Genomic DNA, 144,179 nt, shown 5'->3' with positions numbered 1-144,179 from the left:
CTGTTACATGGTATTTCACCTGCATGCCATTGTCACTGCCACTATGTTTCCAAATATGCATGTGGTAGGCCTGCTATGTGATTGCTACACATCTGCCATTCTGTAGTATTGGGCTGTTGGACATGTTCTGGGATTTTGTGGACTATTACAGCTCACATATGTTCCATGACAGTTACACACCAGTATGTGTAGGAGTTATTTGCCAGCAGGAACACCACTCCAACCTAATGTGCACATTACCAGTCCACATCACATCAGTGGCCCACCATGGAACCTCATTTCCTACTTTTCCATCACTACCTTCATGTGGAACCACCTCAGGGGATGGTGTCCCTCCTCATGGAGCAAACACAGACATGTGTCTGTCACTCAGGTAGATTGCGGGTATTGGGCATGGGGAGATCCACAGTGACATGGGGTATGTGCTACATCACCTGGAAGCATTCAGTACACATACACAAGGTTCAACATGCGTGTCCCTCCTGCCCAGCACACAGCCCAGGCACCTTTATGTCCATGTAGATGCTGTCATGACTGTCCATGGGTGGGCACCATGTTCCCTTTGTTCCCTTGTGGGAGCTCAATGACCTCCATATTCAAAATGTAATTACCCGTCCACAGTGTTTAACCACCACATGTGTCATATACCAGCCCTGTATGCTGTCTTGTTTGTCACCCAACCAGACCTACATACCAATGTGTGCCTAATACCCTTCACCAACATATATATCCCACCATCCCATACAATTGCAATGTGTTCCCAACATGGGTTACACACCTCACTCCACACTCCATCTTGCAGCCATGTACTGGTGTGTAGGTATGTTGTGTATTGATGTGTAATGTTCTCTCACACATGTCATGGCAGGGAAATGTATTGACATGTATACACACACATATATATATATATATATATATATATATATATATATATATATATATATATATATATATATATACATATATATATATATATATATATATATATATATATATATATATATATATATATATATATATATATATATATATATATATATATATATATATATATATATATATATATATATATATACACATATATATATATATATATATATATATATATATATATATATATATATATATATATATATATATATATATATATATATATATATATATATATATATGTATGTATATATCCATATGTGCATATATGTGTAGATATCATTTTGTGTTATTTACCTATATAAATGTATAACTGTCCGAAGTTCTGTACACATGCACAACAGCTGTGACTATGTATCAGACATATATGTATCTGTATGTGGGGTGCATACGGATATCTGGACCACACTCATGTACCCTCTTTACTTCTCAGTTGAACTGTTCTGCCTTGCTGCAACACAGACAGGTGTCACATGTGAACACAGACTAACATTATGGGGGTATATATGGTGACAGACTTTAGATAAGCATATTATACTGTTATGGCAGTTGGGCATGCTATGCTACACTTTAACGTGACTGTTCTGCAGGTGGTGTGGTCTCGCACCCATGTTTCTATCATGGTGGTATTAATGCCCCCTCCAGCCATTGGCCACAGTATGTTACAGGACACAGATATCATGGGTCATGTCTTTGCCATTCACTGCTGGTCTGCACATTTGACAGGCATGTCCCACTGCCCACAGGGACTGATACTACTGTCCAGTGCAGTTGTTGAGCACAGCATAATTACAGGAACAAGTACTGATGGCACATATACATCCTTTCACAGTATACATCCTATTATTCTCTGCCATATACTACATGCCAGTAAATGCATATTTGTTCCACATACCTGTTATGTTGTTTCTGCTTTTACACTACCCAGAGCTTTGTGAACTTTCTTGACATTTTCTCTCTGTCTCTCTCTCAGTCTCTCCATTAGAGTGATTGAGCTGGTTTGAATAGATTGCAGCATGGTTTTGTAGGTATTGCACATGATCAGGTGGTGGCCTCTGCACTAGTCAGTGTCCACCAGTTGCTAATTGCATGCAGCCTGCTGTGTAGTACTTCAGATAACCACTGTCATGTCAACCCTGTACTATCAATTGCTGCCTTCTGTGGATGTTGTCCCTTCACCTTTACAGTATGGATGGCATCCTTCCTGAGTGTGGACATCAGTGTTACAGACAGCAGGTAGCAATGCATCTTACAGCAGAACCTGCAGACACAGGCCAAATCCACATTTGGGTAAGGGTCCAGACCTACAGACAGCGTGAGTAGTGTTGTGTGCAATGTATCCTGCTGTTCTTACAGGGTTTCTGTGTACATGGTACCTTTTCATGGAATGTTGTCTGCCTGCATATCTCTCAACTGTGGTCCAATCCATATGATACCAGGGGGATTGACTGTTAGGTTTTGTCTGTGCACCACACAGGTATTGTCCCAAATATATCTGTGGCATTCTGTCTGTTGAGTGCTATCAGTACAAGGCTACATCCATTTATATTTCAATGTTGTATCACTTCATAAGGCTATGCTGCAACAAATCCTTTAACACCAGCAATTTTCAGGGTGTATAACAGCAATAATGCAAATATGGCCCTATGTTCTTGCCTCTGTCCTCCATATATATGCCAGTCTTTGTCCTGCTGTGATACAGGAAGGGTTGTTAGGTAATGGGCTATCATTATTTATCGCTAGCATTACTGATATCATCCCAGTCATGTCATGGACTCCCACACCAACTGTTGGGCCATGTCCATATATATGGGGGCAACAGCTAGAGAACACATATGTGCCCTTGTACATTCCTGAGGTACATGTGTGGTACACAGTGTTCCTTGCCCTTGTACAGCCTTTTATGGGAGGGGGTGATTCTGTGCCATTAACCTAGGCTATAACACCTTTTCAGTGATATAACTGTTAAGAATAGGGTCATTCAGTGTGATAGTGAGGTGTTAGGTTAAGCAATGTTATTGTACAAGATACTCTGACATTAACACAAGTGCTACTTTCCCCCCTAGGGCTTGCCTACAGGGTGTAATTGGAGGCTGCTGAACTACATCTGTAATTGTTGATTGTTACATATCCTGAAGGCAAATCCTGTTCCTACTGTTGTACTAATTGAAGGCCTTGGCCTGGACAGCATAGTATGGTATATATACACATTGCTTGCATCTACTATTTTTTGTGGACCTTGCATTCATGACTGATTACATATTTCAAACCTTATGTGGTGTCAGTACTGGCATACATTATTGTATAGTACAGGAATAAAGGTTATCTATGTATGCATACCTGTGTGTTGTGTCATGTCCTTTGAATTGTGGGTGGGTATATGTTTAATGTCAGTATTCTCATTTGTGGGAATGGTTGCCACACTACACATTTCACAGGTGCCAGTTGAAGGGCTTGTGGCTGAGAGATATACTTTGCACATAGTACTTCCACACTACTTCTAGATATGTATGGCTACTGATACCTTTTGTGTGTGTACATGTGTATGTACCTATATATATCTCATATGGCTATATATATATATATATATATATATATATATATATATATATATATATGTGTGTGTGTGTGTGTGTGTGTGTGTGTGTAGATATATACATATGTATCTACAGATATATACATGTGTATCTATAGATATATACATCTGTATGTGTATATATATATATATATATATATATATATATATATATATATACATACTTATGAACATATGTATGTATCTATATACAATTGCTGTTATATGATTAATATGTATATCTACATATAGTTGCCTATCTGTCTACATTTACAGATATATATCTGTCCATATGTCCATGTATGTTCGCCTCATATTTTGGCCTGTTCCTCATTCACTTGGCAATTGTCATGGATGATTGCAGCATTGAAGTCAGTAACTAGTGGCAACACTTTTGTGTCTCAGACTTCATCTCCTTCTACATATGTGTTCTGATACATTTAACTGTGTAACTAGCAACATTTTAAGTGTAACAGAGCATTAGTTGACATATATCCCTATTTGTACCCACAGTGTGGCATACTTTGTCCAGACTTCTTGCATTAACAGGTTATGTGGTGTGATAATAATACATTTCCAGTACTGTTGACTGCTTGTGCTGCAGGATATGTTTCTGAAAACTTCAAGTTATGTATATCTGCCATGGTTTAGTGGTATATCACTTTGTGTATGGAGTGCAGGGTCCTGGGTTTGAGCCTTGAAGAGGCAGTTATTTTGTTGCTGAGCAGAGCAAGGGACATTGGCTACAGAGTGATTAAGGCATTTTTAAGCAGTTGTAAGTGAGTTTGCATGAATTTGCACGAAGGTAAGAACTGCCAACCTCCGCTTATGTTTTCTTGCAGTCATTTAGCTGCAGATTTCTCAACCTGTGTAGGCATAGCTTACTCTCGTGCAAACCCACGCAAACCCGCTTATCGCTGCTTAAAGGTGCTTACTGTAGCTTACCCCTGTGCTAATTCCCTTAAAAGAAAAGAAAAAGGGGTTGATAGGAAAGTGGTGAAAAATGGGGCACATAGAGGAAAAGACAGTAAGGAAAATAGCTAGGTATGTGCAGGAAGGGTATAGGAAAGGTCCATAGCTGCCCATTTCTTCTACAGCAACAGCTGTGCATATACACTATATTTGCAGGTACATTTGGATCCTCAAACCCCTGGGGGATGGGTGAGGACAACATATATTCATTGTGATGCCAAATAGACCAGATTACATGTGTCCAGTGGACACATGTGCAAAATGGACAGCTATGTATGGGGCAACTTTTTTTGTGGGAAGAGATTGCCCTTTATTTTCTTTTTTTCAGGTGAGAGTGGGATGTTGGGGAGGGGTAGTAGGTATATTTGGGGAGGTATGTTAGGCAGGTTAACAGACACGACACACAAGACGCATACAGGGCCGGTATATGACACATGTGGGGGGTAAACACTTTGGACAGGGAGGGGTGTTTGGAAGTCGCAAGCCTATGAGCCCCCAACTGGAAACATTGGGACTGAGGTCCCCACCCATGGGCAGTCACCACTGCACCTTCATGGCCCCGAAGGTGGCTCTGCTGAGGGCTGTGTAGGAGGGGCAGGCTCACCCTCTAATAGTGCCACTCGGCCCTCAAGCTAGTGTACCTGCTCTCGATACTCCAGATCGAGCTCCTTATGCACCACGGCCCGGACCTGTTGATGGGTGACAGGTTCCCCTCTGCACCCTCTCTGAGGGGGGGGTGAGCCCCATCCCCTGCAGCGGTTCAACCTGAAGGTGGCGCAGGACCCACAGAGGAGGAGGTCCCAGGCTGGGCCCCAGATGTGCTGGTGCCCGGTGCCATGGCCAGCTGAGGTGGGACAAGTGGGTCTGCTGGGACCGGCCTTCTAATATGAGCTGTGTTGTCACAGGTTTATGACAGGTATGGGTTAGTAACAGTCAACAACATTCAGGATTAGTTATAACAGCATGCATAGGTATTCCCATTAACCCGACATACCAGAATTAACACAGTTGCAGAGCAGGCAGATCACATGCATATATGGAACAACAGTGGCCATTACAGGAGCATGCAGGTTTCACTGATGAAAACATGCCACCAATATGGGTGTATTTTCACATGGCACATGCATAGAAACAAATGTGAATATTTATAAACCATTAGGACATATGTCCCAACAATAGGTTAGAGTGTACACATACCAGTTGAGGAGTGCCATTGGGTTAATATGCACATATGGTAGGGGTGAGAGAGAGAGTTCAATTAACAACTAATATGTCCTTGAAGTTTTCACAACATTCTTAGTTACTGCAGTGGTCTTTCCCTTACATGTACTATTACACTACACAATGGCCTTATATTGTACACTGGTATGTTTATATATTATTATATACTTGACCTGTGTCTTACATACAGGCGTGACAGGCTGCAGGTGTTAATGCAACATATGTTGAGAATTGCTCTCATACTCTTTGGGTAAAGTGCTAAAATGACAGGATTGTTTCCATATACAATCTCTGACTATGTACATGTTTGAATATCAGTTATATGTGATTGACAGCTGCCTAAATTTCTTGGAACATCACACTGGATTTTCAGGGGAACAGGGTATCAAGCTGGTGATAAGAGCCATTTATCTGGACATGCTGGACAGATTGGAACAGTTGTGGGGTATGAATATGCATACAACTTTCAATTTGAACATTCTAGCAAATTCCGTACAGTTGTTGGGTGTAATTATGCATACAGCTTTCTATCTGAACATTGTATCAAAATCTGTACAGTTTTGGGGTATGATTATGCATACAACCTAGTAGCACTCCAAGAAGTCAAACCTCTGCTGTGTGTGACAAAATATTATAGCTAACATCACAGTACACTGTACTATCAGGGAATTGATGTATAGCTTTCGACTGTTTTCTAAGTCTCCCTAACTTGTACAATATAACTGACTTTTTGGCACTTCCTACATTGTTATGCAGAACTTCATGCCCATTTTATCTGCATACCACGGTGTGAGTGACACAGCTTAAGATACAACAGTACTATTTATAGTATGGAACAGATCGCCAACATATGTGAGAAGAGTAAACAGAAGCACTCCAGGGGTTATACCTTTATTCACAGACTATTGCACATTTATTTCTACTGGTACAACACTTTCTAAGGCTCTTATATTTATTTGTTATGACAGTACATGCAGACTGATTACTAACCTGCCTCGCGACGCAGTCTTGGTAGCCTAGCATCATGGGCTTGCTGGTTCGCAGCCCGTTCATCTGCAGCTGTCAGAGAAATGCAGTGATATTTAGCCATACCTATCCATAGTATACACAAGCTAGGCAATTATTTACTGCTTAGTACAATGAGTACTTACTCAGTCCTGGGGCATTGGGCATCTGCCGAGACTCCTGGATCCACTGTTCCAGTACATTCCCCCTCCACCGCTTCAGGTCAGCATGGTGGTGCCTGACCTGCTCACCAGTCCGGGGGATATCTGTGGCACTGGTGAGGTCACAGGCGAGACTGTCCCAGGCCTCCATTTTATACTGTGAGCCCTGGTACTGGCCCTGCAGTAGTCTATGATCATGGTGTTTTACCAGGATCCATACCATGATTTTTGACTCCTGAATGCCCCAGCGCTGCACTCTAAATCAAGTGCCTTCACCCACACCAGCCATTCTGCCTGCAGTAGGAAGCTACAACCAGTTATGAGAAGTATTCCCACCTGTGGGGTTTAAATACGGCCATTTTCACGCACGTTCCCATGATTGGCCAGTTTTGAAAAGGCTAAACTATGGGCACACCTGCTTACATAAGGCTGGCACTGCTTAAAGAGGTTTACCACTAAGCAGATTGAATTGGTTCAGCTACACATTGCTTACACTTCTTAACTTGAGCTGTGCTGCGGTTAGCATTGCTTAATAGTTAATTAGCACCATATTTGCCATTTAGCAATGATTTATTCTTATTACATGTTATATATGTGTCTGGTATCCATGATTCATGTGTCCATACACCATATGAGGATCTGGGGAATTCTACACTTTATTACAACCACACCTCAGATCTATGCTTATTGCAGTACTCCAGTTCACATATTTATGTTCTGTGACAGGTTATCCAACATCACACTGTACATAGATTCAGTTCACATGTTTGGTTTGACTTTCCTGCGGTGAGGATTAGTTGATACCTCACTCATATTTATTGCTAGGATGGCCTGCGGGTTAACTACTGTGACTATAGTGTACAGACTCCTGAGTTTGAGCCTTGCAGAGGCAGTTTATTTTTTTGCTGGGTAGAACATGGGCCATTGGATCCAGAGTGATTAAGGCACTTTAAAGCAGTTGTGAGTGGGTTTGCATGGATTTGCACGATGGTAAGCACTGCTAACCTCTGGTTACAGTTTCTTACATTCAGTTAGCTTCTACGTTGCTTAATCTATGTAGGCAATGCTTACCCCCACGCAAATGCACTTAAACACCCTTACTACTGCTTATTTTTGCTTAACCCTAGTGCCTTATTCATTATGACACTAACACTTCACATGTGCATTTAATGCAGTACTCCATTTCACATTTAAATGTTATTATGTAGGTTATACGGCAAAAAATATGTCTATATGTTAATATACAGATTTCACATGGAAAATAGAAGTAGTACTGATATGTGCTGCAGTGGTACTCGAACTGGGAATGCCTGTTCGTTAGGCAGATGCTCTAACCACTACACTATTGCTGTGCTGCTTCATTTGCATATATATTCCTTGTTATCCTCTTCAGCCTTTTCAGCTGCTTTAACCATAGCTAAGCGATGGGCATATCCGTGCACCTATGGTTAGCTGTACTGGGGGTTTTAAAAAAAATTAAATAATAGGGTTTCTTCATTTTATTTGACTGTACTGTTGCTGTTGAACACATGGGGACTGTTGGTGGGGATATGCGGACACTTATGAGCAGTCTCGCTCATTTATTTACACATACTTCTGTTCTACTCTGCAGGGATATGTTTATTCTGAGAGCTCTGCTCTCAGACATGGCCCCTGCACTCATTCATGCTCCGTGTAGCATTAGGAGTTCAGGCAGCGCGCCGTCATTAATATGCATGGCGCTGCTGTCCTCCTCTTAAACTGCCGCTTCCGTGCAGGACTAGATTAGTCCTGCACAGAAGTTTAGTAAATCCGGGGGATAATGTATAATGTGCATTAGTGGAAAATGTTAATATGGTTTGTCTTCTTTTCTGTTAATGCATGTGTTCCTTTGTCTTAAGTGATATTTTAATAAAGGTGTTTTTAAAAAAATAAATCTAGCATATAGTACAGAATGGGGAGTTCATGCCATTAGGTAAGTGCATAAGCATTACATTTATTTATTGTAAGCAGCAAATCTTCACAGATTAAGTATCACTCTTTGGAGGCACTATATAATGAATAATGCTAGTGAGTGAGTATAATAATCACTGAACAGTAACTTTATATATTGCAAATTTCCAAATTAAGGATCACTCAAACCCAGAGCCGAGGAAACTGCTGGTATCACATAATACCAGAGGTTTCCTTTCTTTGTGATTGTGTGATCTCAGAAGTTGCTACATATAAATAGCAGAATGAAGAGCACATAACCCCACTTAAGGGTTTAGGGAGAACTCTAACACTTGTTTTATTTTGTTTTTGTGGCACTGTTTGGGGTAATGTGCTTTGCTGCTTAATGGGAGGGTAATTTTGATGTGCATGTTTTTTTTTATGGCTGGTCACTTAAGAAAGGCTTTTGATGAGTATTCAGAGGGATGGAGAACTGGTCTAATGGTTAAGGTCTTTATCTCACAAGTGTGTGGTACATGGCTTGATTCTGACCTTTGGTTATTAGCTAGGCTTCTAATAGCTTTGTATGCACCTATAAATAATAATAGATAGCTTAAAATATAACTTTAAGACAGCACATTTCCACTATAGGGATGCATGTCATTCTCCAAAGAAGGTAAAATTTACAACTGAGGAGCAGCAAACATGAGCAGATCCCAAAAGCTTTTCAAATGCATTATTCTAAAAACAAACTTGCACCTATAAAAAAGCTACTTAATAGTATCATCATCATCAGCAGCCCCATTTCTCCCTACATGAGGTCTGAGTATTGCGTCAACTGTCATGGACACCAACACAGACTCTTGGAGATTCCTACTGGGCAAAAATTGCATCGACCAAACCACTTTAAGTATTATCTGGGGTGGGGAAAAGTTGTATAGACCAAACCACTTTAAATGGGGTGCACAGTATCCTTTAAATCAGAAAACATGCATCACAGACTGTGTGCAATGTCAAGGCTAGCCACTAATGCTGCAAATGTTGGCTACACATGATTCAGTCAAACTGACTAATGTACCTTATCATCATCATATTAAACAGAAAATGTTGCACTCTTTTTTTTTGCAGATGGTACTCCCTTGTTTAAGCAATGCTCACCGGAGAAATGGTTATAAGCAACAAGGACCAGGCACATTATTTGACACTCATTCAATTATCTGAATTCTCTTGTTATTTTGATCATTTATAGATAAACTCTCATAAGTTCATAGGTTTATACTAGGCTAATGACCACCAGGGTCTTTGCAAGCCTAGCTGTGCAACCCAACCCAGTATTGCACCAGAGTTCCTTGGATGCCTATATGGTGGGGTATGTTAGTAAAGAGTTAGCTAAGGCTTATGTAAGGGGGGTGTTAGTTGGGGATTAATTTACTTACTGTCGACCTCTGTCCATCAGAGACATAGAGGCCAGACCAGGGGGGTGAATTTGCAATGTCCATCCAATGATGAAGGTTTCTTTAGAATGGGGTCAGAGATGAACTCTGCTTAGTGTACATGGGGAATTTATTCCAAACTGCAAGCATCCTTTGAGACACATATTGGTCCCTCCAGCAGAGTCTATTTATGTCACAGACAAAGTTCAGGGCCTTGGATCTAGTATTTCTGTTGCTGTTTGTCTTACAGATGTGCAAGACATCCATCACAGCTGAATGATAGGATGCCATATATGCTAGACATAGATCACCTCTCAGTAACCTGTAGAAGACTGAGTACAGTGACAGGACCTTAAGGTGATCTGTGTAGGACAGGGTATTCATACCCTGGGTTGTCCTAGAGAGGAATCTTCCCAAGCAATTTGTTCATAGGGAAGGTGCATAAGTCTGTAGAAATCTACCCTAAACCAGTTCACTCACTGCAAAATATTCACAATACTGTCATTCATGGGGTATCACAGTGGCACAACAGATAGTGCCATCATCTCACAGCAAGAGGTACCTGGCTGGGGGTGCTTCTGTGCTGTGTCTGCATGTCCTCACCTGTGTTCATGTGGGTTTCTGAAGACATGCAGTAGGTGGATTGAACACTCTGGTCATAGGTGTGAGTGTGCGTGGGAATGTGTAGTATGGAAGAACAACCCTTGCAGGGCTAACCACCCAGCAGTGTGAGCCTTGGCTGTAGATGATTGTCACTGTTGAAGTGACACCCCAACCCCATGTGCAAAAATGGGAAAAGGGGTTGTGGATGGATGGACTTTCATCCATAGGAATTACACATTTCTCTCCCGGAAAGTTGTTGCGTATTAACAGATCTAGTTCACCCATGGTAAGAGGAGGAAAACCTGTACAGACACCGCAGTAAAATAGGTCAATTGTCTTACATTCTGCTTTACTGCTTGTCTGCTCTCTGCAGTAATAAGTAGAATATAATGTTTTATGTGTAACACTGTTTTTGCACAATTTGGATGCCTGAAGCATTCATTTTAATCTGGGTCCCAATACACTTCATCCCTACTTTTAGCAAAGCATTCGGTAATGGCTTTTGCTAAGTGCTTTATTCACAACAAGTCTATATTTAGCAGCCAAATATGTTGCTCTGACCAACTTTGAATAATACAGAACACAGCTAATGATATTACAGTAATTATACGCCACAGCAGTAAACTGCAGCTTTTTAACCCTTTGTACAAACAAAAATGTTCATGACTCCCTGTTAAAGTACAGTCTAATCAGTGTGATCATTATTTACCTTTTATTAAGTTTGAAGTCTGACTTTTGTCATTTATTAGCTGTATGTCTAGTAATCACCATTTCTTCTTGAATGAAGAAGATGGGCTTGGGAAACAATGTGTCTTTGAAAAGTTCTTTATCTGAAAAAGTTGTGGAAAGTACTGTTGTGTAAGAAAACTTGCCAACATAGATGTTTGAATAGATCACTGTTGCAGTCGCCTTAGCTGTAAGGGTTATATCCTGCCAAGGATATAGCAAGTGGCCAGCATCCAAAGCTTTAGAGTACTTTTCATATACCCTAACTATTGAAGAGCTTGAGAAGAGACATATAAAGTTAGCAGTTAGGGTGCCACCTTCACAACTTTCTTTCCTTTGAAGTGCACTCTCCAAGTGGGCTTTGACTGATTAACAGTAGTCTAGCACTTCACAAATGCTGGGCAGATAAATAATTCATTTGTTCAAATAACTTAACAGAGGTGTGATAGTGAACAGTAAAGGTTCCTTTTTTAAATCAGAAAGTCCCCCCTTTCAGTGTTAGAACTGGTAGGATGACTGTAAAACCAATACTCTGAATTTTATAAACTATCTCAAAAGCATGCATTATTTTATATTTAAATGATCTGCCAGTTTAAATCCCTCACAGCACTGGAAAAGCCAGAGGGTGAATCTAAGGTCTGTTCTGAGGCCATTCTTGTTTACTAAACATCGATTCTTGGTGTGATACTCTTTTTGTGACTATTTGCATACTTAGGATTTTATCCATGGATTGGCATTTGGAGATCTTTGCAATTGAGTTACGGACTTCCTCAAATAATGCATGGGGGCAAGCATAGAGAAAATTCAAACATTTTTTATTTAACATTTGTTGACTGGGAATGTCTGACTAGGTTCCACAGAGCCTGTTTTCAGCAGAGGCCTGGGGAGAAATGCTCCAGATGCATGCCTTTGGAAGGAAACCAGAGTACCTGAGAGAAAAAACACACGCAACACAGAGGGGAGAACACATGCCACCCACACAGAAGGCACCCCCCGAACAGAATCAAACTGAGGCCTTGCTGTGATGTTAAACTGTTAAATGACTTACCCACAAACAACAGAAGTAATAAAGTAAAAACCTAGAGCATGTGATTTTTTTGGCTCTTCAACAGGTAGGAAAATCTGAGTGTGGGCCAGTTTCTTTAAAATTACTGTCCAGGCTTCCATGTTTCATTGGCTCTGTGCCAACTCACTCTCTTACCTTCATCTTTATGAACATTTTATCATACTGCATTATATTTTCTCATGCTTCCAACTAATACTTGTCCCACATTGACAGTAGGTCACTTTATAACACTTACCATGTGCACAATGCAGATACCTTCCTCCCACTGGTCACAAGCTTTGGGCATGTCAGTACCCTACTGCCATTCTCTACCTTAACTCACATCTATGTGTTTATGGCTTAGTGATTCATATATTGGTGCCAGAATTGCTCCTAATACAGGTCTTGAGGGTACTCAGTCTGATTTCTCTAGTCCAGAATACAAGGTTTGATTCCTTTCACCTCTCCTTGCTTTCTGTGTGACTCTAAGCAAGGTATTTAACCAAAGAGTGCTCTTGTGTCATCCTTGAAAAGGACACTTCTGTCCAGTGAGATAACGTGATCAACAAATGCTTAAAATAAAATCAGAAATCTTCTAAACAGACAGTCCTCATGGAATCTAGACAGTGAAGGTCTTTGTGTCGTCTTTAGGAATGAAGACTGAATGGACCAAATGTATCCTCCAATATGGATTCCCCCTCCTACCACAACAGATAAACTAACATATTTGATACTCAGCATCATGCCTCTCAACCCATTAGCACAAGAAATCTGGGCAAAGCCTAAAATAATGGCAGACAAAGGCCCAAACATAGGGACAGATTTTAAATATTGCTCTTATAGACTTAGAAAGTTGCTAGAATAACATAATTTGTTTTAGCATGCATTTTCTGAAGGAAATGAAGTCTGAAATTCAAATGTATGGCATTATTTAGTTATTTCAATCCACAGCTATTTGACAGAAAATCACAAGTGTTATGAGGAACAAGCCAAAAATATGGACATTCTGTGAAAATCTGGACAGTTGAAAGGCATGCTCAGCATTGTCAGCCACTGGATGTGAATTTCAACTCCCTGTCAGGCACAAGAATTTACCTGAAGTCTTACACTGCCAGGTGGCTAGTCCTGCTGAGGTAGTTCATCTGTACCACACATGCTCACATCTAGGGCTAGGTTAGAGTGTCCAGTCCACCTGCTATATGTCTTTGGACTGTGAGAGAAAACCAGGGCACCAGAAGAAACCCACACAAACACAGGGAGTACTTGCAGGCGCCATACAGAAGGCACCCCAGCCGCGAATCGAACTGAAGAACCTATTGCTGGGAGGTGACAGTGCTAACCACTGCACCACTGCACTGTCTGTAACTACAGAGAGTCATACTGTCATCTACTGGTCATGCTGTAAAATTACATCTAATGCATTCCATTTCATTTTGTCATTGGCTTATCATTCCTTCTCTGTCTTCAGTATACTTTTAACTTACCAGCAGCTGTTTAGCAATACTTCATAAGCAGCTATGATATTTTATACGGTGCTTATTTATTATCTTCTCTGCCTTTCAGAATATTCTTTAAGTAAAAGTTTCATATTAGGCAATCATCTGTTGTACTGAATTCAAACATGTATTTTTCCACTTTTAGGACTAAAGTAAGCCTATAGTTTTTATTGCCTCTTTTTCAGTACTTTGAAATTGTAAATCTCCTTTAAGAACATGAATTTGTATTTTCCTTCTCCTTGTGTTAATATTGTTCTTTCATTTATCCTGGTAAAGTTACATCTTTTTGCAAGCCTTTGGGGATACAAGCTGCAGTGTGCATACCACCTTCCATTAGCATGCCAGTCCTGACTTTTTGTCAGCTCGTCTTATTATTAACTTCAACTGCATGCAGCCTTACCTTCCTCCAGACATCTCTGTTTAGCATGTCTATTGTGGCTCTGCTTTTAAATCCTTCGTGTTTCACATTCCATAGAAAAACTGAATGTATCAAGCCTAGTTTTAGTCTCAGTTTCCTTCTCATCATTTATGAATAATTGTTTCTCTTCCTTGCTTGCCAGCCATCAAGCCATAGCCACAGCCATGAAGTCATAGTCACAGCCACAGCCATTAAGCCACAGTCACCAAGCCACAGCCACTGATACTATCACCCATTTATTGTCTTTTGTGGAACATGAGCATGGCCAACATCTAGACAGCCATCAAATTAGATGTTTCCATTAAGCCCTATCAGTTCTTTATAAATGTCTGCAAGGTCCGCTGGGGTGGGCATATAATATAGCTGTGTGAGAGACTATCACCCACTTCTGTGAATGATGCTATATCCTTGCAACACCAACCTACCTTGATGGGAGATGTTTCTGTCCATCAATAGTGTCCAGTGGGAATTCTTGTCCTGGAACACATGCTGTCAAGCCCCCCCCCCCCCCCCCCAAGAGAGGTGCTCAGACACTGCCTTATCATTCCTCTCCCTCCCCTGCTAGTTCTTTCAATGCTGAGGTTACTAATCAAGCCCAGGTCATCTAGGACATTTTCAAGGCTTCACCCATTTATATCACCGAAAGAGTATTTTCCTTCCCCTCAGTACTGCTACAGACTTTTTGTGTAGTAGATTTTGGAGCAATCTTGTAACTAGAAAATGAGTTATTCAGTCTACAGGATCCTTTCTGTGCTCTTTCCTAACAACTCATTAAAGGTTTATACAGATATATGTATGTATGTATATACTGGTCTGTTTGAAGATGCTTGTTAAGGTGCAATAGTAACACATGTAACGTCATTCATTCTTATGAACTTTTAAGACTCATCTAACAAGTACATTATTGCAAATGATCATTCAGTTATTCATCTATCTGTCTCTATGTCTGTCTGTCTGTCTATCTGTAGTGTCAGTGGCTCAATATATAACATGCTTTCCCCTTGATACTGGAAATTCAAAAGACTGTGGGTTCCATACCCACAAAAGGTAACTGGATTCTGTGTTTCAGTACTGACATCTCAGTGTAACATAAGGAGGTGCTACACCTTCAAATGTGACCCCTTTAGATGAAATATTAAGATGAGGTGTCATATGTCTGAGTTTGAGATACTTCATGAGGTTGTAAAAGATCCCATGACAGTCATCAAAAAGACTAATGATTTTGATGGTGCCTTGACAAAATTTCCCCTTGTCTGTATGAATACCATCAGAACTTGATAGCTGTTATAATAAGATAGCCAAATTCGCTACAACCTCTCCCATCAGAACACATCACTGTGAATGCCTAAAAAAAACTAATTTGGCTAGAACTACCACTACTACAACTCAATCAACTATCACTAGCCCACAAAATAATACATAACTCTGAAAACACCCCAGCCCTACAAAATCTTTTGCAACCATATACAACCGCCAGGTCCTTGAAGTCTAGCACATAAAACCTCCTCAAAGTAACCAAATATAACAATGAAGCTGGTAAGTCTGCCTACAGCCACTGCATAGCAAAAACCTGGAACTTCCCTCCTGCCCACATAACTGAAAACAAATCCCCATCACAGTTCAAGAAACTTGTTAAAACTCACTTTTTGAATAATTGACTGTGCTCCTGTATCCCCTCTGGCTAATGTCTCATTAGAACACTTCACCTAACTTAAGTAACTCTGCTAAGCCAACCAATCATAGTACTGTACCCACTTAGGACTGTTAATCTACTGCTCATCCCATCTCTCCAAGAGTTAGGGAAAACTACCCAAGCAATGTTGAGCTCTCCATAAGCAACTAAAACCAGGAGAAGACATTCTGTAAATCAATTTGTTATCCTTCTCAACTAAAACCAGGTGAAGACATATAGTGAATCAATTTGTTATCCTTCTCAAGTATAGCTAGCATCATCTGCTCTCTCGGAGCCTTATTCTACTTCTCTCTGCTTTTACTCTGATAGTAAATCTATCACAGGAATCCTAAACTTAGGAATATCTTCTAAAATGTAATATTATATTGTAGAGAATGAATGTATCCTATCTGTTAGTTAATATGTATGTCAAAGTCTCTTCTATGGAAATTGTATGTCAAAAGTCTGTCCTTAAAACTATGTTTTGTAAAAAATTGTTCTCTTGGAGCTTTTCTCCCCCAAGCCTCTGCTGAAAATGGACTTGTAATCCAGTTGGACTCTCCCAGTCAACAAATGTAAAATAAATAAATAAAGTCTGTCTTGAAAAGAAGCTACTGGACTAGTAGGAATAAATTGGCCAACAAAGCACCAATAAATATCTGCCACTAACTGGATATGTAGGCTGGTCTGTGGACTTACCAATGTGAGCAAGTACTTAGGTTCATAGGTTCATAGGTTCATAGGTAGGTACTAGGCTATTGGCCCTAGGGCCTATATAAGCCTAGCCAAAGGTACCCTGGCTTTCGCCACCCAAGAAAATTATTTTCCTGTGCCACTGTCGAGCAGAGCCACAGAAATGATCCCCCTATCTCCCATCCAATCATCAAGATTTTTCTTGAAGAGTGCATTCCTGTCAATTGTAGCATTCATATGTTTCATTCAGCCCTACATTTAGCCCCCTTCCAATTTCATTCCTCTTAGCATGATTAACTAAAGCATTTTAATAAAGTGAGTTGAAGAGCTGTGGTAAATGAAATTATGTTTAAGACCCCTTTTTAAATAAAAATACTGCCTTAAGCACTTTGTACTACATGGTATTGCAAATCACAGTAAAATGAGGGTGATCATTTAGATAAACTGTGATTTTTTTCAGTGAAACATAAAATTGGAAGGCATATTGTCATTAAATCAGCTTTCTCTGTTTGCACAAAGTTTCTGTGACATCAGTAATAAGGTGCCAACATCAATGGCAATGGAATCCTTTTTAAATGTGATTAAAACTTAAAAGTAAAAGAAAATCTAAACAAAAAGAAAATTCGGGACAGGTAAACAGATAAAAAAACACTAGTTATGCTGAAAGTGAAAAAAGGTATAAATGCAGAAAATTTATTTGCTGGATTTACCACAAAAGAATTAAAAGTCAAAGGACCAAATGAAAGTTCAGTGTTGTGGTCATGTAAGCAAAACCTCCAAGTTTTATTGTAATGCAACATCTAAAATGGCAAATGCATGCCACAGAGAATTATAAATATATTAGCATAATGTAAAATCCTGCATTATACCTGATTTCCATTTACACTTGGGGGTTACGATACTTACCATAATTTTGTCATTGAAACTGCTCAGAAATACATGCATACTAAATTTTCCTTCCATCTGAACTATAATTCCCATGTATTTCTCCAGAGGAAAAATGTTTTTTAGGACCCAGGATTTAGACTTCAGTTTTCCTCCCCTGCCTCTCCCTGACCGCCACCACTGACAGATTTATTCCAGACCCGGATCCAGCAATAGGTGACTTAGGCAGTCACCTAGGACTCACTGGCTGGGAGGGGCCCCTGCTGGCTCAAAGGGAAACTTCTGACCAGGCGACTGCCATAACATTTACTTTTTTAATTAAAAAAAAAATTACATGAGTCCTATAAGGATGACCTTTTTTAAGAACACCCTCTGTGTCTGTGCATCCATTGCATGCACCTGTTGCTTAATTCTTCTTTTCCATGTTTGTGTACAGATTTTAAATACTAGAAAAGACGTTTCTTACTGCCTGGACATTAAGCATGGATGACTGACATTCCATTCATCAGTGCGTGCTGCCTGGATGTGGAAATACACTTGCTGCCAAGCACAGATGAACAATATTCATAACATTGGCAAGGTGTGTGTGAAACGCCTTAGATAGGGATGGCAGGTGAGTTAATTTGTTCAGACTGAAACACTGTACCTTGGTTACAGGAGACAAGACCCTGAATTCTCTACACCAATTACCAAACTAATAAAACAAAAAAATATGAGCTTTAGTGCATTATCAGGGACTTGTGAGCTTCAGGGCATTTTCAACGAACTGTGAGCTTTAGTACATTTTCAAGGAATTGTGAGTTTCAGTGCATTATCAAGGAATTGTGAATTTCAAGGGAAGAGAAGCTTACTGCTGCTCATGCTAAGTCTGTCTTCGATGTGCAAGTGTTTTGTTTAGCAAATGGTCATCACTATTATGCTACTGAGGCTGAAAGCAGTGTTAGTAGCACAACAGGTAACCTACATGTTTTTGATGCAGAAGGCTGTGAGTTTTTCTACCACAGCATTTAGATGGATTACTGATAATATGTTGTACTTTAAGAACAGGTGGGGGAGCTGCAGTCCTGAATGTGTCCTCCCTTGGATGATATGCCTAGTTGATGGTTTGCCATTCATTCCCTATTGCAATATTACCAACTTACGTTTTTTATGTAACATAGAATTCTTTTTCTTCAAGGGCAGCAGGCACTGAATTAGTAGATGAAACACTGAAGTATAAAGTTGGTTACTAGCAGCAACCTCTTTGTTGTTTACAGATCTCTTTAATATGGAATTATTCAGATGACTTTTACTTCTGCAGAGATTGCACATATTGACTGATATTGTTGAATTGTAATGACAGATGTTTGAGTGCTCTTTTATGATTGAAATGTTCTGAAATGGGCAGTTTCATCATTATTGGTTCATATGTTTTGTTTCATTGCTTACTAGAAAATGTTTAAAACATATTTAAAACACAGTCTAACAAGAGGTGCTGTATTATACAAGAAATATAATTTAATACAATCAGCAAGGTGAATCAAAGAACACATACATGTATGCATGGCCCTAGTCATGTGTGCAAGGAGCCTATGGTTTGAAAACAGCCCAGAGGTAAACTTTATCCACCACTGGCCAGATGCATTTTCTTTAAATGTGAATTTTCATTCCATTTTGATGAATGTGAGTTTCAAGGACAGAGAAGTTTACCTCTAATGCGAAGGCTGTCTTTATTGTGAAACTGTACTGTTTTGTTTAGTAGATGTCTATCAGTGTTTGCGCTATCAAAATCAAAATAAAAGTTTTAAATTAAATCCAAATAATTGCAATCATTGTAGAAGTAGAGAAGAAAATAGCATGGACACTGAGAGGTTTGAACAGTGCTTATGGTAACTGAACTGAGGAGAAATAGCCAAGTAATGGGACACTGGCATGGCTGCTGGAGGGGGGGGCTGCTGCTGTGGGGGGCCCTATTTGACCATGATCCAGCTCGGATTTAGACTCGTGCATTGACAAACATTACTTGAAGTTACAATTTATCTGTGCCTTTGTATCTGAAATAATCAACTAAGTGCTTGTCATAGGTAACCATCATGGCATACCTTCCTAGAAAATTTTCAGCAGCTTCAGACATATGAGTTTTTATTCCTTGGTAGCAGCAGCAGGTTTGTGTGTCCTTTTAGATACCCTACTTGTTTGCAATTAATTTTCAATTCCCAAGCATATACATTTGAAATAGGACAGATAGTACACTTACAGAAGTAGAATTCTTCTGCACCATCCTCTTTCACAATAAGGATAAAGAATTAAAGTGCATGTTAATCCCAAAGCAGTGTTTGGATAGCATAAACAGCAAACACCAGTTCCAGCACTAAAATCATAAAAATATAACCCCTCATGGCCATATCCCTGTATTCTGTCTCCTACAGGCTTTTGATAGACCTCCTGCATAGTCACAAAACAAACAGTACCAGAATTATCCATTCTAAAGACTTAAACCTTGCTTGTGATATAAATAGGACCTGCTGGAGAGATAGATATATATCCCAGAGACTATCCCAACTGTGGAACAGGCTCCTTATCCATGTGAAGCAGAGTTCCACCATAACCCAATTCAAGTGCAACTTGGACAACTGGATGGGAAACTGGAAATTCATCCCCGGTTTGGCACCTGTGTCTCTAATACAAACAGGTAACCTGTAAATGGTTAATTTCCCAGGCCCATACTTACACTTATCAAGGGTATCAGAACTTGTCAGAGATTTGGGATGCATGATTAGGCTTAAAAATGTTTTTGTGGTTGTTAGCCTAGTAAACACCTACGAACCACCTACAAATCTTTAAATGACCAAATGACACTAAAGCAAAGCAGCTTTAATAGTAGACAGACCAGGTTTGTATAAGCAGTGTCCTCAGTGAAACCTAAATTAAAGACCAGCTGCTTAATTACACTGGATTCTTGGGTCACATGATTCCTAACAGTGTCAACAGTTCAAAAATGTGAACAAATAAGGTATATACTTGCAATAAGGAGAGTGAAAACTGTGTAAACATGAATTTGCATAAAGAATGGAACAATTTTTATATAATAATTAACTAATAATAAGGGGACATTTTTGAAAACATATACAATATCGAGTTCTATCTCTTTTTCAGGACAGAGTTGGGAGGAACACTAGATGATACAAGGACAATTTTAGAAATGTGACCTGGAGTCACTTAAAGTTAATAAAGTAACAAGTGAAGCGTCACAGTGCAGATTTTGCACAATAAGCAGTACAAAACTCTAATATCAGGCATTATTGACTGACTGTAATCATCCGTGACCTACAAGGGCAGGGCATTTGGGGGTGTAGTGCAAACTCAGGGGCTGGTATGAGGCAAGTGGTGTGCGCGTATGTGTGCTTGAGTGCACGTATCTGTGTGGGAGAGAAAATGGCGGGAGTGATACATGGGCTTGCTGCGTCAACTACCACTGGAAGTGCTGATCTGCGCTCACGGTAGTCAGGGATGATTCACAGTCAAGGATGATTCATTATAAATGGCATTATAAAACAGAAAGATCCCCTTTCAAAAGTGTTTTCATGGGTCCTACAAGAGGCAAGTCCTATCTTCCCCCATGCTAGAACTCAGTGAACCAGAATCATTGAATCAGGTCTTGATAAACAGTCTACAGTGAATCCAAACCCAGTGAAAAACAACTTGACTTAAATAAATGTTAACAATGCATGTAAGTAAATGTGTATGTATGTGTGTGTGTGTGTGTGTGTGTGTGTGTGTGTGTGTGTGTGTGTGTGTGTGTGTGTGTGTGTGTGTGTGTGTGTGTGTGTGTGTGTGTGTGTGTGTGTGTGTGTGTGTGGTTGCCCCCAGTACTAGTACTTGCCTCCCTTACTATGCTATATATATATATATGTATATATATATATATATATATATATATATATATATATATATATATATATATATATATATATATATATATATATATATATATATTATATATAGCTATATATATAATAATATATATATATATATATATATATATATATATATATATATATATATATATATATATATATATATATATATATATATATATATGTGATATATATATATATATATATATATATATATGTATAACAATGCATGTAAGTAAATGTGTATATGTGTGTGTGTGTGTGTGTGTGTGTGTGTGTGTGTGTGTGTGTGTGTGTATCAAATGAGAGATTTTGTATACTGGGATAGAGCAGTGATCAAACATAAATGACCGATTTCAGGCTTAGCCCAGGTTGGAGTAAAACCAAGTAACAATGAATAGCAGGCATAATAAGACAAATAATAAAACAGTAATATGTAAGAAATAGTTACTATAACAAGTTTAAATGAATTGTTCTAAAACTCTAAAAATAAATAGTAAAAAGACATTTCGTACAAATGTAGATATAAGTTCAGAGCCAGCTGTTACACTTAGTTGACTTGGTTAGATTACATACCTGTGCTTACGCAGGAGTGAAGATTAAAGTTGGTCTTTTATCGCCATCTTGTGGTCCTGTTGTAGATGACACTTTAAACATGAAAGCTGTAATTCCCTAAGATAATTCATGTGTGAACATTTTTCAGGGAGTGGGTAGAAGGGGTACATTACCCTTATTCTAGATACAGTAGTGTAAAACATTATTTTGAACTGATTATTCAGATATATGACATGAATAAAAACAATAGTATTTTTCTTTATTGTTCTAGTGTTTGGGAATACTGTCAAATTGGCCACAACAAACGTGTTTTCCATGCATGACAAGTTTAGTCTTATATAAATAACAAAAGAACAAGTTGACATACATGTGTGTGATACAAAGAAATGATAATAAGTCTTATAATTTTTCAGTAAGTTTATCCCTACACAGTACAAGGACTTAGGAATGACCTACGTAGCTTTGTCTAATAATAGTGTGTTGTCCAGGAATGTAAGTGAGGCTAGGAAGAACTGATACTTTTGGTAATTTTGACTTGCTCCTTATGTACATTGATAACTGACTCATTAATTATGGAGAAATGAGGAATCATGGCATTTATTATATGATACAGATTTTTATCAGAGCTAATCATTTTAATGCAACTATTTGTATATTTGCATATTCTTTTTTGTTATTTTTTCCTTCAGGTCTGTTATATAATCAAAGGAAATTAATGTGTTACCCTGCTAGGCTAGGTACATAAGCTTGTCATAATCTGGAAAAGGCCTATCTGGATCAGTATTCTATCATGGTTAACAAAGAAAATAACCAAAATCAACAGCAAACAAAAACAAAAAAATGTATTCACTAGATCACACTTAGTAAGCACTTTCGTTCTAATAAGAGCTTCATGGCGCTAAAGTGAAAACATTAATACCAACATAAAAAAGAAGTTCAGAATAATGCATACCTGGAATATAGTAGCACTTTATTCTAAGTCTCTTAAGAAGAATATAGTAAAAGGCAATTTAAACAAATTCGTAGGTAGACTGATGATGAGCAATTCTTTGATAAGGAATGTTCTTTGTTAGCTAATAGATTTATTAGTAGAGGCTTCCCAGGAATTTGGTAAGTGAGGTCTCAAGTGAGATTAAAAGTAAAAGATTTGCGGTGCCTGTGGTAAGAGAAGAAGAACAAAATGAATATTCCAATAAATATAACCTAATAATGCTTCTTAAATCCTCACTATACAAAGGAAATATTAAAAGAATTATTTATGAAAATTGGAAACATTTTCAGTGGATTCCCAGAAACTACAGAAAAGATAGGGTAAGCACCTCTTTTACTTAGAGAGGAACTAACTTAAAAAGATATTTTTCAAAAGACAGTTTTCTAAAACTAATATTGCCACCAAGGGTATATTTAAATGTTTTGGTTGTAACTACTATAAATATTGCTAGTACACAAATAAGCCTACTAAATTTGAAGATAAATGTTCCCGGTAGATTTGATTGGAAATCTTGATTTGTGGCATATGTTGCCTACTGCATTTGATGTATGACTTCATACATACGAAGAACAACAAGGGAATTATGTCACAGGATTTGTGATCATTTGCATGCTGTAGAGATAGATGATATAAAAAATACACTGGCTAGGCATGCTGAAATTTGTGGGGAAAAAAAAGTTTTTTTTTTAATTTTCTGTGGCCAACTATGTTAGGAATTTCAACAACAGATTTAAGGCTGAAGATGAGCAGGACTGGGAAGAATATTTGCGGCAGTTGAAATTAAATGCATCTTGCCTTCCAGGAATTAATGATAAAGAAAATGTTAAAATGTATTTAATGAAAAAGAACTTAAAACATTGGTTAAATTATTAGTCATTTGACCATTCATGTGACATATAAATTGCTGGTATTAGCATTTTCACTTTAGTCTGATAAAGTTCTTATTAGAATGAAATCATTTACTACGTGGAATCTAGTGAATATATTTTTATTTTTATTTGCTCTTGATTTTGGTTTATTTTTTAGTTTCAATAGTTTGACATGCTAAGGAGGTTTTTATTTGTATTAGAAGAACACTTACATTGGTATGTTTTTTCAAAGTGGCTTCTCAGTATCTGTATGAAGAAAGACTAACTTGGCTTTTTTTTAAATTGCTGAGGATGGTGGTTCCAGTTTGTTTGTACTGTTTGGTACATTATGTGCAGGTCTGAAGAAGTCACTTTAGTTTAAGGATATAAACATGATAGCTACCATACAACACAAAAAGACATAAGAAAAAGACTATACATAGTAATGAAAGGAGATATGCTGGGAATATGACAGAAAAGATTAAGAAGCCCAGGCAATCACCATTTCCAAATAAATAAATGCATGAAATCAAGATAAGACAGTATGAATATATCAGACAGGTAGCCTAGGGGGTATATGAAAAGGTATTATTTTACAGAAAGGGTGCTAGATGAAAGGCCCATCATTTCTAAAGAAGTTGTATGGTTAAAAGCAAGGCCACAATTCAGAAAATGTATAGGACAGATATAAATAAGTTCTTATAATGAACTGAATAAAACAGACTCTTAATTTTTCTATATATGTCATTTACATTTCTATTTTAATACAGCAACTATTGTGAGAGAAGTACCACTTTTCAAGGTGTTGTACTTCAGAACAGACAGTAAACAGGTCCAAACCACCTGGATTGGAGGTGCACAGCTGTATGTTATATAATCAAATAAAATGCTAGAGGAAGTGAAGGAATGTTTTAACTAAAATGAATATATTTACATAAAACATTATTCAAATGAAATACACCAGAGTAAGAAAATAAAACATCACAGTAAGATTTACCTTTATGTAATGATTACAAGACAATAGCCCCTGCCATTTCTTCTAGTAAACATACATTAAGTTATTTTCCTTATTTTCAAGCATCAGGAATTCTGGAGTGGAATCCTTCCTACAACAAGAATGATCCCTAAGTACAAAGTAAACATAGTTGCCTTCAACAATTGGCTGAATAGTTGATGTCATTCTAGAGGGATCCTGCTAGTGTTGGCATGAGATCAAATGAGTGATAGTCCAACTTGCTTTGCAAGGGATATTTTGCATTTCTCATTCAAAGGCTTCTGCAAACTGGCTAAAGTGTTTGTTTTCCCTTAGTGTTTTTGTAGGAAGAATCTAGATACTGGACATTCCAACACAGCAAATTCATTAAACCGCAATATGGACCACATTAGAGTGGACCTTCTTAACATCAGAAGTCTCATCAGCCAAATGACTGATCTCAGGACTCTCCTGCATTTAGAATATATCTATGTTCTAGAACATATCCACCCCCTTAAGTCTACTTTCATGCTGTGGAAAAATAATGAAGAAGGTAATACTGGATAAGTTATTGTCAGAACTGGATAGGTTGGGACTTGAAACCATATATCAGCATGCATATGTTGAAAATAGATCTATTACCACCTGTAACATGATGTTCCATAACAATATAATAACAGCTATGAATGAAAAATTGTGCTGTAATATTGATATATATATTTAACTTCAGCATTTGACAGGGTCATACACAAAACACTGATCAATAAATTAGTACAACTAGGTATTGATGTACTGTTGATAAGATAGATAGCTGCATGGCTTACAAATAGGACATGGCAAGTATCACACACCAACTGGACAGGTGAAATCCTTGGTTACAGTCAAGGTGTCCCACGGGGCTCTGTCCTAGGCCCTTACTTGTTTAGATTGTATCTTTCAGACCTTACTTTTTTCATCTGAGGTATTGTACACTCTATATGCTGACAACCTGAAATTGGGTAAACTGATTACAAGTGTTACAGATAAGGCATGTCTACAAAATAATTTGACTAAATTGACCATTTGGGCTCAGGAGAATAATATGTTGATAAATACATCAAAAACTAAGCATATGAGATTTGGGAAACATAAACAGAAAGGTGAATATATAATACAGCACATAGTGATTGAAACTGTAGACTCATTTAAGGACCTGGGTATATGGGTAGATTCAGCTATGAGTTTTTCTAATCATATCATCCGATTAGCTAATGATAGTTATAGAACTATAGGTTGTATAAAAAGATTTATAAAGTCTAAGAAATCAAACATAATGAAGTCATTGTTTGTTAGTTACATTAGACCCAAACATGAGTATGGAATAACAATATGGAAACCCTATAGGAAAACAAGCATGAATAAACTGGAAAGAGTACAGCAGAAGTATACAAGGGCATCCATGGATGTGAAAATCTAAGCTATTATGAAAGACTAAAATATCTGAACTTGTACAGTGTCTCTTACAGATATTTAAGAGGAGATCTTATTCCAGTATACAGAGCATTTAGGGACAACTACCTCTGGGAATGTTTGGGGTTATCAAAAAGTACTACAGAATCATCAGATAACCTATGTAGAAGATTCTATATGAATTAGAAGTGTACTAATTGGTTCTCTGACAGAGAAGCTGATGCTTGGAACAGACTAAAAAATTACATTAAAGCAAGTACTAGTTTATATATTTTTAAAAACAGCCTGGACATTTATTATGGGAACAAGTGTTTTGGTATATTGGCAAGCTAGAAGGGCATTAATGCCCATGCTTGAAACATTTGTATTTATGTATGCATGTATGTTTGTATAGTTACTGAGACTAGGTTTAAATATGAAGAAACCACTCCATCCATACCAAGGTTTTGTTCCTACCATGCCTTCAGTGGCATCTTCATATTTGTCAAGGATCATATGACCTCTAAACAGATTTCCAGTAACCCAAAATAGACTTTGCAAAACTCCAGAGCACCATAAATAGCATTTTGTTAACATTAGACAAACAAATGACCTTGCTGTTTTTAAAACCAACCTCAAGCTACATTTTAATCACACTAGAATCTACACTTCTATAAGTCTCCAAGATAAAAATAACCAAATTCTCAAGATTTCTTCGTCTCACTTACTAATCAATTTCTGCCCAACTGGATATTGTATGTCTTACTGAAGCTAGTTTATTGCACTCCTCCCATTAGAAATTATTTACTAGTGTTTTCCTATCAGCTTACATATCAGTACTAACATGGATGCATATACATTACTTTAGTTATCAGTTCTAATATGGATGCATCCATATTACATTACTTTAGCTATCAGTACTAATATGGATGCATCCATATTACATTACTTTAGCTATCAGTACTAATATGGATGCATATTACATTACTTTAGCTATCAGTACTAATATGGATGCATCCATATCACATTACTTTAGCTATCAGTACTAATTTGGATGAATATTACATTACTTTAGCTATCAGTACTAATATGGATGCATCCATATTACATTACTTTAGCTATCAGTACTAATATGGATGCATCCATATCACATTACTTTAGCTATCAGTACTAATTTGGATGCATATTACATTACTTTAGCTATCAGTACTAATATGGATGCATCCATATCACATTACTTTAGCTATCAGCACCAATATGGATGCATATTACATTACTTTAGCTATCAGTACCAATATGGATGCATATTACATTACTTTAGCTATCAGTACTAATATGGACGAATATTACATTACTTTAGCTATCAGTACTAATTTGGATGCATATTATATTACTTTAGCTATCAGTACTAATATGGATGCATCCATATCACATTACTTTAGCTATCAGTACCAATATGGATGCATATTACATTACTTTAGCTATCAGTGCTAATATGGATGAATATTACATTACTTTAGCTATCAGTACTAATATAGATGCACATCATATTACTTTAGCTATCAGCACTAATATGGATGCATATTACATTACTTTAGCTATCAGTACTAATATGGATGCATATTACATTACTTTAGCTATCAGTGTTAATATGGATGCATATTACATTACTTTAGCTATCAGTACTAATATGGATGCATATTACATTACTTTAGCTATCAGTACTAATATGGATGCATATCACATTACTTTAGCTATCAGTACTAACATGGCTGCATATCACATTACTTTAGCTATCAGTGCTAATATGGATGCATATTACATTACTTTAGTTATCAGTACTATTATGGATGCATATTACATTACTTTAGCTATCAGTACTAATATGGATGCATATTACATTACTTTAGCTATCAGTACTAATATGGATGCATATCACATTACTTTAGCTATCAGTACTAATATGGATGCATATCACATTACTTTAGCTATCAGTACTAATATGGATGCATATTACATTACTTTAGCTATCAGTACTAATATGGATGCATATCACATTACTTTAGCTATCAGTACTAACATGGCTGCATATCACATTAATTTAGCTATCAGTGTTAATATGGATGCATATCACATTACTTTAGCTATCAGTACTGTTATGGATGCATATTACATTACTTTAGCTATCAGTACTAATATGGATGCATATCACATTACTTTAGCTATCAGTACTGTTATGGATGCATATTACATTACTTTAGGTATCAGTACTATTATGGATGCATATCACATTACTTTAGCTATCAGTACTGTTATAGATGCATATTACACTACTTTAGCTATCAGTACTATTATGGATGCATATTACATTACTTTAGCTATCAGTACTAATATGGATGCATATTACATTACTTTAGCCCCAATAGTTATGATATCCTTATACTGCTTTATAATGCTACAACATTTATACTGATAATTTCCTGCTCCAGTGATGTTTGCAATGTGCTCCAATGTCATGTCTTAGAAATTGCTACACTTTCGTTTATACTATTGTGTGATAATTCCTGCTTACTCCATGTTAAAAATTCCATTATCTCATATATTTGCTTTTCTTTAGAGTTTGTTTATTTTTTTATATTGTACATCTACTATTTCCATGAACTTTCCTCTATGGGCCGCCACTGGAAATGGACAATGTAATACAGTGTAATGCAGTCAGACTTTCCTGGTGAACAAAGCAAATAAATACATACATAAACAAATAACATGGATTACCAACTTACAACTTACAGTGCACCCTCCATCCCCCAGTTGATCATGTTATACTCCTGAAAGTATCAGAAGAACTCCCTGCTAACAAGAACTCTGTTATTTTGGGACAGTTTAATTACACTGCACTTAAATGGTGCACATATACCACTAATTAAAGGTTTAATTTGCAAAACTTCCCTGGAACACACAGTTAATAAGCCCACCTATGGACATATTATCTTAGATCTGGTCCTTATGAATATAACCTGTACATGCACTATTCTCCCTCTCTCTTTCACCAATTATGTTTATTCATAAACATGTCATATTTACCTTCAAGAATCTTCAAAGCCCCTAAAATCAACATCTCTGAATTTAAGGTATTTAAGTGGGCAAACCTCATAGACTTATGCAACAAAATCTGAAAACTCACCTTCAACAGCACCAGCTCAGACACTGAAACAGTAGTAAGCTTCACAAAAGAATTCTATGCTCACTTAAAGAAATTCATAGAATTAGCAGTCCCAATCAAAGCAAAATACAATGGGAACTTCAAAAACTATCACTCGGGTGGCTTACCAACATGAATAACCTTTATAAGAAGAAAAAAAGTTTAACTTATACAGATGATCCAAAACTCCTCATAATGAGAGCAGCATAAAAAATATTACCAGGGAACTGAAAAATACTTTTAGGACTTGTAAAGCAACCCATAAACTTAAACTGGTTTCTGAAGTGAAGGATAACTGTATGTTCTTCTTTAGCTATGTTAAGAAACTAAGGAAAATGTCCCCAGCCATGCTTAAAACTTAAACAGGACCACACACGTCATCCCAAAGGACATTGCCAATACACTAGCAAACAGATTTAGTGCAAACCTCACTCCCAAAAAATCTACCCAAACTGCACATATCCTGCAATCTCCTATACCCCCTACCATCAGCAAGGAACATGTTCTGAAGGTCCTATGAAAGACCAAAATTAATACCTCCATGAGACCCAACAACATACTTAGATATTTAATAAACAGTGCAAAATATGACACTGGCAGATTTTTTCTCAAATTGTTTAACATTAGTGAAAATTTAATTTAATGTGCTAAAGCACTGTGCTGTTACTCTGATGCTTACTGTGGTGCATTTGAAGTCTTTTTAAGATACTCAGTCTTGCTGGCTGGATTCTGCTGAAATCAAAGTCTGGTTATAGTTGCATTCACAGTCTGTTACATACAGAAACTTGCAGAATATACACTGATGAGAGAATATACTTTGCAGCACCTGTCTTTAAGAGCAGTAACCAATAACTTTTATAATAAACCATACATACTTCTGTTACAGCTTCAGAAAATGTTCTACTTTACTTCTCATATAGTACAGATGATGTGAGAGATATAACATTTACCTCAGGACAAATGTGTCCATACCATTACCCCTAACATATCTGGATTTAATACAGACTTTATATATATTTTTAGTTAAACACACCCCCTCTTGGTTTTGGAAAGATACTGTCTTAATGACGCAAATGCTGACACATCTGTTCTTGTGCAAATGCTGATAAGTAACTGTCTTCAAGGAAATGCCTTGTGGATTAGAAAAGCATATTTTTAAAGTTTCTTAGAAAAACACGTCCTGTTGTCAGTTCTTTAAAGAAAGCAAATTACATTATTTTCATGTCTGTAAGAAGTCAGCTTTCTTGATGTGCATGTAATACACTCATAAGCAAGTTCCTTATTTTTTTAAGCCACCGTCATTTAGTATGGATACTAATCACATATTACTAAACTCTGTTTCTACATTTAAGCAAGCTTTATCTTATCTCTTATTTATGTTGCATATTTGTAGCAAAGTTACTTTCAACCTTAAAACCTTGTTGAGCATAATCTTTCAATTCCCTCTTTTTATTTTTAATGTACTCAAAACACTTTATACTGATATGTATTTTTGATCACATTATATACAAAACACATTAAGAAACAAAATCTTTAGTCCTCTTTTGATACACAAGTCAAAATGCAATTTTACATAGTTAATACAATGATATAAGTATTACTACTAAAACTGAATATATTTAACAACTTTTTCTTTTGCAGACCATTCTGTGAAAATATTTTATCAGTTGTGAGCTGTGTCTGCTTTAGTTTTATTTTTTAACTTGATTAATTTATTCTTTTGCAATCACATCATTTAATTTATGACTTAGTACTCTTTTATTAACTTTTTGCACCTGTTGAATTAAATATTTACTTTTATTGATTATTTTATATCAAATATTAGAGACAGACCAATATCTATAAGAGACAAGAACTATGTGCTACTCCAAGCATTTATACACTGCTGAAAATATACAGTTTCAATGTCATTTTAACCATAACATTGTGGTCATGTCTCTGAACTGTCCATTACCATCTTGGTTGACAGTGAAGTGAACATAAAGTACTGAACTGGGATTAGATAATAAATATTTGAATGCAATTATTGCAGTATATTTAATACTTGAGGATTAAAAAAAAACATGATTTATACACTAAAGAATGCTATGTACATATTAGTCAATTAGAGGTATGAATACAATATTTAATTTTCCTCTAACTGGGGTAACCAATAAGATTCCAACTTAAAATAAGTGATAATATTACAACTTGACAAATTACTTTTGAACTTATTACAATGTATCCTATACAGTATGTATTTACACAAACTGTTTGCTATTCATGCATTTTCAATCTAGCAGATATACTGGACCCAATTTTTTTAAACATGTTTTTTCACACATATTTGTTACTAGACATTAATTTAATTTGTACTGACTTAGTTTGTATTTGTACATAGTCCAAACTACAAATTTAGTAACATTAACATCAAGCAAAATCTTGGAAAATTCTTATGCTTCTTTAGAAGTATCTAGTGAAATTGCCACCAGAGGCAACTATGCTTTTTGCATACCAACATTGTCTTGCCAAAAACATATTTAAAAATAGTGACCATTCTTGCTCAGTTTTTACATATCTTTACTCTCTCTTGTATAGCTTTAATAAAGCAATTTTAAGTCATCTCTTGTATAGCTTTACAGTTTGACAGGTTGTAAATACAATTTAATATTAAACAATACAATAATAACTAGAATGATAGCTATTAGCAACTTGTAAAATATTTTATCCTGTCAGGTTTAATCTGTTTACCAGTATTTCTAATGCACTAATACCTGTTTTCCCCTCCGCCCTGAAAGAGTATTGTCAAGAAGGAATGAGATATTATTTCTTCCTGTAGCTTTATTTTAGACCCTTTTGCAATACTGCTCACACAGTCAGTGTAAAACTGAGAGAGTGCTGCAGTATTGTTTATTTGTTTTATGCTGTGAGAATAAAATGTATACCTGCCCAACACTTTGGTTATACATTTGCTTTATAAGGTTCTTAAACTATAGACCTTTGTCTGATTTGATCATCTTTTCTGTTGCCTTTGCTGTCTACTTCTAATAGTAATTATTTGTACCTTCCTGTATAATTGATTTGAACTGTATGTATACTATAACCCATCTGCTGGCTATACTTGATGTAACTGAGTTTTTTACTTTTATCAGTGACATATATGCACAATTATGATGTTTTATTATACTTACCAAATAGTGTTGCATGTGAACATTTTAACAATTATGTTTTAATAACAATAAGTTTTTAGAAAAAACTCAAGCTACTTGTTTGACAATCAGTCTTGTTTCTTATCTTATCTTATCTGCTCAACATTTCCTGTAACTATTCATCCAGTCTAGGTAGGTCTGAGCTCACATTTCAGTTTACCCTTTTAGCATTTTTCTTTAATCATCTGTTAGTAAAATGCAGTTAGAAAACACTTTGTATTATATTTGTGATTTGTATAACTATGCAAACTAAACATTGTTTTACAATTAGCTTACATATTTTTTAACTTTTGATTTCAGTATTTTTTTATTTTATTTAACTGCTCTGCCATTCATTTTACAAAAACTGTTTGACTAATTCCATCCGTGATTTTATTTCTTTTTAAAATTTTGAATTTTAACTGTTTGGTGTGGTTTTACTATACAATTATAAAACAAATGTAAAAAACAGATATTAGCTTAACGGATACATGTTTATATTTACATTATTTATATTTGCTGTTGTCTACCTGTTATTCTTGTGCATTGTATAAAAAGAAAATACATGCATGTCAGTCTTGTCACTTTAAATCTTTATATAAGCATGTTAGTGCTGTGACTTTAAATCTTTACTCTTATTAACTATTTTTATTTAATTTTTGTACACTAGAATTGTTTTGTTTACCTTTTGACTATGATATGAAAATGGCAGTCATGCACTCTACTCTACTGTAGTACTGATAAATATCTTGCTTTAATTGAATGGAAGTTTTAAACATTTGAGAATGATTTGTATTTTACCATCCTACCATGTATGCTTAACTATTTTCAAATCACAAACATATTATAAAATATATCTCTTTTGTACAGATCAGATGTAGTTTCCTGCTATTTCCCAATGTTCTCTTAAGCTCAGCTAATTTATTTTCTTTATCTTGTAACTTCTGTCTCAGGAACCTGTTCTGCTGAATTTAAAACTCCTATGCACTTTTGGAAAAATGTTTGTGTAACTTGTCTAAACTTCCTGAACTCATTGTGTCTGTCTCTTAGAAGTTTATTACATTCTTTTGTAACAAAATGTACTAGAGGTCCTGTCAGTAACTGATTTGACTCACATGTGGTGACAGGACATAACTGTTCAACATCTGAATATAATGGAAACTCTTTAGCCTTAGTTAATTCTGTATCATGAACAGACCTGTCTTCACAGTCTAATTTTTTAGCAATATCATGCAATACTTTTTTATGGCATAATACACAAAATGCAGTTTTTGTTGATTGACATAATAAACATTTGTCATACCCCACATGGTTTTCTTTGAGATACCAGTCAAATATTGTAATACATTTGCATAATGCCTTACTATCAACCTGCCCTAATAAGGTTTTACATTTACTAATGTGCTGTGTATACCAACACTGCAATTTACTAAAGCTTGGTTTATTCCTACACAAATTATCTTTAATAATATCCATACTCTCTAATACCATCCAAACTGTCTTATAGCATCCATACTAAAAAAAAGTGACACAGAAAGAAGTCTTACCAGTTAGCAAGAAAACAGGTGATCAGGCTGTTGTTGCTGATGGCTGGAAATTTTTCAAAGTCACTTGAGAAGCTGGTGAAGCACAACAGGCAGCGGACTGCTGTGAAAGTAGATGTCCACCTTTACTTGGAGAATATATGACACTGCAACTGTCTCGGACTTCAGGCTCAATCAGACGTCTGAAAAAACTGTACTACTGCAAGCTGCATAAACTGGAGTATTTCTGTTTAAGATTCAGACATACGTACAAATGTTAGCTACTGCAATTTGACTGAAGTAACCCTCTGCAGGGCTTACCCTTCCTTCTGTGTTCGAATGCAGGTAGGCTCGCCATTGAAAAATTAATTTTAAGGTGCTACAGCACTGTGCTGTTACTCTGATGCTTACTGTGGTGCATTTGAAGTCTTAAGACACTCAGTCTAGCTGGCTGGATTCTGCTGAAATCAAAGTCTGGTTATAGTTGCATTCACAGTCTGTTGCATACAGAAACTTGCAGAATATACACTGATGAGAGAATATACTTTGCACCCCCTCTTGGTTTTGGAAAGATACTGCCTTGATGATGCAAATGCTGACACATCTGCTCTTGTGCCAATGCTGACAAGTAAACTGTCTTCAAGGAAACACCTTGTGGATTAGAAAAGCATATTTTTAAACTTTCTTAGAAAAACATGTCCTGTTGTCAGTTCTTTAAAGAAAGCAAATTACATTATTGTCATGTCTGTAAGAAGTCAGCTTGCTTGATGTGTGTGTAATACACTCACAAGCAAGTTCCTTATTTCTTTAAGCCACAGTCATTTAGTATGGATGCTAATCACATATTACTAAACTCTGTTTCTACATTTAAGAAAGCTTTATCTTATTCCTTATTTATGTTACATATTTGTAGCAAAGTTACTTTAAAACCTTAAAACCTTGTTGAGCATAATCTTACAATTAGTTTAGCCACAGGACTTTTTACAGAACATTGTCATACCATAGGGGTGAGGCCTCAACACAAGGGTGGCCTACCACAGATCCCATAAATTACAGACCCATTACCTTATGAGCCTCATCTGCAAACATATGGAATATATTGTAGCCTAGCTCATCATTTATGACATTGAAAATTTAATAAGGCTAGACCCAATAACCCATCATAGGGAGATCTTGTTAACTAAATCTAGTTAATTTCTCAAGAGGGTCACACAGGCTGTTGACACTGGTCATGCTGTTCACACAGTGTATCTGACCTAACCAAAGCTTTTGATACCATACCCCATGCTGGCATTGTAAGTAAGCAAAATGCTGTATGTATGTATATATATATATATATATATATATATATATATATATATATATATATATATATATATATATATATATATAATATATGGGTCTATTGTATATATTTGAAAACTCACTTCTTCGAATATAAACAGTAGACCCACAGTTACACGAAAGTGCACTTTAGTAAAAGTGCACTTCTGCGAACCTCAGTTCAACAAACCAATAAAGAACACAGTAACATTAGTTTTGCAGGGGGGCAAGCCCCCCTGCACACCCCACTCCCTCTACTTAAATATACCAACTCCAAGATCACATTACAGTGAGGAAACACATAAATTCCCTTTCCCCACTATAGTGTGATGGTTCGTTGAACCATTCTTCATGGAAATGCACTTTCACATAAGTGCACTTTCGCATAACCAAGAATCCACTATTCGTTTTCGAACAAATGGATTTTTGGTCTTTTTCATATATATAAATATATATATATATATATATATATATATATATATATATATATGTATATATATATGTATATATATATATATATATATATATATATATATATATATATATATATATATATATATATATATATATATATATATATATATATATATAAAAACATTTAGATCTTAACATAGCAAGAGTGATAGCAAAATGACTAAAACATAGAATCCATATACTTCATACATGAGATGCCTCATCTGGAAGTATGAGGGTAAACAGTAGAATTCCTTACAGCTCTGTGAGTGAACCCTCCTTTTTGGCATTGATGTCTCTGATCTCCAAATTGAGAACCAGGAACTCTGGTTAACTAAGTTTGCAAATGATTGCAAACTGGGTGTTATTGTCAAGATCACCTCTGACACCTGTACCGCTCAAATAGAACTTAATCTAGTTAGTCCCGGTGTACTAAAATGGTATGTAGTTAAATGTAAAAAGGTATATTATGGCACAATTTTGTCTGGTAAGCTCTCACCATATAATATAGTCAATACTACCTTACTAAATGAAAAAAGAGCACAGTAAAATTTGGTGACTATACCATCTGAAGTAGAGTGTTTCTGCTGATTTCCAGCTTCATCTAAGCCAGCTAAGTACTTTTCTTTGCTGGGTTGCACTTGTTCTTAATATTCTGTGGTGTTATTGATATTTTAAAGCATTTGTTGTGATTCTGCATTTTTAGCTTCTTTAAGTGTTCAAAAAGTTTGGAAAATTTCGTGTTGTGATTCTGCACTTTTATTTTCTTTTAAGTGTTCAAAAAGTTTGGAAAAGTTCAATCTTCACTCTAGTACAAAGGTTCCCAAACTGCAAATATTCCTGGTATACCGCCAAAAATGTTTAAAAAAAATACCATCAAAAATGCTGAGAACTCAGAATAAACTGTTGCAAACATACTGGAGGTAATGCCAAACTTCCGAGCTAGTCCCCATGCCCCAAGCCCCAACTCCTTCACACTCAACCATTCCAGGTGCTGCTGTGTCTCCCACCAGGCATTCCTCCTGTGTGCATGCCAATCACTTCCTCCGTGGTGGGGAGAGGCACTTATGGAAGCATGACACTGAGTGCCTGGCCCTTTAACTGTGCTTTTTTCTCCTGTTAGCTCTGCTGTTTCCAGCCTGAGAGCAGGTAACAAGGAGCGATAGCACCGGTGCAAATAGTAGCTGCAGGCGGCAGCGGCGGGATGGTAACCAGTGCGGGACAAGCAGTGAGCTCCTTATCCAGAACCAGACCATTTGTCCAGTGAGCAGGATAGCCAGCACTGAAAACCAAGAGGAAATTATCAGAGGGAAAGCAAAAATAACATTTTCAGCAGTGATACCTTACAGCTGGAGCCTGGCTCGAGGTGATAAGGTAATTTTTGTTTACCTTCTCCGTCAGATTCTTTTAGGATCATAGACTGTTTTCCGAACTGTCCCGGAAAGTGTAAGTTCAACTTTTTTTGGTTTTGCTACGTTTTAATATGAGAACTTTGAAGGAGGGAGTCAAGTGGCAGATCCTGTTGGGGGGTGGGACAGTTGGTGGGGTGATTTGGAGCACAAAGGTTTCATTTTTAGGTGTAGTCAGTCATAGGATATTAGTAACCTACTTTTTGTGACTTTTAAGCTGTTTATGGTTATCGGACTTGCGTTTATTGAAAATAATAATAATTATTGCAGTGCGCTAGTGTTTAGTTTGCATAATGACTTTGTCTGCTATAACTGGTAAGAATGAGCAGTAGTTTAGAAGTGTTTCAGATTTGCATGGATACCGAATAATAGTGTATGCACATATGGCCACAGGTGTGAGTCAAAGACATGCAATACTTGTGCAGTACTTTCACATGTGTACATGCTTGTTTGTATGTGTTGAGTATGAATGCTCATGGCTTGAAAGTCCACATGCCATGTGGCAAACAGACAGACGTCAGAATCACTGTCGGTTGTTATTGTTGCTGGGGAGCTCTGAGTAATTTTGAGTGTTTTGTAGTGTACTGTTTAATCTTTCTTGCCCTCTTTATATGTTTTACCCAAGAAGACCACCTTATCAAATGCAAACACATATGTCAACCTCTTGGCACAAGAATTCTGGATAAAAGCCCCCAAAATAGGGACATATTTTAAATATCGCTTTTATAAACTTAGAAGGTTGCTGGAGTTGCAGGTTTTGTTTTAGCGTGCGTTTTCTGAAACTCAAATGTCTGTCATTATTTTTTACTGACTTCAGTCTCCATAGTTAAAAGCTAAACTTGAATATCACATGAAAGTATACTTATATATAGATTATTACACCATCAAAATAACAAAAAGTACGGAAATGTCAAGTCACACTAAAATGCATGCTCCGATTCAAATGGAAAATGATAAACCAGAATGATGCAAACAGCCAATCAGCTTGTTCAAATCTAAGATTGGACCAATTATAAACCAAATAATTTTTTGCACCTAACTAACAATCGGGCAACACAGTGCGTGATTACGTCAACTTTGTTGTAAGAGAGGTGAAGAGAGAAGTTGAATTGCGCATTAAATAAGTATTGTTTTGTTGGTAACAATGGCCTCTACCTCAAAGAATCAAGTGGATTACACTTCGGAAGATGAAAGTAGTAACTGTGAGAGTACCAGTGGAAGTTGTATGATTGCTGAACAGCCAAAAGCCAAGGCTTCTGCTGTTAAGAAAACAAGGCTTTATTCAGATAATTATGTCAATTATGGTTTTACATTTATGGAGAAACAGGGCATGCAACACCCATGTTGCATTATATGCCACAAACTTTTATCAAATGAAGCCATGGTTCCCAGTAAGCTGCAGCGCCATTTAAAAACAAAACATCCTGCTGCTGCTAAGAGAGACCAACTTTATTTTAAATGCATGCTACAATCTCAACATAAACAGGTTCAGTTTTTTACAAAAGCAGTTACAGTTTCTGACAAAGCACAACTTGCCAGCTTTCAAGTGGCAGAATTAGTTGCAAAAAGCATGAAGCCACATACTGTTGTGGAGACTTTGATAATGCCAGCATGTCGGCTGATGGTGAAAACAATGTTAGGTGATGAGGCAGAGAAAGTTATTGCAAAAATACCATCATCTAACAATACTGTTGCACGAAGAATTGAAATGATGTCTGATGATATTAATTACAGTGTTTGCAACCAGCTCAAAATCTGCAAGAGATTCTCTCTCCAACTCGATAAATCTACAGACATCAGCGGTAAAGCGCAATTAATGGCATTTGTAAGGTATCCAAATCAACAGTCACTTATTGAACAGTTTCTGTTTTGCAGAGAGCTAATTCAGACACGTGGAGAAGACATATTTAAGTGTGTATGCACATTTTTTGAGCAACATGGATTGTTATGGCAATGGTGCACTTCAATTTGCACAGATGGAGCGCCTTCTATGACAGGATGTGTCCGTGGATTCCTGAGTTTGGCAAAAGCAACTAATCCAAACATAACCACAATGCACTGTTTCATTCACAGGGAAGACCTTGTAAGTAAAACACTGCCATCTGATCTACATACTGTCTTACGTGAAGTGGTGCGAATTGTTAATTACATCAAGTCGCATCCAGCCAAAAGCCGACTGTTTTCAGAACTGTGAAAAGATATGAGTTCTGATTATATCACTGTTTTGCTACATAATGATATCAGATGGCTGTCCAGGGGAAAAGTTCTCGCACGTGTTTGCGAACTTCACCTTGAATTGAAAACATTTTTTCTTCAAAATCCACCACACAATGAATTTGCAACATTACTGTTTGATTCCTCCTGGACCAGTAAAGTTTCATACCTTGCTGACATATTTGAAGTCCTGAATTCAGTGAATTTAGGTATGCAAGGTGTTGATGCTAACATTCTTTCCGTCACCAACAAACTGGAAGCATTTAAACGCAAAATTGATTTGTGGCAACAGGAAGTAGAAACAGCAACTTCAATTCACGTTTCCAAATGCAGCACGAGCTGATCCTGGAGGAGTTGTATTACACGACCTGATTCTTGAACACTTAGCTTTACTAAAACAGCAGCTTCAGCACTACTTCCCATCTCTTGATACATCTGACAAAGATTGGGTTAGGAACCCTTTTCATCAGCACAACAATTTGACTGGTCTTTCACTAACAGAGAAGGAACAGTTAATCGATGTTGAAACAGACAGATCATTGCAGCTCAAATTTAACTCAGTTAATTTGGCACAGTTTTGGCTTGAAGTTGAAGCGGAACATCCTGACATTGGAGCAAAAGCCATTGAGGTACTGTTGCCTTTCTGCAACACTTACCTGTGTGAAAAAACATTCTCTGCGATGACTTCCATAAAAAGTAAGCAGAGAGAGAGAGAGACTTTGAGATGTAGAAAACGATTTGAGAATATGCTTGTTAAAAATTCCAGTCAGACTTGAGCATTTATCATGTAGTATGCAGAGTCATCAATCTCATTAATTTGTGATTTTAAATAAATCTATTGACTCAATGCATAATGTTAATCTGAAGTTGTGTTGCATTTTTTGTGTTTACACTGTTTCTATATAGTCCCATTATTAAAAAATATTTATTCCAAAGAGTTTCCAAATGTTCTGATAGTGTTGTCTGACAAAAAAAAAATATTGGGTGCTATGGCTGGTCTAAAAAAAATTTTAGGGTGCCCTGGGACACAAAAGTTTGGGAATCACTGCTCTAGTAGGAGTAGATGATAGCCTTGGAGCATTCATTATATTGGCCAAAACAGGGAACCAGAAACAGGGTGCAACACTGGTCCACACAATCATCTCTAACATTAGCAAAAGGTAGAGATGAGGAATTGTCCATATGCAATGAGATAGGTGCATGAGGGCTGTGCATTTGAACAAGTACATTATTATCAGTTTCCAGTGACTGCCATTTAAGTCATGGTCTACAAAGTCATCAAAATGTACCTGTTCTGATGAAAACCTAAGAATTTTCCACTAGTCCACTAAGCTGGTTAGGAATTTAGCACTGGCATTGTATGTATGTATGTATTTATTTATGTATTCTTTTGTCTGTCTGTCTTTTTTTGTTTTCTTAGGTAGTCGGGTGATTACATAGAGACGCACTTCAGTTGTGGCCTAGGTGATGTATTAAAAAAGTGTGTGTGTGTGTGTGTGTGTGTGTGTGTGTGTGTGTGTGTGTGTGTGTGTATATATATATATGGGTCTACTTTAAATAACCGAACCGACACTTCACCGACACACAAAACACCGACCCCAAATAACCGAAAACACACAACACCGACAACTCACAAAACCGAACACCATTACACCGACACAACTACACATTACACACAATGACATATCCACTAACCTTAACCCAAACCCTAACCCTAAGGTTCGACACTAACCCTAACTCACTTAACCCACCCCTAAACCTAAAGACTGTCACTATCACACACTTAACCTACCTGCACTCTAACCCTAACTCACTTAACCCACCTAAAACATAAAGCCACTCACCCTACCCGCACTCTCAACCTAACTCACTTAACCCGTCCCTAAACTACAGTCCGTCACTATCACATACTTACCTTACCCTAACTCCGACAGTACCGCACACTCACCTTTCCCACACCCTAACCCAAAATCCCTCAATATCACACTTACTGAGTCGGTCTTTCGGCTGTCGGCAAATCACCTTTTCGATCAACTTACTTTTGGGTTGTTTCATCTCGGTCTTCGTGAACTGGCGGTTCGGTTATTCAAGGTAGACCCATACATATATATATATATACATATATATACATATATATATATATATATATATAGATATATATATATATATATATATATATATATATATATATATATATATATATATATATACACACATATACATACATGCAGTATACACCACACAGCTGGTTTGCAACATGCAATATGTTGATATAATATTCAGATGGATTGATGTATGCAGTTTATGAGATAATATATATTAGTACACATATGAGCAGGATTAGTAAATGGTTGCACTACTATGAGTTCTTAATAGAACACTACAGGTGGAAATTAAACATAACAATACACACCAGCAGTACCAGCACTAAGCATTTTGCTAGACTATTCAAATGTTCTCCCTACTTAATTATCCTATACCAAATAAAACCCATAGCTCAGCAAAAGTTAACTAAGAGTATAATCCTTCTATTTTAATCATATTTATAAGTACTTATAATGTTTGCATATTCTGTGATGTACCAGACTATGGAGGTGGTGGAATATCATGTGCAAATAAGCACACGTGAAAGCATAGATCATTAGGATAGGTAGAGGAGATTAAAGCTAGTTAATGCAATGCTATCTGAGAGTACAGAGAACACATTAGAACAGTATTATTCTGCAGAATAAATGATGTATATCAAATGATCAGTAAACATAGCTGATACTAAGACTGAGGGCATTATTCATAAACACTGTGAACTGTGGAGCAGGTATAGTAAATCATAGATCAGCAAACCAAAAATCTGTTGTGATCTATAAAGTAATAGTAAAATGGGAAAGATGTTATATGCTGTGTTACTGCATTGCACAGGTATTGCATGCCTTGCAAAGAGTACATATGCAAATACCCCACCTCCAAGTGTTGCTTTCATTGAAAGATGAGTGTCAGAGTATTGGCTGCTCTCCAAGTGGTAACCTATTGGAATCCAGCCACATACTATCCAATGGCACTCCCTGGCAATGCAAACTCCCCCTCCGTTAATATGTTGTTCAGCTGACACTGATTTGCAACATATTAGCATTGATAAAATAAAAAAAGAGGAGGAACAGCTCCATTGCATGAGGAGAAAATATCTGCTAGCAAAAACCTGCCTTGCAATGCAGGCAAACCTGCTGTTGCAGCTAAGCTTGTCCTTTCCTGTTCTAGTGATTCCAGCAATTTACCACCAATGGGAGCTCCCACAAGTGCCACATCTGGTTACTAACATATTATGGTATTGATCCCTGATCTGTCATCCTTTCTGGAAGTAAAAAATGTTTATGAATCACTCTCAGGCAAGAGAGTGGACCACAGTGCAGCTAGTAATAGATAACACATTACGGTACCTTCTGACCTACCTGTACCTCCTGTTCTGAGCAGTGAATTATCTGTGGTACAGGTAATTCATAAATCCTGATTGGAGGAACTCCTAGCACACTACAGTGTAAGAGGCACAATTGTGCACCATTCAGGAACATGGGATGGCAGTTTACATTGCCACCCATTTCTGTGATACATGGTTTGCTATATAAGATACTTGTATGCATCTACATCTGCATACTATATTTATGAATCTCCAGCTCAGTAGCATATGCAAATGCAGTCTATACATGTAAATAGCGTTTACTGTAAATACTCTTAATGTGCTTCCTTCTGATTAAAGTGTGTAAGTTGTTGAAGGATTCCATGTTTGGATGTAAATTTAGATGAGGCATTGACGTTGGGATGCTGTCTCACTTTTGGAGGTGATGGAGGAGCTTTGATCTGAATTCTGAGATGGAAGTGCAGGTCCTGACCCCAGTGGACAGGTTATCCCAGAAGTTAGGAGTAGTAATGGAAAAGGCATGATCTGACATACACAGTGAGTTTGCTGGTCATTGGCTGACTGACAATGCAGAGCACTGTTGTGGCTGAGGTGGAAGCTGGAAGGGAGTTGTGGGGTGCCATTGCTGTTGAGTAGTTTGCATTTGAGAGTAAGTCAGACAATGTCAGACCATTCACAGATGGGGAGTTAGTTTACATGCGCAAGGGAGCAGCAGTGATATTTGTAGCAAGGAGAAAGTAGAATGAATCAGCATATTCAAATGGGACAGTCTGCATGTCAGAGACAATTGGCTGTATTCAAGCTGTTGGTGCAAAATGTCTTTTCAAATTGCATTTCTTCCCTTAGAGCTAGAAATCTTGAGATGCTTTGGCTGGTATTTATAATTGCAAAAGTTTTAAATTTTATAAGACTGGTACGTCCATGTTAAGGATCTAAGGTAATGCCCAAGGATTTGAATGAAGTTACAAATTCTTTGTTGAAGCTATAAGGCTAAGTGGTTGTGTTGGTTTAGGTAATATGTGTAGTCACATAATAGTACTGCCAAAATACCTAAATCTGATCTTTTGACAAATTAAGAATGAGTCTTTCCATTTCATTTTTTGGAATGAGTCTTTAATGTCAGTTTGAAGTTGCATGTGCATTGTGTCATAGGATGCGGCTGATCTGTGGATAGCTACATTATGAACATAGAGGAGCATGCTACCAGTTTGATGTTGCCTGGGAAGATTGTTGATGAATAGCCTGAAAAGAAAGGTACCTAGCACTGCTCCTTGGGGCACTCCGTAGTGTAGTGGATGTATGGTGCAAAAACATCTTGTCTGATCTTTCCAGTGAATTGTCTGTTGTACAGGTAATTCACAAACCAGGAGGTTGTGGATTAGCCTGATTAAAGTATGGCACTGTATTTAGGACAAGATTGTGGTTACTTGTGTGGAATACCTTGGGTACAGCAGTCAGAAGGACAGCAGTCAAGAAGGCTTGGGCAGTTGCTATAAGTACTGAATCTTTAAGGCTCATAAGGTGAGGTAGGAGTGAGACTGGGCAGTAATCTACTAGATTGGTAGCAGGCTTAGATTTGGGGTAAGTATAAGAAAGTCTATTTTCTGTGTTAAGGAGAAGACTGAATACATGTTTGTCTTGGTGGTCTTCAAGATCTTTGCAGACATTGATGGGCCATGGATATACATCATCAACTTCAGCGCTGCCATGATTGTGTAGGCAGTATATGAATTAGTATGCTGTTCTGAGAGAGATTTTTTTGGGGGTAGAATACAAGATGTGACTGTGCTGGTGGAGTCTGAATGGTGGCATTTTGCCAAGAATTCATTGGAAACATCTGGACTGCTGGAATTAGTTTTACAGTATCAATGGTTTTGTTATTTTCTTTCCAGAGCTCTTTTGGGTTTGAAAGGTTCTGCATATAGCTTTTTGGGCTAAATGTTTCAGCTATCTGTAGTAAATGTAATCTGTTTGGAGGATAGATTTTTTTTGTCATCAAATAAAGTTCTGAAACTAAATGAAGTACTAAATTTAAAAAAAAGTACTTGTCCTGTTTGAATATGAGCTCTTTCTGTTCCTCTCTGCCACTTTCCATAACAATATTGCCCAGTAAACATCATATTTAACAAAACCTGTCATCTCACTACACTAACACCACAAACAGAATTCCATTGTGTGGTGGTGGTGCTTGTAAAGCTGTTTAACTACTACCTCTTAAAGAGAAAGAACAGACATGGCAATAGGGATCCTCATGTTCAAAACTCTACACTCCCCTAATGTAGGCAAAGTGTCATGGGCAATATCAATACCCTTTGTTCTTTAAGCTCTGTTTCTCTCACCCTTTACCCAAACAATCTCTGCTATTGACTGCAAAGCCTTCTTTTAATAAAGTCTTGTTGCTTGGCATCCCCTATGAAGGAAGGAGCAGACACTTAGGATACTGATCACCATAGCCTTTTGGGTTCAAGTTTGAAATGAATCTAAGACTTGCAGCAAAATGTAAATGTATAAGTTGAACCAACCACAATAAACATTGTTAAACACCTGAATCACAACCCACATAATTAGACAACATGTAGGACTGCAATTGAAAGTCTAATTAGATAACCCTTCATCTTGTATCACTCATCTTGTAGGCCTTACTCTCCTTTTGGCAGCAGTCACATAAGCTGTGCATCTGAACTCTTGCTGGTATCTGATTTGACTAGTTTTTACTTAATTTGACTACTTTCTTCAGTCCTTCAAACACCAAGGAAGTGTGTTTTAATTCTCAATATATGAGCCGACATTTTCTTGCAGATTTAACTGCATATTGCTTAATGGGCATAATTTAGTTTGGCAGTATTTATGTGACATCTTGGACATTACAAATGATTCTTTTGTGAGACAGGGTAAATTGCTGCTGTTTTGAAGTTCAGATTACTGCTGGTCTAATAGAGTATTGCAGCCTGAATGGTTGTTTTACTTTTCTAGTTTTTATTAACACTACACTGGTTTGCACACTGTGATACACCACGCTATGCTGCTGTAGGTGGTATTGTAGAGTAGCTGTTTAGTAATTTTTGCTACTCAACCTAAGAGTAAATGGACAAATCCTTTGGATGTTTGACTTTTGGTTAATGTTCTTGTTGAGTGATTCAACATAGCTGCATTGCTGAAAGCTGCTAATGGCTGTGTGGTATTGCTATCAGCTCCTAGTTGTGTATTTAATTGCTATGGTATTGCCTTTAGGTTTGAAGCTATTTAGCTCCTTTGCCACTATATATAAGCTTTGAAAAGAGGCCTACCAACTCCTTATTGGGGCTAGTAAGGTCAGTTTGTGCTGTTGTGGATTTTTAACTAAACATAGCCTGCTGTAAACGAGATCAGCAAAAGGTCGCCAACAAGGGCTTGCAGTAAGATATTAAGGTCATAAGTAACGCTGTGTCTTACATATAGATCATAGTGAGGTTCGTTTGTGCTGGGTATTTATTTAACTATACATAGCCTGCTGTAAAGGCATTCAGCAAAAGTAAGCCAACAAGGGCATTTGCAGTACGATATTAAGGATATAAGCTATGCCGTTACTTACATATAACTCAAAGTGAGGTTCGTTTGTGTTGGGTATTTTCTTTTAACTTTACATAACCTACCGGAAAGGCGATCAGCAAAAGAACGCCAACAAGGGCATTTGCAGTATGGTATTAAAGATATAAGTAATGCTGTTTCTTGCATATACCTCAAAGAGAGGTTCGTTTATGTTGGGTATTTTCTTTTAACTATACATAACCTACTGTAAAGGCGATCAGCAAAAAAACACCAACAAGGGCATTTGCAATATGGTATTAAAGATATAAGTAATGCCATTTCTCACATATAGCTCAAAGTGAGACTCATTTGTGTTGAGTACTTTTTTAAACTATACATAGCCTGCTGTAAAGGCGACCAGCAAAAGGACACCAACAAGGGCGTTTGTAGCATGATATTAAGGTAAAGGAGAATGCCGTTTCTTTTTATATAGCTCAAACTACTGCTAAAGCGACTAGAAAAAGGGCGCCAACAAGGGAGTGTGTAGACAACCATTTTCCTATTCAATGGATTATATGCACCTATGCTGATTGCTTGAATATCAAAGGGCTTTCTTATTGCTTTTGATACTACATTTGTGGCTAAATATTAGGTTGAAATATCATATAGATAGATTAGAATTCACACTACAATATAACTGCTTTATTTAAAACTTGTATAGCCATAAGTAATGGGCAGAATAGAGTTCACACTTTAATCTAGCAACTGGTGTGCCTTGTATAACTGCTATTTTTAAATCAGGTCAGTGTCCATACTAATAATGTAAGTGTATGTTTGCACTGTTGTGGTTAATTTTCTGTAATACTGTATTTGGATGTACCTATGCATTTAATGCTCTGTTTATGATTACTGGTGATTATTTTCTGCCTAATGCAATCAAGCAAAGGGTACTGTATTTTGCTTGAACTGTGGTGTAATTATATAGTTTATTGATTGTATACTGCCTACCTTGCATTGTTCCACTGGGCTTTACCTGCTGCTTTTCTACAAGTTACCTCTCTAAACCTACCTACCCTCCAGATCTACCCTTATCTGCACCTATCCCTCCTACTTTCTGCCTTATCCCTCCACCTCATTCCTGTATCATTTCCATTCGCCTAACTCACTGTCTCTCTCTCTCTTTTTGCAGTACACCATCCGGATGCTCCCTTCCTACCATTAGGGTATTAAGGAAGCCTCCTGCCAATCCCAGAAGACACCCTGAACTTTGCCTGCCAGCCAGGCTTCATAAGAGAGTTACTACTGTGAGGACTTCCCCAAACAAGACATTGAATGTATGTAGCCTACAAATAAGTGATTGTGGATTAATTATTTAATACCCATATGTGCTAGCTGCCCTTCCATGTGTGTGTTCTATAGCAGCCCAACACAGACCATTTGCCTATCTCCCCCCTCCGGTACTTCTCAACCCTTGATTATAGTACTTTAAAAGTGAGATTGCTTATCTCTGCTTTACACTTTCTCTTTCTGCCACTAGGTGACAGCATTTTACCATGTAAAAGCTAAGAACTACATTTATCTCCTGGCGTTTTTCTCACTTCTTACCAAAGGTTGGTTGATTTCAGCTCCAACTTACCCACTCCCTCTGTGGGAAACTAACCACAGTTTAATAATTATTGAATAATGCTGTCCCTTACATTTAGGCTAAGTTACCTTCTTGCTCAGTCAAACTCTTGCTGTTACTGATACTTTTTTGCAGTATTCTGTTCTCTTGCTCTGAACCCACTGAAAACTCTACCGTTAGACCAGGCAGTTGAGTTTTTCAATACTAATTCTATGAATGTTCTAAATATACTAGCTCCCATCAGGAAACTTAGAACTAAAGTTAACTATGCCCCCTGGCTAAATAGGACAACAAAAGCCTTACTAAAAGCCAGAGACAATGCCTGGAAGAACTGGAAAAAGAATAACACTATCCAAGACAGACAAAAATATCAAGAACTTTGAAATAAGGCCAAAAAACAGACAAAAATGGATAAACAAACCTACTTCCTAGACATCCAAACCCCCCCAAAAGTTCTGGCAGGCTATCAATGTTGTTGTTTGTCTTTTCCCGGTTAGGGGTCGCCACAGCAGAACTCCGATCCGCTAATGATTGGCAGTAGATTTTTATGGTGCTGAGTTGCCAGTCCAACACCCAACCTTCAGCGAAGGAACATCCATTCACACATGTCTTTCAGAGGCCACTTGAACATGGGGAGGACATGCAGACTCCACACAGAAGGCACTCCAGCCAAGAATCGAACAGGAGAACCTCTTGCTGTGAGGCAACAATGCTACCGCTGTACCACCGTAGCTTCTGGCAGGCTGTCAATGCCCTTCTAAAACCTGGCAAAACTGCCACCCCATCTCCCAACAACAATTCTGATAATGATAGCATAGATTTTCAATTTAACCATCACTTCATTGAATCTATCCTCTCATTATATACCCAACTATCCAACAATAACACTAAATTCACCCCAACTGTAGATCAAACTAACACATAGGTGCCGGAACCATAGGGTGAGGGGGAGGGAGTGCCCCCCCACACACATTTACAGCTGCAAGACCTGTAACAACATGAAGTTTTTCTTTAAGGACCCAGGTTTTATTCATTAAGTGCATAAGTGGTGAAAGCTCCATTTGTATTTTTCTGCTGTAAGGAGGCTCCTCTTCTGTAAGGAAGCTCCTCTGTATTTTTATGCTAGAAGCATTTGTATTTTTCTGCTGTAAGGAAGCTCCATATGTATTTTTCTGCTGTAAGAAAGCTTTGTGTGTGTGTGTGTGTGTGTGTGTGTGTGTGTGTGTGTGTGTGTGTGTGTGTGTATGTGTGTATTTCTGTGTTATTGCAGCTATGCTTCACAATAATGTGTGTAGAGAAACAGGGAAACACTGCCTAGTGAATTTAGCAGCATTTGCAGTTCTGTTATTACTAGCCCAAATATAGGCATGTCTGATGTACCACATATAGAGAATCTTGAAAGCAAGTTTGGTAAATAAGCTAGCGTTACAAAAACTAAAATTTGTTGTGTTTTCTTTGTCAGCACTTTGCACAGCATTGTACATTTAGTTATCCCAGTCAATTTATTGTAAGGCTGTACTTTTACAGTTAAAATGCCATGCCTTAATATTCATCACTGCAATGTACTAATAAGCAGCAAATAGTTTAAATACTTTTAAGTTTACTTTATGATAAATCAAATGCAGAGTCACTGCAAAAACATAAGCTGTACCATTAAAGTTGCTCAGCTTGGCTTTCATCTGTTTTTTCCTGCATATGATATCACTTTGCAGAACTATGCCTGGTAGCACTAGCAGTGTTTAGTGTAAAAGCACAGAAAAAAAAAAACATTCTAAAATGTCATTACCTTGAAATTAGTGGCTTTAGGCTCTAATCAAATATAAAACAATTTCCTTGAAGAATGTCTACTCTTCTGTTTGGAAATTACTGACTGTGGCTGATGGCTGCATTTGAGAATACTGTTCACACTCTCCAAAAGCAGAGTTCCCTTAGTTATCCAGATGATGGAAGAATTTAGAACCACTGACATTTAAGATATTCAATTACACACGAATATGATCCACTAATCCTGTATGAATTGTAAGACATACTCACCACTTATAATGATGCAGTAACCTTTAAGGTGAAATGTAAACCATTCGCTTGAAATAATGAATTTCTCTTCTGAACAACAGATACTAGTGGATTTCTCCGATATGTTATTAGCCTTTGGAAACGCATGGTAACACAAAACAGTATTTTAGCAACTTTCTAAGATTATTCAAGCAATATTTAAAATGTGTCCCTGGTTTTGGGCTTTTGCCCCTACCCCAAAAATGCATTTTGGCTTTTTCCACATTTCTTCTGCTGTGAAATTGAGAGGTTTAGTTGTGTTAAGTGTATGGTGCAGCGGTAGTGTTACCTGACAGCAAGAGGTTCTCTGGTTTGATTCTTGGCTCAAATGCCTTCTGTATGTCCTCCCTGTGTTTGTGTGGGTTTCCTCCCATGTTACAAATATATGCATTTCTTCTTGGCCTCTGCTGAAAGTTGTCTTTGTTCCAAGTTGGACTTTCCCAGTAAACAAATGTTAAATAAAAAAACTTTACATGGAGCTGAGAGCTTCATGGGAAGAGAAATTTAGTGCTGCTTATTCCAAGTCTTTTCGTATTGTTAGTAGCACAACAGGTAGTAGCCTTACTTTTAATGCAGAAGGCTATGGGTTCTACTCCCACAGCATGCAAATGGATCACTGATACTGTACTGCACTGTAATTTAAAGAGAATGGATGCTGCAATCCTGTGAATGTCCTCCTTTGGAGGAGTTACTCAGTAACTATAAACCTGTTATCAGTTTGCCATCCATCCCCTATTGCAATATTACTAGCTTATCATTTTTAATGTAACATAAACAATTTATTCTTCAAGGGCAGCAGCCACTTTATTTGTAGATGAAACAATGGAATATAAAGTTGTTTCCTAGCAGCACCCTCTTCATTAGTTAGAGATCCTTTAAATGTGGAATTATTTACATGACTTACTTCTGCAGAGATTTTGCATATTTACTGATACTGGTAGATTGTAATAACAGAAGTTTGAGTGGCCTTTTATGGTTGAAATTTTCTGAAATGGGTAGTTTTGTCATTACTGGTTCATGCATTTTGTTTCATTGCTTACTAGAAGACTGTTCAAAACTACAAATTTAAAACGCATTCTGACAAGTGGTGCTGTATGATACAAGGAATATAATTTAATACAATCAGGAAGGTGAATCAAAGAATGCATACATATATATGCATGGCCCTAAAAATGTGTTTGAAAACAGCCCAGAGGAAAGTGTGAAAGGCTCAAAAATCATGGGCAAATTTTAAGGTTTACTCTTGTTACTAAAGAAATGGATGAAGGTAAAACAGTTCACTACTGAACATCAGCAAGTCAAATGTCATCAGAAATACTCAGTCCAGGTATCTAAATTGAATGTTGTGGAGAGATGGATATACATCACACAGACTACCACTGTTCCAGAACAGACCATCCATAAAAATAAAACAAAGCTCATCTGTCTATATTCAAATGCAACTTGGATCTAAAGATGGGTAATAGAAAATATACTCCAGGATTGCCCCTCATGCCACTAATAGATAAAGGCAGTTCCTAAATGCTGCATCCCTTACATGAGTCCCCTCAAATTATCTATGGTATGATCACAGTTATTCTCACTAGAGCTAATATACAATTATCAGCCATGGGGATAGGTAAGACCAATCAGAAAATGTTAATTCAAGCACCAAAAGGGAATTGACTAAGCTTAATGTCCCCCAGGTAAACCTATGTTGTGGTAGTAAATAGTCATAAAATTGCCCTTTTCAGATCACTGAGCGACACTCTCACCTTCTGTCCCCCGGTCTTCAACAGCTTCCGGTGCCTATGAACTAACATACCCACTTTACACTCTCACCTGTACCAACCTTCACAGTTAGAAAACTACTCTCTAAACTAAAACCCACCACTGTCACAGCAGATGGTCTACCCACTAATTTCCTAAAATTAGCTGCAGAGTCACTAACCTACCCTGTCTCAATTCTTATAAACTGCTCAATACAAGAAACCTATATACTCCAACTATGGAATGTGTCATATATTATTCATAGGTTCATAGGTAGGTACTAGGCTATTGGCCCTAGGGCCTATATAAGCCTAGCCAAAAAGGTACCCTGGCTTTCGCCACCCAAGAAAATTATTTTCCTGTGCCCCTGTCAAGCAGAGCCACAGAAGTGATCCCTGGAGTGAATTTCCTGTTTCCCATACAATCATCAAGATTTTTCTTGAAGAGTGCTAATGAGGAGCTCTGTTTGATATAGATAGGTAGTCTGTTCCAGAGTATGGGAAGTCTCTGGGATAAAGGTTAAATTCCCCTTCACAAAGGCAGTAACTCCTATGAACTATCAAACTACTGGCCAATTGCTATCCTATCCCCCCTTTCCAAGCTTCTGGAGAAATGTATTCACACCCAGGTAATGCACTTCTTAACCTCACATAATCTCCTCTCCCCCACACAGCATGGCTTCCGCCCAAACCACAGTACAACTACTGCTCTTATCTCCTTTACCAATCAGGTTAACCAACTAAGAAACAACCACAACTTTGTATCAGTCATATTCTTAGATCTATCAAAAGCATTTGATATGGTCTCCCATAACCTACACTTAGACACTTTGTCCACCTTGTCCTTCACCCCCTCCACTACTTCCTGGTTCAAAAACTATCTCTCTGATAGAAAACAATCAGTCTAATGGCAAGGTACACTATCACCTCTACTTCCAACTACTATAGGTGTTCCTCAAGGATCAATACTAGGTCCTCTACTTTTCACCATTTTCATTAACAAACTGCATGCCTCTACCCTGCATGCATCACTTATACAGTATGCAGATGACTCCACACTAATCTGTTCAGCCCCATCCATAACCACTCTTCAAAAGCTTACTTATTTGGTAAAATTCTAGCTTGGTTTAAAAATAAGACTAAAGAATGGGAATCAGAACTTCATAATATTCAAAATAAGCTTATAATTATCAATAAAGATAATTCACAACATCCAAAAACAAAAAAAGAAACAATTACAGACTTAAATAACAAATACATTGAAATATTAACTCATAAAACAAATTTGGCATTAGAAAAACTAAAAATCAACTCACACTCAATGTCACCCAAACATCTATATAATCTTTCAATGAGAGTTAAAAGACAAGCCTCAGATAACAATATTACAAAAATCATTCATGAAGGTAGAAATAATAAAATGGTATCAGACATTAGTGATATTCTTGAAGCCTTTAAATATCATTACTCTGACCACCAACTCAATAATTCAGCATGATTTCAACATATAGATGTAGATAAAAGTTTACTTAAAATAAATAACATTCCAGATAAACTAAAATCTGAGATCTTAAAACAAATTTCTCTTAAAGAAGTAGTTGATAAAATTAAAGAAAGCAAAAATAATAAAGCCCCTGGATAGATGGAATTATAATGGAACTATATATAAGTTATTTCCTCCCTCAACCATCTCAATTTTCCATAAAGCCTTAAATGTAATTCAAACTGATAATTTAATTCCTCCCTCTTGGAAATATTCTTTAATCACTCCTATATTAAAAGAAAATAAAGATCCAAAACAATGTAGTTCCTATTGACCAATTTCCTTGCTATATAATCACTACAAGATATTTGTATCCTTTCTTGTAAATAGAATTAAAAAATCCTTAACACATGTTATAAATTCTGATCAGTCTGGTTTTATTTACAATAGGCACACTTATGATAATATTTTAAGAATACTGTCCCTTATCAACATTTTAAATAGGGACAGTCGAAAAGCTCTTCTATTAGCTCTCAATATTGAAAAAGCTTTTGATACGCTGAAATGGGATTATCTCTTCAAAGCTTTAGAAATCTTTGATTTTCCATCTCATTTCATTACTTTGATAAAAAAAATATATAGAAATAATCTTGTGTATGTAAAACTAGGCCCTTTTACTTCAGAACCCATTAAAATACTCAAAGGTACAAAGCAAGGCTGTCCTTTGTCACCCATTTTATTCGCTCTTACAATAGAATTATTTGCTATTACATTACACCAAAACACAAAAATTAAAGGTATAGACATTTATGATCAATTTAATTCCAAAATCATGCTCTTTGCGGACGATATACTTTTAACTCTGAGTGTCTCACAAGAATCTCTTAAAGAGTTAGAGCTTCAGACTAAAAGGTTCTCTGATAGCTCAGGTTTACGTATAAGTGAATCAAAATCTAATTATATGCATTTAAATAAAAAACAAAATTATTTCATAACTCCAGTCCATTTAATAGGAAAACAGGTCTCTTCTATAAATTACCTAGGAATTATTATAGATGACAATATTAATAACACTCTATCTACAAATTATAAAAAAATCTTAAATACCATGCAACTACTCACTGACAAATAGAATAAATTATTCTTAAAGTTTGAGGAAAGACTTCAATTAATAAAGATGGTATTATTACCAAAAATAAACTATATAGCTCAAACCATTCCAATGCTACCTAATAAAAAACTATTACAATACATAAATAAAATTCTTTTAAATTTTCTCTGGTTCCCTAAACGAAACAGGATAGCCTATGCTCACCATATTAGACCCTGGGAAATGGGAGGAATTACTTTTCCAGACTTAGAGACATATATTAAGACTTCTATATTCAAAATAGTTTCCAACTGGATAGACCCAAAAATTTCATCAGCTTGGAAATCCCTTCATATTTCTATTTTTTAAATGAGAATAAACTCACAAAAAATACTCTTTCAAATGATCAAATAAATAAATTTTGGAAAATAGTATGTCTTAATTTACAATTTAATGTTTCGAAACCCACCAACTCAGTCTTCATAAACTACATCTACAACTCATTTAGATCTTTCATAAACTCAAACTTAGACATTAAATTATGGTGGGAACTCTTAATTCCTTTCAAAATAACTAGAAACGTTCACAAAAAATTACATGAAAACATTATAAATAATTGGGAACTAAAAATTTTTACCTGTTGGCAAGATTGTATTAGGAACTCATCAGTCTTAAACATACAACAAATAATAAACACCTTTGATATTCCAAATTCAGATTGGCTTACACTTCAAAACATTTTATTTCATGCTCAAGAGTTATGCAGAATAATCAATAATTCCTCCTTTAGTTCTGAACCAAAATTAATTTCCATTATCCAAGAAATGGTTTATAATAATCATAATTGGTCTAATTTAACCTCATTGCTCTATAAAAACTTAATAATCTACAAAATTAATACAAAACAAAATTTCTGGAACTTTATTACTAAAGGTAATCAGATTAACCTTTCCTCTGAAAACAAAATTAATTTATTGTAGTTTATTAAATTAACTTCCAATCTACAAGCTTGGAAGATTTTTTCATGGAAATTCTTACACAAGGCGTTTTACACCCCCAATAGGATAGCTAAAATGGACTCTTCTAAACAATTGTTTTGTTGGAGATGTTTGCAGAATTGTAATGCTGATTGGATTCATAATTTTTTTTAGCTTTGTTTTGTTGTGTCTTTCAGCTTATCCCAGTTAGGGGTCGCCACAGCGGAAATCCGGTCCGCTAATGTTTGGTAGTGGATTTTTACGTGCCGAGTTACCAGCCCTGACGCACAACCTTCAGTGAAGGCATGTCCATTCATGCATGCCTCCACACAGAAGACGCTCTAGCTGAGAATTGAACGCGACGTCTTGCTGTGAGGCAACAACGCTACCGCAGCAGCACTACCGCGGGTATATTTATCAAAATTAAAAAATTCTGGGAGGAGATTGGAAATTTCCTTCAAGCTATTTTTTCAGATTCCTTCATACTAACTAAATCCATGATTTTTCTGAATCTAACTGAAACAAATGTTATGAGCAAAAATAATTTGTATCTACTATTGACTATACTAGCAAATGCTAGAGAATGTATTACAAGAAAATGGAAAACTTCATCTGAACCCAACTTTCAAGAATTTATGACTCTACTAGAAGAAACAATACATATGGAAACAAAGGTAAAAGAAACAAGAATCTTCCCTAATAAATGGATCAACAATCCTTGGAAGAAAGTTTTTTCTCTCATTGAGACTTTAAAGATCTCCACATCTTCTTAGTACCTGGAGAAATTACACTGATTTTTGTTATGTGTAACTACCTCTCTCTAACTCTAAGTTATTCTAATTTTTTTTCATATAGGCCATATGTACATATTGTATATAGTTTGTCTTTTGTTTCATTTGTATTCTAGTAGAAATTATGTTTTGTCTTTTTGAAAATCAATAAAATATTTGAATTAGTGTATATATAAAAAAAAAAAAAAAAAAGCTTACCCAACAATCCTTCTGCTCCATGAAACAATGGATTACTGTTATCCAACTTTTTTTAAACCCCAACAAGACCAAATTACTCCTTTTTACCACCAATAAATCCAAAACCACACCTCCTTCCTTCACTATCACCTCCAAAAATGGGCCAACAACCCCCCCCTCCCGTACTAAGCTCCTCGGGATTGAAATAAAGAAGGATCTTAACTTTGATGTCCATATCTCACAAACCATTACAAAGGTACATAAAAAATTAGGAACTTTATACAAACACAAACAGTTCCTATCAGACCAAGCACAAATCTCTCCTAGCCCAATCCCACCTCTTGTCTACCCTAATGTATGCATCACCAATCCTAATTCATATCAGGAAAACAGACCTAGACAAACTAGAATCATGTTACAATGAAATTGCAAAATTCACCAATAACTCCACTCTTAGAAGTCACCACTGTCTTGCCCTAAAGCAACTACAGTGGTTAGAACTCCCTCAGCTAATTAGTTGTCACCAACTAGTATTCAACTACAACATAATAAGGAACCCTCACAAAACCCCAGCCCTAAACCAACTACTAAACCAATATTCAGCAAATCGTCCTCTACGCTCATCCAACAAAACCCTGCTCTGCATATCCAAAGCCAACAATACTGCAGGGAAAGGTCTTTTCTCTCACACCATCGCTAGGGAATGGAATAACCTCCCCCAAAATATCTCCTCAGCACCATCCATCTCACTTTTCAAGAGTCACTTAAGTCACACTTCTTGCAATCATGGTTCTGTCCTTGCATCACATGAATGCTTTCCTTCTTGCCACCCTCGTCTCTTCACTGCTTACCTTAGCTAATTTGCAGTACTCAAATACACCCTTTCAGGGTCTACTATCTTGCAAATTATTTCTTATCCTGTGAGATGTCTCCCTAATGGCATCAGTTTTTTGATTGCATCTTTCAATATATGCTTTGTTCTACCAATATTGACATCCAGGGTCTACTATGTATAAACTAAGCTTGCTTATAACAAATTAATGTACAATATATCTCTTTGATGGTATATATGCCACTGTACAGAATTTATTTTTGTTGTTTGTTGGATTTGTGTTGTTATGGAGCTTTTCTCCCTGGGCCACCGCTGTAAATGGACCTCGTTCCAGTCTGACTTTCCTGTTAAACAAATGTAAAATAAAATAAATAAATAAATAAAAATAAAGGTTGAGTGTGGTTGCACTGGACTGTTAATAGCTGTGCTACGTGCCTCTCAGTGTTATTGCATTGCTGGTACTTTCCTTACTGAAGTAGTAGTTACTGAACCAGCTGTGTTGTTCTCGAAGAGAGTGTATTTGTGAAGTTGTGCTTAACTGTTTGTAACTCCTTAGAATTAGTTGTGTCTTCCCTTAACTTGGTTATCCTTCTTCAATGTACAACCAGTCAGACTACAAGCAGTATATTTTCAGTATAATTCTCAGATCTGCTCGGAGTTACTGCAGAATGGCACAAAATACACTGAACCGACCGATATAGCCAACATCTTGGCAGACAGGTTCAGTGCAAACTTCATCCCTCTCACCCCCAAAAGGGCCCATAACTATACCAGAAGAATGTAGTGCCCCTGAAATCACAGACACTCAGGTTAAAACAGCCCTCTCCAAAGCCAAAAACACAGCATCAATGGGACCGGATGGTGTCCCAGACTGCGTCCTACATGAGCTCAAAGATGAACTAACCCCTCACCTAAACACACTGTTTAAACTCAGCCTCTCCACAGGCTATGTGCCCACAGAGTGGCACACAGCAATGGTTATTCCACTCCACAAAGGTGGAGCCACAACGGACCCTGGGAACTATTGCCCTATAAGCCTGACAAGCTTGGTCTGCAAAGCTATGGAGTGCATCATCATGGATCCCATTAACAGAGACATTAGAAACCTCCAAACACTGGACCCTACCCAGTTTGGCTTTGTTAAAGGCAGATTATACCTCCTAAACCTGGTGGACTTCCTTGAGAGAGTTACCAAGGCTATAGACGAGGGAAAGGTGGTCCACACATCCTACTTAGATCTTGCAAAGGCCTTCAACACCATTCCTCACTCAGGTATTATAGACAAGCTCACCAGCCTGAACATCAACCCCATATGTCACAAGATGGGTTGCCAACTGGATCACGGACAGAACCCACATGGTAAGAGTTGAGGGAGCTAGGTCTGACTCTAAACTGGTTACAAGTGGTGTTCCTCAGGGCTCAGTCCTAGGACCCCTTCTGTTTGGCATATACTTCTCAGAGGTACAGGCAAGCACAGGAGGACAATGGCTGACCAAGTGCGCAGATGACTGCAAACTAGGGGCTATAATTGACTCTCCGGCTGACACAGACATCCTCCAAAAGGGTCTCACTGAGACAGATACCTGGTGTCAAAACCATAGCCTCAAGCTAAATGCCAAAAAGTGCATAGTCATCCCCTTTGGAAAAAACAAAGTACCCACAAACTACCACATAGATGGTAGCCCCCTAAATACGGAAGATGTAATAAGGGATCTGGGGACCCAAGTAGATAGTAACCTCTCCTTTGATAATCGCATTGCCAAAGTGGTTTGAAAATCCTTCTACATAGCCCACCTAATCACAAAAGGGTTTGCATCCAGATTGAATGAGGTCATTGGGCCCCTCTATGCATCACTCATCAGACCCATCATAGAGTACAATGCCCCATTTGGGATGCACCTTACAAGACACGTGCAACAACTGGAAAGAACAAAGAAGTACCTCACCAAGAGGATCATTGGCCTCAAGCAGATGCCATATGCAGCTTGACTGAAGAAACTCCAGCTGTACTCGGTTGCATACCACCTACTCAGAGGTGATCTCTGCCTGACATACAAGGCCATGTCCAACCCAGAATTGATGGACATGCTCCACCTAAAGAAAACCATATCCCCTCGAGCCACATGCTCCAGGGATCTAAACCTCACCACAACAATAAACAGGACGTGCTGGAGGGATAGATTCCTGTCCCATAGACTTCCCATGCTCTGGAACAAGATTCCAATCTACATTAGGCAGAGCTCCTCACTAACCCTCTTCAAGAGAAACCTTGACGAGTGGATGAGAAACAGAAAGTTTACCCCAGGGATCACTTCAATGGCTCTGCTGGACAGAGGCACAGGGAACTAATCTAAGGGGGCAGCAAAAGCCAACACATTCCAGCTAGGCTTATAAATGTCTTCAGGCAGATAGCCTAGTACCTACCTATGAACCTATATCTTGAGCAGTTAGATCACACTAAATTCAAAATCAACCTGGGCAAAATAGAAAGGAAACATCCTTGTATCCCTTCTTTTGCCAGCCTTATAGCACTTGTTACCCTCAGATACTGTAGGAGCTGCAATATATTCTCAGACAATCAACTTCTACTTGACATGAATAATTCATTCTGTAATACATGCAAATATATGTCCAGTCTGGAGGCATCGCCCTTACCAAATTTGCAGGACTGCAATTTAGGACAAGTTTCAGAATTGCTAGACATTCTTTTTTTCTACTTGAGACATGCAGTTTTTAGGTTTACCTTCTGGAACAGATAATTATGTACAAGATCATGGGACTATACTTACTACAACTGTACAATGAAAATTAGATTTTTGGAAAACATTTTTAATTATCTTTCTTTAAGAAAATGCATTTACTTAATACTTGTTTACTGTCCATTTTCACTTATAATGCCCATGCATCTCACCTCAGAATTCAGAAGACATTCTGATTTCTCCAATTTTCCATTTTTTAAAGGGTGGATCCAGTCTGAATCCCATATAGAGAATTATTATTTATAATTCAGTTGAATAGGGGGTGGCTTATTATATTCATTTTTTTTTCTTTTTGTGAATCTATATTTCTGTTTTGTGTTTGGTTGGACTTAAAATACAAAGGCGCCTCTTCTTGGTGCCTTAATATTTTCTTATGCACCCACTTAACGGGATTAGATCCAAGTGAGGATTGTCTAGAGAAATGAAACATGCAAAATAACATTTTTCAATGGAACTTGTCTGTGTCTACTCTTCTTGCTACTGGGAAGATTTTTTTGAAAACTATTATGTCTACTTTTATTTGTAAAGATGGATTGCAATGCAGAACATTAAATCAAAAACAAAGTTTAACTTGTAGGTGACATTATTTTGGTTCATACTCAGAGTGATCAGATTTTCTTTGGTGCATTTCATATACCTGATTGCTGATTAATACCTACAATGTTATTCCTCAGCATTCTTCTCAACTGTCCAGATTTTTGCAGAATGCCCAGATTTGTGCCTCATATATTTGGTCTATTCCTCATAATTTTTTGTTTTTCTGGAAAATTATTTGAAAATCATTGAGGATAAACGTCAGAAAATAATGACACGTGTTTGAGTTTCAGATTTCATACCCTTCAGAAAATTCATGCTAATAAAAAACCTGTTCTTCTATTAACTTCTAAGGGCAATATTAAAAAAAGTCTCTATTTTTGGGCCTTTGTCCCCTCATTATTTATGGCTTTGTCCAGATTTCTTGTTCTAAGAGGTTGAAAGGTATGTTCCTCATATTTATTAAGGTTGTGTCCTTGTCCTGGTTGTTGAAATGGAAGTCCATTTATTTTTATGTCCCAAAGTTATGCATCTTTAACAAACTATTAACACTGGTTTTCATTTATCTAAGTTATTTCCTTTAACTGCTGAAAATGGTTTTACGGTGACTGTTATGTTAGGTGTTATGTAAAATACAGTATTCTCTTTGTATAAGTCTAGAAATACAGCCATATTAGACTTCACAGTTTACATAAAGTTTCAATAAATCAGTGAAAATAACCTTCAGTCAAGAATACTAATAAGAACAGAATGTGCTGCACATTTGGGTACAAAAATCTTGTCTGTATGCTATAAGGCTTGGGAAGCCAAGTGTAAAGAGGTGGGTAGAACAAGGTTTTGGTATTATGATTAAGAAATACTTCAGATACAGTTAGTGAAGTCAATAAGTTAGTTCGGACTGACATCCACAAAAGATGAAATATCCAACATTCTAGAAAGGAAGACAGGTTTTGGACTGCCAAAAAGACACTCGAGACGGACCACAGAAGTCGGGTTAAAGATTCATACTATTAAGGAGGAAAAGACTGTTTCAGCTGATATTATCAAAATATCCCTGCAGAAACTTTGAATATATTTATCAGCACTGTTACTGTTATCCAGCACTCCAGAATTTCTACAAACTATTAAGCACTGTTATTAAGGACAATATTTGAATATTGTTAACATCTAATAATGCATTATTAACTGAACTGCCATGTTTGCAGCATATGTTTTGTGAAAGTACAAAAGACTTGGCCCATAAAGGAGAGAATGGCATCTGTTCAGCGGAAGGTTGGGTAATTAATACATACAGACTTTTATCCCAGCCTCATTCCAGCTGTTTGTAGTTAATACTACAGTCTTATCAAATCTTTCAATGGTGAGCCACTATAAATGGGGAGGAAAGCAGTTAAAGTAAGTCCCAAAACCCCATAGTAACTTTGCATCAGCAGTCAGACTACATGTGTTCTACAGAGCAATCTACAGAAAAACATTCCTTATCAGCAATCATACTACAGGTACCAGTGTTCAATTGGAACACTTCCTCAGAACTTCAGCAGACAGCTGTATCTACAGTGACAATTTTTCCACTCTATCAGTAACTACAGCAAAAGTTTCATAACAGACTTTTCAGCAGCACACCAGTGTTTTTCCAGATGTGAAACTGTAAACTCCATACAGAGTAAGGCCACAGCTGACAGCCCTACACTTGCTCCTTACAGAGCAGACCTTTCGGTAAGACACTACTAATACATACCTCTACATACAGTAATTACAACTGTTAGACAAATTGCAGAGCACCAGCATTTACTTCAGAAAAAGCTTCAAAGAACTTCAACAGACCAGCACTACTTCAGAAAATTTACATTCTTCATCAGTTTTTTTCCTTCAGAACATAAAAAGGCATTATCCAGTTAACAGCTATGTACTTCATCATCTCCACAAATTTTCTGAAGTTGCCAGTGTGACATCACACAGCCAAAAAGCAAGAAAAGGTATAAAAAGCTGCAGACTACATTCTTCCAGAACCATAAAGTTATGTAAGACTTTATATGCACTTTTTAGCTAACAGCTCAGAAAAGTTTAAATTCATCAGTAAAAGTCATTTGCATAAACATGTCAAGTAATACTTCTGCAGTTAAGACACCAGTAAATGTTTGGTTTAAAGTTAAAAATTGGGTAAAACAGTCTAAAAAACTGTGTTCAAGAAATGTTCATTTAAGTGTCAAAGTTATTATTTCAGGAATGTTAAATATTTCTAGATGCAAAAGGGTTAAATCACAGAAGCAGGCTGCAACAGACACACTGTTTCATAATTCACAGAATGAGTCAGCTTCTGTCAGTAATTGCTTACAATTTTCAGATATCAGTGCAAATGTTACAGTACATGTAATTCAAGATATACCCCCAGATTCAGCAAGCCCTACACAGTATGCAGGACTAGTGCAGGAGCTCCAGCAGGCAATATGTCTGCCGCACGATCCAGAACAACCTGTAGAGACATGCAGAAGCGCTCCTGCACTTGTCCAGCACAGACTCAGCCCCTGTATGCAAATGACCCCATTTGCAGGCGAAATCCATGCAAATGAGGTGAATTTGTAATCCAGGAAGCTGGAAACCAGCTGTGCCGGACTAGTGTAATCAGCAGAAATGTACTCCGCCAGTAACGGAGTACATTTCTACAAACTACAAAATGGAGCCATAACAGCTCCAAATAAAGGGTGGATATTATGTAGAAAGCATGCCAATGGCCAATTATAAGGCCATTGGCATGGAAAACAGTTGCAAAAAAAAAATAATCAACTTTTATTTTTTTTAGCCGATCTTGGCTCTTTAAGCGTAGGACAGCGGTGCGCAAATGGGATTGGGTGGAAAATAAGAGAAAAAAACTAAAATAAGCATTCTAACCCAAATCACTATTTTGCTATTATACTCAATGTCAGGCAGAAGACAAAATGGCCAGTAAATAGTGGTTGCTAAGTGGGGAGGCTCAGTGTGGGACATATAACTATGCATCAGCAGGCAATCCTATGCAAATGAGGGGAATTATACTGAATCCCAGATTTACCCTGCCTGGTAATCAGCACCCAACAGTGTAAGAGCAGGAATAGCTTGGTGCAAGCCTAGGAGTTAGCTGACATAATAGGGGGTGTCAGACATACTGTAAGTGGATTGGAGCCCTGTGACTCGGGTTTGCCCTTAGTTTAGCAGAGTTAAGCAATGGGGGGGTGTCTGAGGCTGCCTAGCACTCTTCACATTACTTAAGCAGGTGTGAATGCTGCGCACCAGGTTTTAAAGGGGAAAAAAAAGTAAACCAGGAAATAGCAGCTCTGTGCACATTTGAGCACTGTGTTTGCGTGGTGCGCCCCCGGGCTTAAACAGGAAGGCAATGGGAAGGGAAAACAGCAGTAAGAAGGTAATCTAGGAGAACTAGCATAGTTGGCAGGTGAACTGTATCAGAATCAGCCAATTACACAGGCAACAGACCGGCCCAGCCCAGAACACTACTATAAACTATGCAAACACCCTTCTCTCTGGTTTTTAACACATACTCTACACCACCGGTATATACGAGCAGGGAACTTTTAACAAACAAAACAACAAAATGATAGGGGCTGCAATAGCTATCATACAACAACATGTGAAAGAGGCTGAGGGTGGTGAGGATGTGAATGCTGTCATCCAACGACAGTGAGGAGATGGAGAAGAGTGTACAGACCCAGAGTAATCTACCAGGCGCTACATGAGCTGGAGATAGTGGAGCACTATAGGGTGGACAGGGACCTCCTACAGCAAATTGTTGAGCTGTGCCAGCCAAGCCTGACACACAGAACTAACAGAGGGGAACCCATCCCAGTGGATACCAAGGTATGTGTAGGCCTAAGAATACTAGCTACAGGTACCTTCCAAAGGACAACTGGGGATATCATGGGGATCTCACGGGCATCAGTATCCAGGGTACTCCACCACTTCTTGGATGCCATGTCAGCACATGCTGGGGAGCCTGTATATTTCCCCAACTCCCGTGAGGCATTGGCCAGCAATATGCATCTGTTCCACCAAATAACAGAATACCCTAAGGTAGTGGGTGCTATAGACTGCACGCACATATGCATCAAAGCACCACCTGGTGAGCGGGGTAGGGTCTACATCAACCGCAAGGGTATCCCCTCCATCAACTGCCAGGTCGTGTGTGATGCCCAGGGCATAATAATGAATGTGTGTGCTGGCTACCCTAGGAGCTATCATGATTTTCACATCTGGCATCTGATGCAGCTGTTCCAGAGATTTGCCAATAGGGACATCCCTTACAGTCACCTAGTGGGGGATGCTGGTTACACACTGGAACCATGGCTGATGACACCCATCAGAAATGCACACACATCCGAACAAGAACTCAATAATGAGGCACACACACAGACCAAAATTATAATAGAGCGTGTGTTTGGGATGCTCAAGTCATGGTTCCGATGCCTGGACACATCCGGTGGAGCCTTTCAGTACTCACCAGCTACATGTACCCAAATCATCATTGTATGTGCCATGCTACACAATATGATCCTGCGGAAACAGTTGCAGCAGGAACAGCACGGGGCAAGGCCACACAGCTCCCCACCATTGCCAAGGCCTGCACAAGCACAGAGTGACTCAGAGGAGGAACAACCTGACCCTGCCCCTGTAGGCAGAAGGAGGCATGCCAAGTATGCCCTGGCCTTGGCAAAGAGGCAAGGCATAGCACATACACTGACACAAGAGGGACCCAGGGAATGACAACTCTCTCTGACTCGCAAATACAATAAAAGGGATGCCAGACATGACACTACCTGTACTCAACCATGTGTAGGGAGTTTCCTATGTGCATCTGACATAGGCAGCCCTTCAGCACCACCCTCAATACTGGCACACCCACAAGGTAAGTTACGCAACTTACCAATTGCCGAATGTTGTAGTATGTGTTGTTACCTGTATCTATGGTATGGATGTGAACATGCACGGGAATCGGGTGGCTGAATGGGATGCCATCAGATAGTAGACACCTATAGTGGCAGCATGAGATCTGTAACAAATACAGGTGTCACCATAGTAGTCAGTACTACACATGGTGACAAAACACACTGCAGGAAATGTGCTGAGCCACGTGTGTCCATATGACACACACCTGCCAGTCATGGTGGTTCACATACCCAACAACAGTCACAACCCGCAGGACAGGTGTAGACAAACACAAACAAAGGCTGTGCTAAGGTGACTGAATGATGCCTATGGGTAACCCCCCCCCCCAGGGCTACACAGACAGATTACATCAGGTCAGGCAGTGGGATGTTAGTTCTGAAGGGTAGGAAGTCAGAAACTAATATGTAGGTCAATCAATCATAAGACCTGTAGTACACTGACATGCCTCTAGTCAGCATAATAGGTTAGGAAACAGAATGAAATGGAGTACCTGACATACCAGTACAGTCATAGCAAATGTGTACAAGTGTCAGGTGTGCCTCCCCCAATCCTGTGTAGCAATGTAGAAACAGTCAGGTCTGTCCCCTCATAGCCTATATAGACATGTAGTAACAGTCAGGTGTGCCCCCCCAATCCTATGTAGACATGTAGTAACAGTCAGGTGTGCCCCACCCCCACTCCTGTGCAGCAATGTAGAAACAGTCAGGTGTGCCCCCCCATATCCTATGTAGACAGTAGTAACAGTCAGGTGTGCCCCCCAATCCTATGTAGACTGGTGTTGTCTGCCCGAACACTGGCAGATCACAAAGGTGGTAGGACTGATGTAATGGAAAACCACCGATGTACCTGCACATGCCAGCATAACTGGAATACCCCATGCATATCTGTGCGTCAGATGCAAGTAGTGTCCATAGTACACATGCACTCAGCTCACCCAAACACCACTCACAGGTACCTCTCTGGTCGTATCCCTGCTGTCGGGAATGGAAACAATATGATCTCACCTGTATATGGCAATAGCGAAGGAATGCAGCATGCAGTGCAGGTGTCCCATGCAGGTGTGTCCCTAACCATAGGTAGCACCCTACCAGCATCCACACCACCTGATCAGGACTGATAGAAAGTATTGGCATGAACACCTAGCACACCTACACTGTCACCTCAGGGGAATATACTGTATGGCCGTCTGAGACTGTAGGACTGACAGAATGCAAAGGCATGTCACAGCTGGCCTGCATCACCACCAAATGGCCTACAGGCCTCTGCCAAAGGCCTGTGTCTCACACATACTGCCAATGCATGATATGTCATGGACACTCAAATAACAACATAACACACTCCACATAAGCCATATGCAAGGCCATGTGGACAAACCACAGTAACATGTCCATCATGTCCCACTGCATGCACTGTGGACCAACACCAACACACAGCTGTGATGAGGTGATAACCTTAGGTAAAGTATCAGAGAATGTATGCATAATGTATGGCAGAGGCTAGAATAATCGGGGGGGAGGGTGGGCGCATGGGCAGCATGGAATGTGCAAAGTCCGACACACAGCTGTGTGCACACACTACCCCTGGATGCAAACACATAAATGGGTGGCTACAAACCTGCCCATACACCACAATAGGGGTAATGTCCTGACTCATGGCCCCTACCTCTGGGTAACCTGTGTGAATCTGTACAGCTGTGAGGTATTGCCACAGCAAGATAAAGACATACTGTCATGAAGATGGATGTATAAGTATGGGATCCCCTGTCAGCACTGTACCAAGGTGCTGAACCAGATACACAGACCCAGCAGCAAGTGTCTGCAGCACCCCCCTGAAGAATGGCATAACTTACCATGAATATGTAGGCATCTGCCATAATACTGGACACAGCTGCATTCACCCTTGTTCCCCAGGACATTACTGTGAGCAAGAATGTCCACCTGATAGTACTTGAGGACATAAAATATCACAGTGTATAACAGTACATGTCTGAATATCTCTGCTAACACCAGTACCATGTAACAGAAGCAGCACAGACACAATCACCTACAGTACACACTATCCCTTGCACAGTTTATCCCCATATTGCTAAATGATCTACGGATACCCTGCAGAAACAGTTAGCTACCGGTAGGTGTACAACACAAAGGCCTGCACTGGAGTACAAAGTACCTGGAATGGATCCACACATTCAATACAGAAGAGCATACTGGACATGCTCACACACTTAGAGAAATGAAGGCAATGTCAGATGACAACAACATACCAAAAGGTAATACTGGGCATGCTCACACACTTAAATGAAGCCCATGTCTGCAAACAGCAGTGGACCACACATATCTGACAGTTGCAGATGTTAGTGTATACACTCCTCAGTATGCACCAGTCATGCTTTGCACACACATTGGATATGAATACAGACATATATCCAAGGACAACACACTATAATAAGCCAAAAGTAGACATACATAGATTTGTGGAAGATAGTGACTGTGGCAAAGAGCCATCCATTATGAGGCCTGTCCCACCCAGCACACAGCCAAATGGCTACAACCACATGATGTGTAAATGTCACTCACTGTAGAAACTAGCCACTGGTATCTGTCAGCATTACAGACTATGTGGTGCAAGTGCTAGCTGTGCAACATGACTGTACAAGGCAGTAGGCATCTAGCAGATGCATACACTTACCTATGGAATATAACCCTGCATGTGCCTGCATGTGGTGTGTCAACCTCTAGATGAATGGGTTATGGCCCATGCACACACACTGCACTCCACATAGCCCTACTATGACAAGCCTGCTGATGTCATCCACTTTGAAATACATCTATGGGAAGGGAGTGGCCCAGTAATCTCTGTGACACATCCTATAACTGCATAATGCAGTAGTGTGATAAACTAATTAAGTAGGAGTTCTATTCCCAGACATGGCAACTGTGTGCGTCTCTGTCTGTGTAGGGAGCAATGCTTTTTAGGCTAGTCACGATCACTACAATTCAAATGTCCTACTTTGGCAAGGCTGCTGATGTCATTCATCTGTGAAATACACCTTTGGGAAAGGTGTAGCCCAAGCCCAGTAATCTCTGTGGCATGTCCTATAACTGAGTAATGCTGTTGTGGTCTATATTACCTCTGGTATGGGTTCTGTTCCCACACTTGGCAAGTGTGGATGTTTGTGTGTGTATTTCTATGTCTGTGTAAGGAGCCATGCATTTTAGGCTAGTCACACTCACTACAGATCAAATTCCTACTTTAGCAAGGCTGCTGATGTCATTCACTGTGATATACACCTTTGAGAAAGATGGAGCCCTGTAATCTCTGTGGTGCATCCTATAAATACATAATGCTGTAGTGTGATAGACTGCTTAGGCAGGAGTTCTAATCCCTAACATGGCAACTGTGTGTGGAGGGAGTAATTTTCTTTAGGCTATTCATGCTCACTACAATTTAAATGTCCTACTTTGGCAAGGCTGCTGATGTCATTCACTGTGAAATACACCTTTGGAGAAGAAGAGCACCAGTAATCTCTGTGGCGGGTCCTATAACTATGTAATGCGTAGTGTAATAAACTGATTAGTAGGAGTTCTAATCCCAGAAATGGCAGGTGTGTGTCTGTGTTTGTCATTCGTATACTGTGTGGAGATGGCCATGAGTGTGTAATAACTGGACTCCTTGTATAGCAGATTTTGCAAATTTCTTATATGGTGGCCCTGTTATATGTCACACTGTCCACCTTACATGGTTACAGATGTGAAATAGCTGAGAGGCTGGGCTGACAATCCATACCCCTACATGTGACATCAAGGCCTGGTGGCCAAAGTTAGCAACCCTTGTATTACTCAGAGAACACTCTCAACCCATGTCTCATACACAAACGCACTTGCCTAGGCAACAACTGCTATGGTGGTAGTGCCCTGCATATTGCCCACAGATAGTAACCATGGTGTGATTGCAATGGACTACAGAGGGCATGACACCCTGTCCATCAATACAATAGGCACGTACATGCAGACAGTGTGCCTTCACTATGTTCCCCACTGGACACCTGCAACAACTGTGGTGCCATTGAATGTGACCCACAAAGGACATCCCAACATGATGCTATGCAGGTAGGTAGATGCGCGGCCAAACCAATCAAGTAAACAACAAAAGGCCAGCAATATGCGATCCAGAAGTAACAAAAAGAAAATAATTAGATCAAATACATATAGATGGCTGAATAATAACCCTTTATTAGACAGACCGGTTTCGGCAACCAGTGCCTTCTTCAGTGTATGAACAGTTCACCAAAAATGCAATCCATTTATAGACACACCCCACCTGAGAGACAGATGGAAAATGCAACCAGTATATATTTAAAGAGAAAGAACCCAAAATATAAACTGCAATAATGCATGATAGTAAGTGCAATCTTGACTTGACAATATGTAACAAATATAACATATAAATAGGTACATCATTGAAAAAATAAAAATAGAAAGTATGTTATGAGCTAACCCCCACACATTGAATTATATAACATAAATGTAAATGTAAAAAGTATAAAATAACTTATAGTGTAGTTATGCTGAGAACATATATCATACATGCTGTCATAACAATAAAAAGCATCGCATCCAAAGCATGAAAAAAGTGCGATGAATGTTCCAACAAAAAACATGTGGTTAGCAATGGATGATGTAGCCGAAATCAAAAATCCATGCTTAGTCCAATGTTCCAATATAGTTCCTTCAGCTGTGATTGAAGCAGGTATGTCGATATGCCTTAAGCTGTCCTTCATCGGATCCTATATGACACATTAGAAAAACTATGAAAAAATATGAGAGATAGAGGCAAACAGATTACTATAAACCAATATTCATAAATATTCATGATGTAATTAAGATATGTAAATCATTATGTATGAACATAAAACATAAACTGTACCAACCTATAACCTCATATTTACAAATGGTCATTAAGTCCAGGAGGGAATAGAGCACCCAATGTAATGATCCAATGTTGTTCCTTGTGAGTAAGTATTTTGTGCCATCCCTGGGGATTACTACGGTCCCCCAGAATTCTATCTATAATGACAAAAGAAAACTGTGCTTCAGGATGTTTCAAAATGTGCCTATATAAGGCATTAGTTTCCTTCCTGGTTTTAATGTCTGATCTATGTTCGTTGATGCGTGTTCTGAGAGGTCTAGAAGTTTGGCCTACATAAAAAGCTTGACACCGACATGTTGCCAGATAGACCACCCAACTGCTGCTACAGTTGCCAAATATTCTGCATTGGTACACCTTACTGGTATTGCGACTTGTAAATTCCTTGCTTTTGTTAATTTGTTTACATGAACCACAATGGCCACAAGGGAATGTACCCACTAATATATCCCCTGACATAGTCATTTGTTGGTGTATCACTCCCCCACTTTCTATGTGTTTAAAATGTGAAAAGAGAGAGCCAAGAGTTCTGCCTCTCCTATAGGAGAAATGGCATTGTTGATCCAATATTGTTCTCAAATATTCATTGGCCATAAGAATATTCCAATGTCTATTAATGATACCCTTGATAGCATTGGAATTTCTGCCAAAGGTGGTGACAAACCGAATGATATTTGTAGAGTAATCCCTAATTTTAGATTGATATTGTAACAAAGTTTCTCTCTCCATATTATTAGTCCAATTCCAGGCATTAAAAATGTCTTGATGTCTATAACCCCTGTTGGCAAACCTGTGATAAAGATCCAAGCCATCCCTGTCAAAATCACCCTGTGTCAAACTCAGGCATTTGATACGCATAAATTGGGACTTAGGGATGTTGCGGATGGTGTGGCCTGGGTGCTAGAAGCATGCAACAAAGTGTTGTATTGAGGGTATTTACGATAAGATCTAGTATTCAACGTATGGTCTGTGTTTCTGGTAACGGTAACATCCAAAAAATTAATGCTTTGAAGATCGTGTGTTACTGTAAACTCAATTCCCCATACATTTTGATTGAGATATTCAATGAATTCCTGTAAATACCTGACATCCGCCCGCCACACCATCCAGCAATCATCCAAGTACCTGCGCCAAATATCTATTTCTACCAGATAGATATTGTGTAGTGGATCTTAGATCATGCATTCCTCAAAGAATGCCATGAATAAATCGGCATAAATGGGAGCAAAGGATGCTCCCATCGCTGTACCCTGCAGTTGCCAATAGCATTGTCCTTGAAAATAAAAGACATTCTTATTAAGGACATATTCCATCATACAGATAAGCAGTGTATTGAAACCTGGGGAGTATAGAGCAGCCCTGTCCAACCAATATTGTAGGGCCTGTAGGCCAGCCCAGTGTGGAATGCTAGTATTTAGGGCCTTAACATCCAGTGAGCACATGAGCCACCCCGGCTCAAGTTGACAATCCTGTATAATCTGTAGAAATTGGGTCATGTCCTGCAATCTAGCCCTGACAAAACACAACAGTGGTTTGAGATATTGAGTAAGAAAGGCAGATAAAGGCTCCATCAAATACCCAATTCCAGATACAATCGGTCTGCCCAGAGGATTTGTAATGGACTTGTGTATTTTTGGAAGTAAATATAAGATTTGTTTCTGAGGATCCTTGACCGTTAACTGAAAAACACAATTTCTGGTTATGATGCTGTTGGCAACTGCAGGGTACGGCGATGGGAGCATCCTTTGCTCCCATTTATGCCGATTTATTCATGGCATTCTTTGAGGAATGCATGATCTATGATCCACTACACAATATCTATCTGGTAGAAATAGATATTTGGTGCAGGTACTTGGATGATTGCTGGATGGTGTGGCGGGCGGATGTCAGGTATTTACAGGAATTCATTGAATATCTCACTCAAAATGTATGGGGAATTGAGTTTACGGTAACACATGATCTTCAAAGCATTCATTTTTTGGATGTTACCGTTACCAGAAACACAGACCATACGTTGAATACTAGATCTTATCGTAAATACCCTCAATACAACACTTTGTTGCATGCTTCTAGCATGCACCCAGGCCACACCATCCACAACATTCCTAAGTCCCAATTTATGCGTATCAAATGCCTGAGTTCAACACAGGGTGATTTTGACAGGGATGGCTTGGATCTTTATCACAGGTTTGCCAACAGGGGTTATAGACATCAAGACATTCTTAATGCCTGGAATTGGACTAATAATATGGAGAGAGAAACTTTGTTACAATATCAATCTAAAATTAGGCATTGCTCTACGAATATCATTCGGTTTGTCACCACTTTTGGCAGAAATTCCAATGCTATCAAGGGTATCATTAATAGACATTGGAATATTCTTACGGCCAATGAATATTTGAGAACAATATTGGATCAACAATGCCATTTCTCCTATAGGAGAGGCAGAACTCTTGGCTCTCTCTTTTCACATTTTAAACACATAGAAAGTGGGGGAGCGATACACCAACAAATGACTATGTCAGGGGATATATTAGTGGGTACATTCCCTTGTGGCCATTGTGGTTCATGTAAACAAATTAACAAAAGCAAGGAATTTACAAGTCGCAATACCAGTAAAGTGTACCAATGCAGAATATTTGGCAACTGTAGCAGCAGTTGGGTGGTCTATCTGGCAACATGTCGGTGTCAAGCTTTTTATGTAGGCCAAACTTCTAGACCACTCAGAACACGCATCAACGAACATAGATCAGACATTAAAACCAGGAAGGAAACTAATGCCTTATATAGGCACATTTTGAAACATCCTGAAGCACAGTTTTCTTTTGTCATTATAGATAGAATTCTGGGGGACCGTAGTAATCCCCAGGGATGGCACAAAATACTTACTCACAAGGAACAACATTGGATCATTACATTGGGTGCTCTATTCCCTCCTGGACTTAATGACCATTTGTAAATATGAGGTTATAGGTTGGTACAGTTTATGTTTTATGTTCATACATAATGATTTACATATCTTAATTACATCATGAATATTTATGAATATTGGTTTATAGTAATCTGTTTGCCTCTATCTCTCATATTTTTTCATAGTTTTTCTAATGTGTCATATAGGATCCGATGAAGGACAGCTTAAGGCATATCGACATACCTGCTTCAATCACAGCTGAAGGAACTATATTGGAACATTGGACTAAGCATGGATTTTTGATTTCGGCTACATCATCCATTGCTAACCACATGTTTTTTGTTGGAACATTCATCACACTTTTTTCATGCTTTGGATGTGAGGCTTTTTATTATGACAGCATGCATGATATATGTTCTCAGCATAACTACACTATAAGTTATTTTATACTTTTTACATTTACATTTATGTTATATAATTCAATGTGTGGGGGTTAGCTCATAACATACTTTCTATTTTTATTTTTTTCAATGATGTACCTATTTATATGTTATATTTGTTACATATTGTCAAGTCAAGATTGCACTTACTATCATGCATTATTGCAGTTTATATTTTGGGTTCTTTCTCTTTAAATATATACTGGTTGCATTTTCCATCTGTCTCTCAGGTGGGGTGTGTCTATAAATGGATTGCATTTTTGGTGAACTGTTCATACACTGAAGAAGGCATTGGTTGCCGAAACTGGTCTGTCTAATAAAGGGTTATTATTCAGCCATCTATATGTATTTGATCTAATTATTTTCTTTCTGTTACTTCTGGATCGCGTATCGCTGGCCTTTTGTTGTTTACTTGATTGGTTTGGCCGCGCATCTACCTACCTGCATAGCATCATGTTGGGTTGTGCTTTCTTAGCTATGCTGTAGGACGGATCTGGAAGCTATCGTTATCGAGTACAGGGGAATCCTCCCCTGACACATATAGCTTTTTGGAATTATTTGGCTATTTCACCTGTGAGTATAGGAAAATAATATGTATGCAACCAACGATTGAATGATATTTTCGAATTCCTTGGCATTGGATTCATGACTTCTTTGGACATTGGTTTATTGCTTATCTTGTTGGCGTTTGTGGATTCCTATGGGGCCTATGCAACACATGTTTAAATGAGCAGTTGCTGTTTCCAGGACCACACATCCAAGGTTTGATTTGGCTTGAATATATGTAACGAAGGGTTGGTGTAGTGCTTTTTTGAAGCAGGAGGTTATATTGGACTATCTGGGAGTTTGAAATGTTTGTTTGAACCATTGAGAGCTTCAGTCGCATTTTTCCCACTTTACAAAACAACTGGTGGGTAAAATTGCAGGTTTCTATTTTGTTGGATGACCTTAACGTAATTGGAGGCATTTCAGGCTGTCAGTACAAAGTGTGATAAACTGATTGACCTTCGACAAAGTGGGGTTGGTGCTGTGTTTTATGGAACAAAGTGGTTACATTGGACTGCTTGGCTATTTCAATTGTTTGTTCAACTAACTGGGTGCTTCAGTCGAATTCTCACCATTTACATATCATAATTGGTCGGGGAACTATGAATGTCCATGCTTAATGTAACTGGAGGAACATCGGACGGTGGTGGTTTTCGGACAAGCACAAAGAGCAAGATTTGTATGTTTGGGACACTAGTGACTTTTGGCTTATATTGATCGTTTTGTTTACAACAACAGAAAGCTGGTGATCAGTTGGTACATCCGATTGTGTAGAGCTTTTTTTGGCGAACAAGACACGAAGCTGTTGGTGGGATGATACAGCTTGTTTGGGACTATTAATATTTTTCAACATATGTTTTTCCAACTTTATTCATATGTATATGTCTTCTTACATTTGTAAGGACGTATTTTTAACAACGTTTTGCATCTCTTATGTCAAGGACTGTCCACCACTATCGGGAACACCTTTCTTGTGCCAGATTATTTTTTCCCCATACTATGGTATCTCTCTATTGTGTTAGTCACAAATAATATTTCTTTGTGTGCATATACATATATCAGAATTGTAGCATGTTTTTTAGGGGCCAAGTATACTATTTTAAACCATTACAGTTTTGAATACATATTTTTCATACAGTTCTCACAAATACAAGTACCATCCATTTTACCATTTAAGTATTATAGTATTGGCATACGTCTGGTCTATTTGTTATTACAGGCATTATTACCATTGTATGTTTTTTACATCAACATATCAGTCGTGGATATACCTTATCAGTTCTTACCCTGGGCACTGATGGTTTTAGCAAGTATTATTGTGGTGTAGTTGTAGGCCTAATAATTCATTTGTGTCACTTAGTGTTGTGGTGTCGATTGTTCTCTAACATCATATTGACTTTGGCCATTTATTGGGCCTATCTATACACTTGCATTGTTTCTGATGTTTGTATGATAGACCTACGTCTTAAGAGGTCATTAACACTGAATTTAAAGTTGAATATACTGCATATACAGATTTCTGTTTTCTGTTTTTACATATGACATCTTCCCTTGCGGTACTGGCTCTGTATTTTTTCCTCTTTGTACAATAATTTTTTGATAGTCAGTAGGGAATCTTGATGTGATACAGGGGCTGATACCCATTATCACTATATATTATTATTGAATACTGATTCTCTATTATAGTCTTTTATCTTGGTTTGTGGTCTCTGTCTTTTGGCTTATATCATATATCCAGCATGGACCTAGACAGTATCTTAACTGGATTGTGTGCCGATCGGGAGGATATTGGGGTTTTTGGTATCCATGCCTCGCCAGGCAGCAATTCCAATGAAGCAGGGGAACAATCAGCCATGAATTGTGAATTGGCATTTAATTCCCTTTCCAAGGGTCTTAAAAACATAAGATCAAACATATGGCACTTACGTTTGTTCCGGGCATATCTACATAAAAACATAGCCTCTAGGGGTCTCAGAATTTGGCTACAACCATTGGTTGGCAGACAAGAAGACAGATTATCTAATGAGTGGCGTGAAGCTTACAGAAAGGGTCCATGCTTTTTGTTAACATTCTTGCCCAATATTATGAACGTATGATTGATATTAATCTCCAGGAAGTCAAAACTATGTGTTTAGATTGCAAAAGATTTGAGTCTCAATCCACATTTCAAGACTCTATTAACAAATTATCACAGGAACTTACAAACCATGATAAAATAACTAAAGATAGAAAAATAAAAAAGTTTAAAAGAGATTACATGGACTATCAAAGGGGGCGTCCTTTTGACTCCCAGAGAACAGTGAGATTTATGGGTACCAGTTCTGGTTCTACATCTAATGTTCCCAGTAACAATTTTAATTAAAAAAGACCACGGTCTATTTTGAAAAACAGGGATCAAACAAGTGCCAGCACATCAGGGGAGGATTCCTCATGTACCGATTATGATAGTTCCAGCAATAAGGATTCACCACATAGGAAAAAATCGAATAGAGTAATCCCTTTAGACAAGGTTCCAGGCGTAGGGGTGGACGCAAACACAAAAGTGGCAAACATGCCCATTTCCCTCGAGGGATTGATCCAGAATTTTCTAACCTAAATCAGGGGATCAATCAAAATGTTTTGAATTTGTCTAAAGAAATATTGTCTGTACAGCATTTACAACTTCTGAATAAAGGTTTAGGTTTTATTCCTGGGTTTTTTTTGCAATGAATATAGCACTGTCACTGATGTCATGAGCTTCTGTCGTAACCTGAATTTGAAATTGTTTTTTGCAGATAGAGACTCTCAAAGAACTGATGAGTTTAGGTTCATCAAGTCTGATTTTCAACCACCTATGCACAAACATGTCTCTGTTTTTATGCAAACGGTCCTTTGGGACCTACATTTTGAACATAGGGAATTTGACATAATGAGATCTAATCTATCAACACAGGAATCTACTGCACTTAATGAGCTAAGGGAGAACCAAAATATTGCCATCCTTCCAGCAGATAAGGGGGGAGCCGTGGTTGTGATGGATATGAGTTCATATTTGAATGAGGGGTCAATTTCAACTGTCTGATAAAAGATGCTATATGTACATGGCCTATGATCCTACCACTCATTTCAAACAGGAAATAGACACTTTTCTGAATCTTGCCCTTGAGGAGGGCATCATAACCAAAAATTGTGTTTTTCAGTTAACAGTCAAGGATCCTCAGAAACAAATCTTATATTTACTTCCAAAAATACACAAGTCCATTACAAATCCTCCGGGCAGACCGATTGTATCTGGAATTGGGTCTTTGACTGAGCCTTTATCTGCCTTTCTTACTCAATATCTCAAACCACTGTTGTGTTTTGTCAGGGCTAGATTGCAGGACACGACCCAATTTCTACAGATTATACAGGATTGTCAACTTGAGCCAGGGTGGCTCATGTGCTCACTGGATGTTAAGGCCCTATATACTAGCATTACACACTGGGCTGGCCTACAGGCCCTACAATATTGGTTGGACAGGGCTGCTCTATACTCCCCAGGGTTCAATACACTGCTTATCTGTATGACGGAACATGTCCTTAATAAGAATGTCTTTTATTTTCAAGGACAATGCTATTGGCAACTGCAGGGTACGGCGATGGGAGCATCCTTTGCTCCCATTTATGCTGATTTATTCATGGCATTCTTTGAGGAATGCATGATCTATGATCCACTACACAATATCTATCTGGTAGAAATAGATATTTGGCGCAGGTACTTGGATGATTGCTGGATGGTGTGGCGGGCAGATGTCAGGTATTTACAGGAATTCATTGAATATCTCAATCAAAATGTATGGGGAATTGAGTTTACGGTAACACACGATCTTCAAAGCATTAATTTTTTGGATGTAACCATTACCAGAAACACAGAGCATATGTTGAATACTAGATCTTATCATAAATACCCTCAATACAACACTTTGTTGCATGCTTCTAGCATGCACCCAGGCCACACCATCCGCAACATCCCTAAGTCCCAATTTATGCATATCAAACGCCTGCGTTCGACACAGGGTGATTTTGACAGGGATGGCTTGGATCTTTATCACAGGTTTGCCAACAGGGGTTATAGACATCAAGACATTCTTAATGCCTGGAATTGGACTAATAATATGGAGAGAGAAACTTTGTTACAATATCAATCTAAAATTAGGGATTGCTCTACGAATATCTTTTGGTTTGTCACCACCTTTGACAGAAATTCCAATGCTATCAAGGGTATCATTAATAGACATTGGAATATTCTTATGGCCAATGAATATTTGAGAACAATATTGGATCAACAATGCCATTTCTCCTATAGGAGAGGCAGAACTCTTGGCTCTCTCTTTTCACATTTTAAACACATAGAAAGTGGGGGAGCGATACACCAACAAATGACTATGTCAGGGGATATATTAGTGGGTACATTCCCTTGTGGCCATTGTGGTTCATGTAAACAAATTAACAAAAGCAAGGAATTTACAAGTCGCAATACCAGTAAAGTGTACCAATGCAGAATATTTGGCAACTGTAGCAGCAGTTGGGTGGTCTATCTGGCAACATGTCGGTGTCAAGCTTTTATGTAGGCCAAACTTCTAGACCACTCAGAACATGCATCAACGAACATAGATCAGACATTAAAACCAGGAAGGAAACTAATGCCTTATATAGGCACATTTTGAAACATCCTGAAGCACTGTTTTCTTTTGTCATTATAGATAGAATTCTGGGGGACCGTAGTAATCCCCAGAGATGGCACAAAATACTTACTCACAAGGAACAACATTGGATCATTACATTGGGTGCTCTATTCCCTCCTGGACTTAATGACCATTTGTAAATATGAGGTTATAGGTTGGTACAGTTTATGTTTTATGTTCATACATAATGATTTACATATCTTATTTACATCATGAACATTTATGAATATTGGTTTATAGTAATCTGTTTGCCTCTATCTCTCATATTTTTTTATAGTTTTTCTAATGTGTCATATAGGATCCGATGAAGGACAGCTTAAGGCATATCGACATACCTGCTTCAATCACAGCTGAAGGAACTATATTGGAACATTGGACTAAGCATGGATTTTTGATTTCGGCTACATCATCCATTGCTAACCACATGTTTTTTGTTGGAACATTCATCGCACTTTTTTCATGTTGTGGATGCGATGCTTTTTATTGTTATGACAGCATGTATGATATATGTTCTCAGCATAACTACACTATAAGTTATTTTATACTTTTTACATTTACATTTATGTTATATAATTCAATGTGTGGGGGTTAGCTCATAACATACTTTCTATTTTTATTTTTTTCAATGATGTACCTATTTATATGTTATATTTGTTACATATTGTCAAGTCAAGATTGCACTTACTATCATGCATTATTGCAGTTTATATTTTGGGTTCTTTCTCTTTAAATATATACTGGTGCATTTTCCATCTGTCTCTCAGGTGGGGTGTGTCTATAAATGGATTGCATTTTTGGTGAACTGTTCATCCACAAAGGACATACCATGCCTTAAACACATGCCCTGTATGGACAGATGCCACTGACACCAGGGAATACCTGTATCATGCTATCAATGTAGGTGCAGGGTCAACCTGCTGTCCATTACCTGTACCCGCCATATGAGGCTAGGACTGGCACATCTGATGATAACAATCTGTGTACACAACATGGGCCAGACACCCCAGGTACAGTTCCACATGTCACTGTACATGCATGTGGGGCATGTGCACATGCCAGACACCATCCATGTCATGGACTAAAGAACACATACATGGCAAGCAATGCACAGCAATGGCCGCACACAGTAGTTACCCAGGTGACTGGATGGTGAATACAATACCCACCTGTGTGGGCCAATCCAGACACTACACCCCTGAGCCACACTGCAGACCATTGTCATGTGGCCTGATGTCAAGTTATACCCATCACCTAGCCTTGTATAGCCTTCTGGCGCAGTCAACCACTAAACACCCATAAAGCAATGCACCCATGCATGTCAGTACTGTCATCCTGTGTCTGTGTGTGTGGTGTATGATGCTTTTGACCACATTCACACTCACTACAACCCCCACTGGCATACTGAAGCATGCTGTCTGATGTCAGACACTTACAGTACTGTACTGTGGCAAACTAACTAGTGAGGAGGTGTATTCCTGACCCTGCCAGTGTGTCAATGGTTGTGGGTCCCTGAGAGAGTGTGGCTGTGTTGACGCTGAGACCTGTTCATGCAGACAGGCATGTGTACAACACCTACCAAATCACTACCATATCACTGTTGCAGATGTCAATCACCATCACATATACATTTGGAGAGCTCTTCAACATGTAAGCTATGTGGCGCATCTAATAACTGCATAGACATGTGATAGCAATACATAGTCAGGGGTTTGATACCCTGTACTGGTAGTTGTGGAACACAAACATGCTTAGGTTTTACTCTCCCACCCCCTCCCTGATCTCTGTTTGCCTCTCTCCCTCCCTCTATGGTGGATGTGGAGACTTACACCTGCTTTGCTTAGGCAGCAGCATGGGTTTTGTAAGTGATGCTCATGATCAGCTGATGGCCTCTGCATGAATTGCAGCCCTCCTCTAGCTGATTGCATGTGGAACAGCTGTGGTAGCAGTCCCATAGCCAATTGCATGGAAACACATTCCAATATCTAGGAAAATCATGTTGGTGTTGGGCCTTTTCATTCACTGTGAGCAGGACCTAGATCTGTTGTTCGGCAAATAGCATCACAGATGGATTGGGGATTTACCTCTAACAACATACACTGTGGAAACAGGCCAACACACAGGAGGGGGGTGTGCCTGACATGACTACAGAATGTAAGTGTCGCTATTCTGCATTTGGAGTAATGGTTTAACAGTGTGTGTGGATATGACTGGTCTACGTGTTTTAATACCTGCCATGTCAGTGCTATGTTTCTGAGGGAACCCCCATCTGTAGGGTCATTTGCAGACTGGACACTATGTGGTGCCTTTTGTGTCTTGCATTACTGAGCACCTATCTGTGAACTGCAGAAGCATAGTGTGGGGATTGCAATCAGTACATGGTGACAGACATGAGAGTTACTGACTTCATATCCCCTCATAGGACATATGTCACAACAAACTCTGTTACAACAGTAAATAAATGAGGTTATCACAGCAACATGTCAATATTAGCCCTGAGATTATGCCTCCAGCCACAACTCTGTCAATCTATGTACATATGTCATGCAGTGCATATGCCAATACACCATAATGTATAGGCATCATATCTGATAGCAAGCCAGTGAGATATCATACTGCGACACATGTTATATATAGTAGGGGTTATCTTTGAGGACATAGCCTGGGCATTGTGTGGTTGTGTATATAGTACTGACATCTGTGTACATATGGTGATTGTCGACAGTGTGTCTATTGTGAATATGTGCCTTGGACTGTGTACAGATTGTGGTAGATGTCATTGTTCCTGGTCCTGTTCTATCTGATGTTACATGCTGCTCCAATGTCTGTTACCCTATTGGCTTACATGTTTGTAGGGCCAAACACACACATGTCCCGTATCACAGACAGGCATTGGAACAGACTGTGTAGTGGCCCAGTATATGTAGGGTTAGTGTGTGAGTGGCACATATGAAAATGGTGTTGATCAGATAGTCCATATACTGCAATATTATGCAACTACCATATGTGGCTGTGGCTGTGTTCACATTGTTTATTTTATTTATTTATTTTTATTTTACATTTGTTTACCGGGCTGGTCCAACTGGATCTATTTCCATTTTCAGCAGAGGCCCGGGGAGAAAAGCTCCACATAGAGACAAACACAGTTACATTATATGTAAATAAGTAGCAGGCAAAACATGATTCTAGACTACATTACACAGTTGATACTTACATACTAGATAGGACATCACCATTAAGTTCTATTACAGAAATACAAGATAGAAAGGTTCTGTAACAGTAAAACATTTGCGGAAAGTATAAAGTACATTCAGGAAATTACTTTCACATCCAAAGTTCCTTAATAGTTTGTAACAGTTACTACTTGTAAAAGGTGTTTAAGAGAGAAGCTTCTCAATGGGTAAGCAGAAGAGAGTAATGAAAGAAGGTGTTATAAAGAGGAAAAATTACTGGAATCACAAGATTAGTCAGGATTGATGCAGGGCATAGCCAGTGTGTTTTAAGGTGTTTGAACATACCAGTATAAAACATACCAGTATAAAAGAATAATTAGTGGAATAACAAGATTAGTCAGGATTGATGCATGGGCATAACCAGTGTGTTTTAAGGTGTTTTTTAAGCTTTGTTTAAAGAGGAAAGGGGAGGGAATGGAAGTTAGAGCAGTAGGTAGGAGATTCCAATATTTACCAATGGTATTGGAGAATAGGGAGTCACCAGCAATGTTGTTAGACTTAGTTAACCTCACTAGAAGTTTGCTTGAAGAGTGTAAGGAATTTAGGTTAGTATAAGGGGTAATAAGGTTAGAAAGCATGGGTGTATTATTAGGTTGGTAAAATATCCTATGGGCAAAGGTGAGTTGGGAAAGTATCAACATGTTTTTTAGTTCAAGCCAGTGTAGTTGCTGTAGGTTCTGACAGTGGTGAGTTCTAAACTGGTTCCCAGGAGCAAACCTAGCAATACTATTGTATGTGTTAGCTAGTTTAGAGAGATTATTTTTCTTTAGGTTAGTGAATATGGGTGAAGCATTGGGTATGATTATGCACTTTCACACAGGTTGCTGGTACTCTGTGCTGTGACATGCCTGTAGAGCCTGCTATATATGCAGGTACATGTGAATTCCCCCATAAGAAATGTAGGCCAGTGTTGTGGCAGTCTGCCTGTAGCCTGCACAGTGCTTTGTTACATGCCTAGCAGCTTAGTGTACTTACCCAGTGTGATGTTATGTCCAGATACTTGTCAGATGTACTGCTGCCAGGTTACCATAACAGTCATGTATGTCGGATAAAGCAGTGGGATGCTGTACAGATGTATGTGACACACTAGTGGGTAGTATGTGGCCATGGCACCTCTGTACAGGCAGTTAGTATGTGTCAGGACAGACAGGGGTGTGTGAATGCAGAACCTATGAGAGCAAATGTATACCAGTGTTTACATGATATACCCATCTACATGGCTGTTAACATCCACATTGTCAGGCTTGGTCCACATGTCTTGCACTAAGGGGTTCTGTGTATACCTCTGGACTGACCAGAGTGTGTCAGACTGTCCACATATATTGGCCATATCTCTGCTGTAGTTCACAATATCATTACTGTGCTAGCAGTGGTACTGTACTATGATGTCCTTAGGATGTCTGTCTGTGGCCAATGGTGCACATGCTACAAGCAGATGTGACCTCCCACACATAACATGTCTGTGAAGACAACCCTTATCACAGTAGCAATAGTCTACATATATACCTGCAATACATACCTGACATCCCCTTGCACTAAGAGGTTGGGACTATTAGGGCTGAAGTAGGGCTCTACTCCATGTTGGGGACATGTGGGGAACATATATGTATATATACATATCCATATACCTATATAGATATATACACTTATACATATTGACGTACATAGATGGATATGTATATGTGCATATATATATATATATATATATATATATATATATATATATATATATATATATATATATATATATATATATATATATATATATATATATATATATATATATATATATACATATAAACACTCAGACATATGCATATACACAGCAATATATGTCTACACATACGGATAGAGATACATATGCACACATACTTATGGATATCTACATATATATTGACAGTAACAGGTATATCAGAATAGATAGGTATGCACATATAGTTATAGATATCTACATATATATCTACATAAATAGCCATACCTGTACACATAGGATGTGCATAGCTATATATATATATATATATATATATATATATATATATATATATATATATATGTACATACGAAGAGATGTACCCATAGCCATATATATGCTGCACTATACAGATGTGTATACACAAATATGTATGACTATACATGTGTATGTACATGTAGACATATGTCAACCAATTATATGTATATACCCATATTGCTGCCATGTGTAAACCTCATGGTTGTGTATACACTCCCAGATGTATCTCACTGTATGTATCTGCTATGTGTACATTATGATAAAACAACATATGTGATGCAACAGTCATACTAATAACAAGTACTACACATCTGTGGAAGTAAAGGCAATTGTTCAATACTAATCAATATGTGTATTGACAGATATATTGGAAAAGCAACAGCTGTTTTCACAATGGTTATGGCGTAGTGGTTTTATATAAATGATAACAAAGAGCTGAGGGAAGTGTTTATGAAGAATTGGTCCATACTTACAGTAGACTCTGATATAAATAGTCTGCTAGGCACAAAACCCAGTTTCTTGTATAAAAATAAGAAGACTTTAAAAAGACTGCTTTGTCATGGAAAAAATGCAGAAACACATAAAGATAAAGAATACAGTACTCAGCCCTTTGGTAAATGTAAATTTTGTTCATATATTAATACCAGTAATAAATTTGTACATCCAGATACAGGTCAAGAATTCATATTTACTTCAGCAGCTACTTGCTTGACATCTCATGTGGTCTACTTAGCAGATTGCCAATGTTGCCACTCATTCTATGTTGGTAAAACCAACAGAGTTTTTAAAGATCGTATAAGGGAACATCTTTATAATATTCGTACTAAAAGTGAGCATAATGTTCTGTCCAACCATGTTATGGAAAAAGGGGAGACAAACAAATTTAAATTCAGAGTTATAGAGGTTATTGTACCAAGTATTAGAGAAGGTGACATCAGATATTTTACTGAAAATAGAGAGGCACGATGGATAATAGCCTTTAGAGCAGACAGAGGAAGAGGACTCAATGAAAGAGCTTCTATTAAACCTTACCTAAAGAATAGGAAGATGAAAAAGTGAAGTCAGAAACTCAAATTATTTGATTTCTGACTTCTATGGTTGTATTATGGCTATATTATAAATCAGTGCAGGTTATATGTGTTATAACTGTGCTGCATAACCCTTACATATTTTGAACTATATTCTTGAATTGTGTTCTTGAATTGTATTCTTTAATTGTGTTTTGAGCAAGCTGTTGCTGTGCATTTATTATTTTATTTCTGTATAAATTAGTGCATGTTATATGCGTTATATTTGTGCTGTATAACTTTTATACATTTTATATTGAACAAGTTGTTGCTGTGCTTTTATCATTTTACTTCTGCATTTTTATCTTTGCTTTTATTTTTGCATTTTTGTATAAATATTTAAATTAGACACATGACCATGTAAGAAGTGTTCTGATTGGTAATGACACATTTTGAAATACTTGAAGGTAGTATATAAGGAAAGGTGTCTTTGTTCTTGAAGGTCTGAGGAAGCTATCTAGCGAAAGCATTTACTGTTTTTATGTCACTCAAATAAATGAACTGTGAGTTGTGAATTTTACACAGACTGGACTTGTTGTTACTTGGATAAATCCTTCTGTTTGAAGAATATATGCTGTTTGAATTTTTCAGCCAAAGGCCTGGTTGCCTCGTTGTAATCCTGAGTCTTGGTTTGATTTTCTTGCTGAATTTTATCAACGAGGCATTTACCCCATGGAGTATAGTCCATTTTGTTGTTTGCTACTACTTTTTAATTTATACTACCCTTCGTGTGGACATGGCAGCATCACAGAATGATGGTATTGACCTTGCTTACAATCCTAAAAATTACTCTGAGATAAATAAAAATGTTTCTGAAAGACTTGCACAATATATCCAGAAGGAAAGGAATCTCCTACTCCAATTTGACGTCACTCCTGGAGACGTGGAATTTATAGGCGTGGGAGAAGAGGCTGAACAGCTACAACAGGCAGTCGAAGGGCTGGAACAAGACTTTTTTAAATTATAATGTTTACAAGCACAATGCAATCATTTTAAAACTTGTCTAGCGAGGAAAATTGTTCCTCGTGTACTACTAGTGTTTAATATGCCAGCGCAGGGGTCACAATATCCTGAATTACTTGCATGCTGGCAAAAAATCAACTTAGAGGTAAGAGCAAGTTATATGAGACTGTTAATTGATTTCTTTCAACTGAAGAGGAGAGGCTGAACGAGCGTTTACAAGGCAAACAGAAAGACATTTTTAGTAAATATTCTGAGACTGTTGCTAATCCTTTAATTGAAAGCATGTTGGGCAGTGTAGCTGTATATGAACGTAAAATATTACTGCAGAAAAAGGTTAAAATCACTAGAGACTTGACCGATTTTAAAAATGGACATGTCTTTATGTGGCCCAAGAATAGGCCATGCTCAGAGTATCAGGATAGTACGCATGATGTTACTGATACAGCAGTTGTACACATGAATAAGGGGCCTAGTGAAGCTGCTATGCCCAACATAAATGCATGCTCTGTTGCTGACAATGAATGTATTGGTATTGAAAGTAATGCTGATAGAAATGATAAAGTGAATGATAATATCCATAACAGGAATTTATATCCTGTAGTAAAAGTAAATAATGCTTTATTAAATGAGCAAGAAAGGGTAGTTAGATCTAAGACCACCACAGTGAATGTAAATGAGAATACTGTAGGATCACTCAATAATGCCCCCTTTTCTCCTGCCTATCAATACAGACAGAGGCATGAGGAAGCCTAGGTCAATGAGCCGAGGCCGCCAGAAAAGGAAATTTTCTGGAGACAGGAATGCCAACAAAACAATCAAGAAAATGTGGGGCAGAATGGAGAATCACTGATTTGGAACATCTCCAGCTATAAATTAACTGCTGATGAGATTAATGTCCTTGAAAAAGGTTTAAATTTCATTCCAAGTCATGATACTACCTTAGCTGACACCATTTTAGATTCAAAACTATTTTGCAGAAATGTTATGCTGTGTTTAGATTTTGGAAGTGACCCTAATGAGCATAGGATGATGTTCAAGAAACTGAGTACATATGTCCCTAACAACCACCCTTTGTTGGATGCAAATTTTAAGTTAACAGAAGAAGAACTATACAAGTTCTATGGTAATAAAAAGAAATCAAAAGCAATTAAAAATAAGAACAATCTGAATTATAGAGAGAGAGAAGCACTCAAAAGGCTACAAAGTAACTCAGAAATCACTATCAGACCGGCTGATAAAGGCGGTCCAATTGTCATTTTAGACACGAAACAATATATTGCACTCATGAGAGAAATGCTAAGTGATGAAAAGTTTTACAAGTTAGTACCTATAGATTATGTTCATCAAGTGATGGACTCTACTTCTGCTGCTTTACTGGATGATTTAAGAAGTGGTGTTATTAATGGAGAACTTTATAAATATTTAAGAGTGAAGACTCCTTTGATCCCAATAATACAGGGCTAACCTAAAGTACACAAACATAGCAAAAAACCTCCAAAGAGACCTATAGTGGCAGGTGCAGGATGGGCTACAGAGCCACTCTCTTTGTTTGTAGAAAAACATCTATGCCCAGTCATTGATAAAAATAAAATAGTTTTAAGAGACACTAAACAATTTCTCATTGATTTCTATGAGAATACAAATTTAGAGAGAACTCCAGGAGAAACCATCTTTGTTACATTAGACGTCCAATCACTATTTACTATCATACCAAATGAGTTGGGCATAAAATATATACATGAATATCTGGTTTTGAATAGTGACTATAGTTTGATACAAATAGATCTTGTATATGTAATTTCCTCGAGATTAGGCTTGAGAATAACATCTTCACCTATGACGGGGACATGTATGTCCAGTGTGATGGTGTAGCTATGGGCACGTCATGTGCCAATAGCTCCGCCAACATGTTTTTAGCACACTGGGAACACACTGTCCTTTTTAAGAATGATATGTATATGCAATATGTTATGTTTTACTGTCGTTTCATGGACGACCTCTCCATAATCTGGACAGGAACTGAGGCACAGTTACTAATTTTTAAGAATCAGATTAACACTTTAACTGAATGTCTAAGATTTACTATGGCCTCATCTAGTAAAAGAGTGGAATACCTCGATCTATATATAGAGAAACTACATAATGGTTCTATAAATACAGGGGTATTTAGAAAACCCTGTCATATGAATTCTTTATTATCTAGACAAAGTATGCACGCAAACTATGTCTTTAAAACTTAATAAGACAAGGGATGAGAGCCTCAAGGCTGAACCCCACAGAAGAAGGCTTCAAGAATGAAATTGTTGGCTTAGAAAAGAGGTTGACAAAGAGAGGCTATCACACCAATGAAATCAAGAGAAATTTAAGTGATGTCACTAGTCTTAGGGATAGTAGGGCCCGACCATACTATGGACCGCAACAGAAAAACATTGTAGAGTCTGTCAATACCTCAGTAAATAAACAATTGAAAATTCCTTTGTTTTATAGATGTGATAACAAAGAGCTGAGGGAAGTGTTTATGAAGAATTGGTCCATACTTACAGTGGACTCTGATATAAATAGTCTGCTAGGCACAAAACCTCAGTTTCTTGTATAAAAATAAGAAGACTTTAAAAAGACTGCTTTGTCAAGGAAAAAATGCAGAAATACATAAAGATAAAGAATACAGTACTCAGCCCTGTGGTAAATGTAAATTTTGTTCATATATTAATACCAGTAATAAATTTGTACATCCAGCTACAGGTCAAGAATTCATATTTACTTCAGCAGCTACTTGCTTGACATCTCATGTGGTCTACCTAGCAGATTGCCAATGTTGCCACTCATTCTATGTTGCTAAAACCAACAGAGATCATATAAGGGAACATGTTTCTAATATTCATACTAAAAGTGAGCATAATGCTCTGTCCAAACATGTTATGCAAGAAGGGGAGACACACAAATTTAAATTCAGAGTTGTAGGGGTTATTGTACCAAGTATTAGAGAAGGTGACATCAGAAATGTTATTGAAAATAGAGAGGTACGATGGATAATAGCCTTTAGAGCAGACAAAGGAAGAGGACTCAATGAAAGAGCCTCTATTAAACCTTACCTAAAGAATAGGAAGATGAAAAAGTGAAGTTAGAAACTCAAATTATTTGATTTCTGACTTCTATGGTTGTATTATGGCTATATTATAAATCAGTGCAGGTTATATGTGTTATAACTGTGCTGCATAACCCTTACATATTTTGAACTATATTCTTGAATTGTGTTCTTGAATTGTGTTTTGAGCAAGCTGTTGCTGTGCATTTATTATTTTATTTTTGTATAAATTAGTGCATGTTATATGCGTTATAGTTGTGCTGTATAACTTTTATACATTTTATATTGAGCAAGTTGTTGCTATGCTTTTATCATTTTACTTCTGCATTTTTATCTTTGCTTTTATTTTTGCATTTTTGTATAAATATTTAAATTAGACACATGACCATGTAAGAAGTGTTCTGATTGGTAATGACACATTTTGAAATACTTGAAGGTAGTATATAAGGAAAGGAAAGGTGTGTTTGTTCTTGAAGGTCTGAGGAAGCTATCTAGCGAAAGCGCTTACCGTTTTTATGTGACTCAAATAAATGAACTGTGAGTTGTGAATTTTACACAGACTGGACTTGTTGTTACTTGGATAAATCCTTCTGTTTGAAGAATATATGCTGTTTGAATTTTTCAGCCAAAGGCCTGGTTGCCTCATTGTAATCCCGAGTTTTGGTTTGATATTTCAGTAATGTTGATACCTGCTAAGCATGGATTAACCCTGGTAACCAGTTCACACCACCCAGTCTGATAAGATAGCAGGGTAATGACATCTGTAAGAAGTGTATGTAATGCCATGTACAACACATGCACCTATGTGCTGTCATTACAGTAGCAAGGGGTTGTGAGTGTCATGTGTAGGACACAGATGTATATGAGGCCTGTTCACCACTGTTATCCATATGAATGTGTTACATACAGGGGTAGTAGCCCAGGGTACATGCTGTCACACTGGCATGTAGTGTATCATGGCGGTACTACTGTTGACAGTGCTTACCCAGGCAAGAGTAGAGTGCTAAATGCAGTACTGACAGCAGGCACACCTGCAAACATAGCAGGACTCTGAGGCCTCCCTGTTGTATCCCTGGTGTGTGAGCTGTGTCACAGTATAAAACCCGTACTGGGTAATGATCTGACATGTGGAATGTAATTGTAGACTACTGTCTGTACAGCACATGATAGCGAGGGCTCCTGACATGTAGGTATGGCATACATATTGTTGTCAAATGTCTATCTGTCAACACATTCATCCTACTGCATAGCTACTTACCAAGCTGATGACTGTCAGTCCCTGTACAGATATGCAGATGGCATGTATCCAGCTGGGATATGTACAGCCATCATAAGCTTGATTGACACTGACATGTCTGCCCAGCTGTGTAAGAACTGGCACATATTGGAGAGAACACCCTGTATGTACTACATGCCATGGGTACCTCCACTACACTACCACAGTCAGCAGAACATGCTTGGGTACAGGTCTCCATCACAGACACTAACCATGTGTTGTAATGCATGTTGCATGCATGTCAACCTGATCACCTCAGTGGTCATTTGCAGAAGGCACCTGGAGGAATGGCTGATGCATGTCGCTCTTACCCTGAGGGACACCACAGTAGTGTCTGTCGATAGATTGCCTGCTGCCACATGGCAGGTGGCAGGGTACCACTGTACACACAACCCCCTACACAACCTATCTCTCCTTGGACAATAGCTAGGTACACAACTATGACCACCTGCAGCGATGCACCCCAGTACTGACATGTGTATGTGTGCATGACTGAGTATACCAGTGACTGTGTGTTAGCACACCTGTAAGTGGGAATTCCTTGAGGGCCTACACAACCATCGCAACACCCATTGCCATAGTGGCAGTGTCAATATCAGTTGTGGCTGCTGCTGTATGGGACATTACATGTACCCTGTTAAGCTCCTCTCCATACCGGCTGCACAAGCCTTGCAGTACCATCACAACAGTGTTGTACAAATAGGTTGATAGGCATGGGATACCCATTGTTTTCTGGCAAGTGTGTGCATGTGTACATGTCTGTTTATCTGTAGGGTACAGCATTCTGAGGTCACATACTCCTATTGCAATACCCCTTGCCACACAGTAGTACAGATAGTGTTATTGCTGCCCATAGGTGAGGCATAACAATGCAACACCCTACTATGTGTGTGGCATGTGCATTAAGTGCATATCCCTGTAGTACCACCATTGGGATCTACAATGGGTTGAATCTCAGTCGTGCCCAAGGTGTGATGGTGGGTATGTCAGAGTGTCGTTGTGGGTTTCAGGAAGTACAATATCCACTGGGGCATGTGGGTGCTGTGTACACTGTCATTACACCAAGGTACACCCGATATGTCCCATGTACCACGTTATGGTTACCACTGTCACCATCAACCATACAGGTAACCGATACCACAATCCAGGCCAGTTATGCATGTGCTGTGTGCGACCTACCTGCAACACATTGGACACATGGTCAAATTAGTTAGCAGCAATAGGCCCAGGTCTCTCAGATGTGTGTCTGTTATGTGTCTGTTAATGTGTATATGAAGGTATGTCACACTATGTATTGTCCATATACACCCATTACATCCCCCATTAGCATACTGTACATGTCTGGGGATGTTCTGTATGTAACATGTAACTTGGTTCACACCTCACCTGAAATGTTGTGTGGTGTGTGCAATGAAAGCCACACACTTCAGTATCACTGCATATCTAGGTAGGGGTCTAGTCTCAGTGTTGCCAAGTAAAAGTGTGCATGTATGTGGATGGGTGTACATCAGGTTGCAAATTATACATGCCCCAGCAGGCCACCTGTCCATGTGGCACAGGCAATAACTGTTATACAAACCTGTAACATGTGTTCAACTGTACTCCGGATATGTCACAGCCATGGTGTCACCACAGTGCCATACCCCATTGTGGGATATGACTGCAAACCATCCTCATGCTGACACATGTACACCTACAACACAAATGGATAACATCATAGAGACCACAATCAACCAGTGTTAGTAACAGCTATAATGTATCATTGCTGGATGGCTATACTACCCGACATATATGCATTACACTTTACTCCTTACAACATGTTACACTGCAGTACTGTGGTACACTGTAGTACAGTCACCATGTGCATAAGAACCATATTAGCCTGTCCCTACATCGATGGTATGGATGACAGGGATGTGGCCCAGATATCATCATATGCACAGGGTGTGTTGTTGTTTTGCCAGAGGCCAAGTGTGGGCCATACATTTGATGCCATCTGTGTGGGTGAGAGGTGTACTGAGGTGAACTGGATGTTGTGATGTGGTGTGTGTAGGTATGGGGTTGACCTAGGTGTGTCTGTATAGTGTGTGGATATGCTTGCACACAGTTCTGCCATGTGGCTGCCCTACACAGGTGTTTATGGACAGCTGCAGAACATACCTGGCAGGGTGTGCAGTTCACTGCCTCCAGCCACCGATAAGTAAACTGTGCCTGCCAGGGGTTCCATGAGCATGTCCAGGTACAGGCCTTGATGTGCTACTCTCACCTGATGATGACATATGTGCGCTGGAAACAGGTCACTCCTGGGACTGGCCATGACCACATGCTCTTGGCCTGCTGTGGTGTGGACAGCACCCCCCCCTGCAGTGCCGGGGCTGGTACTGCCACTACGGGAGCCCCTTGGTGTCCTAGCACATCCACTTTGACTGCCAGCTGTTGGCGTTGCTAGCTTATGTCCACACGGCCATCGCCACACTTCCACCACACCTTTAAGCACAGACAGAGCATGGTCGATGAGGATCATCATCTTACCAGATCATCCATGAACTCAATTAATGCACGGATGGCACCAGCCAGTTCATGGGTGTTGTCACTTGCAGATGTGAGAGCAGCCCTCTGCAGCCTCAGGCCCTGTCTGGTGTAACATTCTATATGTGCCTGCACTGCCATGACAGCCTGTAAAATGCACCTGCTGGTACCAGCTGTGCCGTATTTGCCAGGAGCATGATGACCAGCGGCCCTACCATGTGCACCCTTGGACATCTGCCTATGTGGTGCCCTGCCAGACATCTGGCTATGCCTGCTGTGACCAGACACAGAAGGCATGGTTACCACACTTTCCTGTGCACTGCCACCAAATGCCAGGTGTCCCTCCACTATGGCCACTGGTGATGGGGTATGTATAGGCACGGAAACTGTGTGTGGGGTTGGGGTGGCTAAAAGGGGGATGTCAAATGTTGGCACTGTTTTGGCCCCTGACAACCCCACCTGTGCCTCAACAGTACTATTATCATCTTTGGTGTCTGTATGGACACCAATATCAGATTGCATGCAGGAGGGATGCTGAACCACCTCACCACCTGTGGAGGAAAACAATAAACTCACTTTATAACCTGTACAGCATTGCCTAACAGTACACACACACACACACACACACACACACACACACACACACACACACACACACACACACACACCACTGTAATATCTACCTGTCCGTGACTTTACAGACAGTCCCATGTATATTTCATTGTGTTCCCCATCCTGTATCATACTTGGTAACAGGGTCTATATTAGATAAACAAAAGTTTATCTCACCGAACGCTGACATGAGCGAAAATCCCGGAACCCAAAACAGCAATTGTGAGATCGCGGTACAGTGAAGATAGGAATATTTGCCCTTTCCTCACTGTAGTGCAGTCTCGGAGTTGGAATATATATTTAGCACGGGGTGTGAGGGGCACAGTCCCCCACAATTGCAGTTTAGAGTTCCGTGATTTTTGATCATGTCAGCGTTCGGTAAAATAAACTTTCATTTATCTAATATAGACCCTGGTAACATACACACATTGATACCACTCATTAACATATCAGTCTTCTAAATGCCTAGACAAGTGATCACAACACAAGACCTGTTACTACATTACCTGCCTGACCTGTGTGTAGTGGTTTTAGACGGCTTCACTGCTGTCAGTCAGTGTTCACCCTGTGTATGTCTGGACATCATGAGCATGGCCCCTATATGTGTGGGTTACTATTTTCACTCCATAATATCACGCACTGGTGTGTCATGTGTATGTGTTGCTCAGTAGATGCCAGATATGCTGCTCAAGCAGCCTATCATGTGACAACTGTAGTATATAGATACACTTCCTGGTGTTGACTACTACTTTCCCAATGCATCTGTAGTGCTGCATATGTGGGGTGTTGGCCACCTCTCTTCTGACTGCGATATTAAGGGTATACCTGATGTCTACCTTCCCTCTCAATGCCTGTTCCATGCTACAGACTTTATTATACTATCAGCTATCCTGTGATTACATACATGACAAGTATTCCAGGTGTGTAATGTGGCAGTCCATGTCCATGTACTGCACGATCCTAACGGGAGGTACTTCTGTATGAACAACCCCACAATCACACATGTGTATACATGGCCACCCTCACAAATATACACACATGCACACACACATCCTGCATGCATCAATCTCCCTCCACTTCACCAGAGTAACCCTACAGACAAACTAACTACCCACCAGGATGCACACACACACACATACAGTCGAGGCTGCACAATGAGAGTACACACAGATTTCCTATTACCCATCTGTCAACAGGCATAGCATATGGTACACAACAGCATGCAGCTATAGTTGATCCATGCTAGCAACAGTATACATGTGTGTGATGCATGTGCTGTGTCACTAGGTGATGCCCCTTCCCCTGGATACCACTGCACCCATCTACACAGTATTGATGTGCACCTGTTCTGCACCCTGCCATGTACTGTGCACCACATCTCACAGGTGTACAACCCATTGCTGAATGTGTAGTACTGTGTCAGGTATGTCAGCTTTAATTCTCACAGCCAGTATGTTTTACAGCAACACATATCTGGGATGATATGTGCACAGATGTAATTTGTGAATGCCTGATGTCTGATTTACAGCTCTCAACATCAGTGGATCATGTATGACCAATCCAGTACTATTACATTGGCAACTATTAGAGCATACCATGGCTATGGGGGGTGTACACACCCTTATTGATATGATGGACCCATCCTTGATCTGCCATAGGACCACATCACTGCATATATTAACAGAACATGAGCCCGATACGTGACATATGTCCTGTACTTTCACATGCAGTATCTACGGAATGTGTTAGATGTGTGGATGCTGACCGCGATGCATACACTCTGTGTGGGCATATGTGTGCATACCCTTATCATGACGGTTTGTTGCACCTATTGTTATGTGTACTACAGCAGTCACCACTCCTGGCAGGGGTATACTAGTGTGGGCCATCTGCAATTGTCAGTGTATGTTCAGTCTGCCCTACACATGTCCCCCTAATCTGCATGATTGCAAGCCTACTCATGTGCACATCCATTGGTGTTCACACACTCTCGTCATTATTGCTGTGGGAGTAGGGTTACAGCTGCCACAGTTCCTGACCCTGGCTATGTGCAGCCATTCTTAGCATCCTTAGGATACCTCCTGCAGTGCACTGGTGTGTCATGCTGATACCCCCTCCTTCAGCCTTTTTGCAGATGCTTGACAAGTAAGGCCTACACATGTGTGTCACTGTGCTGTGTCCCATACTTTGAACATCACATGTTACAGCCTAGTCCAAGCTGATAATGTGGACCACAGTAATCCCTTATGCCATAGTGTAACTCTGCAATGTTTGCCAGTGTCCTACAGGTATATACACTGGTGTTGCACTGTATATGGGTGTTGTTCTAAACATGTCCCTACTGTAGGCCATGTCTCCCATCATTATGTTACTCCCTGTGGACAAATTCTGCAATGACAGGATGTTAGTTATCATGCAGGTGTCCGACATACCCTTCCAATACCCCATCATGGTCACCACTGTGATGCCGTGCATTTAACAGCAACAATACGTGCACATGTACAGCATGCATTCTGGGTAGGTGTGCTAGATGTGTGCATGGAATATACCATCACAATTACGAGCCCGGTGTAGTGACAAGCATCTACATAAACCATACTCACCAGCTACAGGCTGCTGCCTTGGTGGTATACCAGATGGACGTACAAGCGAGGGTGAGAGATGCAAAGTCTGTGGTCGCACCTGTGGCATTACTACAGGGTGGGTGCAGCATTACAATACATCAACAGTACATGTCGACAATAGGTTCATAGTTTCATAGGTAAGTACTAGGCTATCTGCCCAGGGGCATTTATAAGCCTAGCCACAGAGTGATGGCTTTCACCTCCCCATTAGATTAGTAACCTGGGCCTCTGTCTAACTGGGCTCCTGAAGTGATTCCAGGGTAGAACTTATGATTACCCATCCATTTATCAAGATTTCCCTTGAAGAGGGTCAGAGAGGAGCTCTTTCGAATATGGATTGGGATTCTATTCCAGAGTGAGGGGAGTTGCTGGGACAGGAATCTATCCCTCCAGTATGTCCTGTTTATTGTTATGCATAGGTTCAAGTCGCTAGAACAAATGGTTCTGAGGGATCTCATTTTTTTGAGGTGAAGCATGTCCATTAGTTCAGGGTTTGACATGGCCTTATAGGTCAGGTATAGGTCACCTCTGAGCAGACGGTAAGCGACTGAGAATACTACCACATATGCAAATTTGTTTATCACTACTATGCAGCACCAAAATATATCTATGACATGTCAGAAATGCATGATCTACCTGTACCGATGCAGATGTATACACAAAAGTGGTCTACTGATGTGCCCTGTAGCCTTACCTGCACAATCCGCGGCCGGTGTGTGGGTGGCACCCACTTCCATGGAGGTGTCCAGCTGGTGGTGGCAATGTGGATGGGCAGGTGCCACGAGGCTGGCTAGGAACTCCTCCACACATGTCACGGGCGGATGGATGGCATAGCCCCCCTGTGGTGAGGTGATCCCCTCGGACTGTAGCAGCATGCCGACGGGCAATGTGAAGCAGGTCAGAACAATGATGCCGCACCTGCTCATAACTGTGGCTGTGCAGTCCAACATCATTGACCCTGTGGACTAGGTTGTTCCACAGGGCGATCCACTCCTGTTGATCATGGGCGGTCTGGCCAAACAAGGCTGCGTAGTGCTGTATGAGGTCGTTCACCAGAATGTAATTTTCAGCTGCTGAGTACACTGGCAGCCTTCCATGGGACATTGTGCCTGGAAGACATAAAGATGGACACAGGTGTGAGCAAGCCATGCAGCAAGGTTACCACAGTTCTTAATACACATCACTGTCACCCCCCACCATATCAGCGGCAACAAACTGTACACACAACTCAATAGGTATGGCTACAGCATACCTACCAGTGGGGGAGATATTGTACTGTACTACGCTTTGTACAATGTGTTTTTAGCCATGTTCCCTGTGTATGGCTACAGCATACCTACCAGTGGGGCAGATATTGTACTGTACCACGCTTTGTGCAATGTGTTTGTAGCCATGTTCCCTGTGTGGACACTACCATTGCTGGCCTGTTACAGGCTATTCACCTGCATGCCATTGTCAGGGCTACAATGGCTCCATATATGCCTGTGGTATGCTTGCTATGTGTTTCCTGCACATCTGACATTCTCTGTTATTGGGGTTATCTATGCATGCTGTTGGACATGTTCCAGGATTGTGTAGACTATTACTACCAACATGTGATCTATAACAGTGACACGATAGCATGTATATGTACTATTGGCCAGCAGAACCACCAATCCAAACTCATCTGCCCATGTTACCAGGTCACATCACATGTGTGACCCACCCCGGAGCCTCCTCATGTACTGGTCCAGCAATACCATCAGGTGGAACCAACTCAGGTGATGTTGTTCCCCCCCCGGGGGCACAAACAGACATGTTCCTATCCCCTGAGGTCAGTTCCAGGGTCTGTTCTATAACGGGCTCTACAGACACATGTGGGATGTGCTACATCACTTTGAGGCATCCAGTACACATTCACAGGGCCCACATGCTCCTCCTGCTCAGCCTCCAGGCCAGGCACCTCTGGGACGTGGACTGCTGCTGTGAGTAGCAGTGGGTGGGAGGCTTGTTCCCATTATGTCCATATAGGGGCCCATGGGGCATCCACATTACAGACCACACACATCATCCAGGGTGTTTACCCACCACATGTGTCACATACCACCCCTGTAGGCTGTCCTCTATATCTACCAACCCTGACAACCTCCACAACTATACCTGCCATACTTCCCCATATTCCTATTCCATACTTCACAGACAAGGGCAATGCGGTCCCAACAAGGTGTTAACATGTGACATACCCATCCATGTTGCACACATTGACAGCTGTAGATATCTGTGTGTATTGCTATGTGTGCTGTTTCCTCACACATAACATGCAGCACTGTGGTTGTAATATAGGGAGAAATGTATTTACATACATATATGTTTTTGTGTTTGTTTGTATCTATGTAGACGTGCATATAGGTATATATCTATATATGTGTAGATATATGTGACGTTGTATATATGTGCTCTATCTGCTCATATAGTTGTCTACACATGGGTATCTGTATATTTGTGGACATGCATATATACATATATACATGTATGTGTACACATATGCATACCTATATGTGGGGTACATTCAGACATCAGGTCCACAATCTCACAACACCTTCCTGCACAGCTGCACTGTTCTGCCTTGGTACAACACAGATAGGTGCCACATATGGACACAGCCTAACATTAGGGGGGTATATGTAGGGCCAGATTGCAGGTCACCCTATTACACACCTATGGCATTCCTGCATGCTACAATACAGGTTAACCTGAGTATCCTGCAAGAGATGGGCTGTGGAACCTACGTGTCCATCATTATGGCATTACTTCCACCACCAGTTATTGGCCACAGTAATATACATACTTCCCATTACACAACACACACTATGATGGCTTACATCTTATCCGTCAGTGCTGCTCTGCACGGTTGACGGGTATGGCCCACTACCCACAGGGACGGACTATATTGTTCTTAGCAGTTGTTCAGCTGAACATCATTAAAACAACAACACCTGAAGGCACATATAAATCATTCCACATCATCTATCCCATTATTATGGACCAAGTACTATGGTCAGTTACATGCATATATACTTCACATACCTGTTCTGGGAATGAATTCTCTTCTGGATAGTTTGCTTGATGTTTATTTTTTTGTTTGTTTGTGCCTTACACACACTCTCTCTCTCAGTCTCTCTCCAGTAAATGAAATGAGCTGCTTTGTATATATTGTAGCATGGAATTTGTAGGTGATGCACATAATCAGGTGATGGCCTCTGCACCAATCAGTGTCTTCCACTTGCTACCTGCAAGCAGCATGCTGTGTAGTTCTTCCAATTACCACTGTCATGGCAACCAGCTATTATAAATCCCTACATCATGTGGGCATGGTCCCTTTACCTTTCCTGATTGATGGACATCCTTCCTGTGTGTGGACAGCAGTGTTACAGACACCAGGTAGCAATACCTCTTAAAGGAGAACCTGCACACTCAGGCCAGCTACATATTTGTAGGAGGTTCCAGAACTACAGACAGTGTGTGAGTAGTGTTGTTGTATACATTGTATAGCACTGGTGTTACAGGGTTTGCATGTACATACAAGTTTAACTTGGAATGCAGTCTGTCTGCATAGCTCTCAACTGTGGGCCTATCCACTTGATGGCCAGAGGTGTGCCTATTATGTTTTGTCTGTCCACCACACAGGTCTTGTGTCAGATATATCACTGGCAGTGTGTGTGTTGAGTGCTATCAGTACATGGCTACATCCATTTCTGTTTCTAACTTCATATTCCTGACTAAGGGTATGTTGCAGACTATATTGTAACACCAGCAACTTGCTTAGTGTATGACAAGTTTTACACATATGGGCCTATGTTCTAGCATCTGTCCTCCACCTGCATACCAGGCTTTGTACATATGTCATGCTGTCAGTGGTTGTTATGTAGTGGGCTGTGTGTATGTCATGCTGTCATTCCTGCCATCAGTCCACTGCCATTGTGTCCCCCACACATATTGTGGGGTTGGGTCCATATATGTGTGGGCTTCACCTACACAATACGTGTGCCCTTATGTACTCCAGAGGCCAGTGTATGTAACAGTGGTATATGGCCCTGCATTATTGAGTCTAAGGGGGGAATGCACCATAACTAACCTAGACTGTTACAACATGTGGGGAGTATCAGGGGTAAGCTGCCTTAAGGTATCTGGATGTACATTACCATATAATTCTCCTTGGATAAATGCAGGCCTGCTGCTTCCTGCCATACAAACTGTTCTGTTTGTCAGTGTGATTGTGATGGTGTCAGTTATGTCTTGTTATGTAACAGATACATCCCATTGTGTCAATTGAGGTCTTTACTCCCTAAGGATTGTGTGCAGAGTATAGATAGAAGCTGCTAGACTATACATCTGCTCTACTTACTGTTGATTGATTGGCATCCTGTGGCCCAGTCTGTCTTTACTATTGTACTACGTGAAGGCCTCGGGCTAGACAGCAACATATGTAAACCTTTCCAGACTACTGTATTAATATAACTGTTTCACAGTTGCATTACTCTGTTTATATGTATGTCAGTGTCTAAACAACTATATGACATGGCATATACAACTGTAATAGTACACAAATAAAACTTTCCCATGTATGCAAACCTGTGTGTGGTATTATATCCTTTGACCTCTCTGTGGGTATATGTTGCAGGCAACAATTATCATTTGTATGGGTGGCTCATACAGTGTCCAGTTGGTAAGGCACCTTCTACATATGTATCTTTTTATACACATCTCTGTGTGTGTATGTGTGGTTATATATATATATATATATATATATATATATATATATATATATATATATGTACCTGCATATATGTGTCTGTGTATATGTATCTTGGGAATGCTGATTGCTTCCACATTGTACATTCCCTATGGTAGCCAGACTTTACTGCATAATATGTTACTGACACCAGCCTGACATCATACAGGTGGAATGGAGTACTGTTAACATCTTGTGCCCATGTTGTGTCAGGTCCTGGTTATGGGATCTGCAACAGTTGGTATTGTATTGCAGGGCAGACGTGTTTGGCTGTGTGGGGGGGATATCTATACGTACAAGACATATGTTGTTTGGGCCCCCTTAACCCCATTAACGGTGCATGTGGACATATATGTTTATGTTATGTTCCCTTTTATTGCTATAGATGTATGTCTGTATATACCTATATAGATATATATTTATGCTTACATATATATATATATATATATTGCTGTATATATATATATATATATATATATATATATATATATATATATAGATAGATAGATGTAGACATATATATCTTTGGATGTATGCATATGTATGTATATATGTCTATGTATATATATATATATATATATATATATATATATATATATATATGTGTGTGTGTGTGTGTGTGTAATATATATATATATATATATATATCTACACATATAGATATGTTATATCTATTTAGATATTAATACACACACACACACACACACACACACACACACACACACACACACACACACACACACACACACACACATAAATCTACATATCGAAATACATTTCCTGTACTGTTGAATGATTGAGCTGGATGATATATTTGTGAAAACATCAGAGTTATATGTGGCTTAGTGGTAAATTGCTTTGGCTATGTTGTGCAGGGTCCTGGGTTTGAGCATTGTAAAGGCTGTTTTTTTTGTTGCTGGGCAGAACAAGGGCCATTGGATACAGAGTCATTAAGGCACTTTTAAGCAGTTGCAAGTGGGTTTGTGCAGGTTTGCACGGAGGTAAGCACTGCTAACTTCTTCTGGTTACAGTTTCTTATACTCAGTTAGCTTCTAAATTGCTTAACCTGTGTAGGCATGGTTTACCCCCATGCAAATGGGCTTAAACCCGCTTACTAGTGCTTACATATGCTTACTCCCACTTACTACTGTTTAATAGTGCTTACTCTTGCTTACTAGTGCTTAATCTCGCTTACCACTGCTCTAATTTCGACAGTAATGTCTAATGGTTCTTGGGAAGGTGGGGATTTGGAAGCTGTATGGAGTTATCATTCATTGCACATTTTGCCTTCAATTTGTATCCCTGATTCCTGTGTACATATACTGTATGGGGCACATGTGTTTATCTGTGGACTTTGCAACATTATGACACTGACACCTCACAACTGCATTTGATGCAGTACTCCAGTTCACAAATATATGCTATTTAGTAGGTTATTTAACTAAAAATATTGGTCATAACATGATTTGGCATGGAGAATGGAATGTGCTGCAATGATACTCGAACCGGGAATGACTACTCGTAAGGTGAATGCTCTGCCCACTACACTATTGCTATACTGATTTATTTGCATATATCTTCCTTTTTATCCTCTTCTGCCATTTAAGTTGTATTAAACATAGCTAAGCGATGGGCAAACCTGCACACCTATGGTTAGATTTAATCTGTTTCATAAAATAAAAATTAGGATCTTTATATTGTTTGTGTTTACTATTGCTCTTGTATATGTGGGAGGATGTTGCTAGGAGTATGCAGACACCTATGAGTGGTCTTGCTCATTCTTTTAGGCTTTCAGTTGTTCTTCATTGCAGGGGCATGTATATTCTGAGACCTCTACTCTCAAACACACCCCCTGCACTCTTACAAGCTCCAAGATTAGGAGCTCAGGCAGCACGCCTTCATTAATATGCATGGTGCACTGCCGTCCTGCTACTAAATGGCCGCTTCCATGCAGGACTAAGCTAGTCCTGCATGGAAGGTTAGTAAATCTGGGGGATAGAGTTAAGTCATAGTACAGTTTCAAATACAAATGTTCAGTCTGCAATAAATTCTAGTTTTCATGTAATTCCAGGCACAGAGTTAAATCATAATATGGTAAATACAGATGTAAACACAATCAGTGTACGTAATATGCAAATTTCCAGTCCAATTACTTCTTAAGTTCAAATTATTTCATATAGTTTCTTGTTTTCAGAAGCCAGTGCAAATATTGCACTGAGGGGGCATAAGAAGGATCAGAGTGCAAATTTTGATCAGTCTGATAAAGTAAATGATACACAAATTTCATTGCATAGTAAAAGACAAAGTTCTATAAAAAAGGATTTTCAGTTTATCTATAAGGGGTGTGGCAGTCCAGCAACAAATCAGAGCATTTATCTGTCATTGTTTAAGGTTAAAAGAAATGACAATATTTTGTTCTTTACAGAAAAAATATGGAATAATGTACTAATACAGACAAATCAGCTTCAGCTACAAATAGATCTTTTTTAGAGGACACAAATGCAGTTTTGTCAGGATTTAAAGGGTCAGAGATTACAGCAGCTAACAGTTCAAGCTCCATACTAGGTCTGGACATGTCATTAGAGTTATATATTGCCAAAGAAAATAGGAAATAAAGTCACAATGCCCTGTGGTAGGTGTTCAATGTGTTCATACATTGATAGCAGTGCAAAATTTACACATCTAGACCAAAAAAGGGATTATGAGTTTCATATATTTGCTACTTGCAGTACAGAACATGGTGCTTATTTACCCCACTGTAAGGAATGTTCCAAATTTTATATAGGAAAGACTGACAGGGCTCTAAGGGAGAGAATAAAGGAGCATGTTTATTATATATACAAGGGAAGCACGACTAGTGCTTTGTCAAAACATGTACTGGCTACTGATTCTAGGCACACATTTAAATTTCTTGTTATTAGTAGAGTCTTTGAGACCATAAGGGGTGGAGATATAAGGGATCAAACAGAACAGATGGAATCTAAATGGATTATCAGGCTGAGGGGCGATTTTGGGCATGGGTTGAATGAGTTTGTACCCATTAAACCCAAACTGAAGTCAAGACCACTAGGCAGATGAGAGTATTTGCCTTTGCATCTGCAACTATATGTTTGTTTTCTTGTTAGCTAACTCAGTATTTTTACTTGCTCGTAGGAAGTTTTGTATATATTTTTATACAGTTTTTATGTTGCATTTATATGTTTATGTTTTTATGTGCTGTTTAAATAACATATATTATAGCTGTTATTCTTTAAATTTTTATGGTCATGTGATTCAATGCTGTCTCACTTCTCTGTTTAAAAGCTAGTTTGGTGTTTGTTATCTGATGAAGCAGGAGTAGCTGCGAAAGCACTTATGACCTACAATAAACTACATTTTTTAACCTGGAGAGTCGTGCCTTCCTTGGGTCCATTAGTGTTCTTGGATTATTTGCTTTTATTTTTGTTGGACTCTGCTGCTCTGGGAAGTTGGTAGTAGTTTTTCTTTGGCTTCTTACTTTTTGGACTATTTTCCTCCACACTACCAGACATTATGGCTAAAGGGCATGATGTTATTTAATTGGATTATACACCGCAGAATCTGCAGCATGATAAACCTAAATGTTTGGAGAGACTTTATAATATTATTCATGAGAAAGGAAATCCTTTGCTTGTAGAACAACTTGAATGCCATGGAAAAAGATGTACCTCCTGTAGACATACTACAACTAAAAAGTAAGTTACACTCTGTAGAGAAAAATCTTTTTAAGCTCAAATGTTTGCAGTATCAGTCATACCATTTGCAAAGTAAAGGAAGAAATAATTCTGAGAGGTCTGCATGTGTTAAAGATGCCAGTGCAGGCAGATTTGGATGTGGAGTTACTAACTGAATGGCAGAGGGTTAAAATTTGCTGCAGTATTGAATATCTTAAGGTCCTTAATAATTCTTCCAACAAAAAAATAGCACACTTGATGCATGCATTTGAGCAGCAGTACACACAGCTGCTTAATTTGTTTCAAATAGAGGTGGTTGACAGATCTTACTGACACTATCTCTGTATATGAATGTAAAATGGCTAAAATCAAATATAAAAAATTAACAAGGGATTGCCTTGATTTTAACCAGGGCCATGTCTTTACATGGCCACGTTATAGTGAATCAAAGGAAGGTGTGTCTGAGAGTACAGAGTCTATTGATACTATGGTAACTACTCAAACAGCTGTGACTAATGAAATTACTCCTTCAGTTAACACAGTGGTGGGTTCTGCCAGTGATTCTCAGTTGACATCAGCTGTATCCAGGCAGAATAGTGAAGCACCTAAGGAGCTTAGGGACAGGAAGAAAACTTTTACTGTTACATCACACGTGCATAGGACAGAAGGTACTGTTGTTAATAATGCACTTGCACAGAGCAATTTGGTTGTTTCTAGAGCCTCACACCCTTTAGGCTCATACAGACTTTTGTTCCCTATGCCTATAAAAGATTGGAGCCATCAAAACAAGCAAACACGCTCACGAAGTCAGAGCAGACAGAAGGGGAAACTAGAGGAGGATCTCATAGGGACAACGAATTTCAAGAAGGCATTTATGAAGGAAAAAACACCTAGTTTGGAACATATCCACTTACAGTCATACTGAATGTGAGCACAATGTGTTAAAGAAAGGACTTTCTTTTATACCTACAAGGTATTCTGAGTACAGTGATGTTATTTTAGATGTGAAACTTTTTGCTACAAATCTTACTTTAAAACTGCTATACAATGATAGTAATGATTGTTATGCTGAGTCTAATTGCCTCAGAGAACCTAGTACAGTTTGTACTGCTGTGCATTTCCTTATTAATGTGTTTGAGAAACTGTGTATTCATGATATTTATAAGTTAAAGGAATCAACAAGCAGAATGCATACGAATTATAATTTAACTAAAGAAGAGCATTTAGCTCTAGAGCAACTTCAGAATAACCATGACATAATTATGAGGCCTACAGATAAGGGTGGGCTGATAGTAGTTTTAGATTTGGTCTGGTATGTGAAGATATGTGAAGGCTGCCAGCCTAGCTAGATAGAATTTTGTAGATAATTCTGTCATTTGTAAATATTAATATAATCCACAGACTTGTTCTTTTAAATGGAAGAAAATGGTGTTAAATGTAACAACAGTGCACTCTGCTGGAAAAAAGCTGATAAGTCAAGCCTTGTATGATGTTTGATGTCAAACTTGGAGCTGTGGTGTCTGAACCAACAGATTCTTTCTATTGTTTTGAGACCAGAGTTAATTGCTAGATTTTACATATATAAAGTCTTTAATTACTGTGGTTTCCTGCCCAGGTGCAAGATCAAAGCTATGTTAAACTCTGAGTTTCTGTTAGCCTGGAAAAACCAGAGAAGTGTCAAGAATGATGTAATGTGAAGTAGTACTGTGCTATTGATTGAAGGACAGAAAGAAGAGAACATTTGTGATTTTGTCTAAAGCTGACAATAACTCACCAGTACTCTGCTTTGCTCTATATGTAAGTTTATTTAGAATTGCTCTTAGATATAGATAGAAAATAGTGAGTTTAGACTAGCTGTTTTTCTGTATTGATGTCAGAACTATTCTGCTGTATTACTGGTGTACAACTGGTGTACTGAGCCCATAGCTATTATTTAGAAAAGTTCCTGAGACCAGTGCTTAGTGTCATACCACATGTTTTGAAAGATACACAGCATTTTTTGAGTGATTTATACACCCATTTGGAACAATGCACTGTTGCTACCAGGAATTTGCTGTTGGCCACCTTAGATGTGACCTCTTTATTTATGGTCATACCCATTTTCCTGTAATCTCTGAACTCTTGAATAGCACTGTGTAGTAAGAAGTATTGTCTTGTGTTTTTATTATTTATTATTAAATATTTTTAAACCTTTCAACTGTGGCTGTTTTGTGTAGAGATAATCTAAGCTCTAGCGTACATTGCACTTATATAGTGATACTGTCCAAGCCACTCCAAAATAGCTTTAGCCTTGGGTCACACTTATTATTTGGATAATAATATTGCACAGTAATTATTGGACACCTTTTGGAAAGGGCCTTTTTAGTAGCTGATATTAGTGGTTGGTGGCAGATAGTACTACCTTATAGATTGGCAGGAAGGGGCATAGCTGGAGAACCTGTGCCAGCCTTCCCCAGGAGTGTCTGTATGGTTGTATATAACTCTTATCTTAAAGTGTGTGTGTGTCAGCTACTTGGCCAGGGACACGAAGCACTGGTTGGACAGATAGGGTGCTGGAGGTTTTAGCTTGACCACTATGCTGAAATCTGGACCCTATGGCTGTGCCAGTGGGGAGTCTTATTGGGGATCTGGAGAGAAAGAGAGAAACTAGCCCTAGACTGACTGTGATCTCTCTGTGCTCTTAAGGGAAATTGTACTTTACTGTGTGTATATTTGTTATCCTTCCCAATGTGGACGCCCCTCACTGGTGTTAGTGGTGAGGACTGAGGCTCCTTGATTGCTGAGCCAGTGCACGGGCATCACATGGTACAATGAGGCTATGAACAATTTACTTAATGATGATAAACTTTACTTGGTTATTAGTAAAAGCAAGGTCAAACAGATGGAAACTAACATCCAATGCACACTGAATAAGTTATATCAGCAGGAATTACTACAGAAGGAGCTACTTGATTATTTTTTGGTAAACGATCTTTTACTTTCCATCATACAAGGGTTACCCAAGTTGCATAAGAATAGAATGAATCTACCTATGTGTCCTATAGTTGCAGGATGCAACTGGTGTACTGAGCCCATATCTATTATTTAAAAAAGTCCCTGAGACCACTGCTTAGTGTCATGCCACATGTTTTGAAAGATACACAGCATTTTTGAGTGATTTATGCACCCATTTGGAACAATCCACTGTTGCTACCAGGAATTTGCTGTTGGCCACCTTAGATGTGACCTCTTTATTTATGGTCATACCCAATGATCTGGGTTTGGGTTTGATAAAAGATTTTCTGAGGTTGCAGTTTGATGAGTCAAAGAGAATGCTTGTTAAGGTTCTATTATGTTGTATATTAGAGAAAAATGTGTTTTTGTTTAATGAAATAATTTTCTGGCAACAGAATGGTGTTGCTATGGGCACATATTATGACAATAGCTACACCAATTTGGTTATGGCAGTATGGGAGGAAAAATATATTTTCAATATACCCTATAAACAACAAGTAGTATTTTATAGAAGGTTCGTAGATGATTTGTTCCTTCTGTGGAATGGAACAGAAGACGAACTTAGGGAATTTGATGAATATATTAATAATATTACAACCTTTTTTAAGATTTACTTCTTATGTGGCCTCTAGTAAAATAGATTTTTTGGTTGTCACTGTAGAGATGAATGGTGATGGGGTTTGTTCACTAGATTATATAGGAAGTCTTGTCATGTTAATCATTTATTAGCTAGAGACAGTATGCACCTCCCCCACATTTTTTCAGAATGTTGTTAGGAATCAAACATTTAGAGCTTCTAGGCTTAATGTCAGGGACAGTGATTTTGACAACCAGCTTAATATTTTACACATGGAACTGGTTGACAGAGGTTATGATACACACAATATTGTAAGGAACATAGGTGAGGTTCAGGCTCTTAGATTTAGCAAAGCTAAACTTTACTTTTCTAGAAAGACACACCAGGCAATGAAGGATAGAATAAAGGATTATAAACTTAGGGTTCCCAGAAGAAAGTATTATAAACTTACCCCGGGATTCATGAAGCTCGGCGCAAGGCCGGCGTAAGGCTTGCGCCGGCGGTGCATTGCATAGCCGGCGCAGTAGCGCCATATGCATATTAATGAGAGTGCACCATAACCACAGGCATGTGCGTAGTGTACGTGAGCGAGCCCAAGTAGGATGCGTCAGTAGGCGTGTTTAAGCAGGCAGGCGAAGAGCAACCTAACGTGCTGTCTGGCCTAGTCCGCCCAGAATAGAAATGGCTGCAGCCATGGCCCGTGCCGAATGAAATGTCCGCAGAGTATGCAACAAAGTATCCGTCCCAACTAAACAAGAGAAGCAAATAAAACCCACGCAGCCCGAAATGTACCTGTCCAAGGAACAAAGGATACGCGTAATACCGTGTCCGTACAGCAATGTACTGTGAGTGTGCATAGTCAGAGAAGGTGTACAGCAGCATGTCAGCACGCCGCACCGACATAGGAGTAGCGACTAAGGTCACCAACCGTCCCACTTTGCGAGGGGCAGTCCCTGTATTGGCATACGTGTTCCGAAATAAAGCATTACAAGCCGCAAGTGTGCGAAGGGTGTAGGTCATAATGATTTGCCGTATTTAATGTAATTGTAGCCTGAATCGGTTATTTCCGTAACTGAAATACCTAAATGTCCCAAGAAACAGAATAAGCTACCAAACTGCCACAACAATAAGCTCATACTTAGGCAAATAAGTGAAGTTCTATGCTATATACTGACCGTGTGTATGCGTGTCGGGCTGTGAAGTCAGATGTGACTCCCTGCACATACAGGTGGTCAATGTAGAATCCCCACAGAACCACGATAGCAATGTGTGTGTTGAATGAAAGGCGACCGACAAACCCTGTCCCCTGATCCCTGGTAGTCACCCCTGTGCTGTGTGGACAGCCACCTATACGTTGTACAGGGTGACCTACGACCCTCGACAGGTATGACTTTGCATTATGTACCAGTTAGCTGTGGGACATGTCCCTGACAGCAGATATGCATATCCGGGAGGCCCCTGCGAAGGATATCTGTGTCAGATGTCCGTCCCAGTATGGCATCTGTTCTGCAAGCATCTACAAACAATGTTACCCATAACACCGCTGTGTGTGCCTGTACCGTGGAAATGTAGATGTATGACAGGGGTGCACCCACGGAATGGCAACATGGGACACCACCTGTGACAGGCAGTTGGTCTGACATGCAGCCAGCAACTATGACCATGTGGGTTGTGTCACATAGACAGTTTACAACACATTCTGTGATGTACATGTTCACATCCCAGCCAATGGTTTCATTAACGTTACCTGAGGGGGGTAATGTTATGAAGCCCTTTGCCAGGACGAGGTAGGCTGTATGGACTGCAACACCCCCAGCAATGGGCTGGGTGACCGTCCCGAAAATGTCAACCATGTCTTAAAGGCATGAACCGCCCCTGAACAAGACAAACCGTGTGGGATGCAGTATGTATGTCCCCTATGCAGTCATGGACGAACCACCGTATGATCCCACCCCATGTCTATGCAGATAGGTCTCCTCAGGGTACTGGGACAGTAATAACCAGCCTCAGTGGAGGCATTGGCCCTGTGATGTGGGAATCCAGTTGTCATGCGATACAACCTGGCCACCCTACCTGAGGTGAGGCTATAAAGAAATAGCTGTCCTAACTGTGGGTCCTAATCCCAAATGAGATAGTGGAGTACACAGCGGGCTCACCATCTGGTCTCATGGATGCTATTCACACTACCCTGGAGAGAGCATGTCCCACCTGTGTGTCACAGAACATTTGGTGACCACAAACCGCTGGTACAGACATCTCCACATGTGTGGTGGAGGGTGTGGAGATGTCCTCACTGGACCTGTCAGCCTGTATGTCGGCAATGTGTGTATGTTGAGTAAACCCCACCTCTATGTGAACCCAGTCAGAGCATATGTGGTAGTGACCTCACAGGTGTCGAGCATAGCAACTGAAGGTGGTATGATTGTCAGCCAGGTCCATGTAGGTATATCTGTGGAATGTGCCCTGGACAATCCCATGACATTGTGTAACTGTACACATATGATGACCAAGGGTGTCACACCTCACAAGGTGTCTGCTCCACTCTGTAGTAGCCACCTCCTCGTGTTGTACATCATGTGTATGGCTGGGGTACACCACACTGGACGCTTGGCATTGGTACAATGAACCACAGTTGGGTAAGTGAATGCCTGGTACATGCAGTCCTGTAGGTACTGGTAGATGGCAAATGTGATTGATGCAGTGGCTGCTGTACCATTGACCACTGGCTCAGGGTCCTTAAAGGAGACCACAGTACTGCGCAGTAGTGTGTAGTCTGCCTCCGAGCAATCAATGTGTATGTTAACTGGTAACACTCACAGCAACGGATGGCAAAAGCAGAAGCCAATGTCCAAATAACATAGATCAACTTCTGCATGACAATATGTGTTATCATACATGTATTGACATGTGTCTGCCAATTACAATTGGAAATGGCCGGTAAGACTGGCCTAAAGTTCCCATGATGTACACAGTCTGGGGGTGTTGTTCCGATAATAAAGTGGCAATACCTCCCAATCGTGACCTCTGGGTATGGTATGAAAGTGGTTGTTAACCTGCAACAATGGATGTATAGCATTGGTTTCTGGTGTCGGAAGACATGTTTCCTGTAGCACAACACAGTATGGGTAGTCAAGCACACATACACAATTGCTGAACACACAGCATCAGTGAAACCCACTGCTCACAAGGACACAGCCCGACAAGCTCTACACTTTACATATGCACAGTGGTGTCCATTGTAGGACCCAAAAATTGTGGAAAGAACCAAATTATGTCTTATTTCAATGCGTACCTGAACTTATTGACGTCACAGGTACACATATGCACCGCAAACGTGTTTAATGTTGCTGATAGCTGTCCATGTAATGCAGCACAGATGCACAGAATTACACAGGGTACCGGGTCCATAGCACTGCATCCACATCACACCTCCGCACACATGACGTATGTGTAATGGGTACTGGCAATTGTTGCGGTCAAGGGATTCTGGATATGTAGATTCTGTGCTCGGTGTTGTTTCGCAGGCAATCATTCTACCCGCCCTGTGGGAGGGATTTCTGCGTAGCACCTGCCTTACTCTCCGCTAATAATGCAAACCATACTCCGGAGAATGCTAAATGTAGGTGTGGAATGTGTACAGCCCTATAGTAGTGTCCAGTAGGCAATTGTCATGGATGGACACCCGTATGGCCAGGATGGCACCCACAACTGCAAACCCGGGTAAATGACATAGCCGCGGTAAGGCATGACACAGGAAATACACATAGGGACCACAGTTGACATTCCACATACAGAGCCGGACTCGTGCCAACACCGGCGTACACAGCACTCAGTCTGCCAGCAACAGACTGAGGAGCACCCGCTACCGTACAGCGGAACAGATGTACGACCTGTGGAACACATACTAATGGCACACACACAACGTCACGTAGGATGTGTAAACTATGGCATTCCCACCTACGAAGACAACATGGTTACATGAATGCATAGGTAAGCAACATGTTCTGGTGGTGTTATATTGGAAATATAGTGACGGATATGTCCCATTGGGATGTCTGAGGTTTATATGAAGCAGTTGGTAACCACCATCTTTGGATGTATGTCATTTGTTCACAGTACTAACGCAGCGGTTATGTAGCACCATGTGGAATGGGTAGTCAAACAGACATCCGCGATTGGGGAACATACACCAGCAGTGAAAAGCACTGGGCAGGTGGACACAGTCCAGCAACATCTAACTTGACAAATGCACATCGGTGTCCATTGTAGGACCCAAAAATTCTGTTCAGAGCATGCCTGCTAGCTTCCTGCATTACTCATGTGATCTAATTGTCGTCACCACGTCACAGGTACACATAGGCACGCAAGCGTGTTCAATGTTGATGATAGCTGTCCATGAACTGCAGCACACATGCACAGAGATACCCAGGGTATCGGGTCCATACAGCTGCGTCCACATCACACTGCAGCACACATGAAGGATGTGTAATGGGTACTGTCCACTGTTGCAGTCAAGGGTATGTAGAATCAGGCCTCGGTGTTGTTTCGCAGGCAATCCTTTGTCCCGCCCCGTGGGAGGGACGTGTGCGTAGCACATGCGTCACTCTCCGCTAATAATGCACACCATACTCCGGGGAATGCAAAATGCAGGGGTGAAATGTGTACAGCCCCATACCAGGGTATAGTAGGCAATTCACATGGATGGACAAGCGTATGACTAAGATGGCACACATAAATGCAAACCCGGTGGAATTACACTGCCGTAGTAAAGCATTACACAACTCATACACATAGGGACTACAGTCGACATTCTCCATACAAGAAACACAGACAACCAGCCGATGAAGTCCAAAGCAAAGACGAGGTACTGTAGGGACCGTCAGTGACCAACCAGAGCACACCAAGAATTAAAGGCAGTCACCATAGTGTATTGGAGCACTCCGTCTGCTTCATAAGCAGACTTATTCAGACTACATACAATGTAGTCCAACCTACTAAATTTACAAGCATTAATTGGTTCGTACATTAGATGTGCTAGGTACTAATTACATGCCTTAAAGGCAGACAAGCGAACAAACCTTACTTGGGTTACACATCCCACACAGTGAGGACAACAGACATTGCTCCGAAAGGTACAGTATTCATCGGAAAATGGAAATATATGTACATATATGAAACATGAACCAACATAAAATGTTTTCCAAATGTCTGACTGTGTAAGCTACATGTATATGTCCTACGGATTGTGCCAATATATTAACAGAACTGCAGACACCTAGTAATATGAATGAACCATAATATATACACATAAACCGTATGAATATGAGTACTGTAAAATAGACCAACGAAATGTAAAGATTCACAATGTGCTAATGTAACATTCATTTAGAAGGTTACAGAAATAAATCAATCCAGACATCCATGTGTAAATACTAACAGAAGGCCAGCGAGGTGCTTGCCCTCACATGTACTGGGATGTTGTTCCACAGCATAGTGAGTGTCTGGGTGATGAATCCGTCCCAACAACACGTTCGATTAATGACAGTGTCAAGGTGTACGTCAGCTGCCCTTGTGGTTCTGAGGGATTTACCTTATTGACGTGAAGCATAGTCATCAGATCTGGGTTCGACCTAGCCGTGCATGCCAGGCACGGGTCACCTCTGGGCAAGTGGTATGCAATTGTATACAGCTGGAATCCTTTCAGTTGGTCAGTATAACACATATACCTGAGACCCTGCATCCGTTTGTCGAAGAACTGTTGGTGCCTTTCCAGCTGCTGCAGGTGTTGGGTCAGATACATTCTGAGCGGGCATTGTACCCAATCATGGGTCTATTGAGTGATGAGTACAAGGGGACAATGACCTCCCCTGATCTAGATGTGAATCCCTTCATGATGATGTGGCCAATGTGGAAGGTCTACACAAGTATGTTAGCAACATGTGTGTCTAACGAACGGTTAACAACAACACGTGTCCCCAGATCACTGGTAACCCCTCCGTGTTCAGTGGACTGCCACCTATATGGTAGCTCGGGGTAACCTTGTTCATCCCGAAGGGTATGCCTATGCATTTCCTGGCATTTAGCTGTAGGACATGTCTCTGGTACCACTTATCCACATCTGTGAGGCACTCCTGAAGGATATCTGTGTCAGATGTGTGTCTGACCTTGGCATCCGGTTTGCAGTCGTATGCAAACATTTTCACCCATAACCCCTGTAAAAGTGCGTGTACATTGGAAATGTAGAAGCTGGAAATAGTGGACCCAGGACTGAGCCCCATGGGACACCACCTGTGACTGGCTGTGAGTATGACATGGCGCCAGCAACTATGGCCATGTGTGTTCTGTGACCTAGCCCGTTTGCAAACCATAGGGGGGTGTATGGATTTACATTCAAGATGACGGGTTCATCAAGTATACCCGAGGGGGGTATTGTGTCGACGGCCTCTGCCGGGTTGAGGTAGGCTGTATGGAATGGTTTACCCTCAGCAATGGCCTTGGTGACTGATTCTACAAAGTGAAACACGTGTAAAGGGCATGATCTGACTATGACCAAGCTAAACTGGGTTGTATCCAAAGTATGCGGGTCCCCTATGTCCTAATCTATGTGTCCCATTATGATCCATCTCCATGGCTTTGCAGATAAGGCTTGTCAAAGTAATGGTATGGTAATACCCAGGGTCAGTGGAGGCACCATCTATGTGGAGTGTGACTACAATCGCCCTGTGCTACTACTCAGGTATGTATCCTGAGGTGAGGTTAGGATTACACAGCTGTCCGAAGTGTGGGTTAAATTCCCCATAGAGTTCCCGGAGTGCACAGCTGGGACACCATGTGGACCCATGGATGTTGTGTTAACTGCCTTGGGGCTGGATGTGGGTAATGCTGGACATACCAACGGCAGGCGTTAATGCCGTTCCGAGTCCGATGCCCAAGGGACCACACATAGCCGGCCTTAGGCATTGGCCTAGCAGGTAGCCGTCTAGGGTGTTGCTCTACTCGGGGCACCTTTCCAGACTCTATTTGGTGTAGGTAGACCAGGAGGGGGGTAGCGGGTGACGTATCGGTGGCAACCTCTGCCTAGGTCACCACTTACCCTAAGGCCACTCTTCCCGTGGGTAATACAGCAGTACCCACACCCAGACGCGGGTCATCGCTAGGGTCATTGCTAGTATGGCACATCATCTACGTAGGGAAGGAAACCATATATCCCCAGACATAATGGCACAGCATAATGCCTGTTCGCCGGCCAAAGGCAGACATACGTCACCCGCGTCGGTGCGGACGCATTTCGCGAGATGTCCGTTAACAATGCCGACAATGTGTCGCTTTGTGAAACAAACTCCACAGAGACATTCAATAATAGACAATGACGGACAACCCGATGTCCTCGTGTCTGAGCTGTTCAACCTGTTACGCCATGTTAAATGTGTAGCACAGCGGAACAGGGCCAAAAAAAGCAACGGACATGTCTGTGGCTCAGTGAAAGTCGTCACGCAATGTTAAACCCTTGTAATATTGCGACACAGCCCATACATACGGAGGGTTAGTAATGGCAGTAGGTTAGTTCGATCAGACCGTGTGCAATTAGTATAACGAGATCTACAACGGATACACCGGACAATCGGCGCACACGGTTAAGACTAATTGGGGGGGGGGCCGTGACATGGTACCATGGACACGGACAAAACGTGCCCATGTGACTCATCTAACATTCGTACAGGGTCAGGGCGGTCCCGTACAGTGGGCGGACAACACCAAACCCAAAGCACCACAGCAACACCCTGACAATCGAAGGCCTGTATGCATATGGGATATAAGCAGCTGTCATCTGAACAGCCCTGTGGTGACGACATATGCATCTTGGGCCAAGAGCGAGGAGGAATTAGGAATGTTCAACATGCAGTACCGCACCTTTCCCAGCAGGGGAATGGATGCCTGTGACGTGAGTGTGTGCGGGGGGGGGGGTGATATGTAAATGTACATAGGTACCACGGGTATGCATATTAATGACAACGAACAGCTAACGTGCACTGGTCACAGTAAGTGTCAAACGTGACTGCAGTCACGTTGGAATTATGACTATAGAACATATAGATGTGCACGTGTACGTAAAGCGTCCATGCTGCAAAGACTGTTACATTTATAAAGCTGTAAGTGCTTTCTGCACACGTCCGTCAACCGGATCAGACATATGTTACCGGAATAGTCACAAGTAACGCAAAACACGTAACCACACAGACACTGTAAACATATATAAACGGAATACGGAGATGCATGTGCGCGTGCGCGTAACCCACAATCCGGACATGCGAGTGTACGTGCGTGTGATCCAGTGGAACCAGGGAAGGTTACGGATGTCTCCTCCACACGTTTACATTCATAATTGTCAAATACATGCTTAAATAGTACCTATTGATTCCATGCTTTGTTATCGTAATGCTACTAATATACACATCGATATACAATAACCTGATCAACACACTACATTCTAAGGTGCACTCTCACCAATTATCAACTATGTGTCCGGATACTGATTGTATTTACCAATATTGTAGATATATTAACACATTGTTGCCGTGTGTGTTTCCATGAAGTAAGGCATGCAACACTGATATGTATATGTCACGTTATAATCAAGACTTGGAGCACTGTCCACCTAACTATGAGCAGGTTTATTGATTAATTCGCTTTAAACCGACTCTGAAGGAAGTGAATTAGGGGCGGCTATGTCATGACATCCGTACTCCGACGGTGCCCCATGTTAGTAGTTGTGAGCGCTCAGTATCCCTTCACTGTGGAGTCTATCGTATTTGACAGTGTCTGTTTCAGCCGATATATGTTCCATAATGTCGTTTATGAAGATGGGCAGGACGCAAGGTTTGCTGTATTTACGCATACTAGCACGTGGATATAGATAGGGCATGTCATACAAACGATGGGTAGTCAAGCAGACATCCACGGCTGGGGAACATACAGCGGCAGTCAATACCAATGGCCAGATGGGGACAGTCAAACACGTTCTACACTTTACAAATGCACATCGGTGTCCATTGTAGGACTCCAAAAATTACGATGTCTGCGCCGTTATCCATCGAGATCGCCAATCAGAGTAATAACCGTGACTACGGCACAGCTAGACATATGCACCACCAGCGTGTTTAAGGTTGATGATACCCGCCCATCACATGCAGGACATATGAACAGAGGTCCCCAGACTGCGTGTCCATACATGCGTCCATATCCCAGTTCCGCACACATGAAGGATGTGTCATGCGTACCGTGGGGGGTTGCAGCCCTGGTATCCTGGGTATGCAAAATGGGTCTCGGTGTTGTTTGGCTGATAATCCGTTGTCACGCCCCGTGGGAGGGCTGCGGGTACAGGACGTGCCTTAGTCCCCAGTAAGGATGCAAAGCACCCATAGGGTAATGCTAAAGGCATGTGTCAAATGTGTTCAGCCCTACATCAGTGTCCAGTAGGCATTTCCCAAGGATGGACAAACGTACGGACAAGATGGCACCCATAATAGCAAGCCTGCTGGAATCACACAGCCGTAGTAGGGCATGACACAGGACATAAAGATGGAAACAGCAGTACATACACCCCGTAGACATCCATCCTGCCATGCGAATCCCAGCGTACACAGCAGCGAAGGTGCTATCCAGTATGTGGGGATCACCCGCCTCCACTCGGCGGAACATACCTGCGACCTGCGGAACACATATTAATGGCACACCAACAACGTCAAGTAGGAAGGCCATACTATCGCTAAAATATGGAGTTCACACACATAACCGACATACTGTCATGAATTCATAGGTTCTACATGTACCGGCTGTGTTATACTGACGATTCAGTGGCGGATAGTTCACAGTGGTACCTGTGAGGATTATGTAAAGCTGTTGCCAACCTGCAGGACTACAGTAACACCCTCTGGGTAGATTGTGGAAGGACACGGGTTACGTAGCACTACATAATATGGGTAGGCGGACAGACATCCGGGAATGGGGAACATACGGCGGCAGTCAGACCCACTGGCCGAATGGACACAGTCCAACATGTCCTAAACCTTACATATGCACATCGGTGTCCATTGCAGGACCCAAATATTACTCCTTAAGTGAGTGTGAGCAACATAGTGTGAACCGGAAGAGGTGACAGCCGTGACTACGGCACAGGTAGATATGTGCACCACAGGTGTCTTCAAGGGTGAGGACAGCCGTCCATGAAATGCAGGACATATGAATAGGACTCCCCAGGCTGCTGCATCCATACACGTACGTCCACATCCCATTTCCGCACACATGAAGGGTGTGCAAGGGGTACTGTCGACGGTTGCAGACATGGTATCGTGGGTATGCATATATGGGTGTCGTTGTGGAGTGGCAGATGATTCACCATCCCGCCTGTCGCAGGATGTGGACATAACATGCGTTACTCCGCAATACTAATACCGATCATCCACCGGAAATGGAGAATGCAGCTGTGAAATGTTGACAGCCCGATACTAGTGTCCAGTACGCAGTTCCCATGGATGGACAAACGTACGGCCAAGATGGCACCCATAGCTGCCAACCTGGGGGAATCCCACAGCTGTTGCAAGGCATAACCCAGGGAATACAGATGTGTACAGTACACACACCCCATTCAAAGAAAGGCCGCTGGGCAGATACCGGCGTACACAACACACCATGTGCCAGCACATCTATGGGGATGACACGCTTCTATACAGTGGAACAGATGGGTCACCTGTGTAAAGATACCAATGGCACAATCTCCACGTCTGCTGGGAATGACATAGGATGGTCAAACTATGGCGTTGACACCAAAGAAAGACATCCTTCGGTGAATTAATAGGATTGATGTCAATACAACATGGCAAACACCCAATGAACAGGGAAGACTTGCTGGCACCCTATGGCCCCAAACAATGTCACACATAGGTAGATGGAACAGTCAACATAAACATTTCGTCCACGACAGGTCGCATATGGTATCCAAAGGTACTTCATAGACATGTATGCGCTATCACCCGTTGGCCCCGTGAGACTTACACATAACATGGACGTATCCAGGCTTTAAATGTCCACCCTTACACTTCCATTTGTCACTTTCCATGCGAGCAATGGGGATGTAGCCACAGCATAGAAAGCAGAGACGTACTGCTAACGAAACACACATGTCACCATCACAGAAAGCATACTATGAACACGTATTACATGATATTGTACGATGCAACACAAACAAACCGGAAACATGCAGGAAGAATAGTCATCCTAGTTCGTCACAACCCAAGTCTTCGTAACATTTGAACAGTTCATGAAAACATGCAGCGTTTCGTTGTTTCCACAACGTGTGCAGGAAATATGCTATGTCTCTTAATGTTCACAAACAACAATGTGAGTCCGAACATGATTTTAAATATCACACTGTTGATTGTGAACACTGTAACAATTTGCTTATTCAGATGTATGGTCGAAAGCAACGGAAACACACACACACACCCGGAAGGGACGGAGATGAACCTACGCCTATTTACATGAACTCAGTACAGTATGAATCAATTACACAACGCTGGCCACCGAAAGTTAACTGACGGCGCTGTCGGCATACATGTAGGCTGCTGACGTCACCCGCAAGACAATAGTTGGCAATAGCCAAGGCATGTGTTGCGGAGCGTCTAAAAGCATAATCAGTCGCAGAGGCAGCTGGAAACACACACACACACGCACACGGAAGGGACGGGGGACGAACACTATCTACATGAACACACTACTGTATGAAGCATTTACAGAACGCGCTACCGAGTTTGCTAAACAGAGCGCTGTCACAGGCATACTTGTAGGCTGCTGGCGCCAGCCGCAAGACAATAGTTGGCAATAGCCAAGGCATGTGTTGCGGAGCGTCTAAAAGCATAATCAGTCGCAGAGGCAGCTGGAAACACACACACACGCACACGGAAGGGACGGGGGACGAACCTACGACTATCTACATGAACACACTACTGTATGAAGCATTTACAGAACGCCGCTACGAGTTTGCTAAACAGAGCGCTGTCACAGGCATACTTGTAGGCTGCTGACGTCAGCCGCAAGACAATAGTTGGCAATAGCCAAGGCATGTGTTGCGGAGCGCCTAAAAGCATAATCAGTCGCAGAGGCAGCTGGAAACACACACACACGCTACGGAAGGGACGGGGACGAACCTCGACTATCTACATGAACACACTACTGTATGAAGCATTTACAGAACGCTGCCACCGAGTTTGCTAAACAGAGCGCTGTCACAGGCATACTTGTAGGCTGCTGACGCCAGCCGCAAGACAATAGTTGGCAATAGCCAAGGCATGTGTTGCGGAGCATCTAAAAGCATAATCAGTCGCAGAGGCAGCTGGAAACACACACACACGCACACGGAAGGGACGGGGACGAACCTACGACTATCTACATGAACACACTACTGTATGAAGCATTTACAGAACGCGCTACCGAGTTTGCTAAACAGAGCGCTGTCACAGGCATACTTGTAGGCTGCTGACGTCAGCCAAGACAATAGTTGGCAATAGCCAAGGCATGTGTTGGGCGCCTAAAAGCATAATCAGTCGCAGAGGCAGCTGGAAACACACACACACACGCACGGAAGGGACGGGGCGAACCTATGACTATCTACATGAACACACTACTGTATGAAGCATTTACAGAACGCGCCACCGAGTTTGCTGAACAGAGCGCTGTCACAGGCATACTTGTAGGCTGCTGGCGTCAGCCGCAAAGACAATAGTTGGCAATAGCTCAAGGCATGTGTTGCGGGCGTCTAAAAGCATAATCAGTCGCAGAGGCAGCTGGAAACACACACACACACGACGGGGGACGAACCTACGACTATCTACATGAACACACTACTGTATGAAGCATTTACAGAACGCGCTACCGAGTTTGCTAAACAGAGCGCTGTCACAGGCATACTTGTAGGCTGCTGGCGTCACCCGCAAGACAATAGTTGGCAATAGCCAAGGCATGTGTTGCGGAGCGTCTAAAAGCATAATCAGTCGCAGAGGCAGCTGGAAACACACACACACACGCACACGGAAGGGACGGGGGACGAACCTACGACTATCTACATGAACACACTACTGTATGAAGCATTTACAGAACGCCCTAGCGAGTTTGCTAAACAGAGCGCTGTCACAGGCATACTTGTAGGCTGCTGACGTCAGCCGCAAGACAATAGTTGGCAATAGCCAAGGCATGTGTTGCGGACCGTCTAAAAGCATAATCAGTCGCAGAGGCAGATGGAAACACACACAGACACACACACACACACACACACACACACACACAGACACACAGACACACAGACACACGGAAAGGACGGGGGACGAACCTACGCCTATCTACATGAACACACTACAGTATGAAGCATTTACAGAACGCGCTACCGAGTTTACTGAGCAGAGCGCTGTCAGGAGGCATACTCCTACGTGAGTGGTATCATTTGCAAAGGCAATGCGCCCGCTCGGGTGTTCGGACAGCGTGCGCAGTCACGCAGTCTGTTACCAGCCCAAGGTCGCCGTACAGTAACACGTTAGTGCTGCAGTCGAGAATAACAAGTAACTACTGATCAGTACATCACTGCATACTGGGCATGCTCAGACACTTAGACTCGGCACAGGGCAGACATGCATACACATGTTGCGACGGCATGGGTGGCGTAATGTGGACCGTCGTGTGTGTCCAGCCACACAACAGAAACCTGGCCATGCCACAGACGTGGGGGTTGCGTAGGGATAGAGGCATGCACCGGTATTACTGCAGGCGGCTGCGGTGTGCACTGTGCTGTGTGTGTATCTACACAGCTGCCTACTGGGCATGCTCAGACACTTAGCGTCGGCACAGATCAGACATGCATACACATGGTGCGACGGCATGGGTGGCGGAATGCGGACCATCCTGTGTGTCCCGCCACACAACAGTAACCGGTCATGCCACAGACCTTGTTGTTGCTGTGGGGAATATGTAGGTGCAATTAACCATGTGTAGGACTGGCCTACAGTTTGTTGCATGCTACAGACAACCCTCACAAACACAGGATACCTTCACAGATGTCCTGAGGACACTGGTGGGTGGGCATGCTCTCACAACAGCACCGTTTGTGTGACATGAACCACCCATGCATAGCCTGGGAACATTACCCATGGCGCAACACAGTACGCCAGCAGTCACAGGTGTTCACACACCTGGCCACTGTTAAACAGCCATGCACCATACATACCAGGGGGGGGGGATGTCTGACAGTTCTGCCCATCACGCATGGTGAGGATAGGCCCCACACAGGATGTACAGCCCTCAATGGTGATGCAAGAACGTATAGTGGATCCACTGGTCATCCACTCACTGTAACCAACACCAGCATGGGGGACCTCAGTGATGACCTCTCCACAGAAAACCACACACATCATATGACCGGTGTGGTACCCTACATGTCCTCCATGCCAATGTTGAACAGAGGCCAGACCGAATACACCTACCGAATGCCTTCCCTGACCACCCATGCATGTCTGCAACAGGCAAACATGATGACATCAGGACCTTGTCCACCACAGGTAGGCACATGGTGTGGTGGACGCAGCCACTGACTACCTGTACATCAACAGTTGGAGCTACTACATGGCAGGGCAATGACAGTACCAGAAACCATCACCCATTCATACCGGGCGTCGCCATACGGCCCCACATACCAACATCCAGGTCATCGTGGGAGTGGTACTGCAGAGGCACATGAGACAACCACAGGGCCTTCCTAACTGTCGTAAGGACATGGTTGGGGGCACACTGACATGCCTGGAAATGGTCCAGAATGGTACAACAGTCACTGCACCCACAGACATTGTCTGCATACCACAGGACATGTTCCATGCATACCAACAGGAACATATCCATCCCACCAGAGTGTATCCTCCAAAACATGTCATATGGCCTGGGGTGATCCCATATCTCTATGGCGTTTGACACGTCAGCAATGGGCACCGATGGTTTCCCTGGCTGTGTGCTACCCATCCTCTTTGAGGCCCTTGGCCCACACATGCGGCCACTGTGTCATGTTAGCCTTACTATGGGCTATGTCCCCAATGGATGCCATATGGCATCTGTGGTCCCACTATGCCAGGGTAGTGCTCCTATGGACTGTCAACAGCCACACCCTATACGCTTGACAAATGTTGTCTGCAAAGCTGTGTGGAGGTCCATACAGGTGGTCATGGTTACAGATAGCGGTGTACAGCCAATACGGAAGCATACCGACAATTACATAGTCAAGTCGCGGATCCTGCCTCCCGAACCTGCTCGTCCAGTCTGGAGTGTTCACCAAGGCCATTGATGGGGATATGTGGGTTTGCACACAGTAACATGACCTGCTGGGAGCGTTCAGAGCACACTACACATGGGACCCATGTAAAGGCTCGCCAGCATACATGTGGGGACATATGTCACCCGATGCTTCTCACACAGGTTGGAGGTCACACCACACAGGGTTGGTGCTGAAGGTGCTTTGTCACACTCATATCTGGACCCAGTGGAGGGCCACAGGGCTCACTCCTGTGCACCCTGCCAGATAGCATCCGACCTTCCAATGTGCATGCAATCATAGGGGGATTGTAGCAGACAAGGTATGCAGATGACTACGCACCGCCAACATACCCAGCACCCCATGTTACACGACATCCACCTAGGGCGTCATAGACATGGCTGACTGGTGCCAGAGCCATGGCCTGCTAACATATGCCAGAGAAGGTGCAGCCCTACCCAGTGTGAAGAACATGTTGTCCCAATTTCACATGTAGGTGGTACGCCATTAAAGATGGTGGACATGTTCAGGGTAATGGCTACCACACCTGTTGGCAACCTCTGTCAACACACACAATGGCAATGTGGGTGTGAAGACATTCCATTGTGGCCTCCTGGTCTGGATGGAATGGCAACCACATCAGGGGTGTTCATTGTACCCTGTACACATCACACACCAGTGCAATGACTGCGTGCAATGGCACATGTGGCCTGTAGCTAACCTGATGCCTGCAGCACTCGGAAGGACCATAAGCGTTCCACAAGACCGGCATGACACAGCTAGGGCATGTGTCACAAGCTCCACGGCCAAGGGCTCAGTGGCTGTGGATCTCCACAGCACAGCTGCTCCGTGGTGCTCTGTGCCCGACATACACCGCCATGTCTGTCCTGGGTGACATGGGCACATTCCACCTCCCAGGCCCCATGCGAACACGGGCACAGAAGCGACTGTCAGACACCTCAACCCAACGATGAGTGGGACGTGCTGGGGGAACAGGGTAACGCCCAGACACACACTACAACACAGGAGGTGCCAGGCCATCTGAAGGAAAGGCCCTGACTGCCTTTGTCCAGGACTGCTACTGACGTGTGGATGTGTGCCTATAGTTATGCGCCAGTCAACCTCTGTGTGTCACTGCTAGACCAGGGACTGGTGACTGATGGATATGGCATCACCATCCTGAGGGGTGTTAGATGCCAGACACAGTCATGCTAGGTCCACACATGTCGTAGGGCACATATCCTGTCACGTTCATGTGTGCCTATGTACCTATGTAGGGGTCCATGCCAGATGTGGGTAACTGTGCTATGCTGATTTTGCCAGACATGCCTGTGGGTACACCACGACTACACGTGGGGAACTAATTACAGTGCTCCCAGTAGGCACGTGCAAGTACACCATCAGTATCATACGGGTTAACTGCACCGACATGGTGCTACACATGTAACCACCACACATACTGTGTACACATATCAATGAATGCTGCACCTGTCCTGCATGGTATGTCTGCTGCATGATGTCCGTGCAGAACACACATCACATACACACCTGCCACCAGCCATACACACACACCACAACATACACAGCACGTACTATGCGGACACAGGTATCACATACACCTCTCACTATCGTGTCCACCCTGTGCATCATAATATGTCAGCTTAACCGTGCATTGATGGTGTGGCTCACAGTTATGCGGCAGAGACTTAATCATTTGCACAGGGTGATATGTGCGCCACAGGCATGGGCTGTACCAATGGATGACATCATGTGTGTGTAAGGGCCAGTGCATTGAGTGGGCATGACTATGTAGATTGCATGTGGGTGTGGTGGAGCCCTACAGTTGTGTCTGCTGTGTGTGGGTGTGTGTGTACACAGTTCAGTCATCTGTGATGCCTACACGGGGTATGCTTGGCAGCCCCTGACTGTACAGTGCAGGTGTTATGGCTCACTGTGTCTGCCGGTGGCGAAGTGACCCGCGCCTGCCTGGGGTCGCACGGGCACGACCGGGTGGAGGTACAGACTGTCCACTCTCCGATGTCACATGTCCGCTGGAAACGTGCCCACGACGGGCCTCAGGGCCATCACGTGGCCTGCTCTGTCCAGGTGTGGATGGTGTGGTAGCAGCTGCAGTGCTACTGCTACCATCACTGTCTGTGTGGGCATGGGAGGTGGCACGCACACGCTGACCTGCTGCAGGTGGTGTTGCTGGCACACGGCCACGTGCACTATGCCTCACCCCTACCTGGTGTTCCTGCACGGAGTGCGCACGCTCAAGGATGGCCAAGCCTCGGTCGATGAGACCAGCCATATCGCCCAATCTCCTATCCAGAACATCGGCAAGATGCTGTTGTGCATTCGCCAATGCCTGGATGCTGTCATTTAGGGTACGGATTGCAGACCTCTGCAGCCTCTGCCCCTCCTGGTTCTGCCGTTCGGCACGTGCTCGCTGCGCCATTACAGTCTGGAACATGCAACTGGTTATACCAGCTGCTGCACCCTGGACGGCAGGTGTATGTCTAGCGGTGCTCCCCCTACGGGCAGCACCTGCCACATGCCTGCGTGGCACTGCACCAGTCCTTACACTGGCAACATCGTGTGTCCCCACACCTTCTGCAGCCACCACACATTCCTGCTCGGGGACAACAGACGCTGACTGACCATCATCTATGGGCAATGGTGTTGGGGTATGTGTCGGCATCTGAACTGTGTGCAGGGATGAAAGGGACGTATGTGTGATGTTCTCCAGTGGCACAGTCTCTGCCTGTGACGACCCTGCCTGTGCCTCATGCACATGCTCATCACCACTAGTATCTGTGGGGACACTAGCATCAGATTGACCCCGGGAGGGTAGCACAACAGCACCTGTCAATACAAAGACATACCATCGGTTACAATACAGACACACACACACACACACACACACACACACACACACACAAACACACACACAGACACACACACAGACACACACAGCATGCATGTGATTATGCAGGTGGCATGCAGCATTCACACAACACAGACCAGTGAATGCAGACCAGACATTCTTAGTGGCAATATGTACACTGCCTGGTGGGGACAGTACAACAGGCAGGTGTCATTTCGTAGGCATGCAGTACACACATTCATGGTAGTTTGCATGCATCAGCGTGATACACCGTGTGGCCACGGGCAAGTTGGGAGTACACATGGCTGGCAACAGTATGTAATGTACAAGCGCAAACATGTGCGGTATCAGGTGGGCTTGTGAAGATGGTGTCCCACCGCATGCACCACATCATGATGGCTGTCATGGTGCAGTGTTATGTGTACAGTGTACAGATACAATGTATGTGTAACAGTGATGTCTGTGTAGGTCGTTTGCTGTGAGCTGTGTGCATAGCTATGCGGTGTGTGGTGCGGGCTCTGTGCCACTGCACAGTAGCAGGACACAGCTATGTGTCTGTGCGATGCGTGACCTGGACGCATTACAATGCCATGTCTGTAAGCCAGTTCAGCTGCTCAGCAGCACATATATGGTGAACATTGAGGCACCTGTAGTAGCTGTGGAGAGGAATGTCATGTCACTGGTGTACTACATCAGATGTCCAGGGGGTCCACTACATTGATGAACCCACTATGTGTGTACAGGGTGCAATGGTGAGTACCCACTGTGGATGTGCTGTGTGGCAACATGCCTGTAGGTATTAACCATGGCCTTGTCTTGCTGACTCATTGACAATTGTGTGTGGTAGACATTGTGCTGCGGCCCTGTGGTGGCCCATGTGACATACACCCATACTAGTGTGACGTGTCACATTCTCTATGGATATGCTGACAGTGTGTATGTCTGCTATGTTGTGCATAGGTCATATCATGGTGTGACAATGCTGCAGCCAGACATCCACGTGCATGGGACATGGCATGCGCCATGTCACAACGCGTGTGCACCCGATGCAGGGGCATGGGTCACATTGGTAACACCTGTGCTCTGGCCAGATCACAGCTCACTCTGTGGTACTGTGTCCATACTGCGGTGGCATACCAATGCATACTACACATGCAGCCATTGTGTAACACCTACACCATTGTATGCATAGCTGAATGCACGTAACACACCAATTGGTTGTGTGGTGTCATACCACTGTACGGTAACGGGTGTGTCTACTGTACATGGGTGGTGTGTATGTCGGGTGGTGCGAGCTGTATACCGTGACGGGGTCACACACAAGTGAGCATGTCATGCCTACACACATGGGGAATATCAATACAGCAGAACATGCGTTTGACTGGCAACAGACTCACCTGCAACAGACCCTTGGCCTTGCGACACGCCAGACGTACCTGTAAAGGCATTACACAAAGGTATACACATTAGCCATTACTATCTCCACGGTCAGCACTGTGCATGACACATCATGCATGTGTGTGGTTGCATGCTATGCATGTCTCTAACACAACATAGCATACAATGGTTTGCATCTTGTGTGGCCATATACCTGGCATGTATTGCTATATCATGTGTTGTACTATGACACCCACACCCACGTCGCCTATCATACAAACATGCAACACTGACTTACCAGGCAGCTCCAGGCTCATAAGCTCGGGAGACACCCACCTCCACGATGGACGAGGTGTTTCTGGCGTGTTGTTCCGTGGTGTCGCCAGACTAGCCGTGAGCACCTCCGTGGCTGTGATTGGGAGCTGTGTTAGTGGCCAACCACCTGTCCCACGTGGTTGCCTGGCGATTGCAGCGGCACGCTGTCTTGCATGCGGATCAGGTCTGTGCAGTGCCTGCGGATCTGTTGGTAGCCGCGGTTGTTTCGCCCACGCTGTTCACCCTCCTGCACAACTCCTCCCACATCTCCTGCCGTTCTTGTGCCTGCTGTGGCACATGGCTAAACAGGGCGTTGTAGTTACTCTGGAGGTATGGTATGATGACCTCGTCCTCCTGTCGGCTAAATGGTGGAAGCCCGGAACGTGGCATTATCTGGAAGACATAATGATGGTGGCAAGTCACATTCACACTGCTGTGCTGGCATACTGTTGGAAATGCATTGCTATGACATGTACGACATCTGCACAGTGATCTGTGAAGGGCATCGTGGCGGTGACACAGCCGATGTTGTGGCTTCACACCATTGAGCACTGGGTGTCACATCATATCTGTGTGCCACCCCATCACACTAATGCACGCACCATGTAGATGTTAGCCTGCCATGGACATGTGTACCTGGCTGCACCTATGTCCATATCAGTTGGCATATGTCCCCATGTGACGTCTGTGCTACTGTTCACCTGTACACAGTGTAGATGTCAGTACATCAGGTCTGTGTCCATTGTGATCGTCAGCAGCGGCACTGTACACATACACATGGACACCTGCACATGCATGTGTTGTGCCATGTACTTCCACACAGCACTGTACCGGTGCTGGACAACTTGCCCAGCTCACCGGTGTTACGTATGTGATACACATGGAGCAATGTGTAACCATGACATTGGCAGGAAAGGTCATGCATAAGCGTGTACACGCACACATTGTGCAGAGCATCACACAGCACCTGTAACATGACAGGGTGCATCGCCACCACATTACTACTGTGTATGGTTGATAGTAGAGAGTGCCTTTTGTCCATTGCACCATGTGGGACCGTGATAGCTCATGCAGCCTTGCTGGTCATCTCTGCATGATATGGCAGGGTATGCCACATACATGGCAATGGGTGTGACCCACTCAGGGCTGACGGTATTGGCAGGGTGGCTGTCCATTGCTTTTGTCATAGCTGTGTGAAAATGGACGTTCCACATGTTTATCACCATGGTGTGGACACTGTCCTCCAGCGAGGTATGCTGTACGCTGCTTGTTGAGGGTGTGTGTGGTGCATGCAGGTATCACACATCCATGCATACACTGTAGCCCTGGCAGGTGCTGTGTGCTGGGATGTTGATCGACACAATGCTGTATGTGTACACACACCGCTATCCCATGCACATGGATATCTGCCTGAACTGCTGTGGGTAACACATATGTGCACATACATTGCCATGCCACCCACATGTCTGCTGCTGCACTACACACCGCCATCCCTCCTGTGTGAATGTGGTGTTGGCCTCAGCAGAGGTATCCGTGGTATGGGGACATGGATGTTCACATAGCAGGCCCACTGATGGTATCGCCCATCTGACCATACACATGTGATGCACCCTCACACATCGACCCATTCACATTGTTGTTCACAATGGTGACACACCTATATTGCTATGCGGAGCCATTCACAGACATATATACACAGAGGCATGTACGCCCATCTGTGTCATTGGCGGACTATTGGTGTTGTTTGGCACCTATGTGTTTGACTGCAGGTGGCGCAGACCTACTGTGCACATGTCTACATGGTAGGCCTGTTCTCTGGTAGGCACCTGTGATGTGCTGTGCACATCTCATACTTGCACAGTTGCGTGTTGACCATCGGTCCACAGGCCAGGGATCTTGCGGAACATATGTACATGCGACCCTGTACAACTGTGACGCTAGTCTCGCAGATGCTCATGAGCCGTGGACGTGAACACCGAACACACACTTGTGGTTGTGGGCCGTCGTCCATACCCATCTCCCCCTGTGGGTTGCTATCACCCCACACTCCTTGTACTGTATGTTCAGGCTATGCAGCTATGTGGGGCTTGTGTGCATGGCAATATGATACTATGTGCCTTGCACCCATCACAGACATTGTCACACAGGTACACCGGCAGCCATACACATCGCAGATTGTTGTCAGCATGTCACATGTGGTACACACCTAACACATCTCCTGCGGGACATGGTACTCTGTATGGGCATGTCCAGTAGTGACATACCACAGCTACCCCTACATGACGGCTATGCAGGACATGTCTATGTACATCTACTGTGACATATACACAAGCAATGCCCCCCTACCGACATCACATGGTACTACCTGTGGGGTATGTGTGTCTGCATCCATGCTATGGCCATAGATGACAATTGTACATCTATATGTGCAACATACCTCAGTGGGGGTTGTCATGAGCACATGTTCCATGTGTCAATGCATTGTTCATGTCTGTTTGGCAGTCATTGTTGTGCATGGTTTACATGGCTGACATAGTGTACTGTGTCTGATTCCAGGTACTTCATTGGGCTACCAGCATTGTACATTGCTACAGCACATTCCAGCCATCATGTAGACAGCTTAGATGACAGTGGGAGGTGTTCCGCCATGTGCACATATGTCACGGTGCAAGGGTGACTGACACACATTGTCAGGACTGGGTTCTGACTGCTGTGGATGTGTGTACCGGTGTTGACAACCATGACTGCACCAGATGGTGTATTCTGGATGTGTGACATTCACAACAAACACCCACATTCACATAGCAGCACATCGTCCACGACAATTGACATTCCTGCCTGAACACTGTGTACGGTATGTTTGTATGACCACTGCATATATCACTGGTGGCCACCAGCATGGCTGCCTACAACAGCAGTGTGTGTATCCCAGCAAACATGGATTTCACCAGTCACACATCACCTGTGCCAGCTGGCCCTGTAGTGGGTGACAGTGCAGTTCCATTCATCATGTAACAATATACATCATGCACCAGTATGTTGCAGACATGTGAACGGCTGTGGTACTCAACATATGCAGACATGACACCACCTGGTACACCGTGTCAGCCTTGCCACCTGCTATTGTGAACACCCTGTGATGACATTGTACGGCCCACATGGACGTGGACATGTGATGGCTCAATGGTGAATTAACCGTCCAGGTGTGTGTCTAGCCAGGTGTCCAGTAGCCACTGGTCTGCATGCAGGATAGTCTACATTGGCCTACTCTGTCACTGGGACTGTTGACTATGGTCATACTGTTGTTATGCAGGCATGCTGTTTGTCCAGTCTGATAGTCGTGTTGAACCACACTACCGTGGCACACATGACATGTGGACATCTGGCTAAGGTGTGCAGCCCACATGTACATCTTCTCATGCTATGCTGCCTGTGCAGCGGTGTCACATGTCTGCCTCTGGCAGGCTGTCACAGGTGGGCACAGCATGCAGTGATGTGTGACAATGCTTACACCCTCCACTGTGCTGTACAGTAGCACTGCACACACAGTACAGCACACATGTCATTTATCTACGGTGCCTGGGACATGCCTCCATGCCCACTACGGCACACCTGCCAGTCCAGATTGTACACAGATCATACCTCCCAGTCACATACCTGGACTGCAACACACACAGGTGGGTGGTTCCCAAACCACACCGTGATTTACACACATACTGTATTTTCCCATGACACATTGCATCATAGGTAGTCCATGTTCAGATACCCATGTTTGTGACCAGTACACACATTGTGACACGACAGTGCAGACACTGTACAGCACAGGTTACATGCCAGTCGGGATGGCATGCTGTACATTGCACCTGGGACAGTTGCTACTGCTATGTATTGCGGCAACAGGACCTTCCCTAGTATGGACTCCCACGCATCTACCCACACATGCTTGGCCATGCAGTATGCATAGCTGGGTGACACATTACCGACACATACCATACCTGCAATACCCTCAGCATGCACCAAACCTCCATTTGTCTGTATGCTAGGCCTACACACCTCCCTCTGTTTGCTGAACATCCGTGCTTACCATCCCTGCTAGCCACACCCTAAGCACACAACCATAGCAGCATGCATGGTACATACACTACAGCCGGTATTACTGACATCCACTGACAGAGGTAGTTGAGGGCATGGCACCCCATCCGATGGACAGTCTATGTGCCTATGCCAACAGTGATCACAGTGCACTTCTGCTACATTTACACACTGGTAGGGACCATGCTATCCCACACTGACACATGGTGGTGCTGGCACTTTCACAGACGCATACAGTGGTATTCCTGTTCCATGCACACGTGCTGTATGGGCACATGTGCAGGCTGTTGCACGGTAGTTTTGTTCACCTGTGTGTTGTGTGTCACTTGACAGTCATGGTGTGTCCTGCTGGTGCATGACATACTCCACAGCTAGCTACCTACACATGACTGCCAGACATTGCAGGGTGGGCCCTCACGCAGTGTGGTGGTATGTCTGTGCTGTTTGACTACATCCACATTCAATGCAGCATACCACGGTCATGCAGGCATTGACGACACAGATGTTGCTGGCATCCTGCCTGCCAATGGGGTACCTACCAACATTACACACTCTCACTCACTACAGGGTTCCAATCCTTGGCTGGACATTGTATTAACCCTGTGGACACATACATAGTACTGTCATGCACATGTTATGTCTGGGAACACAGTCCCAATGTCACCTCCAACCGCCGTAGTTGTTGTATCCCGCCAACCTGGCTGTTACATGTCTCTGCAGCAGCACACGTCAGTGACTGCTAGCCCATTCATGTACGTTGTGCACCCTGACCACCACACTACCACATCTATCACACTACACATGGATGGTACTGCATTGCACGTATGGGGCTGCATCTCCACCCATGACTGCGAGATTCAGTATTGCACTGGGGCCCATCTTTGCATGCATGCTTCACACACTCAATGACTACCTGCATGCCTTTCCTGGCACCCTTGTTGGGCTTCTGTGCCACAGCACACCACATCCCATGCTGGCCACCTGTCATATTATTGCATGGGTGGTTGGGGTGCTACAGAGGGTATCACATCAGACATGATCCGCTCTTGCCCTTCAGCACCATTCCACTTTATGCTATTGACAGTGTACACATCCTGCATCACATCATACCGTATGTTTCGGCATGTTACGCCATGTGCCTTCTGTACAGTTCACACAGTGGTGCAGGCATATCATGCTGACTGACATTTCAGGACGTGTGGCATTGCACATTCCTCAGACATGTGGCCCCTCATGCTCTGTATTTGCATACGTACACTACCTGCTGTCACACAGTACTGTACATGCCTACATATACCACTTCTACATACCTGGCAGCATTCTAGCTCATCCTACTCATGTTGCTGACACCCATACAGGTGTCAGTGTGGCAGATATATCATGTGGATATCATTACATCAGTTACATCACACATAGTGCATACACATCACCTTTGCATACTGACAGTCATGCGGTGTATCAGATGGATACTGATACTATACAGGCATATCACGTTGTACATGGTTGATGTACACACACATGGCCCACATGGTGCTGTGGTTGCCATATTACACCATAGCGTGGGTACACATGTGCAGGACTACACATGTCTGGACCGTATGTCTAGCTGGATACCTTGGGTGCCCTTGCACTGTGCCATACACACATGTACCGCAGGCCTTGTTACAATCACTCAAGTGTGGAGTATCTTACACAAGTGATACAACGTTACATGTCTCGGTAGAGGCATGCAGCTCTCTACCCAGCTCAGACAGTTGACATATGCAAATGACAGTCATGTAACACATCTGTGCTCACCTGCATGCCACTGACACAGGGGTATATTGTACTCTGCCATGGGCCATGTTCTCCACAGTACTGATGCATGTATTACTCCTACATGGCGTTTGCTGTGGGCAGGGGGGGAGTAGCAGTCCTGCATGTGTGCACACATGCCACATTGCTCAGCCCAGGCGTCGGTGTGACATCCACCGATTGGACACACCATGCTGTGGGACATAGGTCCTGTGCACATCCCACAGGGGCACACTGTGTCACTAGTCGTGTGATAGCTGCCTTGCTGGTTGGTGACACACACCCATGGTACCACCACAGTGGACATATTGTATAGACATGACAGTTGACATCCAGTTCTGCGTTCAGTGGACACTACCATGGGGTGTCAGTACTGTGTACATTGCACATGTGTTTACACGGCCCTGCTGGACATCATTGTGGCGCACATTGCATCAGCTATGGAACCTTTGGACATGGTCACTTTCTGTTACCACCATTCTGGGTTCCTTTTCTGCTGCTACATTGTCCCATATGTGCAGGCCATACATATCTTGTGTATGTATATTACATTGGCCCATCGCTCCATCATGCATGCTATGCCTGTGGTACTGTCTATGATCTGTGAACATATCCATCATGCCAGCTTTGCATTACACATAACTGACATAGTCGCCCTACTGCGTGGGATAGGTGCGTCGTGCGCGCATTCCGTATGACATCGACGGTATATGCCCATGCACATGTGTGCTGTGACACTATGCATACATGTCCTATCCCCTGCTGTGGCACTTCAGTGTTGGCTATCCACTGGCAACATCGGGCGCGGGTGGTGGCATTGTTCTGTGTTTACCCCTATGGCAGACCTGGGGTAGGGTTACCACCTGTGCCTCTTTGCAAGGACAGTCCCTCCTTGGGCAGTTGTGTCCTGACTAATGTATCACAAATGGCACATGTGATGAGATTGTGGACATCACTATATCCCATTGCTATGTAAGGTTGCATGACATACTTATTTATGTATGTACATTCCTAACTGTTACAAGACACACAATAAGCAACTGAACTGCTACAAGACTACACATTTCATCATGCAAAGGAGTAGGGTTCTAACCTTTGTACTGACCATGGGTATGTGTCCACCCGCGACCCGCTATATCTGAAGTGTGTCCGGCGGTTTCCCATTTGGCCTTTGAAAGGGTGGCAAGCCCCTGGGGTAATCGCTGGTGTTTACCTGTTGTCCCACTGCTGTGCACCGTTCTCCACAGTTGTTGGTATGCTGCGGCGTTTTAGCATTACATATCCAACCTTCGGCTCTCTCTGCCTGATGGACAGGTATCTTTACCTACACACACCGTTCACATAGTGTACAGATTAGTCATACGTATCGCGTTACACACCCGCATACATGTCGCGGAGTTCGACATACCTTTCCAGGTTTTGTTTTGATTTCGTCTCTATTCCTCTATTCCTCTTTTTCTCGTTGTCTGCGTTCGGTATGAACATACCGGTTTGAATATCCAGGAGGTCTTCCTTATAATTCGGTAAGCCGCCTGATGCATAATGGGTTAATCAGGCCAATAGCTGTTCTCGGTGTACTTATGCGATATCAGCGGTGATCCCCTTCCTTTAGATTACGTTGGCGTCGGCACGCTAGGCCATGGTTCTTTCCTCGTGTAGCGTTGGTTATTTGCATACCTTCGTGAGGATGGTATGTATTGTATCATGTTTGTGTGACTGCATCCGCTATGTGTGTTGTCGGGTACATTTTCTGTGGTGTTAGCCGTGGATTGTGTGTGTTGGGTATGGTATTGTGTTCGACATGTGGGTCCCCGTGTCCTGGCGGCGTCTGTCGATGGCGTTGTGCATTCAAATGTTTTACCTGGATGTTATTTTCATGTACATAGCGAATGCATGGATGCATGGGCCGCTGCTTGTGTTTTCCCCGAGCTTGTTGTGGGTATACGCTGTCATTCACTGCCTGTATGTGTTTGCTACTGTTTTAGCTGTTATCCCTTTGATATGTGCAATGGGGTATATCTGCGGATGTGGTTGACGGGACGGGTGTGTGAGTCTTGCATTTATACATACCAGATATGCTTGTGTGTGTGCTCCATCCGTGCTTAGGAGCTGAGCTCGGGTTACCTGTTAATGTTGTTCGGGAATATTTGTTTTGTTGATGTCGTCTGCTGTTGGTGTCGCCTGCATGGTATGCTTCCTGCACGTATTCCTCCTTCACATCGGTTAGATATATCTGCGGATGTTCGTCCGTGCCTACCATCCATTGGCATTTTGTCGCTGATAGTTAACGTGATTGTGGTCCTATACTGGGGACTGTATGCTACGGTAGCCTCCTATTCGTGTGCAACGCTACGTCGCGGTCGTGGAACACACCGCGGTATTTACGGACCGTGACTGTTCACGATCGGTGCGGGATGGCACATTCATTATTTAAGCATTACATGCCTGATGCTGTAACGTTGCCGCCGGACCGTATTAGTGTAATGCGTTATGGCCGCCATGCCTACGGTCGTGGTTTGTACATGCGTCCTTTGCATCTCCTGTTTGCTAGGGCCCTGTGGTACACTTTGGGACATTTGCTTTGCATCATTTTTACGTCGGCCGTGCATAGCCACTGAGGAGATGTCGGTACTACTTTGTGGGTACTGCTGTACATACGCCTATGGTTCCTGTACTGTATGCCTCAGCCTATTATTACAGTCCGCTGTGACATGTCACCTTCATACACAGTTTACAGTTGCAACATTACACACACAGCGGAACACCACGACAGCTTCACCTCACACATACACATATTGCCGCAATGGCTGTCAACCTTCTATTGCCGGTAGGAACACACAGTAGTAATGTGAAACACATGGGCATAATGTGGAACACATAGTAATGGCATAGTGACAACTTCAGCTAAGTAGGTCATAGGTTGATTATGATATGATGATTTCGTACAGTGAAGAACCTTCAATGACTTACTATGAGTACATTGTATTTACCAGGATGTCATTTATATACATTCCTAACAATGGTTGTTTGAGAGACATTTTCAATGTGGAACTTGGAGAACTCGCGGGGAACATGCACTGTTTTACACCCCAGATGAGAGTACGTTCCTCATAATGTCGTACACTTCACTGGTATGCTTTCCGCTTCGCACCGACGGTTGGACACAATACCTCGTTGGCCGCGTAAGCGGTGGCGGCGTATATCTCCGCACTCATGTCCTATGGATATGACACGCACATATAGGGTTGCCACCTTTCAATTGGCCAAGGTGGGACATTTTAATGCGTCGTCAGGTTTTGCATGCCAACACATACCCACGGCCAGTACAGAGGACAGCCATTCACTTTTTGACGGAATACTGAAGCTGTAGCATTACAGTTGCTTATTCTGTTTATTATCATATTTAGATGTTTCTTCACAAAATAACTGTTTTCTGAAACTGATAAGCGTAATTGTGGGAAATGGTTTTGTCCTACAATCTCAGGACATTTGCCATTTTGTCATTGTTTTTGCAGGACACAACTGCCCAAGGTGGACTGTCCCTCTAACGATGGGACAGGTGGTGACCCTACACTTATCCGTTGCTGTACCGTGGACGGTGACCATCCCGACACGCTGGATATGTATTGCTGCAGGTTAACATTTCCATGGCTGGCGTTACCTGCCTGCCCACCCTCCAGGATGATCGGGTTGTCGGTCACTATGTTTAATATGTGGTGATTTACGTCTTACTTATCTGTGACCTTGCATCCCTGGGTTCCATATTACCTGTTGTCCTTTCTATCTGTGGTACCTTATGCTTCTACATGTGTACTGATATGCTTATTTGAGGATCTGTGGCAAATGCGTACATGTGTGGTCGACTTGTGATAGTGGCAGCATATGGCTACGCGTGTGCTGTTGAACGGAAATGCGTTGAGAGTGTTGGCGTTCCATGCTCTGCGGCTAATGGGTGTGCAGTGTTTGGCGGTGCCTTTGTTGAGTCACACATCATCCGCACATCGGTACATTACGGGCGGACATGTTTGTGTGGCGTCATTTTACTATTGCGGGTCAGGAGGTGTCAGTCCATAGGGCCTACACTGTCAAAGTATGCTATCGTTCCCTCTTTGCCAGGCGGATATCTGTCTGCCCTACTGGGGCTGGCTCAGTGTGTCCGTGACGCCCGCCCTGTGCCTGTCTTGCCCTGGCAGTTGTGGCGGGCTTGGTGGCCTCATTATGTCCTGCACAGCAGCTGTTTCCATGAGAATCATATTGTGTAGCATACAACATACTATGAATATGTGGGCACTTGTGCCTGGAGAGTACTGCAAGGCTCACGGATATCCAACACGGAACCGTGATTTCAACATCGAACACCGCTCTATGATTATTCTCTTTGGCCTCTTATCTTTTTGATGTGGTTGTCTTTTTGGGGGTTCATCCCCGGGCCCTGCGTACCGCTCCCCCGGGACCTTTGTATTCTGGGAATACCGAACAGTGTGGCATCCTTGGGGCGGGGTTCCGGGCGCCAGCACAACATCCCTATAATCCCTCGCAGCCAATGGCTTATAGGGGTACCCTTGCGGTTTTGAGGTTCCCCCCCCCGGTGGTCTTATTTCTATGGGGTTTTTCCAAGGGTGGTATTTGGCCCCCTGGAAGGGGTTTCTAGAACTCCTCCCGAAGTGGGGGAACTTTATTGTCATGGGCATTGGTAACAGGATCCCAAACTGGTGTAGTCCCTGGAGTGTCCTGTGAATCCCCTTAGCCCCGGGGGTTTGAAAATCCTTAGCCAGTACGAAGCCCAAATTTTTATGGGATGGGCTTTGTTGTTTTTTTAGGGGCCGGCACAGCTCCATTTGCTTAACTGTTGTATGTAGCTTACTATTAGGTCCCAGCCCTGGAGGCATTTGGTTAACACCCCCTTTTTTGGGCCCCCGGTGGTTTGGACCCCCTCCCAACTGGTCCGCCACATACCTTGCATCGGGGCGGCCATATAATGTTAAAAGTTGTTTTTACATAGGTGCCTTTGGGGGAAATGGTGTTTATTCAATTTTACTGTTTCTTATACCCCTGATTCATTGGGGGGTTTCTGGGCCTACCATGGTTATTTGTTTTTACTGATGAACGGTATGCCTGTATGTAAATTACAGTTCCTGATTTCCTTCCTGGTCCATTATGTCCTGAGGAATGGCTATATGATTTTATTTCCCCGTTTTGCTACCTTTACTTTCTGTGATTTCTTTTTGTTTTTTTTACACATCCCCCTTATTTTCTCTATATGTCCCCTTTCCCTTCTAACGCATGAATTAAGTGGGGGTTTTTTTCCGATTGTTGGTGTTTAATTCTCAAGGCCCCTTTACCTGCTTCCCATTTTGTATTTATTATTTATATTTTTTATAAAAATATGGTTTGAATAGTCATTGTGAAGATTTTCCTTCTGTAGTACCTCATTTTTAAAGAGTTATCTTATTTCATTTTAACCCAATTTTTTGCCCCCAAATTTCCTTAATGGGAACCCTGTTGGGTTGAATTATTGGGGTGGCCATCCTCTTTAGTTTGTCCCTTTAGGGGGGGGGGGGGGGGGGGGGGGGGAGGGAGGGGGCTGGGGGGGGGGGGGGGGGGGGGGGGGGGGGGGGGGGGGGGGGGGGGGGGGGGTGGGGGGGGGGGGGGGGGGGGGGGGGGGGGGGGGGGGGGGGGGGGGGGGGGGGGGGGGGGGGGGGGGGGGGGGGGGGGGGGGGGGGGGGGGGGGGGGGGGGGGGGGGGGGGGGGGGGGGGGGGGGGGGGGGGGGGGGGGGGGGGGGGGGGGGGGGGGGGTTTTTTTTTTTTTTTTTTTTTTTTTTTTTTTTTTTTTTTTTTTTTTTTTTTTTTTTTTTTTTTTTTTTTTTTTTTTTTTTTTTTTTTTTTTTTTTTTTTTTTTTTTTTTTTTTTTTTTTTTTTTTTTTTTTTTTTTTTTTTTTTTTTTTTTTTTTTTTTTTTTTTTTTTTTTTTTTTTTTTTTTTTTTTTTTTTTTTTTTTTTTTTTTTTTTTTTTTTTTTTTTTTTTTTTTTTTTTTTTTTTTTTTTTTTTTTTTTTTTTTTTTTTTTTTTTTTTTTTTTTTTTTTTTTTTTTTTTTTTTTTTTTTTTTTTTTTTTTTTTTTTTTTTTTTTTTTTTTTTTTTTTTTTTTTTTTTTTTTTTTTTTTTTTTTTCTTTTTTTTTTTTTTTTTTTTTTTTTTTTTTTTTTTTTTTTTTTTTTTTTTTTTTCCCCCTTTTATTTTGGTTTTTTTTTTTTTTTTTTTTTTTTCCAAAAAAAAATTTTTTTTAATCTGGGAAAAAAAAAATAAACTTAAAAAATTTTTTTTGGGTTTTTATGATACCAAAAAAATTTAAAAATTAAAAATTTTTAAATGCTTTTCCTTTTTCCCCTTTTCTCTTTTTATTATATAGAAAAAGGAAGCACAGCTAGTGCTTTTTCAAAACATGTACTGGCTACTGATTCTAGGCACACATTCAAATTTCTTGTTATTGGTAGAGTGTATGAGACTATAAGGGGTACATATATAAGGAATCAAACAGAACAAATGGAAGCAAAGTGGATTATCAGGCTGAGGAGAGATTTTGGGCATGGATTGAATGAGTTTGTACCCATTAAACCCAAACTGAAGTCAAGACCACTAGCCCGATGAGAGTTTTTGCCTTTGCATCTGCAATTGTATATGTTTGTTTTCTTGTTAGCTAAAGCAGTATTTTTAATTGCTCATAAGAAGTTTTGTATATATTTTTATACAGTTTTTATGTTGCATTTATATGTACATGTTTTATGTGCTGTTTAAATAACATATATTTTAGCTGTATTTCTTTAAATTTTGTGGACATGTGATTTAACACTGTTTCACTGTTCTACTTAAAAGCCAGTTTTGGTTCAATATGTTTGTTATCTGATGAAGCAGGAGTAGTTGCAAAAGTGCTTATGACCTACAATAAACTAAGTTTCTAACCTGGAGAGTCGTGCCTTCCTTGGGTCCATCAGTGTTCTTGAAGAGTTATATGTTGTTTTAGACTTCAGTAATAAGATTTATGGAAAAATAAAAATGTTACAGAATGTACAGTAGTGCACACATATGACACAGTATTTACTGAGAAACTGATAGAATTAGTCAAATATTATTGGAATTTTTTGTTACAGCATCATGATTTTCTACTATTTTATGTCCTTTTCCTTATATATCTTATACAAGAGGCATGAATTTAAAAGATATGTTAGTGTACAGTAATTGTCAGGTACCAAGTAAGTACTCCTATAGGACCCTTGCTACCTTAGGTACCTTCCCTCGTGGGAGCTGTTTGAGTTATATACATATATATATATATATATATATATATATATATATATATATGTATGTTCAGAATTTTTTTCTTAAGATCAATGGTGTTAGATTTGTACCTACTGATAGATATACCTGCAATACAGAAGGAGTGATATACATACTTAAATGTGCATGTGACTTATTTTATGTAGGAGAAACTAAGAGAGTATTCAAACTTAGACTGCATGACCATGTAAGTGATATTAGAAAACTTAATTGTGTCAGTCCAGTTTCTCTGCATTTTAAGTTATGTCATGGAGGTGATCCTTATGGTTTGCAAACTAGCATTCTGGGACAAATAAACTTAAAATATTGTGATGATACAGTACTTAAAAATAAGCTGCTGTCTCTCTCTCTCTCTCTCTCTATATATATATATATATATATGTGTGTGTATAGTCTATTTTTATTTTAAAGTATGGCAGTTTAATTCCTTGGGGTCTTAACATTGAATGTAACTGGTGGCATCTGATTTAATTATCTATTAATTAATTATTTAATTTGATAATTATAGGTTCATAGGTTCATAGGTTGGTACTGGGCTATCTGCCCGAAGGCATATATTAATCCAGCCACGTTGTGTGGTATTCACCGCCCCTTTAGTAGTTCCCTAGACCCTTGTACTAGCAGCTAGTACCCTTGGCCCCTATCTAGTAGTGCTGTTGGTGTGATCCCCAGTGTGAACTTTCTGTTACCCATCAACTCATCAAGGTTCCTCTTGAAGAGTGATAGTAAGGGGCTATGTCTTATGTAGATCAGGACCCTGTTCCATAGTAAGGGAAGTCTCTGCGAAGGGAATCTATCCCTCCAGCATGTTCTATTTATTCTTGTGTTGAGGTTTATATCCCTAGAGCATGTAGCTCGAGTAGATTTGGTTTTGCTAAGATGGAGCATGTTCAACAATTCTGGGTTGGACATGGCTCTGTAAGTTAGACAAAGATCGCCTCTGAGAAAGCGATATGCAACAGAGAACAGTCTTAGCTTTTTCAATCGTGCTGCATAGGGCAACTGTTTGAAGCCACTAATCCTCTTGGTTAGGTACCTTTGTGGTCTCTCCAGCTGGTGGAGATGTCTAGCCAGGTACATTCCAATTGGTGCATTGTACTCAATAATGGGTCTGATGAGGGAAGAGTAGAGGGGCACTATTACATCCTTAGATCTTGATGCAAACCCTTTTGTGATCAGATGGGTCACATAGAAGGATTTTCTAACCACTTTGGCAACATGGTTATCAAAGGAAAGCTGACTATTAACTTGGGTCCCTAGATCCCTTATTTCTTCTTCAGATTTCAGGGGATTACCTCCTATGTTGTAGTTTGCAGGTACTCTGTTTTTTCCAAAGGGGATTACTACGCATTTTTTTACATTTAGCTTGAGACCATGGCTTTGACACCATGCATCAGTCTCATTTAGGCCCTCTCCATGTCGGCCGGAGACTCTATTATAGCACCCAGTTTGCAGTCATCCGCAAACTTGGTCAGCCACAGCCCTTACATGCTTGCCTGTACTTCTGAGAAGTATATGCCAAACAGGAGGGGCCCCAGGACAGAGCCCCTAATTATTTTATTCTTGTATATATATATATATATATATATATATATATATATATATATAGTTGCTTATGTTTGTAAGTTTATACTCCTTGAAGGCTATGCAGCTGCAGTTTTATGTGTGTTTTTCTTTGAATATTCTGGGTGGTGCAGCAGTTTGCATTGTCACCTCACAGCTAGAGACTCTCCAGTTTGATTCTCGGCTGGAGTACCGTCTGTGTGGAGTCTGCATGTCCTCCCTGCATTTCTGCAGGTTTCCTCCAGGTGCTCCAGTTTCTCCCATGTTACAAAGACATGCATCTGGAGTGTTTCTCCATGAGCCTCCACTGAAAATTGTCTTGTTCCAAGTTGGACTTTCCCAGTAAACAAATGTTAAAAATTGTATTAAACTTGGAACTGCAGCCTTTTGGTGTTTTTTTCATTTTTTGGATCCCTGGTTGTATGCACAGTCACCAGTACGTAGACCACAAACCATCTAATACCTCAAATTCCATGGGTAAAAGCAGTAATGTCTTATTAAATGGTGGCTTTGTTGTCAGGTAAGTGGATTTCACACTCACATGACTGGACAAAGACTGAGTTACAGTTAATTGTCTTTCTGATGCCAGGATCCATGACATCACCAGAGCTCTAAATTCCTTCTTATCATTCAAATGTGATTATGGCCTAGTTGCAGTCCAGGTGGGAGTGATTGAGCTGGGATGTATAACCCTGAGAGACCTGTAAAGCGACGTGTTAGATCTCGCCATGTATGTGTCCAGTTAAGGTCAATGCAGTAGAATCCTTACTTCACCCAGAATGAGACTTATATACATAGAAAAAATGATTGGCTTCAAGAATTGTGTTAGTAGCTCATGTAATTCTTGTTGAGTCTAGTATGTGTCAGCATGGGACAAGA

This window comes from Protopterus annectens, chromosome 3.part1 (genome assembly GCF_019279795.1).
Source record: "Protopterus annectens isolate FY-2018-M chromosome 3.part1, PAN1.0, whole genome shotgun sequence".
Lineage (NCBI taxonomy): Eukaryota > Metazoa > Chordata > Ceratodontiformes > Protopteridae > Protopterus > Protopterus annectens.
This window is presented reverse-complemented; position numbering follows the sequence as displayed.